Here is a 133,684-nt window from a genome sequence, read left to right as displayed (position 1 = left end):
TTTCACTCCATAGAGAGAACAGAAAAATTGCAAATATCAGTGCTACAGGTAACTTGTTGACTCAGTTTTGCTTTACATTACATTTCCAGATAGTTTTGTCATCATAGATATCTGTTTCAGAGAGGAAAGAGGAAATGAGTTATAGGGAAAAGAGACAGAAGAGCAAACACTGGAGGTGACCTTCACCTGATTCTGAGTTTTGCTTTGGGCCAGTTTGGCTGTAGTTCAGATAGGTGCAACTCTTGAATTCACTCGCCTTAAGCAGGCTCTAAGTTGGCTCCAGAATTCAATCTCCAGTGTTCTCTTAAATCAGACACAAGTCTGAAGGGACGTAGGTAAAGCCTATACAAAAATGGCATTATAAATACTCTACCCCTCTTCTAGAAAACAAAGCCATTTACATTTAGTTATGTATGTGTTGTGTTATGCATTTTATAAAATGATATAGCTATTAAGACCATTTTAAAGTGATGAAACTAAAGTTCAGAGAGGCCATGAGATATGTCCACTATTACTCAAATAACACATACATACAGAGCTGGAATTCAAATATAGGTATGTCCATTCCTCAGGCCGTGTCCCTTTTTGATACCTTACCTTTCTAATCTTAAAATTATTGTCTGCTTATTTATCTAATGGCTTCTCCGAGCCCCATTTTTCTACTCCTAAATATCCTACTCTTACTGTTATGGAATATTGATATAAACATTAGGAAAATTTCATTTAGGACACTTGACCCAAAGAAGAAAGTTCAAAAGGAAGTATTTTACTGTTTGAATTTATTATTTTTAGAGATGGGTTGTTGATATGTTGCCCAGGCTGGAGTGCAGCGGATATTCACAGGCATGGTCACAGTGCACTATAGCCTTGAACTCCTAGCCTCAAGCAATCCTCCAACCTCAGCCTCCTGAGTAGCTGGGACTAGAGGCCACCTCACCAGGCTACTGGTTGAATTTAAATGGCACTTTGAAAAAGAAAAATTTTTACTGGTAATTAGAGTGCATTAGCTTTGTATTTCTGTTCCTAATCTTTCTCTTTCACAGATCTCTTCCATACCCAACCCCTGCTCCCAATTCTGGCACATTCTAACAGCTCTCTTCTCTTCTTCATGGACTCATGCTTCACCCGCCAACATGAAAACTTTGGGGTAAGCCACTCTTGAAGGATTACTTGCCCTCCTCACTTTAGTCTCAGCAGCCATAGTCACCAAAGACACTGGAAACCATTCTGTTTGTTATGTGGTGCTGTAGGTCAGTGCTACTCACAGGAGTCTTTGTATGAGAAGTTGAACAAGAGAAGCAGAACTAAGACAATAGAAATAACAACATATTCAAATTTAGCTTTTTAAAGAAGCATTTGGAGAGCTAAAAAATGTGAGCACCAAGAGCCACTCCCATGCCCTGGTTGAGATACAGAAGGACCTAAGGTGAGGGTCAGGAATCTACACAAGAAGCACCCCAGACAATTCCAATGCAAGTGGCCCTTGAACTCCACTTTAAAATAGTGAACTAGAGGAAGCAGCAGAAAATAAATGCACCTAGCAGTGGATGAATAAGTTTATGGAAATTTTATGGTATTTTATGAAGAGGAATCCCTGGTAGTTACAGGAGGACTCAAAATTGAAGCTGAGTTAGTTTTTATAAAAAGAAAAATCTGTGCTTAACTGTTTTGCAATATAAGCTTTTGACTTATTCTAACTCTAATTGGAAATCAGGACTTCCAGCAATTCCCTATTTTTTGTTTTGTTTTTTTTTTTTTTTTTTTTTTTTTTTGTGAGACAGAGTCTCACTGTGTTGCCTGGGCTAGAGTGCCATGGCGTCAGCCTAGCTCACAGCAACCTCAAATTCCTGGGCTTAAGCGATCCTACTGCCTCAGCCTCCCGAGTAGCTGGGACTACAGGCATGCACCACCATGCCCGGCTAATTGTTTCTATATATATTTTTAGCTGTCCATATAATTTCTTTCTATTTTTAGTAGAGACGGGGTCTCGCTCTTGCTCAGGCTGGTCTCGAACTGCTGAGGTCAAACAATCCACCCGCCTCGGCCTCCCAGAGTGCTAGGATTACAGGCGTGAGCCACCGTGCCCGGCCAATTCTCTGTTTTTAATTCAAACATTAAACATAGAATTTAGTAATAAAGGATGGTAAGATGTAATAAAATTAGGTAAAAGCTATAGTTAAAATGATCTTCAGCATTTCTCAATGTAGAGTTATAGAGGTACTTCATCAACAATGTGTTACAATAAAAATGATTTCAATTAGGCTAAATATTAGGTTAGGATGAAGAAAGCTACAGGTTAGGGTTCAAGTTTAAAGAGAGCTATAAACTGGGAGGTTGGCCTTGAATAAATTAACCAACCTACAGGTATTTATTGAACACCAACCACATAACCATCATTATATAGACACTATGGAAAAGAAGACAAATTTAAAGCATTGTCCTTGGATCCAAGGGTATTATAAATATGGAGAGAAGGCATTTAATAATAAATGAGAATCATTTATTCATTCAGCAAACATTTACTGAGCACCTGCTTGGTTGAAGGCTGGTGTATGTGAAATAATTATTTTGTATTTGTTATATTATCTCTCCTTTATAGCTTTTTGCATGTCTAAAATATTTTACAATAAATTTTTAGTACTAATTATTCAGTTTTAGTATTGGCTGATAATAACTGCCAATAATATTGATTTCAAGTTTTAGAAAATATAGTACTCAAGATAAGTTAAAATTAACACTAATTGGAGATTATGCCTTCAGCTGAACCTAATGTCAAAAATCTGGCAACTGCTTTTGCTTTGAATTACTTGTATTTACTTTTCCTTTTGAAGTGCCTTTAGTTTGAACTTTTCATTTCATTCACTCTGGTACCTAATGAACACGCCACCCGGTATTATTTCATAAGTCTTTACATACATATTTCTTGGTCTCTGAACAGAGCCAAGACAAGACACCCTACATTATGCGTCCTTGTATTCCCTTCATATAGCACCACTTCCTAAAGATTGTTAATAATGATACATTCAAATATAATAGAATCTTGTTATAAGCACAGTATAATTGGACAGGTGTAATACTTAGGCTATGGAATTGCCACATTATTTCAGTCTTTCACAGAATAGTTGTTTCTAAGAATGTGGGTGATGCCCTATTCAAAAGAAAAACTGTGAAATAATGGAATTACACTGTTTTCCTGAGAAGAATGACGGTAATAGGTTTTCCTGACAAAAATGATTAGATTTATGGATCAGTAAAGTCCATGTACTTGTCCAGAAGAAAAGCCCTACATTGCACAGGGAGATTAGCCAAGCTTCCTGTGCAATGTAGGGCTTTGCCCAGTAGAAATTTAAAATCTAGAGCAAATATAACAGGAACAAAGGAGACATTTAATTAAAAGAAAGAAGATAAGAAATTTAATGCACCCAGTTTAACTTTTGTGTGTTTAGAAAGACTATAAACTGATTTTAGGTAGTATTTTTCCTTTAATGTTATGCATACGCAAATATTAGGTAGCTGAATTTCCATTTCAGCCTTTAGAAACTGCATCAGTTGCTTTTGACTTGTCTTGCCAAGCATATCTGATAACTCGTACCTACCTTCCGTTCTGTGAGTTCTTTGCTTTCACGCCATCAGATGTCTACTCCAGTCTTTAAGCCGTTCTCCATCCTCATCAAACCAATATCTTCTTGCTTCAACTATTCTTTCTAACCTCCTCAAGTTCCCATTCTTCCTTTTCCTCCTATTGAACTGACCTGGCAAAACCCCAGTCCTGGCTCCGACACTCCACCAGCTCTGCTCTGACCCAAGCGTGCTGAGTGATGCTGGAGAAAATGGCGAAAACCACCTCCTATTTAATGATCAACAGCATCAGCATCACCTGGGCACTTGTAGTACATGCAGAATCTCAGCCCAGCCCCAGGCCCACTGAATTAAGAGCTGCATTGTAACAAGAGCCCCAAGTGATTCATATGTACATTACCATTGACAAACATTCACAAAACACTGGTATTGCTATAACAATCATGGTCTCCAGCGCCAACTAACCTCAGCACAGCTGGACATCCTAGGCAGGTCTCCCTGGCCTGCATGCTATCCCATTCCCCAGGGCTGTGATATCAAATGTGATCCTCTCTTTGGAAATCCATGCATTCCTTTCACCCTATTATCAGCAAATAACATTACCTCTTCCTTTATTGCAAAAAAATAGAAAGCTTCAGGCAGGCAGTTCTTCTTTGCTCTCCTCACTGCCCAAATGCCATCCCATCACAATTTCACTTACCTCTGTGCCCACTCCTTTCCCCTTCTCCTCAACCGAAGAGGTGGCTTTCCCACAGATTGTGGTCAGTTCTTCGTCTGTACCCTCAAATCCATCTCCTTCTACTTCCCAGCTTCCACTCCATCAACAGACAAATTTAATCTATTCTTTTCATTTAAAGATGCTTCTGCTGTTGTCTCAACTAACTCCATTCTTTCACTTCCAGCTTCTCCCCTCACCATCTCATCTCTGAGTTAATCGTCCACTCAGGGTAGTCTGGCTTCTCCCTTCACCATTCCAGGGACACTGCTCTAGAGAACCAATCTCACTCTGCAGCCTTTGACGCCATTCATCACTTTCTCATTGGGATCCTCTGTGTAGTTCACTTTCAGGCTATCTCTCCCTATGGTTTTGTTTTTCAGTCTCTGACCACTCCTTCTAAGTCTTCTCCATGAATCCATTTCCTCCACCTGTACCTCGGGGTTGGTGTTCACAAAGACGTGTCCTTGGCTTTTCCCTGTCCTCATTTATCACTGCACGATCTCATCTGTTCATGCCATGTGGTGATGACTTCCAATCTGTATCCCAGACCTCTCTTCTGAACCTGTATCATATGCATTACCTGTAAACTGCTTGTGTGCTGTTCCACTTAGATGTAACTGAAACAACTCTAATTCAGCATGTCCCAAAGTGATTCCATTGTTCATTTATTGGGCACCTACCATCAGCCAATTCTAGGTGCTGGGAACCCAGTAATAATTAAAGCACACCCCCACCCAGCTTCTGAAGCTTACGGTGGGAGGGGCGGGATCATATAGGCAATTAACAACAAATAGATATCAGGAGGTGGTGAGGGTATGAGAAAAACAAAGTAGGTAAGGGAGACAGAAAGTGCTGGAGCCAAGAGAGTAGAGGAAGGTGTGGTCTTTTATTTGTGATGGTCAGGAAAGTCCTCTTTGATAAGCTGGCATTTGAGTAGAGACCTGAAAAAAGTGAGACAATAAGCTATGGGGGGAGAGAATTCCAGGATGAGGAAACAGCAAGTACAAAAGCCCTGAGGCAGGATGAGTCAGGAGTGTGTTGGTGTATTCCAGAAACAACAAGGCTGGAGCAATTGAAGTGAAAGAGATAGTGACAAGGAGGTGAGTCTTGGGAGGCAGCAAGGGCTAGGTGGTAGAGGGTCCAGCAGGCTGTGCAAAGGACTTTGCTTTTAGGGTTAATGAAATGGGAGCCATTTGAGTTTTGAGCAAGGGAGTGACATGTTCTGATTTGACTCATATCCACTCAAACTCCACCCTGCCAGCCTGCTTCTCCCTGTGCTCTTCCATCATCTGACCCTTACAATTCCCATTCTCTCTCTCTTTTTTTTTTTTTTTAAGAGACAGGGTCTCTTTCTGTCACCTGGGCTGGAATGCAGTGTGTGATCATAGCTCACTGCAGCCTCGGACTCCTGGACTTAAGCGATCCTCCTGCCTCAGCTTCCTGAGCAGCTCGGACTACAGGCTCAAGCCACTGCACCTGGCTCCCCATTTTCTTTCTTAAGTTTCACAGACTCTCAATGTAATGCTCCAGTTTTAAATACATCATAATTCTGTATAAGGGGTCCTGGTTGTTAATAGCTCACAGTCTATAATGCTGTAAACCAAAACTTTTAAATTAATTTTCTAAATCCAGCAAGTAGTAGGAGTACTACTAGTTGTAGTAGGAGTTACCTTGGTAGATGCAGGGAATTGGTTCCAGGACCCCCTGCATATATTCAAATCTGTACACATTTAAGACTCACAGTCCACCCTATGGAACCCACGTATACAAAATGTTAGCCCTCAATATGTGTTTGGTTGAAAAAAATCCAATTTTCAACCTTAGTTGTTCTGTTAGAGATCTGAGGGGACATTGATGTGAAGTACAGAAATCATCATTTCACAGAACAGGAAACTAAAGCTGCAAAACTGAAGCGACGGGTTCAGAGCATACAACTCACAGGAATCTAAACTGTCTCCTGGTTTCTTGCTTTATCCACTTTAATATATACCTGAAGAAAAGTCAAGCTTCAACAGGTATGTCTTTGACAATCTTTGTGGAAGAAGTAAAAACCAAATCATCATTTTGTTATTTTCTAGAGAGAATGGCAAAACACATTAACTGTAGAGGCAGGGGCAAGGCATGCCCAGAAGCCTTGGAACCAAGCTCAGAGACATGCTAAGAAACCAGGCTAGTCAGAGCCAAGTTACACCATGGGGCCTGCCCCACAACTTGAAGTCTTCTCAAACAGCTCAGCCCTTCAGGCAAGGTTTAATCATACCTAATCCTATAGCTCTTTCCTAACTGAAGCATGTGATTTTTACCTATTTAATATGCCATTTATTTTATATCAGCCCCAAATGAAATCAATGGTTCTTTTGTGGTCCACTTTTCAAAAGGTATACATATCAAAAGGATAATGCTTTAAATACAAATTATTCACATGGTGGAAGGAATGGGGGGGCAGTGTACAGAAGCTTAGAAAGAGTGTGCACATTCCAGGGAGACTGGTTATTCAGGAAATTTAAAATATATCCCAGTGGATAGAAAGACATTATTTATCCAAATAACTCTCCTTATCCCAGGCCCATATCTGGCATCATTAATGATGCCTAATAAATGAATGAACATGTCCCATCCTGAAACCCTGAACTTCTGCACACAATGACTTAGATCATAAGGTTACTGATGAAAGCATGAGACAATGCCAGCCTGCAACTTTCAATGCACTAGGCTCTAACTAGATTTGGATGAGAGGAAAGAGGCAAAGGACCTCATGTTCTCAGCTTTTGATTTCTTAGCTTTTTTGTTCCCTCCAAGGATCCTAGGGTCTTGACTATTGAGGGAGATACAGATTTGAAAGAGAAATAAGTGAATACTGTCTGGGACATCTAAGTGAGTATCTTCACTAAATATGATGAGACTGAAACTCAGGACAGAGGTGGGGGCTGCTGGTAAAAGTTTGCAGCGTGCCAGCAATTGGTTCACCAGGTGAAGCCTCGAAGGCGGATGCACTGGTCCAGGAAGAACATGCAGAGTAGCATGAGCTGTAGGGCAGGCAGGACAATCTACCTGTGTGATTCTTGCCAGCACCATGACAAATAGCAGGTAGTGCAGGGGAGAGTGGACCAGTTGAAGAATAGGGATTGGTTGAGTAAATGAGGCAGATGCTGAAATGATTCCAGCCTAGAGTCTAGGCTGAGTAGCAAAGAAAGCAATGCTATGAGAGATTTGACAGGCTTGGAGAAAAGAAAGAAGTCAAGGGATTGGTTGAAGCTATAATGCTTACTAGTTGTGAAACCTTGAATCTGTCACTTAATGTTCCTCTCAAAATTCATATAACCCATAGGCAACTATGCCAGGGTTCTAGCCTCTGCTCTCTAACATCACAAACTATCTGACAGATAAGTTAAGAGGACTCGTCAAAACACACTTCATTCCAACAAGTAACTCTTTCCAAGGACGGAAGTCAGCCTGTTTGAAAAGAATGGGAGGAAGAAAGAGGGGAGAAGATATTCTAGAATATGAATAGTCTTTCTATCTTTCCCTTGACAAAACAAGTTACACACAACGAAGTCCAGCTTCGATGGACTCACTTATAACCATCAAGGTGTATGGTTCTGTTTATAACCCAAGTCTTGCACAAAACCTAGGAGTTGCAAGATACACGTTTCTGGCAGCAGCAATAAGCAGAGAGGCCCCCTACTCCCATAAACTCCACATTCTTTTTCCAGCTGCATGCCAGACCAACAATAACCAAGCTATACTACTCCCTCAGGACAAGCAGGAATGTGAAAATAGAACAGAACTGAAATCTATTAAGATTCATATCCATAGGAGTTTTTATGAGGCTAACAAAGAACGTTAGAAAAACTAAGGCCAACTGTAGCACAACCCCCAATCTTTAAAGTGTTTAGAGGTTGAACCGAAGTGCTCGAGTTAATTAGAATTTCCTTTTTGGGGAAGAGAACACAGTTCAACAAAACTATTAGCTGTTTGGATATTAGAAGAGAAACCCAGTAATATATTATACTTTGGAGAAAAGTATTATTAATAAAACACATTTATGATCTGAATTTTTAAAACCTCAAAACATTATTTTATTTAATCATGGATTTATGCTTAGTGTTGTGAATACTTCAAAAGGAGAAAAAAGGAAAAGCCACACTTCTTGCTCTTCAAAACTAAAACATCTATCCTAGACATGTCTGTATGTTGTTTCAACCTTGTGCTAGGACTCCCTTAAACTGGAATACAAAGTTGTTGTTTTACTTGTTTTAACTTTTAAAACATTTTAAAAACCTTTTATGAGAGAATGCTAATCAAAGAATGGCGTTGAATTGTAGAAAATAAGATGCATTAACTTCCGGTGCTTTGAGAGGCATGAGGCTGACAGTTTGTCACTGGTTAACTATCATGTAGTTAACAATTAAAATACCCAAATGAGAGTGATGTGGACTTTCTGGAGGAATCGGTGCCATGCTGCCTTGATATAAAAGAAAATCTCTCTGGTTCTGGGACCCTCTGAGATACATGTGCGCTGGTGGGGGAAGGTGGGGGAACCTGTGGCCTCTGCCCAAGAAGCTTCTTGTCGAGTGACAGACAACTACTGGATGCCTTGCAGTTGGCATGCCCAGGAAACAGGTTGTTCCGCAGTACACAGCTTGCCATGCTTTACTTGGCCCAAGCAGAGAGGAGCGTTACAATCCTTGGAGAGGAAGACCTAGATTGTGTTTGGTGTTGGCAGGAGGAAGTGATAGGAGATGTATTTATTTTCATATCCCCAGGATTGGCATACGCTCAGCAAATGTTTCCATAAATTAAATAAACTAACTTTAGTTCCTATTTTGCTGTTAACTTATTGTGTGACTTTGGGCAAGTGATTTTGCTTGAGCCTCAGTTTCTCTATTTGTAAAGTTGGTATGCCCCCTGAGATATTGCCTGTGAACAAATTTATGAACTCTAAAACTCTATGCACATGACGGGTGAAGAATGAGTTGTCTCTGTTTTGCTTCTTCTCAAATACGGGCAGATATTAAAGTGCCAATAACACAGTGCCAGTATTCTCTTTGAATTTCTTCTAATCCAAAAGCTTCTCTAGCTTGTAAAAATATTCTTCCCCAAAGGCTAAAGTTAATTTCATTGCAAAAATTTAAAAAATTTGGTCTTAAATGTCTTTGTCTTTTCAGAATTAAACGTTATAAAAATTTTTGTTCGCCTTAGTTTTAAATAAGATGAGTTTTTTAGGCTGTTCCACAAAAACTCACTTTAATCCACAATGTAGTAACCTATATTACAGTTGTTAATTCTAAGTTCTGACAACTACAGCTATATCTACTACTTCTAGTCTATTAATGTTATTAATCAAATACTTATTATGTCCTAAGCACCGTGCTTTGCATTTTATGTATATTCTATTTAATCTTCATAACATCTCAGTAAGGAAGATACTATTTTTGTTTTCACACATATAAAAAGAGACTCTGAAGGTTTAAGGGACTGAACCCAACAAAAAAATAATAGAAGCAGCATTTGACCAGGTCTGGCTTACTTCAGAGTCCTTGAGCTTTCTATGGTTTCAACTAACTGACTTCAAACAGATTTATGAAATGCAACCCATTGGTAAATTAGAGCCTGTAAATATGAATGTCAGAACTACTACTTCATTTTGAAGAAGGAGGAGGAGGAGGAGGAAGAGGGAAATCACTGTAAGATGTCCTTTTCCAAAAATCTCTACTAAATATGCCTCAGATTACCACACTTAATGCTTTTCATTGTTTGGTACAAACTGAATCAAACGAATGGTATACATATATTCTTTTGACATTTTCTAATTCAAATAACAGCCTTGATAATACTAAAATAAACTAGAAAAAAAGGCTTCTGCAGAGGACAAGGCTCCCTGATTAAAAATAATACTTTAGAAATTTTAAAGATAATTCCCACCATCAGGCATACAAAAGAGGTCCCTGAATCTTCCATCTGTTACCTGATATATTCCTGATGATTCCACCTCAGCAAGGAATAGCCAATAGTTCAGTGACTACTATTGGGTCTTTGCAGATTCTGCTACAGGTGTTGTCTTGTACTTAAGAATGAGTAACTTCTAGTATTATCACACTGGCTGGAGGCAAAACTCTTAAGACACATGCAGTAGAACTTGGCTTAAAGCCCTTTGAACATATAATTACTCTCTCAATTTCCAATCTACACAATAGCATTTTACAGTAGCAACATCATTGCAGCACATTGAGAGAAATGATAAATTTAGCTTATTGGCAAAAATATATACCACAACTTAAAAAAATTATGCACATTTTAAATAACTTTGAAACATAAGCTAACTTCCCACATTTCTTCCCAGTCTTTGAAATATGGGCAATTTGACACTCAGCCTACAGTTAGAAAATACAGAGTGTGCAATCAGAAAAGCTAAAAGAGCTTATCACTATAAATCAAAGAAATAGGCAAATTATAGTCAATTATTCAGGAGTTAATTGTCCAGAATCATCCAATACTAGCTAGAACCATTCAGATCTACCTCATTTCTCTCATTTTCAATCACTGATCAGAGAGCTGTACATCTTCCATAAGTCCTTATAAAAGTTGAGCTGAGGCCGGGCACGGTGGCTCACACCTGTAATCCTAGCACTCTGGGAAGCCGAGGCGGGTGGATTGCTTGAGGTCAGGAGTTTGAGACCAGCCTGAGCAAGAGCGAGACCCCGTCTCTACTAAAAATAGAAAGAAATTATATGGCCAACTAAAAATCTATATAGAAAAAATTAGCCGGGCATGGTGGTGCATGCCTGTAGTCCCAGCTACTCGGGAGGCTGAGGCAGGAGGATCACTTAAGCCCAGGAGTTTGAGGTTGTTGTGAGCTAGGCTGACGCCACGGCACTCATTCTAGCCTGGGCAACAAAGCGAGACTCTGTCTCGAAAAAAAAAAAAAAAAAGTTGAGCTGAGAGAAAGAAGACTGTTATGTAAGCTAATATTTAGGGCTCTAAAACCTAGGTAAAGAGTTATAGCAGTAGTTATCAACTGGGGTAATTGGGAAGACATGATACATCAGAATCAGCCTGGGAACTGTTGCAATTAATTCATTGGTTTTGTTCAATTTATGAACTTTGATTATATGTATCATTTTTATCTGGGCTATATAATTATTCTAAAGCTCTTATTAAGCCTTGGTTAAAATTAAATTACCATAACTCTTGGAAATTCTAAATGGGGGAGTGGGGAAGAGGAGAAAACATTTACGATCCAAATGCAAACATTTAACATTTCATTTAAAATTTCTCTTCAATATAAAATGACGAAACTCTGCATGCTCAATGTATTCAATTGATTTACAAACATTTATGCTGTAACCAAAAACCCTAACATTACAGTCCTGTTTAGTGATGGTCTTGCTCATAAGTAGCTCACAGACAGATGATTGGCAGGTTGGCTGGGTCTAAAAATAAAAGAATGAGAAGAAAGGTTGAGTATACACAGGGAAGTAGAAAATAATGAGACTGATTTTCAAGTGAGGGTTATGGAAATCAGTATCTTCAGCTTAAAGACACACATCCTTAATGATTCGAGTTTTAATGAGGTGCAAGTTAGATTGTGACTGTGAATTATTTCACAAGATGGAAGTGTAGTTAAAAGCTTTAATCTCCCTAGTTTATTTCACTGTCAATAATCATTTCACAATGTCACTGTGCATTTAATAAGTGGTAAATAAAAATAACCTGAATTAAATATAGTACCATAGTTATAAGTTCAAGCTTCGGGACTCAAGTGTCATCTAAAATAAAACCAAAATGTCATATTTTCGAAATCAATCAGTGAGATAGTCCATCAGGCATTCAACATTTCTGGAAAATCTACTATGTGCCAGGAATCGAACTAGGATTTTTCTTGTGGAGAACCAAGGGGAGTTTGGGCTGAGAATTGATCTGATTAAAAAAATGTTTTTGAAAGATCACAGACCACTTTGCAGTGATATGGAGAACATTAGAAGGAGACACCAGAGCACAGAAACCAATTAAGAAGGGATGAGGGATTGGACCAGGTTATGAGATTAGAAGGGAAAGAGAGGAAGGTAGAAATATTTTAAAAGAAGAATTAACAAGACAGACTTGATAAGGTTTCATGATGTAAGGTGACATTATTGATAGAAATAGGAAAGATGGAAAAGGGAATCATTTGGAGATGAGCTAGATTTGGGGTTGGTGTGAAATACCTTCAATTTAAATTGATGGTGGCTCATTTAAATGGTTGCTGGATCAATTTAATTACCAGAAGAACCCAAAGTATGTATGATTTCTCCCAGTGGTGCCTCCTGTAATTTTATGCAGTGATAAGGCTGAGTTTGGAAAAAGGCAATCTATTAATTATATTTTTACACATTTACCTTCCATTAATTAATACTAGTCAGATATAATGCTTATTGCAGAAAGCTGAGATTTAACTGTATCTTTGAATCCTCACTTACACAATGAATGCTGTCTCCATCTTATCAATATACAAACAGTAGACAGATTCAAACTTTGCCTGCATTGGCAATTTGTCAGGAGATTGAAGGCCACACCTATCTTGCACCATGCTGACTTGATTACAGGCTGCCATCATCTTAAAAACAGCTCACAGAGGCCGGTGTACTCAGCTCAGAGTGGATCTCTGAATTCTAGAAATTGGAGCCCCCCTATCTATACTTTCACGTAAACAAGCTGTAGCTCCAGGACCACCAGGCCTGCACTTAGCCATTGGGCTCTATTTTAATCTTACTTCCCCTTCAAAACTACTGTCACCTCGCAATGTCAAACATATCTGCCACAGATTACAGAAGTCCTTTCCAATTCTCATGATACTTCCTTTATCTTTGTTATATGAGATTAAGCAACAGATTGCTTTTTGTTTTTTAAGCAAATGTTAAGTAAGTAGGAAATGAGACCAGGAAGTGGTATGTTTGATGTTCTGTATGTTTAGACTAGTTAATAAATTTGAGATTCAAATATAAAGAATACCTCTGTACTAATGATACATGTACCACAAAATCCAGTTGATTTAATTTATATTACTGCAAACCAAAAATGACTTTTTAAAATCCTCGCTTAAATATTTCCCACCCTAAAAGTATTAGTCCCAAACTGACAAGTAGAGTAGCTCATTGAATGCTGGGATTGTATCCTCAGTTCCCACTCTAGTATTTGGCATATAGGAGGTATCCAGTAATGACAGAAGGAAGGAGGGAGGAATAAAGTGCCTTGGTGACAGTCACAACAAATTGGTGACCTCTCCAAAATGTTCTTAAAATATGGGGAAACTGGACTATAGCTATTAATATATCATCCCAGGACATGTTCTGCGTTCTGGATATTTTGATGTTTTTTTCTTTGAAATATTGCTAAGAGCTTCTTTTCTTCCACCACGCCTGGCTAATTTTTTTCTGTTTTTTGTAGAGATGGGGTCTCCCTCTTGCTCATGCTGGTCTCAAACTCCTGACCTCAAGTGATCCTCCCGCCTTGGCCTCCCAGAGTGCTAGGGTTACAGGTGTAAGCCCCTAGCCTCATTTACTTCTTTCTCTTAAAAAACTTGGTAAAAACAAAGCAAAACAACACAGTAATCAAACCACTAAAAAACTAGCAGGAGATTGGTTTGTTTCAAATTGCAATGTATCCATATGGTTGATTACTATGCAATCATAAAAAATAATAGAAAACATTATGATTCACAACCACATTTAAATTACAAAACATTATGCATAGTGCAATTCTATTTTTGTAAAAAAATAGCTATATTAACTTTAAAATATGCCTTTATATTTTAGATAAATATGTATCATGGTAAAGACACATATCAAAGTCTAATCAGTGGTTACCTCTGAGGAATGGGAGTATAGGTGATTTTTAATTTTTGCTTATCTATATTTTAATTTTTTCTATATTGAATATATACTATGAAAAATAGTTAGAAGAGAAAATCAAAATAAATTCCAGTTGCTTTCAAGTTAAAATACTTAGTGCATGCCATTTAGGATTATCAATTTCTTCAGGATCTGATTTCTTTGCTACATTTTTGAAAACAACAACTGTAAATTTACAAAGAGATTTTACAGTTGAAGCAATTATGAATGAGGAGAAAGACATCTAAATAGGAGCAGCCACAGCCAACATCCTGGAAGGTGAGGTTTGGCCAGGTCGTCCCTCCAGGGAGAGAGAAGATCAATCCCAATGGCCACTACCATTCATTGAGCCCTGTTGTATCCCAGCATCGTGCTAACACTTTACATGAAAGGTCTCTAGTCCTCATTACACTATTGAAAAGTTGGAATTATTATCCCCAATATATCAAACAATAAAACAGAATCAGAGAAGGAAATTGCTTAAAGCTATACAACTATGCAACAAAGTGGCCGCACTAGACTGACAAGACATTAGTGAATGCAAAACAAGAGGGTAAATTGGCTCAGATAGAGATGGAAAGGTGCTGAGAAGCCCTGAGTTTCACTTCAATATTCTTCCTTATCAATGTTTGGTCCAACACCAGCCAATGGTTGGGGCTCAGAAACAGGTGGGGCCACAGTTAGCATCACTGATACAGCACATGGGAGAGCAAAGCGTTTCATATGATAAAAATGAGCATTGGTTTTGTCCTGATGCCACATGATGTGTGAATAACAGTGTGAGACAAAAGGGGATGCTTGCAGCTAGCTCAAGGTATTGTACGAAATCCACAGCCTGTCTAAATTATTCAACCTTATAATAATGAATGGTAATGTGTCCTCTGTGTGACCATCATCTGCCAGAAAGCCACACCAAATTGTCGATTATTAAACTGTCTTTCTCTTTGGAATTTATCACTATCTATTTATCACTATGTAAGTATGTGTATATTTTGCCTAAAACCCATCTCTCTCTACAATATAAATTCCATGAAGACAGGGAGTTTTGTCTGTTTTATTCATTGCTGTACTGTATTCTCAGTACCTAAAACAATTTCTGACACAGATTAGACTGTCAGTAATGATTATTGAGTGACTGGATCGACTATGTTATGAACATCAAGATGGCTCCTACAAAGTTGTTAACAAGAAGGTTGCCATAAAAAAGACAGGGTTGTGTTTGAGAATTGCAGTGGAATATCTGCACAGAAATGGACCTCAGGTGGCTGGAGACAATCAAACTCAGACATCACCGAGATGTCAGAATGGGGTCCAACTGTGGAGTCATCTATGTCTAAGGTGATCAGTAAAACTATGAGATATGTCCAGTTCTATAAAAGAAATAGTGGAATTAGAAAGAAGACTCAGAACTGAGCTTTGGCAAAGGACCTCGGTTAGGAAGGAAAAACTGAAAGATGACTAAGAACTGACCATGACAAAAAAAGTTTTAAGGAATGTGGTATGTGTAAACACTGGACTTAAATGGGACTCTAGAACAAATGGGCCTAACAGACATTTATAGAACATTTTACCCCAAAACTACTGAATATACATTATTCTCATCAGTACATGGAACATTCTCCAAGATTGATCATATTTTAGACCATGAATCATGGCTCATCAAATTCAAAAAATTGAAATCATACCATGTATCTTCTCAGCTCACAGTGGAACAAAACCAGAAATCAACACCAAGAGAAACACCCAATTTTACACAAAGTCATGGAAATTAAACAACCTCTTGCTGAATGATTATTGGATCAATGATGAAATTAAGATGGAAATCAAAAGATTCATCTAATTGAATGACAAAGGGGACACAAACTATCAAAATCTGTGGGATTCAGCAAAAGTGGTCCTAAGGGAAAATTCATAGTCTTAAAATGCTTACAACAAAAAGACAGAAAGATTTCAAATTAACAATCTAATGACACATCTCAAGGAACTAGAAAAGGAAGAACAAACCAAACTCAAAGTCAGCAGAAAACAATTAAGGTCAGAGCAGAACTAAATGAAAGCAAAAACAATACAGAAATACAGTGAAACAAAAAGTTGGTTCTTTGAAAAGATAAGCAAAATTAATAGACCTCTTGCTAGATTAACCAGGAATAGAAAAGAAAGGACCCTAATAAACTCAATCAGAAATGAAAAAGAAATATTACAACTGATACCACAGAGATACAAAATATCATCTGTGAATACTATGGAAATCTCCATATACGTAAACTTGAAAATGTAGAGAAAATGAACAAATTCCCAAAGTCACACAACCTCCCAAGACTCAATCAGGAATCGAATTCCTGAACAGACCAATAATGAGCAATGAGATTGAAGCAGCAATAAAAAATCTTCCAACAACAAGAAAGCCCTGGACTAGATGAATTCACAGCCAAATTTTATCAGACCTACAAAGAAGAGTTGGTACCCATACTGCAGAAATTATTCCATAACATCAAGAAGGAAGGAATCCTCCCCAACTCATTCTGCAAAGCCAGTATCACCTTGATACTAAAGCCAGGAAAGGACACAACAAAAAAAGAAAACTACAGACCAATATCCTTTATGAATATAGATCCTCAGTAAAATACTAGCAAACTGAATTCAACAGAACATCAAAAAATAATCCACCATGACCAAGTGGGCTTCATCCCAGGGATGCAAGGATGGGTCGACATATGTAAATCGATAAATGTGATCCACCACGTAAACAAAGATTCAAGCAAATCGGGAAGAAAAAAATCAAACAACCCTATCAAAAAGTGGGAAAAAGACATGAACAGAGGCTTTTCAAAAGAAGATAGACAAATGGCCAATAAACAAATGAAAAAATGCTCAGCATCACTAATCATCAGGATGATTTTAACCATAGATTTTTAATGTAAATAATAATAAGAGCAACATTAATAGTAATAGATGAATATTTTTCAACTGGTTAGGATACCATAAAGCCGAGTTGAATTATACTGACAGATTCAATCATAAAAGCACCAGAATGCAGGTTGAGAGAGACTGAGTCCCACTGACTGAGGGAGAATGAAAAGATACCATATATCTGAGACTGCTACTTAGAGACTAAGAAGAGCTCAAAAGCAGATCTTCAATGACATTTCACAAGTTTATATAAGAATCTACACACAGTGGGTGCAAAATTTTTAGAATTTGTCCTGGAGCAAAACTATTAAATATGCCCCCAAAGAGTAGCAGCTCGCTGGAGAGCCAGGGAATCCATTTTGGGATCCTTTTATTCTGTAGTTTATCTTACTGTTTTCTGCCTCTTACTGTATTCCTCTTGGATACTGGGCCTGGAATTAAGGCCTGGAATTAAGGGGCTGCCATTTTGTGTTTTAGCAGAATGGTTAGGTAAAAAACAAACTTCAGCGGGCTCAAAATGAAATGGGATGCAAAGAAATGAGCACAGTTAATCTAAAACACCATCCTTACTTCCTCCCCTTCTCCCTTTGGAGGTAACCTTAGTTTGTTCTAAATGAGTTGAGAGAAGAGAACCATAAAAAGCTGAAGCTGCTCCTTTTTTACGTTTAAAAATACAAACAAACAGCTAACACATAATGACACAAGGGAAATTACAACAACAAAATCCATGTTAGTAAAATCTTGGTAAAAATGAGAATGAGACAGGTTAGCAACTGTAGAGTCTTGCAGATACTAGGCACCGGTCATGGAATTGCTAACTTGTGTGATCTTAGCCGATGTCTTAACATCTCTGATCTTCAATTTCCTCATCATAAAAACATGACCATTAGGTTAGAACAGTAATTCTCAAATGTTTGTTCATTTAAGAATCATGGACCTGTTAATAAACCAAATTCCCTAGCCTCAGCCCAAGAATTTTGACCCAAAATCTGCATGAGCCCCAGAGTCTACATTTTAAACAAACCCGTCCTATGGTGTGATGCAGTCGTTCCTCTGGGGAACACTGCCTGAAAGATCATGCTCTGCGCAAGCCTCCGTTACAAAAGGGAAATAGCAGAAATATTGAGTACACATCTCACAAATTCTCTTCTTCCTGTTTCTATTTGTGTCTTCCCATTGTATAATAATACAGTCACAAATAGTTTACACGAGGAATTATTTCATAAACAGATGTATAATTTAATCGGTATGCAATTCCTTCTTCAGTGAAATAAAAATTATACTTGTATCAGAAAATGAGGCTTATACACAACACTGCATTCAAACTAAGAAAAATGATTAACTTGCACTTACAAAGCAAAATGAAAAGCTTCCAAAAGATGTGAGTTATATTTATGATGTGGAGAGTAGAGTTTGAGAAATCAAATGTAAAATGTTTCCATTCTCCTAAAATATGTTTTAGGCGTCATGGTTATTTAATATACACCTATTAGGGATTCATCCAGCTCCTGTGCGTGTCCAGGGAAGTATTCTGCAGAGAAGTGGAAGGAGAGCAGGAAGTAAAGCACCCTGGTCCTCAGCTGGGGCCTTAGGCAGAACAGTGTAGACACACACCTCTCCATCTGGACGTGGACAAATGGTACTTGAGTTTGCACTCTATTTTTTGGGCAATTCTGTTGCCACCTGGCATTTTCAGGCTAATAGTATTTTATTCCTAAAAATACTATATCTTCCGTTAGTATAGTATTTGGTTTTTAGAAATACTATATTTTCCCTTAGTGGCAAAGATGCATGGCTTGATTGCATGACCATTCAGTGCTAACATTCCTCATTCTGTCAGATGATTTGAATCCAAAAGAAATTACAGCCCTCATTTCTTCAACCATGAATTTTTTGAAATTCAGCTACTTCATGATTCATTTTACAAAGCTCTCCTGCCATCATTCTCTCTCAGCATTTAATCTGTTTCAAATTTAAGTTTACAAGAAGTTCAAGAGCTTTGATGGCTCCATATTTATTAAGTAAAGATCAAAGACCCTCTTTGCTTTTTTAAATCTTTTACATCCAAAAGGGATAACAAAGCATTTCAGATGACAGTCTTTCTTTCCACCAAAGAATTCAGCATGAGAATGCCTTCCTTTTCAAGCATTTACTTCTAAGTCTAAACATTCTCCAAATTGTAAGCATGCTTCCATCACACATGAAATTTTATTCAGTATTAAATTTCAAGAACTCCAGGAATTTAGCACACCATTCTTTATTGCCACCAGATACTGGCTTTGTCCCTTTTCTTTCCACAAAGCCCTTTCTCTAGTAAGTCTGGCTTCAGTGCTTATAAAGAGGTGTAAATCAAAAGTTGTTATATTTTTAAATAGATCTTGTAGAGAAGATGGCTTCTGTTGTGTTATTTCTGCTGAACAAAAGATCATCAATGAATTTAAAAGATGGATCACATATGGGGAGAATGTTATAGAAATATATAACAGACAAAAGATTAATGTCCAGAATACATAAAGACCTCTTAAGAATCAGTAAGAAAAGGACAAATGATCCAATAAAAATGGGGGCAAAATATTTGAATGATCATAGAATAGAAAGCCCAAATGATCCAGAAATGTGAAGGGATACTCCAACTTACCAGTAATCAGGAAAATACAAAGTAAAGCAGCAAAATGCTATTTCACACAGATCACACTGGCAAAGATTATAAAATTTAACCATACTGCATGTAGACCAGGATGTCGAGAAGCAGGAATTTGGGTAACTGCCAAGAGCACTGTGAGTTGGCACTAAACATCTCAGAGAATAATTGGCAAGAAATTTGAAAATGTACATACCCTATGACCTATCAGTTTTATTTCTAAGAATAAATCCTAGAGAAACTGCATTTATCCACAAGGAGATACAGATAGCGTTAGCTGTGATACTAATAATAACTGTTTGTAATAAACCCTGAAAATACCTCAACTATCCATCAGGTTGGTAAGGGAGAAACAAGTTGGGGTAGATTTAAATGATAGAATCTATGTAGCAGTTAAGTTATGCTAAGAAGTCCTACATGTATAAACATGGACATAGAAAATGACTGAAAAGGAAAGTTGCACAACATTATTGCTATGTATAATACTATTCATGTAGATTTAAAACCATACAAATCAATATTGTATATTGCTAGTTAATATATGTATATAGCAAAAGATCGTGGGATAAATAAACTCTGAATTCCTGATTACAAGTGCCTCTGGGGAAGGTGGAAGGGGTAATCGGACTGAAAGAGGGTCCACGGTGTTACCGAAAGCTCGGCACTTGCTGCGTCAGAAGAATGAGAACAAGTGGTTTGAAGAAGAGAGAGAAGTTTATTACTTTGCCAGGCCATTCCCTCTGTTACATATTCCCCATTCTAAATTTTACGCTTCCATATCTATGCGAGGCAGGGCGACTACTCTGTGATGATAGGAGACTTCAACTTTGTAACTGCTGTTTTGTTTTTCATGAGAGGATGAAACAACTAAAACAAAATGCTAATATCTATTACTCTTGAGTGGAAAGTACACTGGTTTGTGTCATATCATTCTTTGTACTTTGTATTTTTTTTTTTATTTTTAAAACTTAAAATATTAACAAATAATAGCAGGGGATAATTAGAGTGAAAAAACCAACTAAAGATACTAATGATAATTCTTTTAAACTGTGAGAGTGCTACTGTGGGCTAGCCAGCTCTGCAGTTAGTTTCACAACATGCAGTGGTGATATTTACAAAGCATTCTGAGAATTACTCATTGCAAGAATCTAAAGACAGCTACGAGAGCTGTGTAGATTTGCTTCATAGAAAATTGAAAGAAGTTGAGAAAAGATACAAGTTATAGAGATGAAGACATAAAAATTGTTAAGTCTCCTACAGTTTGTATTTGGTAACAGTAATGACTCCTACAATCTTAAGTAACTTATTGATGGATTCTCAATTTCTGCAAATTCAAAGACAACAACCTTCCCAAAAGCTACACAACATGTCAAATTATCTTGCCTTAAGAACTTGTAACATAAGACAATTACATTAAACTTGACTGAAATACACATAAATAAAATAGTACATTCTTTTAAGGCAGAGTCACAAACTCCAACAGGCAGGCAACTTTTATGAGTAAAGTGACTGTAGGTAAAAATGAATGAATACCTAAATAAAATCATGCAACCATTTTAGTTTACTTTGATTTTACAATCTTAGCAGATATGGGAACAGAGGAATATTTTCCTAAGAACAGTAGTGCAAGTGTTACCGTAAATGGTGACTGACACTAGATTTCAGCATTCGAGCTGGGGACAGGGGTGTGGGGTTTATGGTGAACGGGGAGTACGGGTCCTATAGCAGTCCTGTGTTAAACGGGGTACAGGTACCCATCAGGCTCAGCCAACCCCTGCCACACAGCAATTATGAACAGTGTTGCCACATTTATCCAATTTTTCAATATAAGCTAAAAATCCAGATTTTATGTTAAAGCTATTAATTTTTAAATGTTAGTTGAAAAAGGCTAGAGACAACTCAAAATGTGAACTATTCACTCAAAGAGATTAATACACAGCTGTAGAAAAGATGAGGAAGTTCTTAAAATACTCATGTAGCATGATTTCCATGAAATACTAAGTAAAAAAAAGCAAGGCACAAAACAGTATCTATGGTATAGATAGTGTCTATAGTCATCGAAAGGGGGAGAAATATTTTTTTGCTAATATTTTCAAAAAGGAAAAAATGGAAGAATAAACCCAAACTCATACATGTGGTTACCCATGAGGGTGGGGTGGGTGGATGATGGGAACAGGGAAGAGAGAGAGAGAACAGCAGGATGCATGACTTCTGTGCATTCACCTGGATATACAGTTTTGATATACATAATTTGCAACTATGAAAATGTTTTCTATAAGAAAAAAATTAAATCATAAAGGAAAAAAGAAAATCCCTGAAAGAAATGAACCTAAATATTGAGCAGGGAGTGATGGGCTCTGGAGTCTTCAGCATGTCTGCCTACTTGAAGCTCTTGGATGGCAAGCCACAGCCACCGCCTAGACTGTTCTGCAGTCAGCCCTCTCAACCAAGGGAGGAGTCTGGTAAGAAAATATCCTACACAATGAGTGAGAAAACCCAGGCCAGCTACTGTTATTAAGATTAGCAGCTTAGTCCTTTTTATCCATCAACTCAAACATTTATTATTTCATTGTGTTGTGAACAGTCAAAGTCTGCTCTTCTAGATATTTGAAAATATACAATAAACTGTTGTTAATTATCGCCCAATAGTGCTATAGAACACAGGAACTTACTCCTCTCTGGCTTTACTTTAGTATCCGTTAACCAACCTTCGGCTTCAGAACGGTACATCCCAAATGAGTGTCACTTTTAGATCAATACTCTGATGCTTGTAGCTAAAAGCAATTTGACACAAATATTATTAATATAACAAAAAGGCTATTGAGAAATAAATGGAAAAGTGTGAGTTCCTAACTTTTTTTTTTCAGCTTAGTTGTTAATCATAAATATAGCAGATCAAACATTTAAGAAAAACCAGTAACATGAAAGAGAATCAAGAAGAACAATGTGACATGATCCAGGAGAAAACAGAAACAATTCAGTAAGAAAAGAGACCTCTGGAATACTTCTAATAAGTAATGTCATAAACACCAAACGAGCAAAAGCTGGCATGAAGGAAAGCAATCACAAACAGTTGGATATTAAACATGATTATCAAAACAATCCACCCAATAGAATAGGCAAAGATATGGGTGTATTTATAAATAAATTTTTATATATTATAAAGTATATTAATATATACATTTTAATATATAATTTTATATGTAAAATACATATATACAGAAAATTTAAATAGGAAACAAAGTGGCTAACGAACATATGAAAAATTGTTTAATCTCACAAGCAAGGAAATCTCACAAGGAAATATAAATTAAAGCTAGATATTTTTCACCCTTCAGAATGGCAAAAATAACATTGCTGTTACAGTAATCCAATGCTACATAAACAAATCACTCTGAAACATAATGTCTTAAAAAATAATTAATTAATTCTCATGGTTTCTTTGTATAAACTAGGACTTCAGTAGTGATTTGGCTGGGCAGTTCTGACTTGGAGTGTCTCATTCCCATGAAGCTACAATCTTTGAAGGCTTGACTAGGGCAGGAGGATCCAATTCCTTGGCTCCCATGTTGGTCCTGGTGGTTGCAGGGAGGGCTCAGTTCCTCTCCACAGATCTGCTTGAGTGTCCTAGTGGCATGGCCACTGGCTTCTTCCAGAGTGAGCTGTCCAAGACAGTCAAGGCTTTTTACGACCTAGTCTCAGACACACCACAAAGTCACTTTCACCATATTCTATTGAACACACAGGCCAGCTCTAATTTAATGTAAAAGGGACAAATGCAAAGGCATGAAGGCTAGGAGGTGAGGATCACTGGAGGCTGGCTGCCACAAATGCAGCATTTAGTTTTGGCAAGAATGAGAGAAAATGGGTGCCGTCAAACATTCTTGCTAGGTGTGTAAATTGGTGTGTCTTATTTAGAGGGCAGTTTGACAGTAGCTAGTTAAGATTTGAAATGCATATATCTTTGCATATATTCTATGTGAAAGAAATATGTATAAGAATGTTCTCTGTAGTAGCGCTTATAACAAAAAAGGGGGGGACCTAAATATCTGTAAATAAAGTAATAGACAAATCATGGAATACAGTGAAGCAGTTAAAAAGAATGTAGCAGATCCATGACTAACAACGGAAAGACTTCTAAGACATATTTTTTTTTCGTTGAGACAAAAGTCTCACTCTGTTGCCTGGGCTAGAGTGCCCTGGCATCAGCCTAGCTCACAGCAACCACAGACTCCTGGGCTCAAGCAATCTTCCTGCTTCAGCTCCCCGAGTAGCTGGGACTACAGGCATGTGCCACCATGCCTGGCTAATTTTTTGTATATATTTTTAGTTGTCCAGCTAAAATAGTAGAGATAGGGTCTCACTCTTGCTCAGGCTGGTCTTGAACTCCTGAGCTCAAATGATCCTCCCGTCTCAGCCTCCCAGAGTGCTAGGATTATAGGCGTGAGCCACCACACCCGGCCCCTAAGACATATTTTTAAGAAAACAAGTGGGAAGAGGACATACTTCTATTTACACAGAAAGAAAAGACCAAACACAGCAAAACTAGTTTTTTGTATGTATACATATATGAATATGAAAATCCACAGGAAACCTCTGGAAGGACACATGTAAAATTTTGGTGGTTAATTCGAAAAACAGTATAGAGTGTGAGGAGTGGAGGCAGCACTTTTACTTTACAGTATTTTCTTGTTTAAATTTTTAACAAAAATGGCTTTAATAATTTAAACATTTAAAAATCAATAAACAAGTTTTGAGTGACAACGTAAGAAGTCCTCTCCTAGAAAACCTTTAGTAGTTAGACTTCATGATACCTATTTTAGCTTTTCAGGGGTGCTTTCTGACTGACTTACGGATTTACAGTTGATGCTACAATTTTGTTGATCTCAGAGAGAGTCTTTAGAAAATAAAGAGAATAGAGCAAGGTCTCAGCTTCTGAGTGTTTTCACTTGTGGTGGTTTAACAAATAGGAAAGGATGTTATGCATACAGGCATCAAAATACCGGCTCCCACTTAGTCTCTCAGTTTCATCACCTATTAAGATGGGGATAATATACACTATCTACTACCCAATACCACTGTGATCAAATGAGACATTGAAAGTCACTGGCACTCATTATGAACTCAAAGTGGCCTCTATTAGTTTACATTCATCCTAAATCTCTTATATAAGAAATAAAGCACTGTTTCGGTCAATGTAGAGGATGTAACTGAAAAGATGCTATGTGGAACAATCACGACTTGTATTGGTTTACTTATTCTTCCCCCAAAAGTATTTAAGGAGGGTATGCTACCTGGCATACATTTATGGAAGTGTATTTGTCTGGACTACAAAATCAAAACACAACTTACTGTGTTGTAGAGGAATAAGATGTCTAGAAAAGCTTAAGTATAGTTAGAAAAAACATTGGTTCTAATTTCAATTGTAATATCTTCTCAACTTGAACATTTCTATTAAAGTATCTATATTCATGAAACACCTACTAAACCAGCAACCCACACACAGGTCTATGATTCTATAACCTTGCAACTTGATAGGAGGAAAGATAAACGTATAAATGAATCTTGCCCACACCATTGATTCACTGAATTGTTTGGACAGGTCATTTAACTTCTCTGGGGCTTGAGTTTTCTTCGGTGAAAAGTTAGAAGTCTGGGTTAAATTATCTCTAACAACCCTTCCTACCTCAAAAGTGTTCTACAGCAAAGTGCTCTCTAGCCCTCCCTTAATCAGAGGTGCTTCTTTTCCTTGTAAATTGATCAAAGCATCAGGATATATTTCTTGTTCACTCTGAGAATGTGACCTCCAGCAAACGACTTTCTTTAAAAAAAGAAAACAAAACACTGCAACTAAAAGCAGACTGTCTGTGAATTCATTATGATGGGATCTGACCAGAAACCAGGATATAAACTATATAACCTGAGCTTTTGTACCCCCATGAAGAGCTGAAATAAAAAAAAAATAAATAAAATAAATAAATTCACCTTCAATTCGCAAAAAAAAAAAAAAATGAGCAATGTCAGTGGAAAGCTATTCAATAAGAAAATTCAAAATGATTACTATATAAAATATACCTTAATATTAGTGCTAGGTTATTGAGGGGTCTGTACTATCAGCCCTTCTTTGCCTAAGTCACTTTTGCCTTAACATATCGGGAATTATTTTGTCCCATACCTTCTGTAGTATTTCCAAACTTTCTGTATAATAAAATATCTACTGACATGTATTGAGTACCCTTGGGGTTGAAATTCCCACGAAATGCATTTAAGTATGCAACTATCTTTTCTCTTTTCCAGTTCAACTCTATAATACGTGGGACATTTGAACTCTCATCATTTTTCTGCTTAAAGCCATAGTAGAAATCAGAACGTATCCTAAGATAAAGTATATTCCGTTGAGTGCCTACATTTCTATTACCATTTTTTTAAAACTGCTTGAAGATGTCTAGGCTTCCTCATGAGGGTTAAGAGGATTGGTCCACATGATCATCAAAATACTGTGCAAATACCGGACACCACAAGATGGGTGTCAAGATCTCTCCAACTTTAAGTACTTGACCACTATAGTCTGCTATGATAATTCAATCCGAGAATTCCAGAAAACTTTCTAATATTCAAGACATATTAATAACTTCAGATACATACACTACTTCTTTTGAAATATAACCTTTTAGCAAAAAATCCCCAAGTCTGATTGCAATTAAAAAGCAAATATAAGCTGGACGTGGTGGAATCACCTGTAGTTCTAGCTACTCGGGAGGTTGAGGTAGGATTGCTTGAGCCCAGGAGTTTGAATCCATAATGGGCAAAATAATGAGAACCCCCAACTCTAAAGAAATAAAATAAAATTTAAAAAAAGCAAATATAACATCTTTGTTTCAGGATCTTACCTTTTTTTTTTTTTTGAGACAGTGCTCTGTCATCCAGGCTGCAGGACAGTAGCCCAATCACAGTTCACTGCAGCCTGGCACTCCTGGGCTCAAGCGATCCTTCAGCTGTGGCCTCCCAAAGCGCTGGGATTACAGGCACGAGCCACCATGCCCAGCCCTCATTACATATTTCATAAGGCACGTAATGTCTACTAAGTTGCACAGGGTGAGACTCTCCGAGCATGTTCTTCTCTTGTAGGAAGATTGAGAATTCACTTTGCAAAACATCACAAAAAGAATTTAGAGGCTTGGGGCTCTTTTTCATCATTGCTTCCTCCACAGTGCTTTGCACACAAATGCTTAATTAATGTTCACTAAACTTAATTGGAGAAGTTATATGGAAAACACAAAAAACTCTTGATATACTGTATAACAGTTACACAGTTTTAAAGTCAGGAATATTTTATTCAAATGAGGTAGATAAAAATACAACTCAAAGGCAAAGCATTTTCAGGTGTCCACATATGGGATTTACAACGTATCTTTCAATTTATGCTATTAATGTTAAATGTTTTTCATAACTCATGTCTATTCAAGTGGTTTTCAATAGTTAGCAAACTTAATAAAGATTTTTATTTAGTCAAAGTAACCACTAAAAAGATATAAGGCAAAATAATTCATTTTATTTCTTAAATGCCTACATATTTACAATCATAAAAACTTTCATGCATTATATAACTTATGAGATACTATACTTTCATATATTAAAAGTTAAAAATCTTAGGAAAATCTAATTCAACCACTTATGAAGAAATTAATGGCTGATCAGAAAATGTCAAATTACTGTTATTAACCTAAGATTTTACCATAATCATGAATAGCATTTAATCATATTAAATCATGAATATCATCATTTAACTTTTAAAACTACACTCACAGTTTTTAGGTTAAAAGCTCATACTAGGGCAACAAGACTTTACTCCAAATTATAGTCACATATAGTCAAAACATAGAGAGTTTTTAACTCAAGATTTCATTATGGTTCACAGTATAAAGATATATTTTCCCAAGGGTTACATGACGGATAGCTAGCAAAAGAATATAGCACAGGGTAGTAAACTGCCAACTAAACATGCACTGAACCGACAGACTACTTTAGACCATGGTAAGTCCTTGATTATTGCTAGCTTTTCTATAATGTTCAGGTTCTCAAAGGTCACTGAATTTTATAATTATCTCCAAACAATTTTCTTCATGGTCATTTAAGCTTTGTCTAAACAGCTGGGTATGTTGCCAAGCAACATCACCGTCTCCTCTGCTTAATTCTGCTTCCAAAATAACTTCAGTGGCACCAGAAAAATCATGATAGGAGCGAAGATTTTTATCTGTTGGAGAGGGAAAAAAAATTAACACTTTGCTTTTTATAATTTAAAGAGCATAAAGAGATAGTTTGGAATGCATTTTATATAGATTGACCTGTAGGTTATAATCAACCCTTAAAAAATAAATGCAAATTATACTTTATGGAGGAATGCATCCTTTGGAACAAAGAAATGATTTTTCTCCTTACATTTGCATTTCACAACAGAAAAAATCAGCCTTTCTATTACAATGCAGTTACACAGGTTTTTATTGCAACATATCAATAACTCTTGGGTATGAAAAAGAACTACATCTAAACAAGTACAATTAGTCTTCAGAGTGGTAAATATATACTCCACAATTAATTTTCCAGTCAGATGCTTACCGCCTGTCAGATCTACTCGTGCTGTATCAGATTGCAGTTTCCACTGTACTACTCCAGTATGAAAGGTTTGACTACTTGTTCTAATGGAAATGCTATCTACTTTAAGGCCAACTGACCCACATTCAAACTTCCAGGAAATATAAGCAAAAGATGATCCTTCCTTTCGGGCTAAATATACCTATAAAGTGGGCAAAAGAGGGAGAGAAACTGTTAGAAATAATCGTACAGAAAACAGAGTGAAAAGTCTTATCATCACAGGGTACTATGTACAAACTAATTTTTCCCCACTGAAAAGATTCTTACTGCTAACATTTTTTTCATTTTTTCTTTAGCATTTTTTCCTGTGGCATCTTTTGCTCTGGAAGAAAGGTATTATTTGAATGCAGGTACCTTCAATAAGTGCATCTCTAAAGAATTGCATGCTAACCAAATTCTGGTAAATCATATTCGTATACATTAAGAAGTTTAGCTATTTAAAATGAACTTTAGGATTAAACCTGCTGAAAATGAAGAATCCTGTTAAATGCAACTACTCTTTAATTTATCTTCTTTTGTAAATCTGGATTTCCATATAAGCTTTCCTAGAGTGAGGCGGGCAATAACCTCTAAATCAAGAAAATACCTCGGCCATTGCTAACTCATGGTTTAAAAGGTAATATCCACAGCCACCTCTTTAAATTGTATGCTCCCTGTTCCTTCCTCATCAATGCCCCTTACCACTTTCGATGTATACCATTGAAGGCATCCAGATCTACTGGCTGCTTCCCTCTCATATTTTCATCTAAAATCTTCAAGATGTTAACATGAAAACTGACATCCACAGCCTTGGTATTTCATAGGTAACTCCAAGCAACCATATTCAAACCCCTAAGAATCTGACTCTTCATTTATCCCTTATGCCTAAACTCTCACAGAATCTATTTATTTCTTTGAAATAAACAAGTCTTGGGAAAAAACTCTTTCCTCACTTATACTGCACTTACCACTATTAGTTACGACTTTAAACTCATCTTAATGCAACCGCCTACCATTGCTCAATTGTAATTGATCTGATCAGATCAATGTTTTTAAAATCTCACTTTCTTCATACCATCTGCCTGGTCTAGAACATATAACAAGTACCTGGGGCTCTTGCAATAAGTGTATCCTCTTAGCTCTCAAAATCCTACATAATTTCATCCCACCGTGAACTGCCAATACTCCTTTACCTAAATGTAACTATTTTATTTCACATGTACTTGTCTGATCTAACTTAACCAAATCATAAGCTCTCTGGGGGTACAGATTATGGATTCACAAAAGGATTTAGTAAATATTAAGTATTAAAATTTATATATAAACATACATATATTCAAGTTAGATTTGATTCTTTTAAAAACACCTAACCTATACTCTTTAGCTCAGGAGCAAATAGTTGAAAGTACCATGTAAAACACATTTGCCATGGAAATATCCTACTACATGTACTATTCTCTATTCTAGTCTTTACTCATCAAGTAAAAAATCACTGCAAGTATTCTAGTCACCATCTATTTGGCAACCTATATCTATTTTTTCTTCCAGCTTAAGTATGCCTATAAATTTACTTTGAAAGTTTTTAGAATCAGTGAGTTAGAGGTTATGTAACAACTGAACAATCACTCTCCAAGGAAAATGATTTTAAACTCCTCAGACTAGATATGTATAGCCGACCACTGTTTGTTGCTGACAAATATAGATACGTGGCACTGTCAACTGCTCCACTCAAGTTCAAGCAACCTCCCTATAACATCGTCTGGTGCTCATACGTCCCTCCCGCATGCTCTTAGAGCAGTTTATAAGGAAAACCTGGGGCTCAGAATTGTACCAGTGTTCCCTGGGAGTTGTTAGCTTCACCCACCCTAAACTACTGGGCATCTAAGGACTATCCATAGCTTAATTACTGCTTCAAAGGGGTGGCTGGTAAAAAGAGTTATCTGGGAAAGATGAGCCAAACAGTGGGGTAACTGGAAGAAAGAAGGTCAGAAGCAACTAAAGGGGAAAGCAATCCTGAGACAGAAATATTATAGATATACTCAAATTTGTGTTTCAGTATATATACTTCAATGTCTGGTGTATTTTCAGAGCTTAGTAGTTTCAAACTCTCCCCAAAAATGTAGGTATAAAATGTGATAAGTTGAAGTCAGATCAGCTCCAAATTTCTAGCTTATTCCAAGAATTGCCGTAATTACACTGTCTAGTTCTGGGTCAGAACTGTGGTTTTAACTATAATAGGTTTATAATAGCTGTTGAACACACCTGAGAGAATTGCTTGTTTAAAGACTTAAATTTTTCAGTTCTAAACATATCAACTTTTAGGATATTAGAAAGTAAAAGGATAAGATGGGATTGAATCCTTAAATGCTTAAATAAACAAACATACTGTGAGCAAATAAAAGGTCTCTTATGTTAAAGAAACAGTATATGGAGATAAAACAGACTCTATTTATATTGAAAATTCATATCATCTTTTTCATACCATATATCCTATCAAACAATCATTTTTAGAGGTGTTTAGAAGTCACCATGAATATGTATACTCAGTTTGGTAATTTGAAATGCACCGAAATAACAGAATTTACATAAAAATCTCTGTGTTCCTACCTATGCATACTACCAACAGAACCAGAAACTATAATTTATTTGGGGGTTGGGGGAATACCTTCTAAGCTCCCAAAGATTTATTTGTTTGGTCTAGATAAAAATAAACATTTTATAACTGTTGGTTGTTCCTAACTTCCTGAGTTATCTGAGAGACAAATTTTTGCCTATTGGCTTTTTAAATTCATGAGTTTAATTTACCGTATGCAGTTTTACATGCTCAGCTTTACAATTTGTGGTCTACTGAGAGGCAAATTGCTATCCTATTTTAGTAGGAGTGCTAGTATTATAAAAACAGAAATCAAAGAGTTTTTCTCCTGTAAAATGAATTCTATATGAATTCTCACCCGTCTCTCACCAGTAACCCACCCTTGCTCCTTTTGGCATGTGTAAGCACATGCAAGCACATACAACCTGTGGGTGAGAACAAAGACCAATGTGTCTACGGCTTAAGGTCTAAGCTGTACTATTTACAACGCATACAAATACAATTTGTCATTTGGGTTGTAGCTATAACTACTATTTTCAGGACTGAGAACAATTTGTGTGTCAGCTTCTTTATGCATTTCACATTCTACAGAAGATCTCTGCATAAAGATTTCTTGATTACTCCAAGTCAGGCTGCTATGGTTCCCTGGAGGTTTGGTTTGTACTGCACTGTTTGAAGCAGTTCTTTAGTACACTCTTAAAAATTATCCTTCTACTTAGGCTGCTAAGATTCACTCAAATTAAGTCTACCATGCAGCAGGCACCCTGAAGTCAGTCATCCCTACAGATATCCAGCAGAGTAGTTGTGTTTTAAGGTATTTTAATTCAATGCTGGTAAACCAGTATTACTCATGAATCCTGTTTTTGGTTCTTCCATTTTATCACTGAAACCAAACCGGAATCCACTGTCAGTTCCTACTGTGTTTAAATCTTTCTACGCTATACTTCCAATTTATTCCATTTGTAGCCTCTGAGATGACCTCTCTGGAACACCAGTGTGATCATGTCCTTCCCGTGCCTGAACCCTTTCATGGTTTCCTATTACCTAATTGCAAGGTAATCAAAGTGCCTGGGACCTGACAACTGTTTACCTTTCAAGTCTCATTTCCCATTATTCTTCTCCATATTCCCTACAACTTAACTCTTTCCTGAATATATCAGGTATCTCTTACCTCAGTGCTTTTGCAGATGCTATTTTCATGCCCCAAAACAACCTCCCCTTCCACATCCTGTCCTCATACTGAGAAACTTTCCCTCATGCTCCTCCTCCTAAAGTCCACTCAGACATTACTTCTTCTGCAAGGCCTTCTCTGACTCACTGTGAAATTATAGGGTGTGCATGTGTGTGTGTATACATACACATACACACTGGTTTCCGTCCATGTTTCCTAGCTCATAACTCCCACACCCTTTGCTATTTCTCCCCAAGGCAGACCAGAGAAACTAAAAATACACTCTAATCTTTGCCCACCTTTCTGTCTTGGAGCTGGCCATAAAGAAATTCTCTGACCTACCTTGTTTGTGGGTCATAAAACCCCCATTTCAGAAGGGTTCCTGCCCCATACTCTGGAGGAAGTCATGCTGCACAGAGAAGCCAAAAAGAATCTGAACAGATAGGCCTTGCTACGTTTCCCCACTCAGTTTATTAGTATCAGATCATACCCTTTTTGTCCAACCATATTTCTACATGGTTGTCAATCATGCCTATCAATGAAGTCTCCATGAGAAGCCCAAAAGGACAGGGTTTGGACAGCTCCAAGACTGCTAAACACATGAAGATTCCTGGAAGGTGACATACCCAGGGAGGGCATGGAAGCTCTGCACCGCTTTCTGCACCTCACTCTATGCATCTCTTCACCTGTATCCTCTGTAAGATCCTTTATAATAAAACAGTCAACATGTTCCCCTGAGTTTTGTGAGCAGATCTAGCAAATTAATTCAACCCAAGGAGGGGTAAGTGGGAGCCCTTATTTATAGCTAGTTGGTCAGAAGCACAGGTAAAACAACTTGGAGCTTCTGATTTACATCTGAAGGGGGTGGGCAGTCTTGGGGACTAAGCCCTTATTAACTTTTGGGATCTGATGCTATCTCCAGGTAGCTAGTGTCAGAAATGAATTGAATTAGAGGACATCTGGCTGGTGTCTGCTGCAGAATTGCTTGTTTGCCTGTTGGTGGAGAAAAAAAACCACATAGTGATCACATAGGCCTTCTGTGCTGATTGTTGTTGAGCGAGAGAATAGAAAAAAACACTTTGAGTTTTTTTCACTCAGACTCAGGAAGTTAGTGGCTTTTCTGTTTTCCTCCTGCAGTATCATATACAGATACATATTCTTCTAGCACTTACCCCATGAATTTAAACAGTTAGTCCCTGCGTGTCTTTGTTTTACATTAGTCGATGAGGACCCTGAGGTTTGGTTCTTAATTCAACATCATATCCTGAGTGCCAATTACAAAGTTTGACAAGTGCATATTTGCTGAATACTAAATAAATTCTTGACATAATGCCATGCACCAAAAAGTGCTAAAATGACTCACTCTAGTGACAAAGATGACAAAAGTGATGAAAAAAAAAAGAAAAGTATCTAAGAGCATCCAAGGGACCCTATGAACAAAGCAGAGTATCTATATCTGTTCTACATGGCCCTAGGGTGGTGGCAGAATTTATGCCACATATATTCAATTATTCTTACATTCAACAATCTTTACTAAACCCTTATGTATTAGGCACTATGCCAGGTAAATGAATACTGTGAGTACAAATATGAGCAGAAAAAGACAAGGTCTCTGCCTGAGAAATGATTACAATCTAGCAAGAGAGACACAAATAACCTATTCTCATACATATTTGTTGAATAAATGCCATGAAAGGCAGGTGCAATAAATAAAATAAATATATAAAGAAGGAAATGGATTCAGCCAGCTGGGACCACAAGCAGTGGGGCTTAAGCCAACTACTGAGGATAAGAATAAGTTAATCAAACAAGAAGGAAGCAAAGGAGGTTCCGTGGAGGAGGCAGAAGGGCACACAGTTGCAATGCAGAGCGCAGGCGATGGCATACTGCAAGGCAAAGCCAGAGGCGGCGGGGCACAGGCCAGACTCTGAAGACATTTGGAGCTTTTTCTTACTCTAAGAGCACCAAGTAACAATTGAAGTTTTGAAAATGTTTCTTTAGCTATAGCATGGAGCACATCTTTGAAAGGACCAGGGAAGATGCAGGGAAACTAGTTAGGAAGTTATTAAAATTGCTTTTATCAAAGTGTTATCACTTGCTCCCAAAAAGTGTACTAGTCTTCTTGATTTTTTTTTATATTCTTTTCAATTCAGACAATACTAAATGTATTTGCTAAGCAGTAAAATTTAGTGGTCTTCTGTGTTCCTGAGAGTATACCTCTTTGAGAAGATAAGAATCTGTACTAAAAATCTGAGAGCAGGATGCAAGTGATTTGTCATGATACTAGGTTGAAGATGACTAAGTAAAGGTGTGATTGGAAATGGGTTTACTATTCAACAGAGCAAGAAAATCCCTAATTGGGGGCATATTAGTACAGAACCAGGAATACTGATTTAGATGGAATATGCAAGTTTTAATAGCTATTGTTACTTCTGAGTTATCACTCTCTACAAGTACAGTTCACATTCTAGTACTTTTCTTCATTTGAGACTAAATATTATAGCTAGAAATGGATTTACTCAACTTTTAAAAAATGGTACCCTTCATAAAAGTATATCAAGGCATAGCTTTTCTTGAACAGGGGTCTGTTTTTTATTTAATGACCTTTGCATCTCATTTACATTATTTAAATCTTTCTCATACAATATACTCTCTCTGGCCGCAATGTTCTATTTTGAGATCTCAAAACATGCCATGTATTCCATGCCTTTTTCCTGCTGTTTCCTTGCCTGACGAACACCTACTCATCCTTCAGCGTCCAGCTCAAATGTCGCCTACTCTGTGGAGCCTTGCCCAACTCCCACAGCCAGAGCTAATTACTCCCACCTCGGTGTTTCCATAGCAATGTGTTGATATCCTTATTATAGCACTCTGCATCGTGGTTAAGATGGCTGTTTATGCTTCAGTTTCCCCCGTTAGATTGTGAGGGCAGGAACAGTCTTTTTATCCATGTAGCTGAGAACAATGCCTGCCACAACAGGCACTCAGCAAATGTTTGCTGATGAACAAATGAGTGTATAAGACAAAGAAGAAATATGCCACAGAGCACTCCTGTTTTTGAACACATCACATCTTCTGTGACACATCATTATTTTCTCCATCATTACTTTCTCTATTAACACTGCTGGTTAGGAAGAAATGCATGATTTTTCTCCAGTTCAGAAAGCACTAGTCCTTGGATAAATAACACATCCAATCCCGCTTTTTGTTCAGAGGGATTTTTAGGCTAAGTATGGTATTCTAGAAGATGTTCACCCTCTATATATTATCATTTACAGATATACATATCTTGAGATTTTAAATATTATCTTGTTTTACTTTTTATACACTTCTTTAGCTAAAGAAGAAAATTCCAAAATTTATAATTTTAATAATAAGTTATTCTTGGTTTACTACAAAAGACCCCAACTTTTATTACTATATAATATAATTTAAACTGAATATTTATATATTTAAGCACTAAGATTAAGTTCTAGAATAAAAACTTATAATTGGGGGGGAGCAGAGATCTTATCTCTGTATGTCTTTTGTACTGATTAACGCCTAGTACAGTGATAGCATACAGTAGATGCTCATAAACACTAGGAGCTGTCAATCTGTGACTCACTTTTTAAATCTATCCAGTATGTCTTACAAGTGAACAACTTCCCTTCCCACTCAAATATCTTGGTAAGTCAACTTTAAAAGCTCCTTATAAGTTAATTAACTCCTATGAAAATCCATCAACAATATGGTCTGATCTACTGAGGTCATATAAATAGCTCTGAGTTTATTTTTGGTGTGTTTGTAAAAACTAGGACAGTTTAAAGGAAAGCCTCTTACTTGTTACTGATAATATGACAACAATGTGCAAGTTGGTGTAAGTGAACTACTATGATCCTAGCCTCCATTTACTTATTTAGTTTTTCAGGACACAGAGAAGAAATAACCAATATCACTGCCCAATCATTCACATTCTTATAAAATGAGAGCTTGTTAAATGGATAGCTTCTTGGGATTTTGGACTAAATCTATTATACTCCCTAATGGCCTGCATTTAGTAGTCAATCAATACATATTTGTGAAGAAATTAAATAGTAATATACTTTATACATTCATTCAAAAAACAGTCACATGGATTGGTCATATACTTGATTATTTTTCCCCGAGAGAATTAAATTCAGCTTCTTTGATGAAAACATACTTCCTTGATATAAATGCAAGAATTTCCAGTGGACTTCATTACAAGTTGGGAATAAAATTTTCTTTTCCAGGTTAAAGGGCTACTAAAAATAATTTTGATGTATCAGTTTTCACATTTTGCACAACTGAAAAATAAAGCCAATCTATATAGTAACAACAAAGGTTTACAACAGTTTCATGCATTAAGTTACCATGTTCCAGTCTGTTTCAACTTTTCTGAATATGGATTCCATTTTCCACACACCATTCTCCCATCCAGAAATGGTTTGATTGTTATTTGAAACTCGAACATAATGATCTTTCACAATATTATAACAAAGGTGGAGCTGTTTAGAAATCTTCTCATTTTCAGAGGGGATAAACAGAGTTTCTCTTCTCTTAAAAAGAAAGCAGAATTAGTTTTGCAACTTTATGGAAGATGTTTAGAGAAAAAGGAATGAGGAATTACTATGTATAGTGGTAAGAGACTCCTTCAACTTGAAAAGAAAAAATCGGTATCATCGAAAAATTTGGAAAATATTTTACAAGTTATAATATAATCAGCATGATGCTGATGTAGCACCAAACATTACTAGAGAAAAAACAAGAACTATGAGTTCTGACTTATATTTTTGTGATTTTTATGTTCAATGAATTCATTCATTTTTCTTCTTTTCTACCACCAGCAGCATCTCTCACTTGGACCACTTGCAATTGTCTTGTAAAGTTCACTCCCAGCTTTCACTACCTCTCCTATCCATGCTCCACCTCCAATGAAAGCAATTTTTTAAAAAAAAATGTAAACTGGGACATGTCACTTTCCTGCTTAACTCACTTCACTGACTTCTCATTGTACTTAAATTCCAACTCTTTACCAAGGCTAACAGGGCCCAAACTGACCCCTCCCCTGCCTACTTCTCCAACAATATCTCACGTTACTCTTCCCTTTCATCTACACATTCCCACCATATTACTTTTCCTTTAGTGTCATAAAAAGGTCCAGCTGGTTTCTGCCTCAGAGCCTTGACATATGCTGTTCCCTCTGTCTAGAATGCTGTTCTTGCTACTTTCCATATATTTGATTCTTTCTCATTTTCAGCCCTCAACCTAAAGTCATTTCATAAGTGTGTCCTTTTCTGATACCCTAAGCTAGGAGAGTGACTGAGAGGTATAGCTTGAAACAGTCTGCATGTGTAAAATGACTACAAAAGCTCATGTTTTACCTTAAAATTCCAGGCAATTTCTGCATTCTAGTACAAAATAACATCAATGTTTCAAAAAATATTTTAAATCTAAAATTAAGATAAAATTTTTCTTTCTGGAAATGACATCACCAGTGTTTCCTTCTTTTTCCAATTGATTGCAAGATTTAATTCCAAAATTTTTTAGAATTAACATTTTTCTATTTACTTTTAAAACAAACACCCATTTCTAAAGGGGAAAATTATTTCTTTTCAAATCCATGGCCCTGAAATGGTCCGCAGCAATTGAGAAATTAAAAATATTTCCAAAAAGGAAAACAATTCTGTTATATGACCCAATCTGTATTTTTAAAGTTAATCAATTTATATGCTGTGCAAGAGGTAACACACCCATCTATAAAAAGAAATGAAGACCTAAATAATATCCATGTTTTAAATTGAACACAGCTGTGAATTAAATTGGCTCTTTTTAACTGGCTTCATTTAGATTTATACTTGTAACATGCACTGCATCAGCAGTGATTTGAATTATTTGTTGAATTTAGATCTTGTAATTCTATGGCTGAACCAACACTTCTAACTGCCTGCTACAGATGATGGGATAAATTAAAAAGCAAATATAAGATTTACTAGGGATAATTCATTCCTTTTGGACAAATTCCTTTACCAGAGAAGTGAGTTGCAACAATGGTAAATTTAGAAAAAAGTGGAACTGTTTGATATTGATACTGTGATGGGTCATTTTCTTTCCAAGCATTTTTCATTGCATATCTTCCTAAAACTAGACATTTATATTAAATACTTTACAGTGATTCAACTTTAAGCCCCTAAGGGCAAAGGATAGACTATTTTACTTTTTTAACATATTTGCTGCTACACTAGAAAAAAATTTTTTTCCTTGGGGCCATGGTGTTTCGTTACGGAAATAGAATAAAAACTTCGAAAACAAAATGATCCTTTTAATTTAATGAAAAACTTGTTATTTCCTATTGTTTTCTGTGTGTGAGTTACATGCAACTTAAAAAATAGTTCACATAGCTCCCAAGGTGAAGAGACATGAGTTACATATGCTTCACAAGGCCCTGGGCTCAAAACTAGTGTGAGTTAAATACAACTCACATGACAGTTAATGTGTTAAAGTCCATTATAAAACCTAACACGTTGATTTTTACCTAGTCCCTAATTATGAGACATAACTACAGAAATTATATTTCCATTGTTATTTAATTTTGAGAGATTAATAAAGTGATATCTTAAAATAAATTTGATAATATACTTGCAATCACACTAAAAAAATTTCTAGCCAATATTAAATGTATGCAAGCATATACCAAGAAATATACACTTTCATCAGTTGAATTACTCAAATTCTTCTTTTTTTTAATAAGTGGCAGCTACCAGAGAAGGCGCCTCACCTGCGGAGGGGGAGGTGCTGTGGTATGGGGCTGCTCCCCAAATTCTGTATTTTCCTCACGGTACTTTATAAAGTTTAAATAAGCTGGGAAAGAAAAGTAAAAGGAATTCTTCTAAATGCACTAAAATCTCATTTTAAAAAACCTGAACGAGCACTTCACAAAAGATATCCAAAAATTTAAAGAACAGGTACTCAACTTAGTCATCACCAAAATGCATATCAAAATTGAAATGCTATTATATACCACCAGAATTGCTAAAATGAAAAAGACAGACAGTTCCAAGTGTACACAAAGGTGTGGAAAAATCTCATATACTGCTAGTGAGAGTAAAAACTGGTACAACTGCTTTGGAAAATTATTTGGCTACCAAAGCTGAACATATCCATACTCCTAGGTATATACCCAACAGAATACATAAATATATTCATTGAAAACATGAATATTAATGTTTGCAGCAGCACAATTTGTAACAGCCAATACCTAGAAACAACCCAAATAGCCATCAAATTATAGTACATTCATACAATGGAATATTATAGAGCAATAACAATAAACATTGCAACATGTATGAATCTCACTAATGCAATGTTGTACAAAAGAAGCTATACACAAAAGAGCACATATTATTAAATGTCATTTATATAAAGCACAATAACAGGCTTTATACAAAACTTATATATGATGTTGGAAGCCACGATGATGGTTGCTTTTAGGGAAGGCAGTGAGTGACTGGAAAGGAACTTATGCTTGTTTCTGGGGTTCTGCTGATTTATTTCTTATTCTGATTGGTGGATGCATGAGTGCTAAAATTGTAAAAATTTGTTAAGCTGTACGTGTATCATTTGTGCATTTTTCTGTATACTCTTCAGTAAACACTAAAAATTTACGTAAAGTAAAAAAATAGAAAAATCCCACTTTAAAATGCATTGCTAACTCTTATATGTGATTTACTATGTCAATTATTAGTTCTCTTCAAAGGTTTGCATCCTTAAATAATTACCCTACAAAATTAATTGAAATATCATAGCCAATGAAGTTTTCTGTAAGCAAACAGCACAGTATAGAAAGCAGGAGAGTAAAAAGATTATCATGCTAGAATGAGTTAAATACCTCTAGACCCATTTCGCCTCGGGCTACTCTCCAAGCCACTGACCCAGATATTCTTCCACCAAGTTCTCCAGGTTTAGGGGTTTTGGGAGATATAAATTCAACAAGCTCCACAATTATCCTTTGGAGAAGTTCTTTTCTTCTGTTTTCTGACAAAGATAGTTGCCTCTGTAATTCATATTTTTAAAAAGTTGTTACAATTAGGGGAATGTAGAGGTCCATCTCTAAGCAAGAATATACTTAAAACATTTCCATTTTAAGGGGTCCTGAAAAAACTAATCAGCTTTATTTTCATACATATGTTATTTAGAAAATAAAAAGGATACTATAAAAAACGTAATATAATTTTACAAATTTTATGTTGAGAAATCATTTAGCACCTATTTCTGACTCTCCATGATCTCTACTACTCTAGATTTATTCAAAATGAAGGGAAGCAACTTCTGTTTCTGGATTTGGTGGATTAGCTTGCATTAGACCAACTGTCTTGCTGAGAAAAGCTAGAAAAGCTGGAGGAGACACACACAGAACATATACATACAAACACCTATATGAATGCAAAAGAAAGCTACCAAGGTAGCAAGAACTTGAGAAGTCAAGGTCCCAAGGGAAGAAATAAATTGAGGTGAAGGAAACATACTGCACCTCTTTTCAAAACCTTCCAGGCATTTGACAATTATTAAGTGGCATGAGGAGAAGAGGCTGTGAAGCTAAGCACAAAATGGTGACTAAAGTGCTAAAAACAAAGAAGTTTTAGCAGAATTATAGTGCTAGGTAGAAAATAAAGACTCTGGAGTTCAGAGTCTTCTAACGCAAGGGGCTCTAGAAAATCAGGCTGGAATCTCTGAAAGACTACACACTAGGAGTAAAAGCAAATTCAAAACTGAAACTTCACCTTGAATCTCAATTGCTGATTGAATTAAGGTGATTTGCCCTGTTTTAATTGTCTATTAGAGCAAAATTGTTTATTTTTTTAAATTATGAAAAACCCCACATGTATAGAATTAAAAAAATCAATACTATAATATCAAAGTATAAAATGAAAACTAAATCTTCCATCTTGGACTCCTGGTCCCTCTCCTTAGAAGTAATCACTGTTAATAATTTCCCGTGCCTTGTTTCAGGCATTTCCGTACATGGATGTGTGTGTGTGTGTACACACATACAAAATATGAGTGTGTGTCATTTTATCAAAGGCACAGTTACTTTGATAAATAGGACAACACACTTTTTACGTCAGGTACTACAAATATTGAAATTTTGTTTCATTGAACTTTTTGAAGAGATGTGACAATTTAATCCAAAAAACCCCATAATATTTAAAATGAGTCCTCAAAATTTTCAATAAACAAAAAAGACTTTTAACATATTAAACTATTCTTGCTTGCAAAATAATGCTACTACTTTAAGAATTTCAATGGGTTAAAAATTGGCTATTCTTGATTATAGAAAAACTTTCAAATGTCCTTTCAAAAATGACAAATAGCCATCACATACCTGCTTATTAAGCCCATTAATAGTCTCTCGAAGTAATTCTTCTTTAATCTCAGTTCTTCTGGAGATCACTTCTTCATGTTTACAAGAATATCGCCAAGTGACATCAACTACCTGAAACAAATTAGAGAATACGAATATTTAACAAGATTACAACCATCAACGTTTATTTGCTAAATACCTAGAATATATGCAATTCTTAAATGCCATTTTAAAAATACTATCCTTTGTTTAAAATTTAAAAACCTGTGTAAGAATCTGAAGAGAATCCACTTTTTATTCATTTTCTAACAGGTTTACTTCTAAGAAACACTATGATAAATTGATGAAATTTTCAGATTTTAAGATTTATCTACAAACTTGACTCCATAAAATTCAACAAATAAAACCTTTTTCCTTTTTATTGTATTAAATTTACATTATAGAACTGATTTTTGACAAAAATGCAAAGAAAATTCAATAGAGAGGATAATCTTTTCAACAAATCGTGTTAGAACAATTCATTATCCATATGTTAAAAAAAAAAATCTTCAATCCACACCTTGGACCACATAAAAAATTAACTCAAAATGTAAAACAAAAATTCTAAAACTTATAAAAGGAAATAGGAAAAAAAATCATTGTAACTGTGGGCTAGGCAAAAATTTTTTAAATACAACATCAAAAAGTACAATTCATAAAAAAACAAATTGGTAAACTGAACTTCATCAATTGCTTCTCATCAAAAGTAATTAAGAGCTTGAAAACACAAACTACAGAGAGAAAAATCTTTGCAAAGCATATATCTAATAACAGTCTTATATAAGAATATATAAAGAATTCTCAAAACTCAATAGTAAGAAACAAAACAGCCAATTTAAAGAAATAGGCAAAAGGGAACATGAATGGTACATAAACAAATAAAAAGATGATCACTATTATTTGTCATTAGGGAAGTACAAATGAAAACCACAATGAGATACCATTGCACACCTATTAAAAGGGCAAAAATTAAAAAATCAGACCGTACTAAATGTTAGCAAGGATATGGAGAAATGAGAATTCTCACACACTGGTGGTGAAAATGTAAAATGGTACAATCATTTTGGAAAACAGTTGAGCAGTTTCTTAAAAAGTTATACATACATCTACCATATAATCCTGCCATTCTACTCTTAGACATTAAACAAAGAGAAAAGTGGGCACATGCCCATATAAAGACTGTACACCCAAATGTTCACAGCAGCTTAAGTCAAAATAGCAAAAAATCAGGAACTACCCAAATGTCCATCAACCGATGAAATGATAAACAAGTTAAGGTTCATCCATTAAATAAATATTGATTGCAGTGAGGATTTCATGGGCACATACAAATGACAAAACTTATTAAACTGTACACTTTAAATATATATATGCAGCTTACTGCATGTCAATTATGAAAATATATTTTATTCTTGGAAAAATATTTTTTTCCTTTTATGTCCTACCTCATCTTTAGAAAATGCTATAATATAGGAAAGCTTCTTGCCCCATCCTATTTCATAAAGGAGTGGTTTGTCACAGACATCTTCACAGGCATCACAGTGCAGCCACCGCTGCTGAGAAGGAGAAAAGACTTCTGTCCAGACATGGTCTACTCAAGTAAGACACGGGAGGGCAATGGAAAAGAGGAAATAAAAGTTAAGTTTATAAAACCAGAATGACTTCCAGTAACTATATACAAACCCCTAAGGCTAACATAATAATTTTTAACATTCTAAATATTAGTTAATAAGAGTGAGCATTTTGTGACAAGACTCTAGAATACATGTATTAATTTCTCTGTCTTTTTGAGATTCTAGAAAATGTTTCTGAAATAATCTCCTTTAATGCAGTCAGCTTTAAGAATAATGTGTGCCATAACTCTTAGAAGGCAAACATATTGAACAATGGCATCAAAAATATCTGGCTCAGTTCGCCACTATGAAGGAGTTAATGCCACTTTTGAAACTACAGTCTCTCTGAACTTTAAGACCCCAAACCAGCAGATGGTCTAATAGGATCTCTGGTCACTGATGTTTCACATTTTATTTTAAGAGAACAATAACTATTAACTGAAGGTTTTAATTGTAAAAAAAAAAAAAATGAAAACACAAGTAAAACTCTAAGAATAAGGCAAACAACTTTTTTTCAAAATTTCAAAATATTAAGGGGGTACAAATGTTTTGTTACACGGATACACTGTATAATTAGCTGAAATCCTGGCTTTCAGTGTGCCCGTCACCAGGACAGTGTTCACTATACCTGGTAGATAAGGAAAACATTTTTTGATATGTAAATACAAGTCATTTCTAAGTAAGGACAACACAAATATCACATGGGTTCTATTATATTATTTTTGTATACTGCAATTTAAGTATACTAAACTTTTTATAGTAATCCCTAGAAAAATGAATATTTCTATAGCACACTATTACACATGTTCTTATCTGTATAGAAACAGCATTACTATAAATGCCATGGTAAATTGTTAATAAAAGAAATAAGACCTAGTGTTTGACAGATCAGTTCAGTGACTCTAGTTTACAATAATTCATTGCATATTTCAAAATAGCTGGAAGAGAATAATTCAAATGTTTCTAGCATAAAGAAAAGACAAATGGATACCCCAATTACACTGATTTGACCTGTACAAATTAAATGATGTATTAAATTATCACATGTATCCTCAAATATATGTACATATATATCAATATAAATAAAAGTAATTAAAAAGGAAAACAGAGAATATTTACTTTTTGTTGTTTTTTTTATATTTTTAATTTCTTTTTTTTTTTCTCTTTTTTATTTTCCCAGGTCCTCCCAGCTGTAAGAGAATATTTATAGTGCAAAGTATCAGGCATGGTGCCAGATGTTTTACAAAAATCTTGTGATCCTTCCAAAAACCCTGTGAAGTTAGTATTATTATTTTACAGATGGCAAATGGAAGTTCAGACTGACAAGGCCAGAAAGTAGCAGACAGACTGTAGACCCAAATCTGTAAGTCGGCAAAGCCCTACTACTCTCTGCTCATACTATGTTGTGTACCTGTGTAATCCCAAACATAGCGAGCTTCAAACCCTAAAGCTCGGCAGCACAGTGTAAAACAATTGGCCCACTCGCCACACCGTCCACATCTTGTTTCCAAAAGTTTCTCAGGGTCATTATATCTGGTGAAAAAAAAAAAAAAAGCAGCTTTAAATTAACATTTTTAAAGAATTTATATTACCTTTATGCTAACAAAAATGTTTCTTAATTTCTTATTTTTAAATATTGATTAAAGAGTCTAAAATATATGATTCTAGTGTTAGAACCTTTGTTGAAAAATGGTTAAACAGTGGTACTGCCTTCAAGGTGTTTGCAGTCCTAAGAGAGAAAAGGAATTAACACAAATAATTTTAATATATGGCAGAATGTGATACAAACACTCAATTTAGTGTTACGGAAGAGTCGTTTTATTTGAGCTGGGCTTTAAATGAAAGATAAGATTTGGATAGGCAGATTCTCTAAGAAATCTGCTTAAAGCATTAGCATTAAAGTGGTATAATTAGCTCATTGTATTTAAAAGGTAAACAATTTTACTCAATAAAAGTTTTATCTCAGTTTAATTCAAATTTTACTTAAAATGTTATTTTTCCTTCTAATAATCATTTTGACTAAAATTTTATTTTTCTGAAGTATTTCAAGATGCTTGCAAATCTGGAAATTGTTTTTTTGAAAAATATTTGCAACATTCCTTTCAAAAGTTACTCCAACTATCAAATTATCATACAACTGGAGAACATGAAATTTTGCATATTGTGTCAAGAAGGGTTTTGAGCTGATACAGCTAAGCAGGAAAAGTGCTCCAGCTGAGCAGAGATGTCAACCATGAACCTGTGAGGGAAACCGTGGCATGAATAAACTGGCTCTGCAATGAGAGGTTTGTTAAGCAGATGCTCCTGCTTAGTAAGTTAAATGAATTGAGAACTTGGGTAATTCAATCTTTGAAAAAAGCTGTAACTTTACATTATGGAGTAATAACAACAGAACTAGAGCAATCTACGCTCCATATTCTATATATACTACTAGTGCCAAGTCAAAAGACCAGATTAGCCTTTGATAATGTTCATCATCCCAACCTTAAAACAGAGAGCAGCTAACAGTAAATTAAGTAAATGATTAGAAAGGAAAAGAATAACACTTTGCATCAATATCTATGCTTGCCTGTGCCACTCCACGCTGCATTATTAGTTTACATTCAACTACCTGGAGTTTATGAGGACAGAGATTTAATTATATATTTTGTTTCTTCTAAACGTTGCAAAGTGTCTGTGCAAATGTATGCTGAATGAAGAAATAACTTACACAAATTTTAGATAATTATTGGGTATTAGATCCTGTTTACCCTATATTCTGTATATGGTAGGGCTGGTTCCAAATTAGGGACAAAATTGAGTCTCTAGGCCCCCAAAATTACGTATTTCAAAAACGTGGTATCTTTTCTTGCCTGATAATACAAACCAACTTTTATAAGTATTGCCAATTAAGGAAATTTGACAGGAAGTTTGTAAATTAAAGGAGGGAAAAAGTTAACTGAAAAACTAAAATTTCCTTTGTTTAAAATTTAGAGATATGTGGGTTAAGTTAGGTTGGGCAGGGGAAGCACCTAATTAAAACAAACTTCTGCCTTTAAAAGGAAAATAATATGATACTATAGTATACTTTTACCTTATATTGTTATTATGTGTGATCAATATTAAAGTTATTTGACAGTTAAAAATTATATATTAAAAAAGAATATAAGATTTACACATTAAACATGATATGACATTACTCAATTTATATTCTAGAATAGGAATTTATAAATTTCTTAACGGATAGAAGGTAAATATTTTCGACTTTGCAGGTCATATGGTCTCTATCACCAGTATTCAACTCTGCTGTTGTAGCATGAAAACAGTCACATACCATAAGTAGATGAATCAGCATGGCTACATTCTAATAAAACTTTATTTACAAAAAAAGGATGTGGGCTGGATTTAGGCTGCCAGCCATCGTTTGCTCACCTGTGTTCTACAGGAATATATTTTTAATTACTTAAAGAAAGATTTAAAAAATTTCATTGAATAAAAACACACCTCTAACCATTCCATTAAGAAATTACTCTGACTTTATTGTCCAGGTACCCACCTTGGGAATCGATTGCTGAACTGGCATGCATCACAGTAATGGTCTTCTACATTGTTTGCACCCCACTTCAGCTCATCATCATTGGGCAATAATGATTTGCTTCTAGACCTAGTCTGTCCACCACATTTACTGCACAAAATGTTATTCACCCAGTGAAAAAATTCTTGCTTAAACCAGTGCAAAAGCTCCAGCAAAAGAAAATCTCCATCACTTACATTAGTACCTGAGAAGTTAAAGGAGAACAAGTAAGGTCTACAGCTGACAAAATCTAAAAACAGCCACACATATTTATTCTCAAATATGGAGCTGAAATATATGAAAATATAACTGATATAAAAGGTTTTCACGAATAAGATGCAAGAAAGGATTGTCAGTATATTGTGAACTAGGCTGAAATACAATGACATGTGTAACTGCATATTTAGAACAGTAGGACGTTTACCACTTCATATCCTCTGACATTATGCATGAACAAGTGAGGTGACCACAATGACCTCTCAGGGAACCATGGTCAGTTTGGAATTGATACTGAAACACAAGGGATGTAGAAAAGTAAGTCTGATTTTGAAAAACATTTTAAAATGGCTGCATCAAATTTGTTATCAGGTACATATGCAAGGAAACGTGAAATCATCACAAAATCACAGGCAGAAATCCCAGAATTCCAGACACTTTAAAATAATCCTATTAGCTTTTCTATTGGGGCTTCAACTGTACAGTATCCATCCATGGATACTCATCACAAAACACATAAAAACACAACCATGTCTATAGTGTATATATCAACCCTAGCAAGTAAACACGGTAATATTATACTCACTTTACCAAAAAAAAGATATATCATGATCATACTCAAGACCACGGTATCTCAGGCAAGAAGGGAAGGAGAGGGAAAAAGAATCAGGAGATATATACAGGGGGACTCTCCTCTCTATCTCTAATGTTTTATTATTAAAAAGTGATAAAAATATATATGAAGGAAATACATGGCATAATGTGAAGATCTAATAAAGTTTGATGTTGGTTGTAGGTATTTGATATATTACACTCTGTTCTTGTATTGAACAGAGTTCTAAGCAAATATACAGTATTTAATAAAGTTAGCATTTCAAAGAAATTCTAAGAGGATATATAAACGATATTGACACATGTAGCTAAGTATCAGATCCCTACTGTAACCTTCATTCAGTAAAAAAAAGAAATTCTATCAATCGATCAATTTGGAATACTATATAGTAGTAGTAGAAATTATAGGAGAATATGTTTATGATGACTTGGGTTAGGGGAGGTCTTCTTAAGGAAGATACAAATTATGAAATCAGTAACGAAAAAAATTAAATGTTCTTATGTTAAAATTTAAAATTTTTGAATTTTAAAAGATACACTAAATGAATTAACAAAGGACATGCAGATAAAAAATTGTAACATGTCTACCAAAGACAAATATCTAAAATACATAAAAAATTTCTATAAATCAGTAAGAATATTAACAAACTCATTAGAAAAATTTATAAAGTCCACAAAAGAAATTCAATAATTTCACTAAGTGGAAACCTGAACACTTGTGGTATGAATTGGAAGGTGATTTGTTTGGCAGGATCCATTATAGTATAAAAATGTTACACACCCTTGACACTTGGTATCTATCTCAGAAAAACACTTGTGCATGTGTACCAGGAGACATGCTTTACAAGAATTTCCACTGTAGTAGCATTTAGAACAAAGAAAAATGGTAAACAATCTCAATGTCCATCAATAGGAAATTATATAAATAATAATGTGTACTATAGAACGTTATAGAGAGTTGAAAAGATTCTCAAGACATATTTGTAAATAAAAAAATACCAAAAGCTGAATATATGATAATAAATTTATGTAAACCCCACACAACTTATTTATTTTTATAGATAACTATTTATAGGCATAAATAGATAGGAAAAGACATGAAAACACACACATCACATAATAATAACTGTTACCTATGAAAGAGGAAAAGGACTGAATTGCAGGGAAAGTCTGGCTTATACTGTATGAGTTTTCCAACAAGAAGATATTCATGAGTTAGTTACATTAAAAATGAACATTTAGAAATAGAGTATTACTACGTTCCTCCTCAGTCTAGTCCATCTGTAGCAGCTAGAGTGATCTTTTCAAAAATGTAGACCAGATTACGTCACTCAAAACCTTCCAATGGGTTTTCATCTCATTCAGAATAAAATTCAAAGTCCTTACTCTGGTTTGTTTAGCTGGCCCCCTGTGGTAGACTAAAAAATGGCCCCTCAAAAACATTTCCACGTCCTAATCTCTACAGCCTACGAAATATATTAATAGTTACCTTATATGGCAAAAAAAAAAAGAAAAAGAAAAGAAAAAGGTCTTTGCAGATATGATGAAGTTAAGGATCTTCAGGCAGGGAGATTATCCCGGAATATGTGGATAGTCTTAAATGCAATCACAAGTAACCTCTTAAGGAGGAGGCAAATGCGTTATTGTATACACAGAGGAGAAGCTCATGTGAAGATGGGGCAGAAAGAGATTTGAGGATGCTGGCCTTCAAGACCGAAGAGACGCAGCCACCAAAAGCTGGAAGAGGCAACGGAGCATGGCTCTGCTGACACTTTGCTTTCACCCTATGTTAATGATTTTAGATTTCTGGCTTCCAGAACTGTGAGAGAATAAATTCCTGCTTTTTAAATTCACCACGTATGTGGTCGTTTGTTGCAGCAGCCACAAGAAACTTATATGCCCCATTACTTCTTTGACCTCGAACCCTACCCCCTCCTATCTTGCTCATTCTGCTACAGCCACAACACCCTTCCTGCCATCCCATAAACGTGTCAAACACTCCCACCTCACGGTGCCTTTGCAATTGCTAGTGCTCTCTACCTAAAAGGGAAATCATTGCTTTTTAGAGAAGCCCTTGACAATCTTAAACCAAATGGCATCTTTTCTAGTCACTCACTCTCTAATCTGTTATTCTGTTTGTCTTCCTGGCACTTATCATTACTTGACATATTTGAGTATTTGGTGTGTTGGTGTTTTTTTTTTTTTTTTTTTTGCTTTCGGTCTCTCTGTCCTTAATAGGACGTACTTCATTATGTTCACCTCTATATCCCCAACACCTACAACTATGCTTGTTATAAAATAGGTGCTCAAATTCACAATTACAAAGATGTAGAAACAACCCGAGTGCCCACCAATACATGAATGGATTAACAAAATGTGGTATATGTACACCATGGAGTACTACTCACCCACAAAAAACTGAATAACTACCTATTGTATTATCCTGGATGGAGCTGGAGCCCATTATTCTAAGTGAAGTATCACAAGAAAGGAAAAACAAACACCGCATGTACTCACCATTAAATTGGTACTAATTTATCAATACTAATGTGCACATATGGGAAGTCACACTCATAGGTGTCTGGCTGGAGGCAAGGGGGAGGAGAGGATGGGTAAATCCACACCTAATGGATGTGCTGTGTGCTGTCTGGGGGATGGGCATGGTTGTAGGGCAGTGCAAAGGCAATTTATGTAACCAAAGCATTTGTACACCTGTAATATTCTTAAATAAAAAATTAAAATTAAAAAAAATAGGTGCTCAGTAAATATTTGAAAGAATGATGGAAGGACTGAACAAGCTTCAAAATACTACTTAGAATCACAAATGTTGACCAAACAGTCATTATCAAGACAGGAAAAGAAGAGAAAGGAAAACAGCCTATTTCTATTACACTTCTGTGTTACATACTCTAGGTATATATACATCAGCAGGTTTCCAGCTGGAAATATAACTGTCCAACAGTGAGACCAGTGAGGGTCAGTGTTTCTCAATTAAGTAATATCCTTAATATGGCTCAGAGAAATGAAAATGGATTCCTCTACGTACAGGACAGGAGGAGCTCAGAAATCTGAGATATGGGGGTTAAAGGGAGGTCTGACTTAGATGCTAAATTCTGTGAAGACAACATTTAGAATGCAGAGGGTTTATTTTAAAAGTGCAATTAAGACTTCATATTTATAAATTTAGCATCTTCAAAAATACCATGTAAATATAGATTTCTAGTAACTTCTCAGTGCAAAATAAAATCAACAAGCTTAGGCCCTAACTCTGCCCTCTGAAAACCACTGACATCAACGTATAAGAAAGAGAAATGAGAAGAAAATGGGTAAAAACATCCATAGAGGCAGCCTCATCCCTAGACACATCTTTAAGACTTAATATTCTGCATACCATGTCTTCATACTCAATTTAGTAGGCCAACTTATACTGTTATCACTTTTCTAAAATGACAAGGTTCTTGCTCTTCCAAAAAGGTGTCTTACCTATACCTGGAACATTTAATCATGATAAACCTTCAGACTACTAGACCAGAGCTATCAAACCATGCTTCTCTGAGCCTTAACTATCTCTGGAGGTATCTTAGTGGGCAGGGCTACAAGGGCCCCACTTTTGCTTCAGACCAGAACATTTTTCCTAGTTCATAAACCCAAAATAAGGTTTTTCTGGGGAGGCAAAAAGAGCCCAGTGAATGAAGGAAAGAAAATCACCAATCGGGCCAGTGGTGGCTTTGTCATCATCTCAGTGCCAGTCACTGGGACAGAGACTGCTGGTTGCCACATAATATCCCTTTGCTACTTCTTTATTTATAGGGTTTTAATTTTGGGGGATGACAATGCACCAGCTAAAAGACTGCATGTCCCAGACTCTCTTGCAGCTAAGTGAGGCTAAAACACTAAGCTTTATGTGACTCCAAGGAAAGCTACTTCAAGAGAACAGGTTCAGATTAGATATAACCTTTTTGCTTTTTCTCCCTTTCTTCTTCCTGATAATCTGGTCTGCAAATGTAATAGCTGGAGCTCCAGCAGCCATTCCGGACTATGAGGTGACCTGGAAAATGGAAACCATGTATGCCAGACCCAAAAGACATAAGGTGCCTAGGTCTTTAATGATAGCTCATTATCAGCATCAGATTGCCTACCCTCAACGATTTCTTGAATGAGAAAATAATCCCTAAGACACTAGAGTCATTATTACTCACTCCTAGCCCAACCTAACCCTAGTTTATAAATTCATTATGCCTATCATACCACTTACTTCACCATACGTTTAAATTCTCTTCACTTGTTACTCCTCCTTTTCCTATGTCCTACCGTGTTTCCAAAACATTGCCATCCAATAGAATTTTCAGCAATAATGAGAACAATCCCCATTTCTACTGTCCAATAGAGTTGCCACTAACCACCTGTGGTTATTCAGTATATGAAATGTGGTGTGACTAAAGAACTCAATTTTTAATTTAAATTAATATAAATGTAAATGTCCACTTGTGGCTCATGCTACAATGTTTTCTAGAACCTCTGTAATCCCTCCTTCCCCTGTCTTTTCATTCTCATTTACTTGCATGGCTCTACCTATCACCCTTAGGCATATTTCAAGGCTTAACTTCTTACTGAAGATCCAGGCTTATGTTTTTACTTGGCAGTCCAGATGACATCCAGCAAGTACCACAAACCCAGCTCTTCCTTTCCCTTCAAAGCCTATTCCTACTGACTCCTCTAATTTTCTAGTTGCCTGGATTCAAAACCAAGCAGTCATGTTTGACATTCTCCTTATGTATACATATATATACAACTCTTTGTCATATCAACTGCAAATACCATCTATCACCCCAACAACTTTCACATCCATCTTCCCCCTTGCAGTCCCAATATCTTGTTCACTCTCTTATTCTTCTTATGTAAATTCGATTACTATCATGTTTTAATTCTCCTCTCCTTGTACTCATTTGATTTTTTATTCATCTTATAAGCTATTACTGGATTAACCTTCCTTAAACACAGTTCTGATGTCACTTACTCAAAGCTTCAACGGTTAACCCTGCTGAAGGAAGTATTCACACTTAATTTCCTTGAGAAATCATTTTTATTTCCTGCTTTCTAATGAATAAGATTATACATCATTTTTGCTATATGTTTAATCATAGTAACTATATAACATTAGCCTTTGAGCCAAGGTATGTGCTTCCTCAGAATTTCTTTGGTCCTTATTTTGTATTTCAAATCTTATTATAAATAACAGTTGTTTCATTTATCTCTAATTCTTTTTGAAAAAATTAAACTCAGTATACAGTGTTCTGCCTGAAATTCAATGTCAACCAAAATATGATCTCAGCCTACGTGATCTGCCACTACTGCTTTACACATGCCCTACCCTGTACACAGCCAAACAGTGAGCACACTGTTCCCCAAATAGAGCCTGTACTTTTCTAACTCCATGCATGTTGATCACTACGCTTGAAAGAAAATCCCTGCCTTCGTACGTCCTTTGACACAAAAGGTTATAAATCCCACTCATCCTTCAAGGACTTTAAAAAAAACCCAATCTTTTAATGATTTTCATAATATCCCAAATGTCAGCAGAGAACATCACAGATTTTTATGGGAAATAGACTTGAAATCTTAGCCAATGGACTTGAATGATTCTTGGTACACGGACAAGACCATTCCCATGTGAGGACAGATGGACAAATGCATCAGGATAGCCATACTATTCCTCTAACTAATTCTCCTTTTTGAGGTTTCTTGTTCCTTGAGCAATTTCCTGATTGTTACTTGCCTAGAGGGAGAGAATGTGTTGGACACAAACAAGAGTATTCTGTCTCTGAGATATTTCTCATTGCAATTTACTCATTTGGCAACATAATACTTTAAAATTGTACTTCATACATTATATTGGTTGGATTCTGCTTCACAGTCTGTATATTTTAATTCTCGTCCCCTGTTCAGCTGCTTCTTAAGGCAGGGCTATATTACTGTCTCTCCCCTGCAGGGCTCATTATACTCAAACACAGAACATGTTCAGTAAGTACCTGATAAACAGACATTTATGTAAGGCATCATAAAAAGGACCACAGCAATTTGAAGCTGGACAGTACCTTCATGATCACATATTGATAAGTATTCTTATTTTACATATAAAAAAGCCCCTGTTAATGGTAAAAAGAAGAACTGTCTCAAGGTTAACAGACCTGTAGAATTAAGTCTAAGACATAGGCCAGTCATCAAAAATAAGGAAATGACACAGTATAATACTAAAATAAAGACAAAAATCACCAAAATAGAAGGGGTAGCAAAATATCATGACACACATGACACACATGAAAGTTGATTAAATGTTTAAAAAGGAAAAGGCACACATAGTTAACCGCTCAGAGGAATTCCTGGTTTCAGCTTCTGGGTTCTACAAAGCGGAAGTCGACACATTCTTAAAATAATAAAAAGCTGAACTGAAAAACAATGACTTTTCTTGGATCCATTAAAGAACTGAGGTCACAAAGAAGATCCAGATGAGAGGTAAATACAAAGAATCACAGCCAAGATCTACTTACATGGAGCAGAAGCCACTGGAGCCATGAACTAGTAAGAACACGTAAATGGTAATTTTGCAAACTTCTGGAAGCTAAGTACAAATTAGCTTGAGCACGAGAAATGCAGTCTTGGGAGAGGTCCCCAAGCTATTGTGGATTTTGCCTACAGGAACCCTACCAGGTTGTCATGAGGAAGAACGAACACAGACCCCTTTGTGGCTCAAGGAAGGAAAAGGCAAGAGTAAGAATTGTGAAGTATACCCAGAGCATTCTCCACAAGTAAGCCTACTCTTCAGGGAAAAAGATTTTATCAGAGCCTTTTCTGAACTGGGGGAAGGGCATTTCCCTGACTCCAGTGCCTTCTTCCTATCTCTCGTATGCAGGGAAAAAGGCTAAGAAACACTTGTGAAGGACACAGGGCCAGGGATATAGGGACGCTAAAACACTGAGATTTTAACACTGAGATCAAAAGATTATAGAACCTTCTCCTCCCCCATATCTTCATCACTCCAAAAAGGCTCCAGTACAATGACAGTGGATTACAACTGAAAGATCTACAGGATGCAAACTCTATCTAAGGAGAAGTTCTTAGGGAAGCCCAAAGACAACAGGGGAGACGAGAATACTAGAGGAATTTGAAGCCTCTGACACCTACAAATACAGGAAACATTAAAAAATAGAACATTCTAGAACTGTGGGAAAATTTCAAAATGAACAGAACATCTAAGAACTATGGCAAATTAAGGCACAAAGCTAAATGAAGGTAAAATAAAATATACATTGGGATATCAGAAAGAAAAGAGAGAAAGAAGCAGAAGCAATATTTGAAGTAATAATGTCTGAGAATTTTCAAAAACTAATGGAACACCAAAGCACAGATACAGGAAGCTCAGAGAACTACAAGCAGGATAAATAAAAAATCATCATCTTGGCATATCTTACTCAAACTGCAAAACAAAACAAACAAAACAAAACAAAAAAATAAAAATAAAAATAGAGTGAAAATCTCATTTTTCTTTTTTATTTCCTTCTTCCTTCCCTTCTCACTGAAAATCTTGAATAAGGAATACAGATAGAAAATACAGCATGCAGACTTTTCATCAGAAACAATGTAAACAAGAAGAGAATAGAGTGAAATATTTACAGTGTGCAGAGAAAAAACCCACCAACCTAGATTTCTGTATCTGAGTAATATTATCCTTTAAAAGTGAAGGAAAAACAAATACTTTCCTAGGCAAACAAAAATGAAAGAAATTCACCTCTAGTAGAACTGCCCTGAAAGAAGTATTATGAGTAGTTCTTCAGGGAAAAAGAAAATGGTATAGTCAGAAACTTGGATCTGCATTAAGAAAGGAAGAACATCAAAGAATGAACAGATGAAGGTAAAATAAAATCTCTTATTTGTCTTACTCTTACTTGATCTAAAAAATAACTTTAAATACTAACAATAGCCATATGTTGGGTGATTGCTATATATGGATAAGTGAAATGAATGACAGCAATGTCATAAGGGACAAGAGGGAAGAACTGGAACAATTCTATTAAAAGGTACCTGCAATTTACACAAAACAGTATAGTGTTTTTGAAGGTGGACTCAGATTAGTTAAAAATGTTTATTGTAAACTAGGGCAACTATCGAAAAAAAAATTAAACAATGCCTCAGAAATTGCAGGGTTAGGAAATGACTTGAGATAAAAAGCAATTACATAAAAACTCAAAGTAAAAATGCTATAGTTGGGAAAATTAAAAAACCCAAAGACCGTCAATGAAAACAATAACAAAAAATTACTGGATGATGAATGTGGCAGGCATTGTTCTGAGTTGTTTACATATACTCATTTATTTATTCAAATTACCATTTATATTTTAAACAAAAAAATTCAGACATAGAGACTAAATTACTTGCTCAGTGATGATGCACAGTAAGAAGCAGAGCTGAATTTATACAAAGACACTTGGCTTGAAAATCCATGGTTTTTTTTTTTTTTTTTTTTTTTTTGGTGATCCTCCTGCTTCAGCCTCCTGAATAGCTGGGACTACAGGCATGTGCCAGCATGCCTGGCTAAATTTCTTTTATTTTTTGTAGAGATGGGGTCTCACTATGTTGCCCAGGCTGGTCTCAAACTCCAGGCCTCAAGAGATCCTCCTGCCTCAGCCTCCCAAACTTCTGGGATTACAGGCATAAACCACCACACTTGAACTCATAATCCACCCTTTATCAATAAAAAAAGTCTCTCTATTAACAAAAGTGAGTCAATAGTTTAGTCATGTGGATTAATTCTAAATATGGTTTCTGTTAGATTCACATTAAAATTCATTAATTCAGATTCACAAATGATGCCATCATATATTCCATGGGCTGAAGTTCTAATTTATCTAAAAATAGTCACATATTAATAGTCACATAGTCAATAGTCACATATCAAGTCACATAGTCAATAGTCACATACCAAGGATTAAACTGCAAATACATATTCAGGTAAAAAAAAAACTTTTTAAAAACAACATTCAAAAGACTTAAACAGACATTTCTCCAAAGACAGATGACCAATAAGCACATGAAAAGACGTTAATATCACTAATCATTAGGGAAATGCAAATCAAAACTACAAAAAAGTACCACTTCATCCCCATTAGCATGGCTGCTAACAAAAACCAAAAAATAATAAGTGTTGATAAGGATGTGGGGAAATTAGAACCCCCAAGCACTGTTACTGGGATTGTGAACTTGTACAGTCACTGTGGAAAACACTACTGTGGTCCCTCAAAAAATTTAAAATAGAATTACCATATGATTTAGCAATTCCACTTCTGGGTACATACCCAGAAGAATTGAAGGGTCTCAAAGAGATATCTGTGCACCCATGTTCAAAGCAACATTATTCACAATAGCTAAAACATGGAAGCAACGCAAGGGTCCATGAATAGGTGAATGGATAAGCAAAATTATCTATATACATACAATGGCATGTTAGACTTAAAAAGGAAAGAAATTCTGCAATATGTTACAACATGAATGAAACTTGAGGTTCATTATGTTGAGTAAAATAAATCAATCACAAAAAGATACATACGATATGATTCCACTTATGTCAGACAGAGTGGTCAAAATAATAGAGACAGAAAGTAGAATGGTAGCGGATGAGAAATAGGGAGTGATTGCTTAATGGGTATAGCATTTCAGTACAAGATGAAAAAATTATGGAGATGGATGGTGGTAATGGTTGTACAACATTATGAATGTATTTAATAACACTGAACTGTACACTTAAAAATGGTTAAGATGGTAAATTTCATGTCATGTGTAGTTTATCACAATAATAAAAATTGAAAGAAAATGTTAATGTGTTAATAAATGTTAATATGAGGTATTTACAAAAAAATTATACTATTAAAATATTATTGTCCTTCTTAAAAAATCTAAATAGAAATAGGTTAAATATTCACAATATGTACAGCAAAAGGCACTAAAATTGTCCCTTGGTATACAAGGGGGATTTGTTCCAGGACCCCCATATATACTCAAGTTCCACAAACATCCCTGCAGAACTCAAGTATATGAAAAGTCAGCCCGCTATACATGCAGGTTTCTCATCCCATGAATCCACAATTGGTTGAAAAAAATTCATGTATAAGTGGACTCATGCAGTTCAAACCACTGTTGATCACAAGTCAACTGTATTTCAGTATTTGTTTATTTAGCAATGATACATATTTAGCAATGAATGATTATGCAAAGCCACTACCTTTATCCAATTTTCTAGCTCTAGATAACTTTTCTTGTGATTTCCTTTTTAGTTCTTGGACTGGAATACAAGCCAATGCTTTCTCCTGGAGAGCAAGATTTTCATAGACCAGCACATGCTGAATGTTGGACTGAAGAACTTTTAGAATGGTTGAATTAGCAGTAACCTAATAGAAAAAAAATATTGAAATCAGCTTTTCACAATATGCTACAAAAATAACATACAATAAAAAACACTGTGGTTTTATGATTCCATAAAGGGAAATAATTATACCCAATGTCTTTATAACATTAGTATTATAAGACAGTTATATCTGTGTCAGAGTCTAAGATCTATTTTTTCCGTCTATATTGTAGAGTATATATTTAAACAGGGCTATGCTGAATTTTTGACCATAAGCTTGGATCAATATAGCACTCTGAGGAATATATCTGACAGCCCCTTCCACCTCAAATCCTTGTGAAGGATAGCATTAGCAAAGGAGGCATGCTTTTAATGAATCAGAAATCTTGAGAAATTCCTAAAAGAGAAAAGGCAGATATGAATGGACTAAAGGAAGAAACCATGACAACCATCTGGAGATGGATGGTGGTGATGACTGTACAACATTATGAATATATCTAATAACACCCTAAGAGAGGGTGGTGATAAAAAGTAAAAAAAAGTTTTCAAAATAACTCCAAGGGAAGGGACCTTGGAGCAAGCATTAGGGAGAGTGGTTGGGCTTTGCAGGAAGAACAGCTAGTCATTTTGGCTTCTCCCTCCTTGTTATCCCACCAACAAAGAAGTCAACCTCTGAGTGGCTGGGGTGCATGCTTGGAGTCCCAAAAGGAAAGAGAACTAACGAAGTCCAGAACAGTTGCTTCTGTCACAACCCACCATGCAGCGCGTCCTGCCCCTCCTCACAGTTGCTAGAAGCAAACGCAGTATTCGCAGACAAGCTGGCGGGAACTTTCAAGTGCATACAGGTCTACAACAATAACCCATACTGTTGAGGAGATGCATTAGAATCAATATCAGAAGAGCTAATCCTATAGCAATGGCAGTGACTACAAAGACAGACTAAACAAAGTTTATCTTCAGAGATTCAAGAATACACTGTATTCAGAGAAAGACTAAACTATGGATCTTGGAAATAAAAATGTAAACATTAAAAGAAGAAAGGAACAGTAGAATAAACATATCTAAAGAGTGAACAATCAATTAAAAAACTGAGCAAAGGCATTTTCTGATAATAAGGCATAAAAAGAACGAATAGACATTGAAGATAAACCCAAAGGTTCCCAAATCCAGTTACTAGAAATTCTAGAAAGAGCAGAAACAATGGAAGAAAGAAACTCCTTAAAAAAAAAAAAAGAAACAAATTTCTGATAGCTGAAGAGCTAGTATGAATGAAAAAGTAAACAAACAAATAAAAACTAGGCATATAATGGTGACTTTCCGTAACAGTAAGAATAAAAAAAAAATCCTAAAAGCCTTCAAGCAAAAAGACACATTAAATGCAAAGAAAAAATAAATACCTTGATGTTAGATATCTCATTGAAAACAATGAAGCAAATTTTTAAAAATTCTGAGGGACAATGATTAGGAACATAGAATTCATACCCAGCCAAACCAATGATGTAAGGGGGCAAAATAAATACATTTTCTGATATGTAACACAGAAAGTATACAACTCGCAAATCCTATCTAAAAGAATTATTAGAGAAATTATTGTAATCAAAAAACATAATATAGCCTAAATAAATAAATAAATAAGATACCCAGAAGTAGGATCTGAGATAAAAGCAACAGGGATGTGTTAAAAACACAAAAATCAAACAAACAAAAAACCCAACTGGTAAAACTTAAGTTTTGATTGGTATAAAAAACATCAGAATTAGAAAGCAAAATCTTAAAATTTTTTCATAAGGAAGGTGACAAGGAAGGAAACAGAACAGAGGTTCCTGTAAGATGTTGGCAGAAAAACTTAAAATTAAACATTTGTATGAAAAATTTCAGGTCAGTAATTAAAAGACTAAAAAGATAATATTTAACTTCCTAACTCTTAGAAGGATAAAAATGAGAAAAAACTTGACCAACCTAAACAAAACACAATGGGAAAAAAAGAAAAAAAAAAAAGAAAGGACACAGACAACACAAAATAAGATATCAGAAGTAAATTCAAATATAGTAGCAATTACAGTAAATGTGAATAGGTTTAATGTGCATATCAATAAGGTGAGACAGATAAAAACAACAAAAAATTATTACCAATTACTTTAATGTCAGGCACTGTATTAAGCACTGGGATAAGACAGATATGATCAATTTAAGGTCAAAAGGGAACAGGCAAGAATCAAATAATGACAGAACCATTAGAGTAATTCAACAAATAAATATTTGTCTGTGTGTACCATACCATGGAGTAGGAAGTAGAATCACCAAGTTTTGGTGACTGTACTGTAGCGTCAGGAGTAGTTAAAGAAGGATAAAAATATGTTAGGAATAACCCATTTTTTAAAATGACCAACCAGGTCAGTAGTTGAACCACTTGCAGTAGGAGGAAACTCACAAACTGACCAAATGATTATTGGATGGTCAAGTAAAAACAAACTAAAGTAAGTTGATTAAATTGGAGACTGTGGATGATCGTAAGAATACAGTCTTGTAATAGTATTAATAAGGAAAACAAGATGCAAGAGACTGAGTCCTACAAGTGGTATTCCAAAGTGGGCTAAGCGTACCAAAGAAGCTACACAAAATGTTCCACCGGGATGTAGGCAGAAAATATTATAACTTCTATTTATATTATTTTTTGTCCTCAAGTCAATTAGGTTATAATAATATTAATATTTGGATTAACAGTACTTCTCTCACAAACTGGAGAAGCTAGCTTCAGAGAAGGGAGAAAATGCCACAAAGTAGAAGAGTAACAGTGGTATGCTCACTCCTACTTCTGTAGTCATCATGTTACAAAGTTTTGCAGCTCAAATGTGCCTGGTTAAGTGGATTTATAGATTATTTTATGTAGTTTTAACTAAATTAACCTTCAATATGGCTTTAAAAGATTACAAAGAATTCTAGGCATTAATGCTAATTCTAAATATAAAGACATGTGAACAAAGAGAAAAGGGATAACACATCATATGCTTTTTACTATGAGTCCCTAAACAGCTACATTTTAATGCAAAAAAGAAAATCATTAACAATCTGAGATCTGACAAAGCCCTCCAAATTCAAAACTATCAAGACGATTTAAAATATGGGTTTATCTACATTCAATAAATGATATACTGTTAATAAACTTTTTAGAATTAAACATATTTCCTCTTTAGTGCCTCTTTACATTGTTTCATAATGTGTATAGTATACTGCCATAGTAGTATGTGCGTATAAATTATAAACAAATACACAAAAACATAATTTCAGTATATGCACAAAAATATTTTACTGATAGGGCATATAATTAAGGTATGGAGACATACTAGAAATGTATATGAGAAATAAAGATGCAATGATGAGTACAAGGAAGAGGATGTGAGAAATATACAACACACAGGATTCAAGAATATTTGTATGCTGGCTTGTTTCTAAGATAGGAGAGCTTACAGGAAAGGTTCTCAAACATTAATCTACTTATGAAAAACACAGATTCCCAAATTTGCCCCCTCCTCCATTTTGATTCAATCAGTCTGGGATTATGTTCAGAAATATGCATGTGATACCAGTGGAACAACCTTAAATGAAAACTGGCCTAAATAAAGCAAGGTTTCAATGCCACTGAGAAGACCTCCCCAAGAAAAGAAGAAATCCAAGATTGGGTATCATCCACGTGGGATTCCATGGTAAACAGAGAAGGTAGGGATAAAGCGACAAAGGAGGGACTGGCCTTTATTAAGAGCAGACACTTTGCCTCCATTAACACCAGGGATGAGTGCAACAGCTGGTGGAAGAAATATAGATTTGGTGATGACAAGTTCAGGTAATTTGCAAGGGAGAGGAATATCCTCCTTTATCAGAACTGATATGGAAACAGAAAAAAATGAAATGTCACCATTTTTATTTGAAAAATTCTTATAAAAATGAGGCACACTTACAGTGGTATCTTTTTCTTCAATGCAGATTTTCATTTACCAAGAGGGTAAGAACTCATCCAGGGTATTTTTGTTTTAAATTTAATTCTTTCTCAATCTGGAAATTACCTCATTCATTGTGGTTTTAATGGCTTTCAAATGATCTTGAACAATAAAGTTTATTTTCTTGCCTTATTTCTTTACATATTCATTGGCACAACTCCGAAAAAGACTAAGCCATAAAAATAGAAGGTTGCTCATTGCATGGTGATCACAGCAGCTGGGTAACCATGTGCTAATGCAGCAGTTAATTGTCTGAGAAGGTAAAATTTATTTGGAGTACAAATGGAAGTTTAAAATGTGAAATCTGTCTGTTTTAGATCAAAGAGACTTTTTTCTTCACTAATCATACATCCAATTGATTTCTGATGTAAGATATATTTAAGATTGTTTGTAAGAAAAAAGGTATAATGTATACGATTTCCTCAAATCGTTTGAATTAATCAGTGGAAGCTGGATTAGCAAATTCACTTCTTTAGTAAAAGATCAAGGCTTCCCAAGCCTACTAGCCCTCTTTCTATCCTTTTGTAATCCTTTATTTTTGAGGCTTTTAAATTTAGAACTGGTTTTTAAACACAAAAGTTCTGTTTAATAATAAATTTTAAATGACAGTTGTAATCAACTTGTGACTTCAATAAACTTATTTCTTAATCAAAAAACCTTTTTCTCCTATTTATACATGTTGCCGCAAAAATATTAAGAAAATATTTGGTATAAATAATGAAATCACCCATAATTTAACCACTCAGAGGAAATTATGGTTAAGATGTTTGTGTATGGTTTTCCAAATCTTTAAAAAATGAACACATATGTGTATTTTTAATAAGAAAATCGTTTTTTCATATGTTAGCCATTCTTATTTCTTTTGAAAAATTTCTATTCATGTCCTTTGCCCACTTTTGATAGGGTTGTTCGATTTTTTCTTACTGATTTTCCTGAGTTCTAAATAGATTCTTGTTATCAGTCCTTTATCTGATGTGTAGTATGCGAAAATTTTTTCCCATTCTGTAGGTTGTCTGTTTACTCTCATGACTGTTTCTTTGGCTGTGCAGAAGCTTTTTAATTTAATCAGGTCCCATTTATTTATTTTTATTGTTGCTGTGATTGCCTTTGGGGACTTCACAAATTCTTTGCCTAGGACAATGTCTGTAAGAGTTTTTCCTACATTTTCTTTTGGAATTCTAATAGTTTCACACCTAAGGTTTAAGTCTGTTATCCACCGTGATTTGATTCTTATGAGAGGTGAAATCCGTGGGTCCTGTTTTAGTCTTCTACATGTGGCTATCCAGTTTTCCCAGCACCATTTATTGAATAAGGAATCTTTTCCCCAGAGTATGTTTTTGTCTGCTTTGTCGAAGATTAGATGGCTATATGAGGATGGTTTTATATTTGGATTTTCTGTTCTGTTCCACTGGTCTGTGTCCCTGCACTTGTGCCAATACCAAGCAGTTTTAATCATCACAGCCTTATAGTATAGTTTGAAGTCTGGCAAATTAATACCTCCCATTTTGTTTTTGTTGCTTAAAATTGCTTTTGCTAAGCGGGGTCTTCTCTGGTTCCATACAAAGCATAAAATGTTCAACATCTCTAATCATCAGGGAAATGCAAATCAAAACCACAATGAGATATCACTTAACTCCAGTGAGAATGGCCTTTATCAAAAAGTCCCAAAACAACACATGTTGGCATGGATGTGGAGAGACAGGAACACTCATACACTGCTGGTGGGACTGTAAACTAGTACAGTCCCTGTGGAAAGCAATACGGAGATACCTTAAGCAGATTCAAGTAGACCTACCATTCAATCCAGCAATCCCATTATTGGGCATCTACCGAGAAGAACAAAAGTCATTCTATAAAAAAGACACCTGCACCCGAATGTTTATAGCAGCACAATTCACAATTGCAAAGACGTGGAAACAACCCAAATGCCCATCAATTCATGAATGGATTAGCAAAATGTGGTATATGTATACCATGGAGTATTACTCAGCTTTAAGAAATAACGGTGACATGGCATCTCTTTGGTTCTCCTGGAGAGAGTTGGAATCCATTCTATTAAATGAAGTATCCCAAGAATGGAAAAATAAGCACCACATGTACTCACCAGCAAATTGGTTTCCCTGATCATCACCTAAGTGCACATTTGGGAATAACACCAATTGGGTATCGGACAGAGGTGGGGGGGGTGGGGATGGGTGTATACCTACATGATGAGTGCGATGTGCACTGTCTAGGGAATGGACACGCTTGAAGCTCAGACTTGGGGGGATGGGGGGGCATGGGCAATATATATAACCTGAACTTTTGTATCCCCATAATAAGCTGAAATAAAAAAAAAAAAAAGAAGAAAGAAAATCAAAATATTACACACACACACAACATACATTTTCAATTTTGGAATTCTCAGTAGACAACATCTTTATTTTTGACAGATTGCTAAGTATGTTGACAGAACAATGTATAATAATTTTAGTAATCCCCCATCGAAGGACATGTAGGTATTAGTTTACCTTTAAGAGTGGTAGGTTCATAAATAAGAAGTTGGACATTTAAATCTTATGTCCAAGTAGAAGATTTCTTCTCTTATAAACATAACACATAGATCCAAACTAAGAGGTTGTCTTACTGTTGGTTTATGAGACGAAATTAGTTTTAAAATTAACCAGCTCATTTTACTTATCCTTATTATCTAACAATATATTTTTATAATTTCAATGAAATAATCACAAATTATGATAATTGTTTTAAATAAACACATACCCATATACAGAATGGGCAGTAACTTCCAGAGTGATAAAAGAGTTGATGAAAAGTTCTTAACAATTTCACATATATCTTAAAAGAAGTCATGTGCCAAGTAAAAGCATACATTTATACTAGCTGAGTAAAAAGTGCTAAATGTATATTTTAAGAAAATCATACTTCAGAATCACACTTTCAACCTAGATAAAGTTTCAAAACTGGAAACATAATGCTTCTAACATTGTGAGGTTCTAGGCCAGTGAAAAATTGTCCTTGCTATTTCACATCTGTTTTTGGAAGGCAAAGGGTATAAAAACACATACAGGGTTATCAGGGAGTTACTTCTATTAGGAACATGAAACACTTAGCATATATGACCAGTAAATTTAAAAATCAGTTGTTTGAAAAATGCAAATGAAAACCAAAATGAGACCTACTTAACAGCCACTAAAATGGCTACATTAAAAAGACAATAAGTGTTGGAGAACATATTGAGAAACTACAATCCTCATTTACTGCTGGTGAGAATGTAAAACGGTAGAGCAACTTTGGAAAACAGCTTGGCAATTTCTTAAAATAGTAAATATAAACTTACCATACAACCCAGTGGTTCCACTCCTAAGAATCTACCCAAGAGAAATAAAAACATATGTCTAAAGACTTGTATGGGAATGTTCACAGCAGCATTATTCACAATAGGCAAATATGGGAAACAATCCAAATGTTCATCAACTGATGATGAATGGATAAGCAAAATGTGGTATATCCTTAAAATGGAATACTATTCAGCAATAAAAAGGAACAAAATACTGATAAATCCTATAAAATGAAGAACTTCAAAAATGTTACACAAAGTAAAAGAAGCCAGAAGCAAAACACTATACATTTTTTATTTCATTTACATAAATTGCCCAGAAAAGACAGCAAAATAACTTTCTAACAACCACCACCACCATTTATTTATTGAGTACCAATGTATTCCAGTACTTTATATCTTAAAAGAAAAATTTACTGGCAAACTTTGACTTCAATGACTATCATCTTGACTTGTATTTCAAAATTTTACTTGATATAGCTTTAACCAAAAAAAAATTAATAAATAAAATAGCTATAAAATTCACTAGATTTATCTAGTTTATATACAGGTGAAATGCTTTTTAAAATCTCTCTCTTGCTCCCTAACTTTAGTCCATTTTAATTCTTACTTAGTATCCCCACTCGAATGGGCAAGGCAGGAGAAAATAATTGTTAAGTTCTGTAGTATAGCAACTCACGGCAATAAAAGCTTAAGTAACAAAACAGTTTTTAAAAATATGTGTATTCGAGTGATCCATAAATAAGGGTTGTCTGTAAAATGCAAGATTAATTCTAATTTCTTCTAACTTCTTTAGGGAACACAGAAAAAGATATTTTGGCTCAAGGACTAGCAAGAGTTGATATGAACTAGCCTGTTATTGGCATCTATCTTTGAGAAAATTAATTTTCTTCTAATTGCTAGGATTTGTTCTGGCAATAGAATAATGTTTTGTTTTATTGTGTAGTCTCCAGAGGCTTTCTGGTAATTAACAGGGCTTTAAAGACCCCAAACTATCTGAACTTACTTCAAGGTTAAGAACCAAGAAAAGGAAAGTGTTTAAAGAAGATTCAGAAAATGTGAATGAATTTCCTGAGCCAGAACAATAACAAAATACTACCTGGTCCTGGAAGAGATATCTTATAAAATAAAATGTTTTCAAGCTTTTTTGTAAGATTGATTAGCAGTGAGCAATTTAGACTGTAATACTATTATACAATTAAAAAAATAAAGTAGGAAATCTTAAAAGATATATTCTAACATGGTACTTAGAAAACTCCAAAGGTGCTAAAAGCCAAGAAAGATGTTAAGGGAGCTTCTGTATCAGTACCAACCTTAACTGCAAAACTGATGAAGACCTAAGGTATTCCAAGATGGTATGCACATGTTCCTAGGTAGGGGGCATAGGTAGGTAGAAAATCCATGCGATGCTTTTAAGATTTACTTTTCATTTCACCCTTTAGTTTTTCACATGATTGTTGTATAAGGTACATAATAAATTAGTATGGAAGCATATAATTTATAAATAAATAGACACTGGGTTATATACTCAATATTTTATTACTGGTAAGATATTCAATCAAAAAGTATGGGAACCACTGTTCTAAGGCATGGAATAACTAGAGTTGCTATTTTGTCACATTGGGGTTAAGCAGTCCCGCTTTTCTGTGATAAGTTCATAACCAGGAAAAATTACTAAGAGCCAACCTTTAAAGTTATTTACAGTTTACAAAGTTTTAACATAAGCCATCTCATCTGATGCCCACAGCTATTTAGTGTCATTATTAGTTGATCCAATACTATCCAGGAACAATTTCTCAGAAACATTCATGAATACTAGCTGTGTTTATTATTACAAACAAATACTATCTGTGAAGCTAATGATAGGAGAAAATATTTTAAAGACTTAAAGGTTGATTTGAGTCAACTGCGGCACAAAAGAGTATGTTAGAGGGGTTAATCCTCCACAAAAAAATTTAGAAACCACTCAACAAGAATTACATAAAAGGATAGTAACTTTCTCTGTCTCTTCTGCCAGCTCCAAACACTTCTATCCTTTATTTTTTAAGAAGTTTGGGGCCTTCCCAGACTAGACAAAGGAATGACTGCCAATCATTTGATAATCAAACAGAAGAGATTAAAAGCTCTGGAATTATTCAGCTAGAAAAGATTAAGGGTATATTTAATAATTGACTCTATATAAAGTTCTACTGTGTGGAAGAGAGTGACAAGTTGTTTCACCAAAATTAAAATAGGAAGATATAAGTTTAAATAGCTACTGACAAAATTACTTCTGATAGTAAAAATTTAGAAGAACACTACTTAAGGACCTCTATCAAAAGGGATTTTGGTAAACAAGATAATCTTCCATTAAAGGGAATCATTTAAATTTACCAAGAATGCCTGTAAGACATCAGAGGTTTGATTTCAGTTCTTCAGAAATATCATATCTGTGTATACTAATAACTAAACTTTAGTAATTTGCTAGCATCCATTATCAGTAAATTAACTTATTCTTATTTACCTTAACCTAAAGAAGTTGACATTTTATTGAATTAAAGTGTTGATAATGATTGGGCTGTTGGAAATAATAATCCCCATGGTAAGTGGCAGCAGCTAAAATTTAGATTAGAAATGTCAATGCAGTAGAGGAAATCTAATCTAATGACCATACCTCTGTTCAGCAAGTCTATTATTTTGTTTTGGGTTAAAGATATATGCTAATTTGTATAACTAATTTAAGTATCAAGGCAACAGGTTCATCTATAAATGATAAACTAAACAAACTTTAAGTTGCCTCAGAAGCAAAAAGCCACAAGCCAAGATTTAAAATATAAATAAAACACAGCCAGTTTTCCTGATTTTATCACAAATTTGACAACGTTTTAAAGAGCTGAAGAAATCTGGATATGTTAAGATTGTAAGAACCAATAATACAGGGGGCATAAATTCAGGAATAAATTATAACATATTCCAAAGCTGTTGCTGCTCAACACTCTAAAAGGAACAGTTAAGGAAAGTGTAATTCTAACATTACCATTGGAGCAGACGGTGGATTTGACGACTGCCCGTGGCGGTTTTCGGCATGCTGGGTTAACCCATTAGGATTTGAAGACTGTGTTGTAGGAAGCTGGGTGTTGGCTTCAGGTGGCTGAGATGATTCTACTTTGTGGCTCTTATTTGAAACATCCAATCTGCTACTTCTCTCCATTGCAATCAGGTCACGAATTTTTTGCAGCTGCTCCACTGAAGCTTTCTTAGGAAAAATAAGGTGTGTTTCTCCCTGGAATTTATAAAATTAGGAAAAATTTTAACCTTTGCTTTATAATGATAGTCATATATATACATATAGTTATACATAAAATGAAGTCAATATTATAGAATGCATCATATTTAAAAAAAATCATACTGTTTTCTTACTATTTAGGTACTTTTTACAATACAGTCAAAGGTAAATAATCCCTAAACATAAACCAGAAAGTTAAGAAAATCTGTCTCCCTGTTAGCATATAACGCTTAGCTTATTTAATGTGGTTCAAAGGACCTTTAGGAAAATATTTGATCTTCGAGGAGCAAGAAATCAAAAAGACTCATAAGAGTTGCAAAAATGCACATTCCCATCTTCTCTGTAATACTATCTTACTAATTCTCTAAGAAATTCCCTATGAAATAATAAAGATAGTAGAGATATAGCTGTACAAAAAGATCACGGGTCACAAAAAACCAACAAAAAGTTATATAACAACCTTTGAATCTTCTAAGTCTTCAAAGAATAGCTACATGATTAGAAGTCTGTGTATAGCAGCAGTCCCCAGCCTTTTTGGCACCAGGGATCAGCCATGGAAGACAATTTTCCACAGGCAGGGGGAAGGGAGAAGGAGAAAGGGGGAGCTCAGGCAGTGATGTGTGGCCCTGTTTTCCTAACAGGCCACGGACCAGGACTAGGCCAAGGTCCGAGTGTTGGGGACCACAGGTGTCTAGGGTCTAATAATATTTTCAAGATAACAAACAGTACACCCTGATAGTTAATTCTAAACTGTACATTATAAACTAAAACAAAACAAAGAATCATGTCTTTCAGCTGTGATTCATTTAATGAATACCCATACTATAATCACAGAACTTTAAGATAAACATTACAACAAAGCCCAAAATGAAAAGTCAGCCAATTACAAGATAAGAAAAAATGTGAAATGAAACCATGTTCAATCAACTTTTAAGGTGTTGAGAAGCAAGTGTTAAAACTGCAATTCTACCAACTGCAAATCATATAAAAAAGGTTGTTACATACAGAACACAGAATTATAGACCTTGAGTATTTAAATTAAACTCCACAATTGAGAGTGATCTTATTTCCGTGGTGATGGTAGACCTACAGGAATCAAATGACTAAGAAATTCCATATGAATCCTTTTTAAAAAGCTGGAAGAGGTCAGCAAACTCCATTCATTATCCATAAGAGTTGTAAAAAAGACTACTACTATTTATTGTGTTTATATGTTCTAGGTACTGTGCTAGGCATTTTAAATACATTATCTCAAGTAATTCTAACAAATATCCTGAAAGATAGGTGGTTAGGTTTATCCCTACTTTTTTTTTTTTTTTAAGCCTTTTAATTTTTATTACTCAAAAAAGCTTCATTTTCTTATTTAGCTTTTTGGCTCTGTGCTTGTGCCTTCAATACCTTCACAATGATTTTCTGGTCCTCGATAAGGAGAGCACACTTGATCTTGTCACGAACACATTTATCACACATGGAACCACCATAGGCCCTGCTGACATGTTTTTTTGTTTTAGACAACCTCATAAGAACTTTAGGTCTCACAGCACAAACCCCTCGAAGTCTGCCTAGGCACATGCCACATGCAGATTTTGGTGCTTTCCCAGACTTCTTGGTATAAAGGTAAACAATTCTATTACCAGGGGTTCGGGACAATTCTATTACCAGTTTTGGTAGAGGCTGTATTGTAGGAAAGCCTACGATGATATGTCAAATGCTGGACCATTCTGAGTGCCTGCAGACAGCGACTCCCGAAGAGAGCTATCCCTACTTTTATATGAAAATACAAAGGCTCGGAGAAGTTAAATAACCTGCCTGAAGCTACAAAATAATTGGCAGAGCAGGGATTCAAACAGCATGACCACAATCATTATGCTATAATTGATTTCACCTCAGACTGAACACAGACCGAAACCCACAAGCTTGTACCAATAGTTGGAAAGGATGAGCAAACAGAGAACATCTTTACAACTGTAATGATTAAATGACTGGCTCAATTTGGAACACAATGACTTTTCCAACATTAGAAAGGAACCACCTTACATCTTTGATGAGGCCTAGGAAGAGAAACCAGATATCTGGTTGAAAAACAAATATGGAAGCATCTGATCTCACACTATTAGTGCAGCAGCGCTGAAAAAGGCAAAGGACACCATAAACAAAGAAGGAAAAATTGCATGACAGGTATCTGGATCGAGGTCTCAAGTCCACACCTCAGAGAGGGCTCCAGTAAGACTGAGATGCTGCTCATGCCTTGCTCCCTTCCCTTCCATCTCTTCCCAACCAGTCCCAAAAGAATATATAATTATGGCCAAAGTGTCTATACCAAAAAATTTAATCAACAGCACTGTATTTTCACCAAAAGGACAAATTACAAGCTTAATACACTAGATCCAGTAATATTTTAAGGAATCAGTAAGAATTCTAGTATTAACAAACCTATTTCCCAAGGTATTTTTGCTAAGACAATTCTCAATGCAGGATGTTTAGCAAACCTGGCCTCTACCATTAAATATCTTCTAGTCACTGAAACAACCCAAACTGCCCTCACAAATCCCATGACCCATCCTCACCACAGTAAGGGTAGGTATGGCTCCTGATTGAGAACCATTCCACTAAGCTAAACTGTAGGGTCACATATCTATTTAGAGCCTAGTCTTTCTCAAACCTCACTCTCAGAGTTTTCATAAAAAAAGAATACAGCTTCAGAAACAAATGGGTCTGTAAGTGTCCATGATTTTAATATACAGTTGAAAATTCTGGGATAAGTCTTAGATTCATACTTCATTTCAAAAGCCCATCATGCTGGGAAAACTAGCTATCTTTATGCAGAACAGTGAAACTAGACCCCTATCTCTTACTATATACAAAAATAAAATAAAAAAGGATTAAAGACTTGAATGTAAGTCCTGAAACTATGAAACTACTAGAAGAAAACATTAGGAAAACTCTTCAGGACAGATCTGGGCAAAGATTTCTTGAGTAAGACCTCAAAAAACACAGGCAACCACAGCAAAAATTGATAAATGGGATCATATCATTAAAAAGCTTTTGCATAGCAAAGGAAATAATCAACAAAGTGTAGAGACAACCTACAGAATGAGAGAAAATATCTGCAAACTATTCAAATGGCAAGGGACTGAGAACCAGAATATATAGAAAGTCAAATAACTTCATAGTAAAAACAAAACAAAACAAAAAACCTATTAAAAATGGGCAAAAGATCTGAATAGACATTCCACAAAAGACATTAGGTCATTAAATATGAAGGGCCCGATTTTGAATCAAAAGTTTAGTTTATTATATCTCAAACAAGAAGCAGTGCAATTAATCAAAGTATGCACCTAAATTATCAGCACAGTTTTGTCATCTTAAAGGTAGCTTGTTTATGCCAGCACCAAAGAAGCCTAGAGAGCAAGTGGTGATGAAATCACAAAAGGCATTATCCACAGCTTGTTGAGAATGGAGTATTTTTCCTTGCAAGAAGTGGTCCAAAGCCTGGAAGAAGTGGTAGTCAGTGCAAGGTCTGACGAATACGGTGGATGACAGAGAGTTTCCAAGTCCAGCCTCTGTAGTTTGAGCAGTGTTGTTTGTACAACGTGTGGTCCAGCGTTGTCTTGCAAGAGGACTGGCCTATCTCTATTGACCAATCTCAGCTACTTAATCACAAACATCCCCATCATTTTGTGCAGTGGTTGCAGTAGACATCTGCTATAATCAATTGACCAGGTTTCATGAAGCTGTAATGGATAATACCAGTGCTGGACCACCAAACAGAGATTAGCTTTTTTTGATGAATATTTGGTTTTGGACTGTGTTTTGGCACTTTTTCTTTATCCAACCATTGTGCTGAATGGTTGTGACTGTGAAAAAGAATCCATTTTTCATCACAGATAACAATATGGTATAGAATGGTTCACCTTTATGTCGTGACAGCAAAGAAAGGCAAGCTTTGAGACGATTGCTCTTCTGGTGCTCGTTTAATTCATGCAGTACCCATCCATCCAGCTTCTTTACCGTGCTGATTTGTTTCAAATGGTCCAATATCGTTAGAATACTAATGTCAAACCTTGCTGCTAATTCATGCATAGGTTGAGATGGATTTGCTTCCACTACAGCTTTCAGCTCATCATTATGTGCCTTAGTCTCAGTCACCCATGTGGCTCATTTTCAAGATTAAAATCACCAGAATCAAACTTCTCAAACCATTGACAATATTTCGAGCTGTCCATGGCGGAACTCATATTCAAAAAACACAAACTTTTTGACTTATCTATAGTTTCACAAAAATTGCTCTAAAAAAAATTTGAAAGATCATCACAGGCCGGGCGCGGTGGCTCACGCCTGTAATCCTAGCTCTCTGGGAGGCCGAGGTGGGCGGATCGTTTGAGCTCAGGAGTTCAAGACCAGCCTGAGCAAGAGTGAGACCCCATCTCTACTAAAAAAATAGAAATAAATTATCTGGCCAACTAAAAATATATATAGAAAAAAAAAATTAGCCGGGCATGGTGGTGCATGCCTGTAGTCCCAGCTACTGGGGAGGCTGAGGCAGTAGGATCACTTAAGCCCAGGAGTTTGAGGTTGCTGTGAGCTAGGCTAACGCCACGGCACTCACTCTAGCCTGGGCAACAAAGTGAGACTCTGTCTCAAAAGAAAAAAAAAAAAAAAGATCATCACAGACAAAAACCTTGCATTTGAAAGAATGACAATGTACCTTACCTTCACAATAAAAATAAAACAAGAAGTGTCAAAGTAAAAATGTCAAAGATGTCAAATTCAGTACTTATGGAAATCGGACACTTAATGACCTAATATAAATGGCCAGCAATGTATAAGAAAAAATGCTCAACATCACTAATCATCACAGAAATGAAAATCAAAACCACAATGAGACATCATCTCAACCCAGTTGAAAAGGCTGTTATCAAAAAGACAGAAAATAACAAATGCTGGCAAGGACATGGCAAAAAGAGAATGTTTGTACACTGTTGGTGGGAATGTAAATTAGTATAGCCACTAGATTCCCCCCAAAATTAAAAACAGAAATACCAGACGATCCAGCAATCTCACTGCTGGATATACAACCAAAAGAAAAGAAATATGCATATTGAAGAGCTATCTGCACTCCTATGTTTACAGCAGCATTATCTGTAATAGACAAGATATGAAATCAACCTAAGTGTCCATGAACAGATGAATAAAGAAAATGTGGTATACATACACAATGGAATTATTATTTCACCATAAAAAAGAATGAAATCCTGTCATTTGCAACAACATGGACAGAACTGGAGGACATTATGTTAAGTGAAGTAAGCCATGAACAGAAAGACAAATATCACATGTTCTCATTTGTATGTGAAAGCTAAAAAAGTTGATCTCATGGAGGTAGTGAATAAAAGGTGGTTACCAGAAGCTGGGAAGGGTAACGGGTATGAGAAGAGGTTGGTTAATGGGTACAAAAATACAGTTAGACAGAAGGAATAAGATCAGTAACACAGTAGGGCAATTATAATTAATAATAATTTATTGTATATTTCAAAATAACTAGAAGACTATATTTGTAATGTTCCCAACACAAAGAAACGATGCATGTTTAAGGTGACAGATATCCCAATTAACCAGATTTGATTATTAAATCTTGTTTCAATCTTTGATGCATGCTCGTATCAAAGTATCATATATACCCCATAAATATGTACAACTATTACATATCCATAAAAAGTCTTTTTTAAAAAGCCCACAAAATTCCTTTTTTGAGGTAGAGTTCAATTTTAGCTCCATCAGTTCCTCCTTAGTCACACTGATAAAGCACTTACTTCAGACAGGTCCTGAGGTGTGAAGTCCAAAGCTATCCAGAAACTTTAAATATAATTTAGTCTTATTAAAACATGTTAATCTTTTCAGAAATTGTGACTTCATTTGCATCAAATACTACTACAAGTCTCAGTGTGGCTTGTTATTTGGCAGTGGGGTGAACAACCATTAGTTTGCCTGAGACTGAGAGGTTATCTGGGATGTGGACTTTCAGTGCGAAGACCGGGACAGTAATGAGCAAACCGGGATGGTTGGTTACCCTACTTAGCACTTGAATATTTGCTGAATGAAAGACAAACCCAATTCCACTGAATCTGTGACACTTCAACAATGAAAATGGGTAGTCTCCAGTTGTCATTTACTCAATTTTCCTGTCTAATTTGAACCTTAAGAAAGCTGCATTTCCTTGAACAAAATCAGCAATGCTCTCATTTGTTCTCCCTCTATAATTTTAAATTCTTTATGTTCAGATGTCTGTGTATAATCTACAATCAGATGACACCATAATTTATATCCCTAGCCTGATCTCTCCTTTTGAGTTGTAGGCTCATATATCCATGTGCCTACTTGACATCTCTACTTGAATATTTAACAGCAAATGAGTCATAACTGTCCAAAAGATAGGTAATGATCTCTCCCCTGAAACCCACTACTCTGCAAGATTTCTCCATCTCAATTAATTGTACTCCTATGCATTTAGTTGTTCAAACCAAAACTTAAAAGTCCCTGATTCTTTCCTTTCCCTTATACCCCACATTCAATTCATCATCAACTCCTGTTGATTCCATTACAAAAAGAAATCCTGGATCCTTCTATTTCTCCCCACCTCCACTGCTATCAATACTTAATTCACCAAATGTTCATTGAGTACCTAACATTTGTAATGCACCAACACTATTCTAGGAGCTAACAATGTAGGGACAAAACAGAAAAAAGTCCTGCCCTCACAGAACTTATAAAAACCACTACCATGTACTCAGACTAATAAACTTTCTAACTAGTCTATCTGCTTCATCCCTTGTCCCTATTCCAGAACATCCAGAATATTCTCTTTATAGCAGCTAGAATAATCTTTGAAAATATTCTTTCCTGCTTAAAACTTCCCAATGGCTTCCCATCTCACTTAGAATAAAGTCCAAGTCTTTGCCACAGTCCTCAAAATCCCAAGTCCTGGTCTCTGCCTGCCTCTGAAACTTCTATGTCAAAGCTACTCCTGCTAGATAGAAGTCCCTTGCACATGTTAATCCTTCTGCCTGAAATACTCTCACCTGAGAGTTTCAGGTACCTGGACTGTTTCGTCATTCATGTCCCAGCTCAAATGTTATCTCCTCAGAGGCCTTCCCTGACCACTGCCTAGCACTCTAGCTGTTTTTTATTCTATTACCTTGTCTTTTCTTCTTTGCACTCATATTCTTTGTTTTCATGTCTGTTTACTGCCTGTTTAACCTGTTAGAATGCAACCTCTATGTGAGATGGGATTTTATCTGCTACTTAGTTCACTACTGTTACCTTGGTGTGAAATGGAACCTGGGGAGGGAGGCAGAGAGGCAGGAAGGAAAGTGTATCTTACAGCAGCTCAGCAAATCTCTTTAACAATTTCTACAACTGCCAATTCTGACTGCCACTGACTACTAAGTCTCCATAACCTGTTTAACTTCTCTCAATACTCCACAAACTAGAAATAGTTAAGGATACAAACACAAAGAAAATTCACAATCTTAAAAACTATTTTCAATGTGTCATAAAATTAAACTATGCCACAAGATTCCAGAAGGTGGAAATACCAAACTTTTCTGTTGAAGTAAAAACAAAAAAATACACTGAAACTCCTCTCCTGTGACAGAAGTTGTTTCCATGTGGCAACTGAACTCAGCTTTTCTGCGTTCACTTCAGACTCTTTTCATTTCTTACTGGAGACAGGTAGTTAGACCCTATTAGTATCCATATATGCTCACAAGTCAGGTTTTTGCTAAGAGTCTAAACTGGAGTGAGACCCCGTCTCTACTAAAAATAGAAAGAAATTATATGGACAACTAAAAATATATATACAAAAAATTAGCCAGGCATGGTGGCACATGCCTGTAGTCCCAGCTACTCAAGAGGCTGAGGCAGGAGGATCACTTGAGCCCAGGAGTTTGAGGTTGCTGTGAGCTAGGCTGACGCCACGGCACTCTAGCCTGGGCAACAGAGTGAGACTCTGTATCAAAAAAAAAAAAAAAGAGTCTAAAGTGAACCACATTTGGTCCTTGGGTTACATGTTTGACCCTACCTTATTCTAAAGAACTGAGACTTGTAAGAATTTCTCTGTGGAGAGTTGTTATATTTTACTACAATTTAAAAGTATATTTACTGATTTTTAAATGTCTAATAGGTGAAGAAATAACGACTTCTACAGATTCCCAAAATGATCAATTAATGAAATTAATAGAAATCAATTTAACAAATTAATAAAAAACACTATCTTAAACAATTATTCACCAACACAATGATTGCATTGTACATGAACATACTTACCTCTTCAAAGCCCATTTCAAATAAACATTCAACAGCTCCTCTGACAGGCAAGAGTCTAGTGGAAAAAGTTGTGTTTCCAATCCGGATAGATCTATATTTTTCATCATTAGGGTTTCTGATGAAAAACCAAAAGTTTGATTATATAAAGTAATTTATATTTTTCATAGTGACTTTACATTCCTTTTCATATTTCATACTGGCTAAACTCCTAGATGGTAGTATAGACTCCAACTTTAAAGAAAGAGGAAGCAGTTTGGAAAGGCAGTCCAATTTTGATTCTTACCTCAGTATACATCTAGTACAACCTCACTGTTTAATTTCACAGCTGATAATATTAATACTGCCATTAGGAAAATTCATGTGACATTTGCATTTTGTGCCGTTAAAGCGAGATACCTTTACGAGTCTTTTAGGTTGTTAAAAGGAAAAAAAAAAAAAATCCATATAAGCTCCGGACAAGGGACAGAAGATTTTGTGTTTTGTTCTAATGAATCTTCATCATCTAGCATGGTACCTGGCACATAGATGATGATTAATAAATATTTGTGAAATGAATGAATAAAAGAAACTAAATAGCTATATAAAATGGATCATAGTTCCTCAAAGACTTTACTTCTAACAAACATGAACCTACCTATACCTTTACAGTCACTTGATTTTCTTTCTTCCTTACATCAGTGACTGTTTTTACTACAAGTTCTGCTTTAGTTCAAGATATATTTTTGACACAGAAAGTATGATAATAAAAAGATATAAATTTCTTTTTACCATAATTAAGATTCTGAATAGTATACATAAGATAAGTAACTAGTACATGAAAAGCTTTGAGATTTTTAATAACCCTGATAAATCAGAAAGATTTTTTTTTTAAATCAGAAAGAAGATAGAAGGTTATGTAAGATAATCACGGTATTACATTTAAAAGACCCTCAAAACATACTTTAGGATGAAAAGTCTCATATCTGATACCAACTGCCTTAAAGTGGTTGTGGCTTCCATAAGCACTATGTTAAGAAGGATTCTGAGGCTGTGTCTGGAGTCCATATGATAGGTGTGCTGTGGCTATCTGCCTAAGGTATGAAATGGGGTGTGGGCACATGCTAGCAACTGATTTATCATTCTTGTCTTAACCATACATGTTTTCTAGATACTTGGATATAAAAAAACCCCCAAAACAAATATTTTAATCGTCCAAGTTTTAACAAGCTTTCCATGTTTTCTATCAATTTCTGATTGCCAAATGGTCATAAATACTAAATAAATGTTTTTAAGCTTCTTTTTTCTTAACTTCAAAAATTATACAAGTTTATTACAGAATATTCAGAGACAAAAGTTCTTAAGTGCTATTCAAAACGTCCACAGATTGGTGCTGATCTATAAATTCTTCACTATCCATCCATGAGAAGAGCAGACATTGAGAGTGTTCAGTAATTTTTATAGCAATTTGATATTGCCATGAAATTTTCACTGTATTTTACAAAAGTTAAAGGTCCACAAAGGGTTGGAAATTAAAAACAAAAACCATGTTCTTCACCACAGGTAATCTGAGAATCACAGATAGTTGAAAAACACAGAAAAATTTATCCCCTACTCTTCTATTAGACAAGGGTTTCTCAGTCTCGGCATTACTAACATTTGGGGCCTTCTTTGTGGGGGCTTCCCTGTGCGCTGCAGAATGTTTGGCAGCCCCGGCCCTTCTAGGCCACACGATGTTACAAGTGGCCTCTCTTTCTTACTACTTAAACAAACAAACAAAAAAGAACTGTAAAATAATCCTACATTTATCAGAGCTAGTTACAAGCAAATGAGGCATCTTTTCATGACACTCAACACATTCCACAGGATCATAAGCATGTTAGCACTACCAGGATAATATACCCTACTGGTTCAAAACTGTTTAAGCTATTTTCTTTGTCAATAGATTTCAGATCTCTACGTGCTTAGAGTGTTTCTCTCTGCTTGATTTTCTAGTGTTTCTTCTTTCTCCACCGTTCAGAAATTCTTATAAAACTTACACTAGATGTTCAGATATAGCTTATTATTTTGATATACATTGTTTCAATGTAAACTTTGATATGTAGTTTAGATTTTCCTCTTTAGTTTTTAATGAGAAATTTTTTTTTACCATCTCTGAATCTCACATATCATTTATATGTTTTTCTCACTAAAAGAATATTGCAAATACGGTCCAATAATGAGTCAAGTCCAGTTCTCCAAATCCTTTCTTTTACTAAATATGTTGAGCAAACCAGCCAACACCTGGAACATAGACTAATGCCAAAAGCCTGTCCCTGAAGCCCTGAAAGACTTAGAGAACTTGCCTGTAGGGCCATCAGACCTCAAACGATTCAGATTCAGATCCTGTTTCCTGACCCTGGATGGAAAAGGGCCATACAAATGCTTTTTTTTTTTTTTTTTTTTGAGAAGGAGTCTCGCTCTGTTGCCCAGGCTAGAGTGTCATGACATCAGCCTAGCTCACAGCAACCTCAAACTCCTGGGCTTAAGCAATCCTCCTGCCTCAGCCTCCTGAGTAGCTGGGACTACAGGCATGCGCCACCATGCCTGGCTAATTTTTTTCTATATGTATTTTCGGCTGTCCAGATCATTTCTTGCTATTTTTAGTAGAGACGGGGGTCTCACTCTTGCTCAGCCTGGTCTCGAACTCCTGATCCTCCCACCTCGGCCTCCCAGAGTGCTAGGATTACAGGCGTGAGCCACCTCCCCCAGCCCAAATACTTTCTTAAACTCTTAACTTCAGCATCATCCCAGTGTGTACACTGTCCTTGAGCTTATCACCACACTCCTTATCCTTCAGTATGTTAAAGTAATCCTAAGGAACAACTTCATTTTTGCTCAATCTTCTTCCATTAACTTAATTTTCTCTGAAGACTTTTCTCAACTTTTGATGTAATGCTTTGCTGTATTTTTTTTCTATCTCTGCTGCCCATTAACTATCTCTGTAACTTGAATTATTTATGCTGCTTGTTAGCAATTATTTTGTACCTTTGCTTGGGATTTTTTTGAGTTGTTGATAATGCTGAATGAATGGGCTCTTGTATGGGCAGCAAAATTTCCTGTATGTCACTCGAGCATCACTTTGAACATATTTTGGTGTCTTCCTAGTTGTCATACCCCCACAGTTATCAAATTATTTAACTTATGGAAAATTAGCCTTTGTTCTTATGGTATGAATGGTAGGAAAAAGTCACACTTTTCACTTTAAATGTCACAGTCTACCATATTTCTAAGATTGTAAGGCATGTTAATAGTAGGCAACATTAATAGCATCTCAGAAAAAAGAAAAAATTAGCTATTCCAGAATTTCAGAAACTTTAAGAATTAAATATATCTGATCATTTATGAGCCCTCATCTTCTTTAGAATGCATAGTCCCAGAAGGGGTTCACATAAGTGGAAACTTAGTACATAAGTGCATCCTATAATCTTGTATTTGTATTACTCATCACAAAAACTGGTTTGTAGGTAAATTTAAATTTTATATCTAGTCCTAAAAATCTGTTATTCTGAGATACACCTAAATTTTTCAAAAACTTCTCTTTGCCTTAAGAACCATTATGTGAACCATCTCTGGCTCTAACTCTACTATTCTGTTGCTGACATGCAAAACTTACACACCTAGTTTGTTTAACATGAAACATGTCTGGTTATAAAACTTCCATACTCTTCACCCCAGAAGCTGCCAACAAATTCGCCAATCCTCAATCAACTACCCACCCTCAGTTTCTCCAGGTGTCAACGGTAATAGAGTAGAAATCTAAAGTTACTTTTGATTATTTTATCTTCTGCCATTACCAGTTCCACTCCATACATTCAGTCATTGAGAACTGCCAATCCTTGAATACAACACGTCTTTATTCCATCCCCATATACATTTATGACTATGCAGTAGCTTCACAATTAGAATCAATGCCTTGTGTCTCACGTTATTCTACATGGAACTCTTTCATTATGCTTCTCTTCGACTCTAGAAACTACAATGGCTTTCTCTTGCCTGTTATGTCAGATATAGGTTTTCTGTTACTCCAATCAGTTTCACCTTATCAAACCTACATTCTCAAAACTGTCCCAGGTCAGGTCCCCCTGCAAGCTCCTCACAAAAATATTTAAGTGCTTAAACATCATCTTAAAATTGTTCTCTAGATTTTATGCTGTAACTGTTTTCCATACTTGTGCCTTTCTCCCAAATATATTTATGTTCTTTGAGGAAAGAAACCATTTTCCAATCACACCCAGTGCAGCTGGTAATAACTGTGTGCAGTTTGCAAAGAAAATTAGTGGAAAATCAAATATACATTTTATGGAATCAGTGAAGCAAAGTATGTAAGGAATCCCTATGGAACGTCAGTAAAACTATTACAAATTTTTGAGAAAGCAGATATTATTGAAAATACCTCATTTTTATCTAGAAGTCAGTAAACTGAAAAAAAGTTAAAAGGTGCAAACTCATGGCACCTTGCGCATGCAATTTCTTCTACTGATTTATGACTGCTAGTTGGAGGACGGGATAAACATCATCCAAAGCAGAAATTTAAAACTTAATAAAAGTATTATTTTCACTTGAGATGCAGTGTATATAGCAAAAAGTATCATTGTTTCAAAAAACCAAATCTGCTAATGAAATTCTCATTTCGGCACTCGTTCTATAAAATACCATAGTTGTCCTTCAGTTTACATGGGCGATCAGTTTTAGGACACCCCCACTCTCATCCCTAAATTTGTGCTACGCAAGTCCCACAGTCAGCCCTGTAGAACTCTTATGTGAAAAACTGGCCTCTGGGGAATACTGCATTTTTCATCGGCGCACAGTTGAAAAAACTCCATATATAAGTGGACCTGCCCAGTTCAAACCCATGTTGTTTAAGGCTCAACTGAAGTAGGAGCAAAGGTATCAAGACTATATCCCTTATATAGTCCCTTACCTCTAATGCTAGTGGATTTCCCCAAACAGAAAAAGGAACATAAAACTTTGTTTTTCTCCACTCTCAAATAAGTTAGATTAGCAGATCTGTAACGTTGTGTGGCTGAGGACCAAGAAGGGATCTGGAACTTTTCTGTTAAGAGGTCAGCAAGTCACTGAACTTGGGGGTTATCAGTCCCCTCCTTCCTTCCCACTACAGACTGATGGAGTTTGAATTCTAAGAGTATGAGGACAGGGACACTATTGTAATACCTAAGACAAACTAAAAGGGGAAATTTTTCATACCATCTCCAATTACATGAGTTCTAAACTCTCCTAATTTCTTTTTTAGATAAAAACTCTTCAAGATCAGAAACAGAAACCGTTAGTAAAAACTGTAACTGACAGCATGCCAAGTTTCTTTTTTCTTTTTTTTTTTTTGAGAAAGAGTCTTGCTCTGTTGCCTGGGCTAGAGTGCCATGGCATCAGCCTAGCTCACAGCAACCTCAAACTCCTGGGCTTAAGCAAACCTTCTGCCTCAACCTCCCGAGTAGCTGGGACTACAGGCATGTGCCACCATGCCCAGCTAATTTTTTTCTCTCTATATATATTTTTAGCTGTCCAAATGATTTCTTTCTATTTTTAGTAGAGACGGGGTCTCGCTCTTACTCAGGCTGGTCTCGAATTCCTGACCTTGACGATCCTCCCGCCTCGGCCTCCTAGAGTGCTAGGATTACAGGTGTGAGCTACCGCACCAGGCCCCCAAGTTTCTTTTAGGAGTTTAGTAAACATTCATAATGGTGATTATGATGTTAAATGTCATTATTTGCATGCAAAGGTTTTCTTCCTCCAAATAACTGGATCTCAGCATTTTCGGTTTCACTGATTGAAAGCAGAAGTTAGTACTCATTAGAAGGCCACCTCTCTTTTCTAAACAGTGAGGCTTAAATAACTCGATGGCTTTTCAGGTGGGAAGTCCCAGCTGATGGGCTCTGGGAGAACTCAGTCTCTTAGTAGTTCATTCATAGAGTCCACTGCCTTTCCATAAACTCTAAGGAGATGTAAGGCCTCTCAAGGAAGAAAAGGCGAGTTGAGAAGCTGTCACAGAGAAGGAAGGTGGTCCCCACACAGGTCACAATTGTAGCTATGAACAGGCCACGTGCTGCATCGATCATAGCATCTGGCATATAATAAGGCCTCAATAGGTCTTCCCTTCAATTTACTTTAAAAATAATGTTACCTAAATGAACAATATTATTGCCATGGATTAAAAAACCTGCTCTTGTAACTAACATCTTTAAAAATGGGTCACATGAAATCTATAACCTTGAAACTGAGAAGAATTTCCTGTTAGACTTCATGCCAATATACCAACCACTTAGAAGAGCAAGTGTACCAGGGGCTGAGGTCAGAGAACCTAGATGATCACGGGGACCTGGTAAACGAAGTAACACCACTAAAGCACCTGGAGCTCCTTTAATCTGAGTTCTATTTCCCTCATCCACATACTAGGTCCCTCTTTAAGACACGATATCATTTGATCTGAAGAGTTGAGGGTGGGTAATGATTCAAAATGAATAATCAAATTTGCCTCCCAATTCCCCAAATCTGTAAGGTCCCTTAAAGCTCTGGAAGTATACTTTTTGCTCACAGGAGAATGAAGCAAATTACTCTTATCAAAAGTGATAACCTTCACTAATTCTTACTATTTAAACGGTAATGTTGAATAGTATAATCCAGGCACTAACATGAAAAACTGTAAAATACTACGGTTAATGCTTCAATCAACAAAAACGTGCACAGACACACACAGAAAAACCATTAAAAATTCAAAATTCCACCACTTCGGTAGTATTATGCTTTAGTTTTAGGATATTCACAAAATGGGAGGAAAACATCACTTTGCCAGGAGCGAACTTCTGATAAGCATGTGGAAATGGAAGCCACCCTGCTCAGAAAAATACTCGCGGTGGGAATGAGACGCTGGTACCGTTCACGCCCTGACATTTAAGACAGTTAAACAAGGACGTGAGAGGCCGTGTCTGGGGCACGTCTCCCCCCCGCCCCGCCCCATCCCGGGGACCTCCAGTTCACACGGAGCACCCCGACCTGCGGTGCCAAGTCACAACTGCAAAGAAACTTCCTCTTCTCGGGCGGCGGCGGAACGCGGCCGGGTCCTGGGCCCCTGGCCAGCGGGCTGAGAGGCCGAGCCGAAGCCGGGTCCGGGCCTGGGTCCCGCTGGGCCTCGCCGACCTCCGGGGCCCGGGCCGGGCGCCCCCAGACCCGGGCTGAGCGCGCGCCACGGCCTGCCTGCCCCAGCACCCCCGTCCAACCCCGTGGCATCGCACCTGAGGATGTTGTCAGCGTATGTGAGCAGCAGCTTGGAGGCCTCCAGAAAGGTCTCAGGGGTGTTCTGGCAGAGCTCGGCCACCGCCGGGGACGCCGAGCCGGACGAGCTGCCCAGCGCCGCGGCCGCCATGCTTGAGCGCCAGCGGCCGTCCCCGCCCCCCGCGCGCCGCGGCCCGCACTGAGCAGGCGCCTCAGCGCGCGGCGGGGAACGTGGCCCGGAGCTGCGGGGACGCTTCGGGTGGCGCGAGGGGCTGTTCGGAAGGTGGGGGGAGCTTGTCCGGCAAGGCTGTTCGGGGAGAGGGAGGAAGGCCGGGAAGGCAGGTGGGTTCGGCTAGGAAGGGTAGGTGCCTGGTCGGAAGGGTTGGGGGCTTCGGCCGGGAGGGCGGTGGCCTGGCTGCGGAGCGGAGGAGGGGGCTGGCGGCAGGGGCGGAGTGCCGGTCTGCAGGGCCGGAGAGCTCGTCTCCGAGGGGCGGGAGGCTTCGGCCACAGGGACGGAGCCGGTAGTCCCGCGCCTCCCAGAAACGCGGATTCCTCCGCGACCCACGGGCGCTTTCAATGGATCGAGCTACTAAGGTGGAGCAAGCGCCTCTTCCGCGGCTCTCCCTTCCCCACAAATAAAACCACCCTCTCTCCGCAGGTTGTCAGGGCCTTCTAGACAGATGTAGATGAAAGACCCCAGAAGGAAGGAACAACAAACGTTCAAAAACAAAAGCGTAGCCGTAAACTCCGCTGGGTTTATGACGTATGATTTCCTTTCAGAATTATGTAAAAGATTGAAAAGCTCTTATTTAAGGCCCAGCTCAAATAGTATGATTCCTCTGTAAAGAAGTGTTTTTTAAACCACAAGTTGAAATATATTAATGAGTGGGCTCAGTTTACCGCCTGGTGACCAGCATAAAACACATACACAATAACAAAATAGAACAGAATAGAATAGGGAGCAGGGAGAATAAAAACCTGCATCCCTCCTAGTAAGGGTATTATTTTGTGAGTTTTGTTCTGCAGGTAGATCGTGCGATCAGTGTCTTTTATTCCTATTAGAAGATGCATGCCTAACTACTTTAATGCAGCGTCTGCCTCACCATGCCTTTGATGGTATACTTCACCAATGGCTTCCTTCTTTTTAGAAATTCCTTTCCAAACCTCAACAAATATTTTTCTTGACCTTACGTTTTTAAGATAAGTTATTTGTGTAAGTAACCTCTTAAAAAGTTATTGATGTTTCATCCGTTTGCTTTTCCGATTTGAAGTTTTTTTCCAGTTATCTCTGAGCAAGCGCATGAGATATGCTGTCCACTTTAATTACCATTATTCTGCCAGATATGTGTAAGTTTTTAATAAACAAGTAGGTTTTTGGACCAAGTTGGAAGAATAGTCTGTTCAACAGATAGTATGTTGCTAGCAGCTGTAACTAAAATTTTCAATGGCTTAATGCAAGAGAAATTTCTTTCTGGCTCATATAACAGTTTAATAATGTCATTAGTCAGTGAGCCCATGGTCCTTCCATCCCTTGTAATAGTAGTAAACAAACATTTTCTGTAAGGAGCCAGAGAGTAAATGTTTTAGGCTTTATGGACCACAGGGTATGTCTCAACTATTAATATTGAAACTCTGCCTCTGCAGTTGCACCTCCCGTAGGCAATACTTTAAAATGAATGGGCATGGCTATGTTCTAGTGAAATTTTATTTACAAAAATAGGCAGCCTGCTGGGTTTGGCCTGCAGCTTGTAGTTTGCTAACTCCTGCCATAGAGCCTCAGAGACTTATGCATTTAGTTAGTGGTTGGGCAAAAAAAAAAAAAAGGGCACACCTACTTTTTAACCACATGAGCCCAAAAATGGCATACATCATTTTCTCTACCATATGTTTAGCAAGAATGAGGCTCCATCTAGATAAAAAGGGGGGAGGCTGAGAAATGTAGTCCCTAGATGGACAGATACCTCTCACAACTACATAATGGGATGAGAGGGTGGCAGGGCTGGGGTTATAACTAGCTGTCTCTGCCACAAACTATAATCCCCTTAATTTGAGTTTCTTTTTTCCACTGGTACATTTATTTATCCTTACAATATATAAAGATATTATATATTATACAGTATTTATGATTTTTTAAAGCAACAGAACACGTCTTTTTCAAATACAATCTTAGACTCTCTATATACAAAACACCAAAGTGGAAATGCTCTGGAATTGAAGCAAGGAGGATAGGGGAGGGGCAGAATGCTGTCAGCTCAGCCTTCCCCTTGACAGATATAATGGCCATGAAGTACTTGGTGGGGGAATATGCCACCACAGTGTGAAAACCAATGCCATAGCATTAATACTGTGATGATAATGTATAGTTCATAAAATCATAGAAATCACCATTTAGTTTTTTTAAATCACCTGAAATTTGAGTCCTTCCAGATAACTCTTTACCAACATCTCTAAGTTCTTGAGTAACTAGTCTCTTTTGGATACCACCATTTATGAAACTATTAAGGGAATTCATTATAATAAGGGGTTTTGTCTTACTCTTCTCCTCTTCTTCCATGTAAATCAAGTTGAAGACATTTTGATTCTTCAGTTTTCTTTAGAAAAGTTGAAGATATTAAGCTACCCTTAATTTTTTTATATCCATCATTGCTTCAAACGACCAAAAGATGGTCTAGTATTAAATTAGCTTTGAAATTGCTATTCTTATGATTTTTTTTGTTCTAAAATAATGAATTTTTTTTTTCAGGATTCCACCTTTATTAAGAACATCATCTCTGGAGCTGACACATTGTGGCACTATTCTTAAATGAAATAGAAAAAAGAAATAACCCACTAAATTTTCCCCAAGATTGATTTTATATTTATCTATATATATATATCAAGTTAACCTCAACAAAGATCATCAGCAAGGAGAGGGGTCGAAGCTTTTCAGGAATTGGTGTGGTGATTCACTATTGTGTGACTGCACTAAGTGATTAACCAACAACTATTTATTCAGGGCCTGCTGTGCACAAAGCATTCTGAGATAGCATACTTTTAATCTAGTAGGGAAGACAAATGTAATGATAATAACTTACACACAAATAGACCTTTAGTTGAGGAAACAAATTACTGTGAAGAGAAAAACAAAAGTCATTTGGTAAAAAAGTAAAAAGTGCACAAAAAGGGCCCATATATAGCAAATGTGAGGGTTTTTTTCATTCTTTCCATAATTCACTTATTCACCAGATATTTATGAAGTGACTGCTAAATGCCAACCACTGTGCTAAGCACTGTTAAACAGTGAAGGAGATAAGCATGGTCCCTACTTTCATGGAAATATGAGTTTAGAGCAGTGGTTAGACCAGCATCATCAGCATCACCAGGAAACTTGTCAGAAAGACAAATTCTCAAGCCCCATCTTTAAAGGCTGGGCCCAGCAACCTGTGTAGCAACAAGCCCTTCAGGTGATTTTGATGCACAGTAGTTTGAGAACTACTAGTTTAGAGGAAGGAAAATTTAATTGTGAGCTGTAGTTTCATTGAGGAGGGAGAATTTGAACATAATCCTCAGATTAAGAAGGTGAGAAAGGGGACAGAGGATTTCCTAGCTGTGAGGGAAAAACCCACCTCCACCTCATCAGGGACAATATCCTAGCAATATTTCCTTCTCAACATCTGCATCTCTCTTCCTTGCCATTGCCTTAGTTCAGGGCCTCATCATGTTTCATCTAGTTTTAACTCTCTTCCCTGTGTTGATTTCCCACATCCTTCCAAGCCACCATGTACGTTGCTGCAATAGTAATTTTTCTAAAGCGCACATCTGATCATGTTATTCTACTGGTAAAAAGTTTTCTATGGCTCCTTCTGCCCACATTCTGAAGTCAAATGGTGCCAGGAGCCAGGTAACTTAAATGTATGAAGTGGCTTTCTAGAAGACAAAAAGGAGTAGGGAAGACTGGTGAAGGGAAAGAGAGTTTACCATGATATTCCCAGAGGAATTCAGATTTAGTAAAAGAATTTTGCACTCCAAAATAGACCGTGGCTACCAGCATATGATCTCTGACACATGGGATCAAATCCAAAGTCTTCAGTATGACACCCAAAGCTTCTGTGATCCAGCCTCTGCTTTACTCTCAGGCTTTTACTATTGCTTTGTCCCACACCTCATTTGACATTGATTGTATTACAATACTCAGCAGTTTGTGGAAGATACCATGACACTTCTGCCTTTAGGTCTGTGAACCACAGATGGTCAATAAACAGCACCTAACTGACTTCTTGCTTTTTTATATTTATATGTTATATTCTCCCTTTGCAGATTCACAGCCAGCTCTGTGCAAATAAAGCAAATGAATTTTTCAGACACAAATTAAATGCCTCCATTGTTGTCAGACATTAGGTGTGGTATTTTGAACACTGCCCTAGATGTGGAGACAATTTTTAAAAAGTAAAAACTGTTATAATTACAAAAGCATTAGCTATTGTAGAGAAGGCAGTAAATAAAGCTAAGCAAAAATAAGGAGGGAAACATCATAATCATTGCATATTCCTGCAGACCTCCAAAAATTATTTTTGAAAAAATGGATATATACTGTTTTGTAGGTGGATATACCTCCTAACAAATAGTCCCAACATCTTTGCACATTAATATTCACCTATAAAATCCTTTTAATTGGCTGCATGACATGTGGATGTGTCACAAAATACATAATTTCCTGATGTTGGGCATTTTTGTTCTACTTTACTCATTATTATAAATAACTGTGGGAAGTACAGTAATAACTTTGAGGCTACAGTAATTCCTTAATTCTTTCCTAGGATTCCAGTAGAACATGGTGTCTTTTCTCCGACAACACGCAAATATTTGGGCATTCCCAAAGAAAAATTATCTTTTGATGGGCAAAAACACTATCTCATCGCGCTATTAGTAGGTCCTTGACTATCTGCCAGTCACTGTGGTTCCGACAGTGGTGAGTCTACCCCGGCGAACAGCTACCCGGGCACCGCCCACCATCTGACCTCCGCCAAGGTGACGCGGCGCAAGGTGAACCGGCTGGAGCCGGCTTGGACGGGACGCGTGCGTGCGACCGCGCATGTGCATACGTGCGTGTGCGTGCGCGCGTGCGCCCGAGAGCGCCATCGCCGAGCAGCCGTGGCCGCGCGTTCTGCGCTAGCCCTGCTACAGGTAGCCCTCGTTCGCCGCTTGCCTCCTTCGCCCCTCCACAGCCCAGATCGGGTCGGGGATGAATTTCGAGAGGGGAATCCGCGGATCTGGGTCCTGATTTCTTTTCCTCTCAACACACTTTCTTTGGGTGTGTGGTGGTGTTTGAGAGGGCGGTGCAGGGAATGGCCGCACCCTTTTACTGCAGCGCGTGGCCTTCGTAGTGCCCTGGGGTGATGAGCTAGTCCTAACCGCTCCTTCCCCAGATGACTCGTCTGGAGAAGTTTAGAGGAGTGGAAAGACCTGTTCCCTTCTGCCAGTCGCAAGCCTAGTCCCAGAGTCCATTGTCAACCCAAGTGTCCAAACTATCAGGCCACGGCTCTTGGTCCTGGGTGCCCTTTCGAAAAGGCTGGTTATCTCTAGGGTTTGAGGGCTGATAAAGCCTGCTCACTGCACCTCAAAGAAAAGGCCCTGTGCCTTTTCTGTGCCACTGCCACCAGAAATGCTAGTTGGAATAAGACCTTAGTAATCCTGAAAAAAGATGCTTTCTGCAGCCCTGATCAGGTTAGGACTGCCTTTATACTTCTTGTTAATTCCGATTTGGTGACTTGAATGAATAATTCACTTTTTTGTCTTCCAATGTCTGAGGATACTTACAGTCTAAAAAGGGCGTTAGGTCTAAACAGGTGGTTTGAGGATAAAGTATAAATTAAAATGGTGTAACAATTATTTTCCCTGTGTACATTAGCCCCTCACATCAAGCACCCAAAAGAACACCTTAGATGTTATTTGTCCCTTAGGATTTTAAACAGTGAATACCTTCTGAGTGTGTTGTGGTCTGTTACAGGAATGTGTTTCTGATCGTCAGAGTCTCAACCATGTTGTCAAACTGCTTGCAGAATTTCCTGAAAATTACAAGCACTCATCTTGTATATTCAAGATTATGCCAGCGGTTAACAAGAAGTAAAAGGAGGTTTTTTGGAACTGTGCCAACATCTAAATTGCGTAGGCGGGTTGTCATCACAGGCATTGGCTTAGTGACTCCTCTTGGTGTTGGAACACACCTGGTATGGGATCGTCTTATCCAAGGAGAGAGTGGAATTGTTTCAGTGGTTGGTGAAGAGTATAAGAGTATCCCTTGCAGGGTTGCTGGTTTTGTGCCAAGAGGTTGTGATGAAGGTCAATTCAATGAACAAAACTTTGTGTCCAAATCAGATATCAAGTCCATGTCTTCTCCCACCATCATGGCCATTGGGGCTACAGAATTAGCCATGAAAGATTCTGGCTGGCATCCTCATTCCGAAGCTGATCAAGCAGCCGCTGGTGTTGCAATTGGCATGGGAATGATTCCTCTTGAAGTTGTTTCTGAAACTGCTTTGATGTTTCAGACAAAAGGTTACAATAAAGTTAGCCCATTCTTTGTTCCTAAGATTCTGGTCAATATGGCAGCAGGCCACGTCAGTATTCGATATAAACTCAAAGGCCCCAATCATGCAGTATCCACAGCCTGTACCACAGGAGCTCATGCTGTGGGAGATTCTTATAGATTTATAGCCCATGGTGATGCTGATGTGATGGTGGCTGGAGGTACAGATTCTTGCATTAGCCCTTTATCTCTTGCTGGGTTTTCCAGAGCCCGGGCTCTGAGCACAAACTCAGATCCTAAGTTGGCATGTCGACCGTTTCATCCAAAGAGAGATGGTTTTGTAATGGGAGAAGGCGCAGCTGTGCTGGTGCTGGAAGAACATGAACATGCTGTTCAAAGAGGGGCACGAATTTATGCAGAAATTTTGGGCTATGGACTCTCAGGTGATGCTGGTCACATAACTGCCCCCGATCCTGAAGGAGAAGGTGCCTTAAGGTAAAGACTGGTTGTTTCTTTCAAAATATGTCTTCAAATAAGATACTTTATCGTAGTCCCAAATTAGGAAGACTTGTAGTATCAGGCCATGATGTACAGTATCTTTATTGTTTTTCCATTTTAGACTAAACGTGGTTTTGAATTCTTGGCTTTAAACATTTGAAATATTTGAAAACATTTGAACATCCTTACAAAAATTGCATTTAAAGCCAATAAAGTTGTGAAGAAGACCATGTGTCTCTGCCAACTTTTCCTGCTTCCATGTCTCCTTAGCAAGCATCAGTGTGCTCCCTCCCACAGTCCTCCTCCTCCTCCTCCTCGACCCTTCATCAGACTTGGAGAGTAAAATCAACCCTTCTAGATGTGTCTGGTCTCCGCTCCATTTCAACAGACTTATGTTCTTTTCAAGTGAGCACGTCTCAATCTTTAATTACCAAGAGATCTTACTAAAATGCTGATTCTGACTCCGTGTATCTGGGGTGGCACTTGAGGTTCTGTAGTTCTAATAAGCTCCCAGGTGATGGTGATGCTGCTGGTCAAAGGGCCGTACTTTGAAAAGCAATTTACCAGTTGTAGAAGAGATAAGTAGTGTGTTTAAAAAAAAAAAAAACCTGATAATATGTCAATGTGTTAGCTAATAGCTTAGTGTTCTTAAATCATATTACATTTTACTGAGTTAAATTAGCCAGGAGTTAGCAAACCTTTTCTGTAATGGAACAAGTAGTAAATATTTTTGGCTTTGTGGGCCAGAGTCTGTTGCAACTACTCACCTCTGCCATTGTAGTGTGAAGGCAGCCATAGACAACACATAAATGAATGGGCATGGTTGTGTTCCTATGAAAGTATTTACAAAAGCAGGCATCTAGCCAGGGCCACGGTTTATCAACACCTAAGTTACACTTTTGAGTTTTCGTGGGTAGTTGCTGGTGCTAACAATGTCAAGCATAGTAACAAGCTAGATGAAGAAATAGTAATATTTAGGAGAGTCCTTTTGGCACACTTCAAATTATACTCTAAGCTGCTTATTAAGAAATATCTATATAGATATAGATATAATGATATATCTCAGGAACTAAAAGGATATTGACATCTAAAAGGTATTCAAAAGTTCTTCCAGAGAAATTTTTGTATTTTTAGATTTGTTTCTTTGTTTTTTGGTTTGGCTTCATAATTCTTTATTTATTTAGAATTATTAATAACCTAAATAAAGAAGACTTTGAAAGGTTATTTGAAGCACTGAAGTAGTAGATTATTGGGAAATATGCCAAGTTTTACATTTAAATGTGAAAGAAAACATTAAAATGTAGTTATAATGCTCATTAAAAATTGCCACATTCATAAAAAATCCCTAGAAGAAAAATTATTCTGGTCTTGACTCAACATGGTTTTTCCTTAAGGAAAAGTGCCAATTCAAATAAATGGAATTATATTTTATTAGAGATTATACAGTCCATGGACTTGTGTGTTTAACTCATGGTGATGAATCAGTCCAAGGTGTGTGATTCATAATTTCCATGCAGATGGCATTCTAACTGACATGGTACTCCAAGATGGAATTCTGTTACTAGAGCAAAGGATTCTTTGCATTTAGTGTACTAGGATACCTATATTTCTTTCACATAAGCCGTACATAAAAGAATCTCTTGTTAAACTTAGTCCTGATAAATTAAATTTCTTTTCTTATTTTATCAGATGTATGGCTGCTGCTGTAAAAGATGCAGGTGTACAACCTGAAGAGATATCTTACATCAACGCACATGCTACTTCCACACCATTGGGGGATGCTGCTGAAAACAAAGCTATCAAACATCTCTTCAAAGACCATGCATATGCCCTTGCAGTTTCCTCAACTAAGGGAGCCACAGGACATCTGCTGGGAGCTGCAGGGGCAGTCGAGGCAGCTTTTACCACACTAGCTTGTTATTATCGAAAACTACCACCTACTTTAAACCTGGATTGTACAGAACTAGAATTTGATCTCAATTATGTTCCACTAAAGGCACAGGAATGGAAAACTGAGAAAAGATGTATTGGACTCACCAATTCCTTTGGTTTTGGTGGTACTAATGCAACACTTTGTATTGCTAGTGTGTAGGACAAATCATTTGTAATTAAATATATTGATTTTTTAAATGTTGTAAGTGAAGAAATAATATATACGTGTATATCTATCTGTCAATACCCAGATGCCTTTTATGTGTGTCAGGGTTTCTCAACCTTGGCACTATTGATATTTTGGGTAGGATAATTCTTTGTTGGGGAAAGGGAGGTTGTCCTGTGTATTATGGAATGTTTAACAGCATCCTGTTCTCTTCCTACTAGATTCTAATAGCACCTCCTTCCCCAGTTCAACAAGCAAAAATGTTTCTAGACATTACCAAATGTTTTCTGGGGGACAAAATAACCCCCACATGAGAACCACTTATCTGTGTTTTTCTAATACTCCAAGTCAAACAACTTTCTATGACCTTTCACCTACTCCTGTCCCTTTCACGGACATTTAGTGAGTAACTACTGTGCTATATAGCATTGCTGTAATGTGCAACTCCAAGTGTACCATTCACATACAACATACAGGAAGAAATACAATATAACTGGGAGTTTGCATCATTGATCAATATTCTTTGACTACATCTGTCAGCTGGTAATGGTCCATATACCCTTCACTTATCTAGCTCTCTTTTCTTTCTTTCTTTTTTTTTTTTTTTTGAGACAGAGTCTCACTCTGTTGCCTGGCTAGAGTGAGTGCCGTGGCGTCAGCCTATCTCACAGCAACCTCAAACTCCTGGGCTTAAGCGATCCTACTGCCTCAGCCTCCCGAGTAGCTGGGACCATGCGCCACCATGCCCAGCTAATTTTTTCTATATATATTTTTACTTGGCCAGATAATTTCTTTCTATTTTTTTAGTAGAGACAGGGTCTCGCTCTTGCTCAGGCTGGGATCTAGCTCTTTTTTCTATATATTTTCCTTACTATAATTCAGTAAATCAATGAAATTTCCCTAAACTCCCAAGCCATTAGTTCTCTGAAAGAAGAAAGTGAAATTGGTTTGGCATTATTTCTTTTTATGCTTTTTGTATTTGCGCTGGCACATAGTGATTAATGGAGATAAAAAGCCTTTGGGAAGTAGAGCAGAAATTATTGATGACTCAGGCCACATCCCCTCAGCCCTCCTCTAACTTCATCGCAGCTTTGGTAGTTTCTTATGTTCTTCCAACATACCACCGCAAATACTGGTTGTCCTTCTATTTTTCTGCCTTTGGGCTCTATCTAAAGCCAATGGATCTAGTTCATCTGCAGCAGGCTGGAAGTGTTGGGAGGGGGAGGAGGACAACTTCTCCAGAGGCAACACTCAACCAATAAGGGATGGCAGTTGGTGCAGAAGTGCCTCAGCCTCCTTTCAGAGGGATATCTAAGGTTCTACAGGGTTCCTGGGGATCCCCAGTGAGATGGAGCTTCAGTTGCCCACAGCATTAACTTACACTCCCTTTACTGGCTCTTTTTTCCCTTTCCTGTCTCCTCCCCACACTTCCTGATTTTTAATCATGTTCTCAGGAATCATCTCCCAAACAAACCACCTTTTCTCAGGCTTTGCTTTCTGGGTGACTGTCAAACTAAGGAAGTTTATGTTGTAATGGAAGTTTATATATCAACAGGATAGGGTGAATAAGGGGATAAACAGGATCTGCAGAAATGGATAGAGTTTCCCATATTTTAGTAGATGTTAAGGCAGTAAGGACAATGCCATTTAAGGTTTGGAATGGCTTTGTAATGTGTCAGTTTGGTTGGGCTAAACTACATTTCCCAGCATTCCCTTTACTGAATAGTCTTAGTTAGGGTGGTCCATAAGAGATTCTTTTGGGAGATTTAGAGGATGGAAGTGAATCAGCTGCTATTTCGTAGCTCATACATGTCTCTTGCCTGCTGGCTTCCCTTGGTGTGAGGCAGTGGCTGAGCCTGCAACTGCTTCACCTTCCTCTGGGTCCTCCTCGAGCTCCTCTGGCTCCTGGACCAGGTAGCTCCATGATAATGAAAGGCTCCAGCTTCTGTCCTATACCGTCAAAGTCAGAAGCAGTAAGAACTGACAGGTTTCAGTTCATTCTTGTGTTTGTGGGTTCCAGCTTGTTATTGTAACTTTACATCTTCTCTTCCCAACTTCCTCCTCTGTGGACTTCAAACTCCAGCATCAGAAGATAACAGGTGAACATAACAGCATTACAATTACCATTTAACCAGTTCTCACAATTGTGGAAGGCCAAATACCTATAACAAGTATCTATATCTGTTTTAGTGGTTCTGTTTCTCTGACTTCACCTGACTGATACAGGTGAAGAATGGGGGTTATTTGGAGTGACATAATCATATTTACTTTTAAAAACATCACTGACTTCAGAGTGAAAAACGTATGGGAGGGGAAGTTTGATTCCCTTAAGGGGAAACAGTGAGAAGGGTGTTATAAAATCCAGGTAAGAAAAGATTGTGGCCTGGATGAAGTAGAATATTTTGACTCAAGTTTCTTCCAAGTTGAAAAGCTTGTTGTTGTTTTTTTAATCAACTTTGCTAGGGCGTAACTTAAATACAATAAAATGCACCATTCTTTTTTTTATTTCAGCTCATCATGGGGGTACAAAAGCTCAGGTTATATACATTGTCCATATCCCGCCCATCCCCCTGAGTCAGAGCCTCAAGCGTGTCCATTCTCCAGACAGTGCGCCTGGCACTCACCATGTAGTCATACCTCCATCCCCTCCCCCCTCCCCCACCTCCCCGAGTCAGCACCTTCAAGCATGACCATTCCCCAGACGGTGCGCAACACACTCATCATGTAGGCATACATCCATCCCCTCCCCCCACCGCCCGTCTCAGTCTGATATCCAATTGGTATCCTTCCCCGATGTGCATTTAGGTGATCAGGGAAACCAATTTTCTGGTGAGTACATGTGATGCTTGTTTTTCCATTCTTGGGATACTTCACTTAATAGAATGGGTTCCAACTCTCTCCAGGAGAACCAAAGAGATGTCGTATCACCGTTATTTCTTATAGCTGAGTAATACTCCATAGTATACATATACCACAGTTTACTAATCCATTCATGAATTGATGGGCATTTGGGTTGTTTCCACATCTTTGCAATTGTGAATTGTGCTGCTATAAACATTCGGGTACAGGTATCTTTGTCATAGAATGACTTTTGTTCCTTTGGGTAGATGCCCAATAATGGGATTGCTGGATTGAATGGTAGGTCTACTTGAATCTGTTTAAAGTAATCTCCATAATGCTTTCCACATGGGTTGCACTAGTTTGCAGTCCCACCAGCAGTGTATGAGTGTTCCTATCTCTCCGCATCCACGCCAACGTGTGTTGTTTTGGGACTTTTTGATAAAGGCCATTCTCACCGAAGTTAAGTGATAGCTCATTGTGGTTTTGATTTGCATTTCCCTGATGATTAGGGATGTTGAGCATTTTTTCATATGTTTGTTAGCCATTCTTATATCTTCTTTTGAAAACTTGCTATTCGTGTCGTTTGCCCGCTTTTTGATAGGGTTGTTTGATTTTTTCTTGCTGATTTTCCTGAGTTCTAAATAGATTCTTGTTATCAGTCCTTTATCTGATGTGTAGTATGCGAAAATTTTTTCCCATTCTGTAGGCTGTCTGTTTATTTTCCTGACTGTTTCTTTGGCTGTGGAGAAGCTTTTTAATTTAATCAGGTCCCATTCGTTTATTTTTGTTGTTGCTGTGATTGCCTTCGGGGTCTTCTTCATAAATTCTTTGCCTAGACCAATGTCTGTAAGAGTCTTTCCTACATTTTCTTCTAGAATTCTAATCGTTTCCCATTTAAGGTTTAAATCTGTTATCCACCATGATTTGATTTTTGTGAGAGGTGAAATCTGTGGGTCCTGTTTCAGTCTTCTACATGTGGCTATCCAGTTTTCCCAGCACCATTTATTGAATAGGGATTCTTGTCCCCAGAGTATGTTTTTGTCTATTTTGTCAAAGATTAGATGGCTATATGAGGATGGTTTTATATTTGGATTTTCTGTTCTGTTCCACTGGTCTGTGTCCCTTCCTTTGTGCCAATACCAGGCAGTTTTAAGAACCACAGCCTTGTAGTATAGTTTGAAGTCTGGCAAATTAATACCTCTCATTTTGTTTTTATTGCTTAAAATTGCTTTTGCTATACGGGGTCTTCTCTGATTCCATACAAAGTGTATAATTATTTTTTCTAAATCTGTGAAAAATGATGTTGATAATTTAATAGGGATTGCATTGAATCTGTAGATTACTTTGGGTAGTATAGACATTTTAACAATGTTGATTCTTCCGATCCACGAGCATGGTATGGTTTTCCACCTATTTACATGTTCTGCAATTTCCTTCCTCAGAGTTTCATAGTTCTCTCTATAGAGTTCCTTTACCTCTTTAGTTAAATATATTCCTAGATATTTTATTTTCTTTGTTGCTATTTTGAAGGGTATTGAGTCCTTAATTTGGTTCTCCGATTGAATGTTATTGGCATATATGAATGCCTCTGATTTGTGTGTATTGACTTTGTAACCTGAGACTTTACTGAATTCATTAATTAAAAAATGCACCATTTTTAAGTATATAGTTCAATGAATTCTGATAAAGGTATGCACACAAAGTAACCACCACCTCAATCAATTTCTGTCACCCCCAGAATTCCTTTGTGCCTCTTTGCGGTCAGTCCCTCCAGCTCCAGATAATCACTGAAGAGCTTTCTGTCACTATAGATAAGATTTACATTTTCTACAATTTTATATAAATGGAGTCCTATAGAATATACTTTTTTACTACTGGCTTCTTTTGTAATGTTTTTGAGGTTTTATCAGTAATTCATTCCTCTTTTATTGCTGATTTTTTTTTTTTTTGAGGTGGTCTTGCTCTGTTGCTGGGCTAGAATTCAGTGGCATCACCATAGCTCACAGCAACCTCAATCTCCTGGGTTCAAGCAATCCTCCTGCCTCAGCCTCCAAAGTAGTTGGGACTACAGGCGTGTGCCACCACACCCAGCTAATTTTTCTATGTTTTGTAGAGGATAGGGTCTTGCTTTTGGCTGGTCTCGAACTCCTAACCTCAAGTGATCCTCCTGCCTCAGCCACCCATAGTGCTAGGATTACATATAGGCATGAACCACTGCGCCCCACCTGAATTTTTAAAATTCTTTAATCAATATAGATGCCCTTGACTTTTACTCTGTTCCTTATCCCTACTTAGCTTATTTTTTAATTTTATGCTTTGTCTCACTGTTATTTCTTAAATGAATATGTATTGCATTTTGAACAGAAGAAAGTCAAGGATTTTTTTAAAAATCCATAGAACAAAAAAACATCCAAAGCAAAGAATGCTTTCACTAAAAATCACAGACATAGAAGGGGTTTAACAGAGGATACACACACATACACACAATTATATATGTTACTGAGATTATTAAAAGTACTGCTAGATATTTGAGAATTCCCTATAGCCTAGCGCCATGAGTATATGACTAGTTTTGGACCCAAATATTCCCACCTCATCCCCAGGGTATTTACATTTAAGGAAGAAAGAGAACTTAATAAAAATAATAATAACTAGCTCTTATGTTAGTTCAGGTCCTCTGAGAAGCAGCTACCCAAACAGGATTTTCTGTGTAAGATATTTATTGGAGAAACACCTGTAAAAGATAAAGGAGACAGCAGAAGAAGGCAGAACCCTCAGACTGTGATAAAAGTCTGACACCCGTGAAGGTGAAGGGACACAGCAATGGAGGAGGACTGGGTAGGAAAGGTCTCAGCTCAAGTGACATTCTAAGAAAGTTTTGGTCAGTCTAATGGGGAGCAGGATCCAAAATCTCTTGAGGAGTTTCACATCTCTCAGGAATGGGCCTACCATTAATATCCTCACCACGTCTGGTCATTGGCTGGGAGCTGCCTGGGCACAGCAGATCCAGACTGCATTTTCCACGGCCATTGTAATCTATCTCTTGCACAGCAGAGATCTGTTTCCCTAAGCACGTTCATGGGACAGCCCTTCCATGATTCCCATGGGCCTCTCTTTCTGAGGGAACATTTATATTCTTTTTATTTTTTTAAATTAATATAGATTTAGGGGGTACATGTGCAGATTTGTTACATGGATATTTGTGTATGGGGAAATCGGCTTTTTATGTAATCCTCTGAGGGAAAATTTGGAAGAGGGAAGTTGGTAGGACAAACTATAGCTTCTGATGCTGCAGTTGGTCTCAGGTCCAGAACTGGTACTCATCCTCTCCCTAATCCACTATTCATTCTAAATTCCCCTCACCCTCAGCTATCATTTTGGCAGGCTGGTGGCTTCCCTGGTGATGTGACCCAAACCTTCATTCCCGAGGAATGTAAGTTTTTGATGATCATACCCTTTTCAGGCAGTGGTTGCTGCATGTATCCTAGAGCACTGGAATCAGGAGGCAAGGGGATACTAGGAGGTCCCCAAGCAGACCACCTAGATGCCACGTGCATTCTCCCTGTCCTAATTGTGTGAACACAGCCCTACCTTCTCCAGCTGACTAGGGTCAAATAGCACAGCTAGGTCCTAGTGGCATCTAAAGCCTTATTGACTGTGATACCTGCTGTGTCCCCTGGGAAGAGTATGTGCCCTTTGGAGACCACGACTTGCAACACTGCAGAGCCCAGAGTTGCAAAGATGGGAAGCACAAAATTCCTTATTGCGATTGGATCACTGGAAATGATGCTAAGTGGGGCCACTCCTGTTTTCCAGCTCCCTTAGTTCCTGAACTTATGTGCTTTTATTAGAAACTTAGTCCCATATAAAGGCTTTTGATTTAAGTATATGCTGCATCCTGAGGATGGCACCACATCCAGTCAGAATGTTGCCTCTGAGCTGTGATTCAGGTGTGCCTGTGGAAGACTGTTCCAGCTTTGTTGAACCTGGCAGCTTCTGGATGATGTGATATGTGATACAACCCATCGATCCATGGCTATAGGCCTACTCCCATGGGCCTGTAGACCTTTGCTACACAGTAGGTCCCCCTGCTCAGATGCTGTGTTGTAAGAGATCCCATGCCTGTGGACCGTGTATTGCACAGAGTTGCAGATACTGGTGCTAGCTGAGCCTGTGGGCAGGAAAGGCAAACCCACACCTGACATAGCTGTCAATGCTGGTGAGGATGAACCACAGGTACTTCTTTCTGAGGTAGATTGGACATTCAGAAGGGCCAACTTCTTGGCCTTTCTGTTTCCAATCCCCACTGCTTCCCAAACACCATTCATTCTTGTCATACAAATTGATCTTTGTACAGTATAAATCAAATCATGTCATTTCCCTGCTGAAAACCTGCTAATGGCTTCCCATTTGACTTAGGATGAAATTCAAACACTTCACCAAGGCCTGTGAGATCCCATGTGATCTAGACATGACCTCCCTCTCTAATCTCACCTCATCCTGGTTGCATTCGAGCCATGCTGGTGTTGTGGGTTTTTTTTTCCCTATTCCTCAATAACCAAGTTCATTTCTGCTCTTGACCTGGAACACTATTATTTATTTATGTCAAATTTGCTGCTGCTTGTTATTTGGGTTTCAGCACAAATGTCTCTTTTTGAAAGAGACCTTCCCTAGCCACCCATTCTAAAGTAGCACCATTTATTCCTTTCTAATCTCTTTCCATCCTGGAGTCCTGTTTTGTTTCTGCATATCTGTTATACCAACAGAAATGATCTTTTTAAAAATATGTATCTTTTAGGCTTTTTTATTCCTCTGTTAGAATATAAGCTTCATGGGAGAGATCTTATGAACAAAAATAGCATTGTGAACAAAAATAGTATTCCCTGAACTAAGCAAAGTGTGTGGCATATACACATGTACACATATACATGTACGCACACAAACACACATACCAACTCAAACAAAAAAATTTTAGTCCCAACAGTGACTGAAAGTATCTCTGTTACAGGAAGGACAGCACAGAGAAGTTCATTCATGGTCTCAGGAGAATGAGAGAGCTATTGTTTCTTTCAAGAGTAAGTGCGGAGGACAGACTTTCTAGCCATAATTCGCGGAGGGAGTAATGCTTATTCTCTGTTACTTGAGTAATGCTTATTCTCTGTTATTGGTTACTTGAGACTCAGCTTTGATCTTTGATACCAAAGAGGAAAGGGTGATGGGTATCTTGGTAATTTCTTTAGAATTGCTGAGCACAAGCAACATATCTTGAATTATAAGAGACTAAATATGTTATCTTGAACAAAAATGCCTCTAACTCAGGATTCAGCCAGTTTTTTTCTGTAAAGGTCCAGATAGTAAATATTTTTGGTTTTGTGGGCCATATGGTCTCAGTTGCAACTTCTTGACTCTGCCCTTGTAGTGCAAAAGCAGCCATAGAAAATACATAAACAAATTGGCATGGCAGGATTTGACTGGCAGAGGGCCAGGGGACTGGCAGGGCTATAGTTTTATGACTCTTGCTCTAACTCTGCAAGGAAACACATTCTCTGAAATGTTTAGCCAGCTAATTTTTCTATGTCAGTGGAGTACAGAAATTTTGCAGTGTAAGATGAAAATGCTAAATTTTGGTACTGTGATAATAATACCACCACCAACAACAGATAGCTAGTGCTTATGCAGTACTTGTGTGCCAGGTATTGTTTCAAGTACCTTTCTTAATATCATCTCATTTAATCCTCACAACAGCTATGTAACTTTGGTAATCCTGTTCTCCCCATTTTATGGATAAGAAATCTGAAGTTTAGTGAGGTTAAAAAACCGGTCCAAAGTCACACAGCCACAAAGTGACAGAACAGGGACTGAAAAGTGTTTTCTGACTCCAAAGAACAGGCTCTTAACCTCATGAATATACCACCTTCCCAAAGAGAATGCATGGACTCTCCCCACCAAGGGAAATCTTATAGGGAGGGGGTGAGCTAACTCTTTTGGACCCTGTTCTGAGTTGGGAGAAGGAATGATGAAAAGTTGATTGAACAAACCCTTTTGTTTGTTTGGAAAAGAAGAAAGATGTTGCCTGTTTTGTTATTGAGGGTACTGACAAATTAAATAAGAATGTATAAAGTCCGATAATCAAACCCCAACCTAAAAATTAGAATGATCCGTCTCTAGCTATAAATATTCTACTGTTTTCAGGTTTAATATATGTGCATCTTTATTTACTTTTTATTTTTAAATCACAATACTTTAAGGGAAGGACTCATTAATTTATAGATAAAAGCACTGATAGTAAATTTATACATATAAAATATCATAGGCATTTAATATATATTATTTGTACCATAGATAAAAATACAGATGACATATGACATATGCTTATTTTAAAAACTTAAAGAAGTGCAGCAGATACTAGTCAGCCCTTTCTCCACACCCCTCACCACTTACTAATGACATTTTACAACCTCACAGTGAACTGAAATGTATGTTGCCATTTTGGTCTGGTCTAACTCCAGCAAACAGCACATGAGAACTAACTTTATCATTTTACTGCTTAATTCCACCATGGCCAAGTTCTGTTAAAGATGGTCTCGTGGTAAATAACCTACCAGAACATCTCCTTGCTTTTCCAGAGTGGCACTGTGGGAGAAATGGAAGATTTGAACTAAATAGGCCTGGATCTAAATCATTATCACCGAACCTCGCTTTTCTCATCTTTAAAATGGAGTCAATAATGTTACTTGTCCAACAATGCTTTTGAGACTCAAATACAGTTGCTTGATGTACTAAGTATAATCCTCTGTAAAAAGAGTGGTTATTATATTAAAAGAGGAATGTGTTCTTTTTCATATTAATGAATTTTCCAGGAGCTTGATTGCTAAGTTTAGACAACTGCATTGGTTTTTGATTTTATTATAATTTTTATATAACTATATCAATTTATCATTATTACTATTATTATTATGTTGTCCCTGTAACCTATTATTAAATGGAGAAAATCTTTGTCAAGGTAAGAACCATATCCAGACTTTAGGGATTTCCCCTAAAATAAGCAATCTAAGGCATTGGAATATTAGCAAAGAAGCTTATGAAATTTCTTCTGAAGAGATGAAAGGTTAAAAAGCTGCCTCTCTTGTGTAGCTTAAGCCCACTGCTTCCTAGCAGTAGGGGTGGATTAGATGACCTCTCAAGGTTCCTTCTAGCTGTGGTTTTGTTTCTTGATGTCTATTTAAAGATTATGCTAATATTGCTGATGTGAAATCCTTTGTACACAAAGATGGTTGAAAACACTGGCTCATGATCTGACTCTATGCCTGCCTGGTTAAAATTGTATACTTGAAATTAACAGGACTCAAATGCTCATGTTTTATACAAACCATTGGGGTTTATTTTTTCTTCTCAAGAAGATATTTTTTTAGCTGTATTTTGGTCTAAAGCAAGAGGGAAAAGGTTGATAAAAATGCGTTCAGATACAAAAGGAATTAGATTATTTTAATAACTAAGCTCAGTTATATTGCGGTTCAGAAAGATGAATGCATAATAATGTAGAGTGCAAAGATCCAGGAGGTAATCCCCTAGACAAGACATTGCTGGAGCAGCATATTAACTAGAAAAGAGCCATTGTTAGAAGAGAACAGAGAAAGAATTCTCCAAATCCGTAAGCATCTTGTATCTAATAGTAACTTGTACAGTACTTAAGGAGAGTAGGCTCTGGAGCCAGCATCCCTAAGTTCAGATTCTGGCTCTGCCCCTTTTGAGTTCTGTGACCTTGGCGATTTATTTCACTTCCTTATCATTTTTCATCTGTAAAATGTTTCTCATCTGTAAAATGGGGATAATAATAGTACCTGTTTCTTAGGGTTGCTGTGAAGATTAGATGAGTTAATACATGTAAAGTGGTTAGCACAGTACCTGGAATATAATGTGTTCAATAACAGTAATTAATTCAAAATATTAGGTACTATTGAGTTTTATTTTGTTTGCTTTTTGTTTTTGTTTCTTCACTTTTTATTATGGAAAATTGCAAATATATCCAAAAATAGAGAAGTCCTGTGCATAGAGAAGTCCTATGTATTCATCAGTTACCTATTCATGGACAATCTTTTTTTTTTTTTGAGACAGAGTCTCGCTCTGTTGCCCGGGCTAGAGTGAGTGCCGTGGCATCAGCCTAGCTCACAGCAACCTCAAACTCCTGGGCTGAAGCGATCCTACTGCCTCAGCCTCCCCAGTAGCTGGGACTACAGGCATGCACCACCTGCCTGGCTAATTTTTTTCTATATATATTTTTAGTTGTCCAGATAATTTATTTCTATTTTTAGTAGAAACGAGGTCTCGCTCAGGCTGGTCTCGAATTCCTGACCTTGAGCGATCCACCCGCCTCGGCCTCCCAGAGGGCTAGTATTACAGGCGTGAGCCACCGCGCCCGGCCTCATGGACAATCTTGTTTTACCTAAATGCCCACCCATGACTCCTATTGATTATTTTGAAACAGATTTCATACATTATATTATTTCATTTATAAATATTTCAGCATGTACCTCTAAAATAGAGGTAGTAAACTGTAGCCCAATGTCTGTTTCATAAATCAAGTTTTATTATAGTACAGTGAAGTGTTCATAAAAATTATTTTGAGCTAAAAGCATTTGAGAATAGGCCTTGTTTTTCCCTGAACTTCCTTACCTGCCTAAAAGTAGAGCCTCTCAAAAGAGCTTAATTGTCCTAAATGCCTTCCCTATGAGTTTCTCCACGTGGGAAGATGACTCTTAACATTAGAGAGAAGTTGGTACCACACCTAAACGAACATTGTCACAAAATTATTCTATCTCCCATCTAACGACCCATAATTACTTTCCTAAAAGTAATTTCTTTTCCCATTAAGTACCCTTGACCCCCCTTTCTCTCATTAAGATAGTATATAAGCCCCAAATTCTAATGGCCACCTCGAGTCCCATTTTTCTGTGAACTTCCATGTATATACGTGAATAAAATTCTGTCTTTGCTCTTGCTAATCTATATTTTGTCAGTTTAATTCTTGGCCCCAAATCACTGAAACTAAGAAGGCAGAGGGAAAGTTTTTTCACCCTGACAACAGCTATGCCCATTTGTTCACTTATTGTATAAGGCTGCTTTTGCACAATAATGGTGGAGCTGAGTATTTGTGACAGAGACTGTACGGTCACAAAGCCTAAAATATTTATTGTATGGCCCTTTGTAGAAAACGTTTGACAATCTCACTCTAAAAGATAAGGAAGTCTAATCACCTTTAAAATATATCTGCAATCTGTCCACTTTTTTCACCTCCCATGCTCCTACCACCCTGGTCCTTGTTCTTGTCATCTCTTGTGTACATCACTGCAGTAGCCTCTTAACAGGTCTCCATGCTTTTGTACTGGCTTCCCTACAACCTATCATCAACCCAGAATAGCCCTTTTAAAATCCAAGTCATATCACATGACTACTCTGCTTAAAAACTTCCTATTGTCCCTGTATCATTCAAATAAGTACAAAGTCCATACAGTGGCTCACAAAGCCCTAAATAATCCATGCCCACTCCTGCTTACTGCACTCCGGCCCTGGTCATTTCTTTGCAGGCCCTTAAACACACCCATTACATCTCTCCATAGGGCCTTTGCACCGGCTGTTCACCCAGACTCCCACATGACTAATTCCCTTACCTCCTTCAAGTCTTTGCTCAAATGCCTTCTAAAAAATCACCAGCCTGATCACTCCATTAAATAATTGCATTTGGCCCCCTACCTCACTCTACTTTTCAATTTCCCAAGGCATTAGTCACCTTCTACCATACCTTATAATTTACCTATTTATTATGTCTGTTGTTTATTTAGTATCTAGTTCTGCCAGAAGGTCAGTTTCCTGATGGAAAGATTCTTTGTTTTGTTCACTAAATAATCCCATGTGACTAACCAATGTTTGGCACGTAGGAGGTGCCTAAAACATAGTTGTTAAAAGAATGACTGAATTGCTATCACTTATACCTGCAGAGAGAATGTAACTGCATTCTGTGAGTGAAAGGGCCTCTGACCATCCCCTCTGTATACTTTGTGTCTTTCTTCCTCCTAGGCAACTGGTCTGTGCCAGGTGCTGTGTTAAGTGGTTTCCAATTATTATTTAATCCTTCAAACAACCCTAAGAAAATAGGAACTATTATTATTCGCATTTCCAGATAATGTAACTCAGGCCTAGGAAAGTTTAGCTGCTGATAAAATGCAGAGCCAGGACTAGAACTCAAATCCGTCTGACTCCTAAACCCCTGCTTTAAACCGCAGTGAGTGGAATAGCTCTAAGTTTAGTCACTTATGGCACTTTCTCTATTCCCTTATTCATTCAACAAATATTTATTGAGTCCTGACTACATGCTAGATCCTTAGAATAGATCAGTGAACCAAACAAAGATCCTTGCTCTCATTGAGCTTTCATTACATCTAACTCTTAAGAAATATGATTCAGAGCTAATATAGAAGGGGGACTAGTCAGTCTTCTAGGAGGTATGATTTTATAGAAGCCTCCCCTTATACAAAATTGCTCTCCTGTTCCCCAACTTGTCATGACATTCTATCTGAAGTACCTGGATTACTGATACCTTTGGTGAGACTTCAAATTTGCATGAAAGTGCATTTTTTTTTCTGTTTAGGTTCATCTCCAATTTAGATATGAGAAAACTATGGCTTGGGATAATTTTGAGACATTCTCAAAGTTAGCAAACGGTAGAGCTGGGATTTCTGGCTCAAATTTTGTGCTCATGATACTATAGCAAACATTAGGAAAGAACACGGTGAACTAAGTGATATAGGAGGAGTGTTTCTGGATAGCCAGGTCTATGAGAGGAAAATTAGACTGGAAGATAAAGGGAACCTGGAAACCCCAATTTCCCTATGTGTTTCCCTGGAGCTGGGTAACAGAGGCATCTTGGTAGAACAGAAGGAGCAAGGGCAGGTTAGTATTTTTGCAGCTGGTAGACCAATAGAAAAAATAGGAAAAAGGTGAAGCTGGGAGCCCAACTGAGTGGACTCTCTGCTTGGAAGCACCAGAATACCTTACTTCGAACTGATTTTTAGAGGACATAACCTCAAAGGAGTCAGAGAGAGGTATAGAGAAAGTCAACCCGATCTGGTCCAGGGCCCTCCACTTTACCTTGCATGCGGCAGCTGGACCCAGCTGAACTCAAGTTACTATAGATAACCTCTCCACACTGATTTAGACTGGAAATATCTAAAGAGCAAGGGCTCTGTTAGTTTACATTCTGGTCTTTGGGTCTACACTGGAGAGGGAGTGAGACAGAAAGAAACAAAGCTTTAGATTAAAAAAAAAAGTTTCTTTAAATTCCAACTGTGTCATTTACTACCCAAATTATTTAAGTTCTCTGAATGCCATTTTCTTATCTGTAAGAAGGAGTTAACAATTCCTACCTTATAAGTATTCATTCATCCATTAAGCACTTATTGGCATCTATTATGTACAAAGAACTGTACATAATAACATATATGAGGCCTGACACATAATAGTTGTTCAATAAATAGCAGCTATTATTATTTTTTTATTATTATTGGCATTGTACACAAGTAAATCATCAATAAGTCTGTTGGAATAGCGGTAGTACAAATATCACATCAGTTAGCATTCCGACCATGATTTAAGGGTATTCCTGTAGAGCTTTATCTGCCAGGGAAAAGATCATTTTCCTCTCTAACTGCAAGTACCACATCTTTCTGCAATGCTTATGTGACTTCTAACAACCCTGGTCAACCATATCCCAAAGAAAATTAAGCTGGATTCCATTTCACGATGGATGATATGGATTTGCTAATCATTTTGATCTGATAAAGAGTCAGTCAGTAGAAAATTAGAAATTGTAATGAAGATTCTTATTAGCTGTTCCTCACAAATAATGAAACTATAATCTAACTCAAGATTCTTGGCAAAGCAATTCTCTTTTCAGTTCTCACAAATAATTATTATTTACTGTTTATATCGCTTTGTGTTTCTTAAATGTTTTCAATTATTTTTTCTATTACTCTTTGAAAAAAGCACAAAACCGAAAAACAAAGCCTTTGAGGTTTCTTAGCATGTTAATCTCCATTTCACAGTTAGGATAATATGAGACAATACTTGAGCAAACACCAATGTATCCTGTTATGCTAACAAAAATAATGCGAAGTTCTCTGTTGAGCCTCTGTTAATGAGTGGCTACAACCAGCACTTAATATTAAACAAGGAACATATTTACACACACACAACTGGTAGAAAAGATGCTCTTGGATCAATGCTTGTAATGCTCAGTGAAGGAAAAAGACTCTCTGCATGACTTCTCTCCAGAAAATTCATGTGTGGAATGAACTAGGAATAAAGACAGCGATTTTATTCCTTCTGCTAGATTCCTGCCTTCAGAAATCTCATTCTCTTCCTTGCCTTCTTTTACTTTTTAAATTCATTTATCAGTCAACTTTTGCTGTGTAACAACCACAAAATTTCAGTTGCATACAACTATAAGCATTTGTTTCTGGTTCATGCACCTGTGGGTTGACTGGACCGATTTTCCTCTATGCTGAAGAGCCAGTGTCTGCCTGGGGTCAGTTTTTCTCATGAAAGTGGCCTAAGTGCAATAGTAGAAGCTTAATGCATAAATGCATTTTAAGCCCTTTCTGGTGGCACATACCATTGGCCAAAGCAAGGAACGTGGCCTCTTTCAAAGTTGAGGGGCAGGAAGGTTTACTCCACCTACTGTGAAGCCATAGCAAGGGTTTTGGATGTATTATTGGTGGGGTTAAGGACAATAAAGTGCTACAGACATAGACAACATCTTCCTCTTTTTTTATTGCCCCATCCTTTTTCTGACTTGTCCTTTATAGTGTAATAGCATCTGCAAAATAGGGCCACAGTAAGATGAAGTCTCAGCAGGGATGTGATCCCAAAGGATGTGCCATGTTGAAATGGGATACCCAGGAAGGCTAACCAGGGATTTCTTATGGGTGGTAGATTTATGGCTAAAATACTCTAATTTTCTACCCCTATACACCCCCAAGCCTAGTCATCAAGGGGCCTTGCATGCTTCTGCTCTCTTTTTGCTACTGCCATGAGAACAAACTTAATCTAGTTTGCTAAAAGGTGAGACGACTATATGGAGCAGAGCTAAGGCCTCATACTTGTCCTTGATGAATCCATTACTGATCAGCCAATCCATAGCTAACCTACTAGCTAACTCAGCACAAGAGTGCGCTTAGCTCAACAAACTGGCTGACCTATATAGATATATGAGACATCCTGGTTGTTATTTTAAGCCACTAAGTTTTGGAAGGTTCGTTAGGCAGAAATGCTAACACCCTGGAACTTCCTTGGGCTGCCTTGAGCCATAGTGTCAGTTTTTTAGATCCTGCATATTCTTGGGGCAGGCTAAAGGTGATGAACAATCCCCAGATGCCTTCCTTCAATCCTCAAACCTGCATCCCTTCTTTCTATATCTCCTGACTTTTCTATAGTGTGTATAGTGGATAGCCATTTCTTTAGGAAGATTATGTGATTCTAAGTGATTTTGGAGCATGTGATTACTGACACAATAAAAAGGAAAGCAAAGCACACAGTGTTTTCTGTTCAAGCTGTCAGATGCATTCCAATTTCTGTAACAATGGTAATTAATCTTAGCTGAGTAGAAAATCCATTTTCTTTGAGGAATCAGTGAACTATAGAGAAATTTGCCACTAACCATCATTTGGAATCTTAGTTGCCATGTAGGAGGCACAATAATTTTACACTGACAGCTAATATACAGGGAAACCAACCCAAGATAGAGAAAGCGATTTGGCACTATTGTGCATTTCTAGAAATATGTGATAACAGGATTGAAATCAACTAAAAAGGTGAGAGGTTTGATATCAAAGCTCTACTTTTTTATCCTCTATTTTATTTTGTTAGTACTAAGATGCAATATAAAAATAGAAATGTAAAGAGGTAAGTGTGGTGATTCACAGTTCAAATTTTTACAATTGTCAAACATATTTAAGGGCAAGACATTTGGGGGTTTGAGGAAGATATTACCTTATGAAAGTGTCAGGAGAATAGCCCATTTTTCAGTTACTCTATAATTCCTCTATAAATTTTCTGTGGTTTAGTGTTCTGTTATCAGTATTTTTCTACTCATAACTGAACTCTAATAAATTATTTTCACATTTGTGGGCATGTGTCACTAATTTTATGTTTACTAGTTTTAGGGTACACTATTGTAGTTGAACTCTGTCACTGGTTTTAATTAATCTATCAAAGTAATGGGGAATGTATCACAAGTGAAATCTGTATAATATAAGGATACAACGATGTTTCCTATTGTTTTTATGTACACTGATGAACCTCTTAATCTACTTTGAAAAAGTTTCTCAGTTGTGGTGGTAGCTTTGCACAGTTCCACGCATACTTTGCCTCATGCCCCTGTTGGAGGGCAGAGACATTATTCTTTGTGATATCAGGGTCCAGCATGTGTAAGCACTAAATAAATGAACCAGTCGCTTTGGGATGGCAAGGGGGTCAGTTTCCAGCAAGCCTCTTTGTCTTTTTTTTTTTTTTTTTTTGAGACAGAGTCTCACTTTGTTGCCCGGGCTAGAGTGAGTGCCGTGGCGTCAGCCTAGCTCACAGCAACCTCAAACTCCTGGGCTTAAGTGATCCTCCTGCCTCAGCCTCCCAAGTAGCTGGGACTACAGGCATGCGCCACCATGCCCGGCTAATTTTTTCTATATATATTTTTAGTTGTCCAGATAATTTATTTCTATTTTTTAGTAGAGACAGGGTCTCACTCAGGCTGGTCTCGAACTCCTGACCTCGAGCGATCCACCCGCCTCGGCCCTCCAGAGGGCTAGGATTACAGGCGTGAGCCACCGTGCCCGGCCCAGCAAGCCTCTTTGTAAGGACAATGGGAACATGAGGAATCCAACCTTCTTTGCCTACTGACCCTTGCTTGTCCATTTACCCAATTTAAAGCCTTTGCCTTGAAGAATTACACATGAAATTCTGTAATTCTTTTTGAGCCCTGAAGCTTAACAGGGAGGTGATTACAAAAGGACTTACCTTGCATTATAATTCCTTTTTAAATGACTCATTAATGGAAGAAAATAAATATTCCTACCAAGAATATAGTGCTATAATCTTTGTCTGTTTTGTTCATTGCTGTATCTTCAGCACCTGACACATAGTAGGAACCCAAAAAATATTTGATCAAGAAGAGAAAAGAAATTTGAAGGTGATAGAGACCAAGAGATCTAGGGGAACTCTCATGTAAGCTGAAGAAATCCTTAACAGTTACCTCTTCCTTAGATTTCCTGGCAGGAGACTACTGCTTTGGGTGAAAGGGTTACTTATCACTTCTGAAGATAAGTTCAGAATTCAAGTTCAACCCCAACCCCAACATGAGGTCTTTTATGATTACCCTCTCTTGTGATCTTCCCCTTATCTGAACATGTGGGGTCAGATATACCTGTGGAGTCACACAAAGTGTGATATGCCTGTCATGCAAACAAGTGGAGATGTCCAGTGGGCAATTTTATATATGTGGGTGGAGCTCAGGAGAGAGAACTGGGTTGCAGGTGCACATTTGAGAGTCATTAATATATTAATGTGGGTGGTAATGAGAGTCATAGTGTATGAGATCACCCAGGAAAAATCCGTAGAATGAGAAAAGACAAGAATAAAGAAGCACTCTCAAACTTGAAAGTGCACACAAATCAGCTGGGGATCTTGTTAAAATGCAGATTCTTATTCAGAAGGTCTGGGGTGAGGCCCAAGATTCTGAATTTCCATCAAGCTCTCAGATGATGGTGGAGCTGCTGGTCCATGGACCACACATGGAAAACCAAGGAGGTAGATGATTAAAATTTGAGGAACAATGACATTTAAATAATAGGCAAAGGGAAAAAGAAGCTGCAAAGAGATTGTTAAGAAGTGGCAGAGATGTTAGAAATCAGGAGAGATATTGGAGTCATGGTGTCAAGGGTGGAAAGATTTTCAAGATAGAGCGTATGCTCAAATCTGTGTGAGATGTTCCTGAGAAACTATAAGATAAGGTTAGAACAGCCTCTATTGAATTTTCCAGGAGGAAGTATCTGATGATTTTAGGGAAGTATCTGATGATTTTACCAGAGTAGGGATGGTTCAAAAAGATGCAAAGAAAGCAAGCAGTAGCAATAATTGGATGCATAGGATTTTCAAGACAAGAGAAATTTGAGCATATTTGTATGCTGAAGAGAAAGAGGAAGCAGAGAGAACAGAAAAGAAAATGCTGAATGTTCAAGGGATGGAGTAGTTGATGGGGCAATTCCTAAGAAGGTGAGAGGTGACTGGAATGAGACTCAGACAATAGGCAAAAAAGGATGGGTCAAGTGGTATCTAATTCTGAAGGTTGGAAGTAGGAAACAGAAATTAGGAAATCCTTGAGGCTTCATTTCTCTATGAAGAAAGAATAAAGTTGCCCGTGGAAAAATGATAGAAGAAGGTGGTATGTATACAACGGTAGTAGGCTTAAGGACAATGGTGAAGATGTAAATAGCTGTTGAGGAAAGTGGGAAAGGAAATTGATCAGGGATAGGATTTCTGATTAATACTGAGTTTCCACTTGAGATTTGAAGCCTTGAATTTGTAGTGGTACCAATGCTCATGGTTATGTTATTTTCCCCAAGAGAGAGCTCAACAACCTGAGTGTAGGTGCAGAATAGGTGATTCATAGTTATGTTTTCACTGGGTAGGTTTAATAGTCCACTAAAGGTGTTTCAGATTCTTGGCACATAACAACCTGAGTGTAGGTGCAGAATAGGTTATTCATAGTTATATTTTCACTGGGTAGGTTTAATAGTCCACTAAAGGTATTTCAGATTCTTGGCACACATGCTTGGGTGCATCACAGCTACATGTAATATTGGAATTTTTTATTTAAAATCCCCAGGATAGCTGGGTGCCATGGCTCACATGTGTAATTACAGCACTTTGGGAGGCTGAGGTGGGAAGGTCACTTGAGGCCAGGAGTTTGAAACCAGCTGGGCAACATAGTGAGATCCCATTAAGACAGTATAGGAGATGGGCTTTGGCTACCTGTCTGAGCCTTGAGCCAAAGCTTAAATTTTCTTAAAGTACTGAACAAAAGCTTTGAAAATGATTAACACCCAGCTTCAATAGAAGGTTGTTCTGCTTTCTTTAACAGGCAACAATTGGGGCAGGTGTCTGCTGGCCCTGTCAAAGCCAGCACAAACTGGTTACTGTCAAGATGAAGCCCAAAGTTGACTGGTCATAGACCTTTAATGCTAAAACTCACACCCAAGGGTGGATATTTAACATGCTAATGAAACATGTGATGTATGAAGAAGCATGATCCCTGTGTGGGCAGCTCCCAACAAAACTCTGCCTCTACATGCCATGATTTCAATGTTAGTGTCAAACTTTCCCCCTCTACCCTTTAAAAGTTCCCTAGTGCTTTGTTCGGAAAGCCAGTCTGGTTCCTCCTCAACCAGTACTGTCTCACTTTTGTGCTAGCAAAAGCATCCCCCATGAAGCCTTGCCTGTATAAATTCCTTTTTCAGTCTCGTGCCAATTTCTATTGACTCAGGGACCAAGAACCATGGGTTAGTAATACTGTCGCTCCAAAAAAAAAAAAAAAAGATAGCCAGGCATGGTGGCATGTGTCTGTAGTCCTAATTACTCAGGAAGCTGAGGCAGGAGGATTGCTTTGCTTGAACCGAGGAGTTCAAGGCTGCAGTCAGTTAAGATGCACCACTGCACTCCAGGTTAGGTGACAGAATGAGACCCCATCTCTTAAAGAAAACCCCTAGGATCCCACTATTTACTAGTAAGTGGGGTTTTGGATCTAGGGAAATCACTCCGGTTCCTAGCTCAAAGAGATATTAGGGAGCTGCCAGCAAAAAATAAAACCAAGATGTTTTATTCTCTAGACTATCACTGTTCAATATGGTAGCCACTAGCCAGCCACATGGGCTGTTGAGCATTTGAGCACTTGAAATGTGGCTAGTCTGAATGGAGATGAGCTGTAAGAATAAAATACACATGGAATTTCAAGACTTAATGCTAATGGAAGTAAGTTAAATATCTCACTAATAATTTAAAAATAGTGATTACATATTGAAATGATAAGATGTAGGGTATATTAGGTTACATAAAATATATTATTAAAACTAATGTCACTTTTTATTTTACTTTCTGAAATGTGGTGACTAGAGAATTTAAAATTGCATATGAGGCTCACATGATATTTGGATAGTGCTGTTCTAGATTTTTCTCTTCTTTTAGTCAACTAACCAAAAGTTAGTAACTCTTGGTTAGTCTTTGTTTCTGTTTGTATGTTAACCATTGTTTCAATGGTATAGCTAGTCCAAGTCTTTCCCTTCTACCTGAATTCAGACTACAGCGGATTTCACTATCCATTTTTTGCTTGCTACTATTTGAATGAGCAATTGAGTCATATCCTTGGATTAATCAATGAATATTTGTCAGAAGCCATCTGAATTGGCAACTTGCCAGTTATACAGATGATAAAAGCCTGACCCAAACGATGAAATTAGAGGTTTTTTTTCTATGTGCTGAGCTAATTCTCTCTGATTGGAGATGGACTTCTCTTAACACTCATATAGTAAACCAAGAAAAGGATTCTGATTGGCCCTACTTGGGTCACATGCACATTTCTGAGCCAATCACTGGAGGAGGCTGTGGTACTTGACTGACTCAGTTTGAGTCACATGCTCACACTGTGGTTAGAGAAGAGTTTGTTACCAGAAAGAACAGAGGAAAGTTTGTATACTGAGCAGACAAAAAGAGTGGTCATTGTAGGCTCCTCTAACCAGCATGGAGTCTTCAAGTCTCAGCCTCTTACTCGAAGGGCAGATTGAGCAGTGCCTCTGCTTGTTAGTTTGCATGTCTGAGTTTAAGTGGGCTGGAGTTCACCTACACGAATGTGTGCAGCTAACAGCACTAAATCATCCTGAATTGTAGTCTAGACAATTGGAAAATAAGGCACTTATGCTCTTGAATCATTTGCTCTGCTTAAAGAATATCATGGTATTCACATGGTTTCATTTGGCAAAGGCATAGAAAGTACTTAGTGGTAAATGCTGAGTAACTGTATTGCTATTGTAAGTGACTGAGCCATTACCACAGTAAGTTGTTGGTGAGCATCCTGTCATAGAAAAAGAGCCTTTGGATTTATGCCATAATTAGTCTATGTTTGCTAGAACTATGCTGCAGGAAAATGTCTCCTGGCCCACTTTCAGTATCTTTTAAGGAGAATAAAATGCCTGTTATTTCAAATAATGCTATAATATTGTATGGAAAAAACTAATTATAGGATTGGTCAAATGAGGTTCTGGGAGTTCTCTTTTAAAGGAAGATAATCTAGAGATTTGTGAAATGTAATGCTCTGTTCATCAGCAGATTTTACTTTTGCTTTCATAATATGTTTTTCTCTTTACTTGTTGATTTGGGGATTTGAGGACATAATCTGTCAACAATTGAAAAAATGTCAGAATATCTTTAGCTTCAACTTGTAATTAAATTATTTTTATAGCTATTACTGTCCTTGATGTTTTTCCATTCATTACACCAATCCCATGTGGAAAGTCTTGGGAGATAGAGAATGGAGAATCAGTGATATTAAGAAGTTTTTCTAAGGTCACGTAGATATTAAGTTGCAGAGCTGGGACTTAAGCCCATGCCCTCTATATCAGATAGGGTGCTTTTGGCTATACTTGACAGGATACCTGGTGAATGGTAGCTTAAACAATAAAGAATGTCACATAAAGAGAAGACTGGAGGCAAGTGGTTCCAGGTTAGTTCAAGAAGCTAGACTAGCGTCTCTGATTCTCTTGACCTCAAGGACACAAGATGGTTGCAGCAGCTCTAAACATCACATCTGCACATTAGCAAGAAGGGAGGTAGGAGACCTCTCTCTCCCCCACAGCCTTCTCCCTTTGTCCCTCTCTACCATTTTCTCCCCCCCCTTGCTTCTTTCTTCCTATCTTCCCTGCTTCTCTCTCTCTCTCTCTCATTCCTTTTTTCTCCCCTCTCTTTAATCAGGAGGTACCTCTTCCCAAGAAATCATTCTCCAGAGATTTCTCCATATATCTCATTGGCCAGAATTGGTTATATCTTTATCCCTAGTTGTGAGAAAGGCTGGGAAAGTCAATATCTGACATTTTTAGTCTCCATCATTGGAGGCAGATTTTGCTGTAAAAGACAATACTATTGGGAAGTGAATGTGGAGTTAGTAGTCCAAAAGTGTCTATTACATCTCTCCATTCGATGTCCAGTGCTCTTCTAAGTTCATCTCATCAGATTTATTGTTATTGCTCAGAAATAGAAATAGAGTTTATTCATTTATTTAGAAATTATTTATTGAGAGCCTGCTCTTTACCAGACAGTGTGGTAAGTGTTCTGGGGCTACAAATACTAATAAATGCTGTTCTTATTTTTAAAGAACATACAATCCGTGAAGGAAGGCAGGACTTGAATAAAAATACTTTAAATGTAAATTGACATGTAAATGTGATTGCACTGGAAAATGAACTATAGGGGTTTAGAGTAAAGAAACAAATATTACCTCCAGCTGGTATTTGGTATTTAAGAACTAAAACGAATGTGTCGTCAATTCAGTATTCTACTAGGAAGTCCGGGTGCAATACATTGTTTGATAATAGTGCAAAGTCCGGCAGCTTACTTAAACATACAGATAGCTGGAATCTCCATATTTGGTAGACAGTAGAAGACAATGAATTGAAAATGTGCCAGCTAAATTTGTTTGCATGGTCATACTAAGCCAAGACCAAGATATTAGACTATTTTGACAATAAACCATTCTCAGGAACTTTAAGTAGCCTTGGTGGATATTCACCTTGAAACACTAGCCAACTCTGGATCATTGTGCTAGGCTTCCAGGATAACATATGATTTTTATTCTTTTTCTTTAATCGTATTCCTTTTGATACCCTGTGGCCAGGCTGTTAGCAACTGGGACAGAATCAGAGTTGGCTATTGGACTCTCCATAGTTTTGGAGTAAGGTTTTAAGCCAGTAGAAGGATGGACCCAGAACACTTATGTGGTCATTTCAAGTCATTGATATCTAACATATGAGTCCTGTAGATGAGATGGATCTTCCCCATGAAATCTAGCTTTGACAGATATTTTTAGAGGAAAAATTCTTCATACCATTTCCTACTTAGAGCATATTCCTCGGAATATGAAGCTTTTGGGCCAGGCATGATGGTGGTGCATGCCTGTAGTCCCAGCTATTTGGGAGGCTGAGGCAGGAGGATCACTTGAGCTCAGGAATTTGAGGCTGTGGTACACTATGATTGCACCTGAGAATAGCCACTGTACTCCAGTGTGGGCAACATAGCCAGGCTCCATCTCTTAAAAGAGAGGAAAAAAAAAGAGAGAGAGAACCTCTTGGCTTTTTGAGAGTAGACTGTCATATATATTAAAAAAAATTCCTGTAATCCTTGACACAGTGCATTGGTTATAGTAGGAGTTCAATAAATGCTTTATTAAATGAGTGCTTGTTTCTTAAACCTCCTAGCAAATTATTAAAAATAGTCTTAAATTTAAACATTTTCCTTATGGATATTAAAGGCCTCAAAACTAATAAAAGTGGTATTTGTAATACAAATGTGTTAAGTATTAAAACAGATTTGGTTTAAAAATTTTTTTTAAATATTTATTATGAAATGATTAAGATGTATAAAAAAGTATAAAGCATAACATGACAAAAACCTTGTGCTTTCCACTCACTTCAATAAAAATTTAAATTTGTTTTTAAATGAATATTTACTTTCTCTTTTGTGGATAAACAGTAGGACTTCAAGTATTAATCTTGACAATCAATTAAAAATTAAATTGAGAAGAAAGGCCTATTTTTCCCTATATTTAATCTTAAAGATGAATTATTTACTTTTTTTTTGCCATAAGACAATTCAGAAGAGACTTCTTTTTTTGAGTACTTTATTGCTTCTGTAAAAATAATACTTGTACATTATAGAAAATAAAGTACCACAGTGAAAGAAACAAGCATCTAAAACTATAATTCAGAGAAAATTACAGATGACATTGTTTCAGATATTTCTTATGCACCAACATACATGGAAATACCTGTATAAATGCATTTTACATGAATGGGCTCATACCATGTATTCCATTCTCTAAGTTGCTTTGTTTTCACTCTGTAACATGTGGTGGACATCTTTTCATCTAAAAATGAAAAGGATCGGGTGTGGTGGAACATCCCTGTAGCCCCAGCCATTCAGGAGGATTGTTTGAGCCCAGGAGTTGGAGCCCAGCCTGGGCAACATAGTGAGACTCCTGTCTCTAAAAATAAATAAAGAAACAAATAAATAAATGAACAAATAAACACATAAAAAGAAAAGAACATACAACAATTTTAATAGCTGCCAAAATTTTCATTTTCTTATATCATCATGTGCTTAAAGAGGGTCCTAGTCATAGATAATTAAGTTTTTAAATTTTCCAGATTGTAGTCAATATATATATACTGATGAACATTTTTGTGCACAGTTTGGTTTTTTATCTTGTTAAAATATTTTTTTGGGTAAATTCTCAAAGGAAATTGTTAGATTGCACTGATGGTTACAATCAGCACTCTCCCACTGTGAGCTGGCAATAATGCCCGACCCCTGGGCTTTGATGACTTGCTTTGGCCAATACCATGTTAGAAATGTGATTCAAGCAGAGTTTTGAAAAGTGTTTTTGCAATTAGGCCTCTGCTATTGCCATGAGGAGAATATCCCTAGTTAGCCTGCTAGTTTCAGAAGAACAATAAAAGCAGAACTACCCCAGCTAAGCTGATTTAATAAAATTCTGACTAAATCAGAGCCACCCACCCAACCCACAGACATTTGAGTGAGCCCAGCAAGATCAACAGAACCACACAGTTAACCCACAGGTATGTAAACACTAAATGCTTATTTTTGTATGTAAATGAGGATTTGTGGTTGTTTGTTACACAGGATTGATGTGGCAATAGATAACTGATACAGTGGGATTTAACTACTGTTTTATTGGTACTTGTATTGATTCGTTGTGTTTTAAGCCTTGATATATTTTTCTGGATATTTTTTAAAGGTAATAAAGGCAGTTGTGCTAAAGTGAAAATATATATCCATTATAATTAGATAATAGTACCAAACAAATGGGCAAAAACCTCCTTGGTATTAAGAATTTCTAGTCCAGATTCCTAACTTGGCTTTTTGCATTTATCTTGGCTTTGATTATATATGAGACAATCTTTTCAATAGTGAAAAAGAAGATGAGTAATTGTTTATTTAAAGAAAGAAAATGGAAAAGTTAAATTACTAAGAACAAGGGAAAATTAGCAAATTGATGAATCAAATTTATTTTTAAAGTTGGCTTAAAAGATGTTAATTTTCTTACTTTTTTGTCGGCCTCTTCAACCCTTTCAAATGCTGTATGATTTAATTTCTGACCATTATGAGAATTATTCTCAATAAAGTTAGGGTCATGTCTCTGGATCTTATTTTCAAAAATCATTAAAACCCTTATTTGCCAACACCAAGTTTCTTTATTGGTTCTGGCCTCATTTTTCTAGCTCTACATCTGTGGGCCTATATTAATATTTATGCTGAACTACTCAAAGTTTTTGTCCATTCTCACTTTAGACTTTAAAACGAGATAATTAGTTCTCATAAGTTAAGCAGGATTGAATTTCATTGCATACTCAATCCAATTATCCTTGAAATCCAGAGATAATCCCCAAACCTCATGTGAGTGATTAATATCCCTGTTTTCTCTACCAAGCCTTCCACCCAGAATTGTAATAAAGGAGTAAGATAGACATTTTTGATTTTACCTCCTCGCCGTTTCTTAAACACATCACTTCTTTACTGTCTTTTTTAAAATTTATTTCAGGATATTATGGGGGTACAAATCTTTTTGTTACATGTTATGACTTTGCCACACCCAAACCATGATTTGGGGTGTGCCTTTCCCCCCCTACAACACTCACCGTGTCCATTAGTTGTCTTTCAAACCATCAGTCCTGCCTCCTGGCTTCTTTACCTTCCCTGTTGAATCCAAGTCCCATGATTCATCCTTTCAACCACATTCCCCACATCACCAAGTCCCTTCATCTAAACAGATGCCCTGCACCTGCCATGGCAGCCCTCAGCCCAGGGCAACCCAATCCTCCACAGGAGGATCTCATTGCGGGGCACATCTACCATTCCCCTCGGGCCCTGGCTTCACTCCAAGCTCAATATTATTGGCAGATGACCAGTTTTGAAGGGAAAATAGTGATCATCAGAACGGATATCCCTCAACTTTCTTTGTTCCTAACCACAGCTCTAGACTTTCTTCCTCCCATCTACCCTCCATGCTGCCATTGCTTATTGTTCTAAAACATGATCACAATGCTTCACTGATTAAAAACACCAAATGAATCTCTTCTTCCTATAAACATTGAGCATGGTATGCCAGGCCTTTTGAAATGTGGTGGCCACCTATTTTTAAGCTTCTTTTCTGCCCTTCAGCCAGGAGGGAGTGGAAGACATCTGGAAACTAGAAGGAACTTAAGGGGCAACCAGGGTAGAACTGGCTGTCAATCAAGGCCAGGTGAGTGACAATTTGCGAGATGCCAGGCAGGTACCACGTTCCAGGGGGCTCCACTCTGCAGAAATAAGGGCGTAGTTTGAAAGTATAGGGCAGTATCTTAGGCTCGGCTTCCCTTAAAGCACAACTCGAGATATAAGCTTGTGTGAAGTCGATTTATTTAGAAATATAATCCCAGGGAGCAGAGGTGCAGGATGGTAGAATGAAACAGGGAAGGAGGGAAAGCCAGTTCAAGGAGCCATTATTGAGTTGGCCCAGTGCCACAGGTGTCTAGCGTTGGATCCAGTGGGATGTTAAGAGGAGGCTTACGCAATACATCTAAGAACTGTTTCCATGGGGGATGCAAGAAGGGAGACTTTACTCATCGGCATCTGTCCCCATGGTCAGTTATGGCTTCACTAATGTTAACTTCCCTGTACATCTGGATTGAGTGTATGAATTTGAGGTGACTTGGAAGACACCTTGAGCCAGCTTCAAAGGAATCCCTGGGCAGAAAGTAAGAGGTATGCAGTCTAGCTGAAGGCAAGGTGCAATCCAGTTGCCCTGGCACAAAGGAAGTCAAAACCTGAGTAGAATTAGTACCTGCAGCAGTGGCTGAAGGAAGTAGAGCCAAGAAAACTTTGAAATGTGCATGAGAAGCATCTGATTCAGGAGGTGATGTGCTGAGCCAGAGTCACTGAGGGAAATCCACTTGAGACAGTGAGAAATCAAGCAGGACTCAGTCAAGGCCTCTGCACAAAACCTTGCTATGGCTCCCTGTTTCTCTTACTGAAATAACCAAAGTCTTTCCCTCTGTACCTCCCTGATTTCATCTCATTTCCTGCTGTCTCCCATCATACACATTCCCACAATGCTACTCTCCTGCCTCAGGACATTTGCACAGGCTCTACCTGGAGTAAGTGCCATGATGACTGTTAGATCCCCAGAGGTCTAACTCTTACTTCCTTTTTGTTCCCTTGCCACTCTCCCAGAGGCCTACCCTGATTGCCTTATTAAAAAATGGCACCCTCTTACACTCTTAATGCTCCTTACCTTTCCTTTTTCCTATAGCACTTCATCACCTTCTAACAGACCACAAAATCGACTTCCTTATTATGTTTATTATTTATTTTTCTCTCTCCCTCCACAGAAGGTGAGCCCCACAAGGGCTGGCACCTTTGACAGCTTTGTTGGTGTCTTTATCCCAAGTGCTTGCAACAGTGACTGGCACATTGTAGGTGCTCAAAAAATACTTAATTTTTAAATAAGAAAATGAAACAGGAACACTATATAGTGGGAACATTGACATGAACTCTGCCTTTAGGGAAGGGCTCACAGTTATTCCCTTTTTTGCTTTTTAGAGCCTACATAGTTTGCAATCCAGTCAGTAGGGACACCAGCTGCCTGCCCCTAATTGTAGCAGGGACAGAGATGAGATGTTTTACTTACTGTGTGTTATCTAAGCTGTATAACAATTATTTGTGGTAGGTAGGGATTAAGATTCCCACCTTACAAAGAGATGTTTATTGATACATTTGTACTTTAAATAAATCTGAGGCAAAATTCATGGGACACAAACTTATCCATTTAAAGTGCACGATTCAGTGGTATTTAGTATATTCACAAATGTTTGCAACCATAGCCTCTATCTAGTTCCAAACGATTTTTGTCACTCCAAAGGGAAACCTCATACTCATTAAGCAGTCACTCTCCATTACCCTCCTCCTAAAGCCCCTGAAAACCACTATTCTGCTTTCTGTCTCTCTGGATTTACCTATTCCTAGTATCATAAATGGAGGTATACAATAGGTATGCTTCCGTGTCTGGTCTCTCATTTAGCATTATGTTTTCAATGTTCACCAGCTTGTGGCATATGTCAGTACTTCATTTTTATTTATGACTAAATAATATTCCATTGTGTGAGATACCACATTTTGTTTATCCATTCATTATTTGATGGACATTTGGGTTGTTTACACTTTTCAGCTATTATGAATAGTGCTATTATGGACACTTGTATACAAATTTTTGTTTAAACACCTGCTTTCAATTCTGTTGGGTATATAGCTAGGACTGGAATGTATATTTATTTTTACTCACTTTATTCTGGGAATGTATTTTCTGTAAGACACAAATATTTATTGAGGTGGCATTAGATATATTAGATAAATTGGCTGTTAGATAACATTAAGAAAAATAGAAATATAAATTAGAAATGAATATTGAGTGAGACAGTAAAAATTTCACATGAAAATATGTGAGCCATAGGTTCCACATGCTTGCTACAATTAGATTGAGAATTTGATTTGTAGGTACCTGGCAGATATTAAAGGCTTTCTAAGTTAAAAATGAAACCCGGAAGTAAAATGATCAGGCAAGCCATCAAACCTAAAAGACAGGTTTGACTGCATAAAAATGAAGAGCTTCTGTATAACACAAGGGAAAAAAAAGTTAAAAGATAACTAAGAAACTATTTGCAACATGGGCAACAAAAGGTCAACACCTGTAATATGCATTCAGTGCTGATAAATGATTTAAAAAACCATGAAATATATTATATTAAAACGCAAGCAGACATTTTTAAAAAAGAAAGACTTTTTCAGGGAGGGGTCTAATAGACTGGAAAAACATTTAAAAAACCAGATAACATTCAGTGTTGGTGGGGAAGTGGACAAAAGGTCAATGTAAGACAGTGTTAGTAAGAGTGTATATTGATAAAACTTTCTTGGGGGTGCTATAGTTTGAATGTGCCCTCCAAAACTCATGTTGAAACATAATACCCAATGTAACAATATTAAGAGGTAGGGCCTTTAAGAGGTGATTGGGTCGTGAAGCCTCTGCCCTAATGAATGGATTAATCTATTCATAGATGAATGGATTAATGGTTTATCACAGGAGTGGTTAGTTATCTTGAGAGTGGATCTGCTATAAAAGCCGGTTTGGCTTAGTGTGCCCCTCTCACCCTGTGATGCCTTGTGCTGTGTTATGGCACAGACAGAACGAGGCCTTCACTGGAAGCCAACCAGGTGTGCCTGCCAGGCCCTTGGACTTCCCAGCCTCTAGAACTGTGAGAAATAAACCTCTTTTATTTATAAATTACCAAGTCTCAAGTACTCTGTTATAGCAATCGAAAATGGACTAAGGCAAAAGATAAACTGATAGCATGGTATTGGTGAAAGAATAGATTGACATAGATCAATGAAACAGAACAGGGAGCCCAGAACTAGACCCACACAGATCTTTGACAAAGGAGCAAAGGAAATTCAATAGAGAAAAGACAATCTTTTCAACAAATGGTGCTGCAACAATTGTAAGTTCATATGCAAAAAAAACCCCCAAAAAACAAAAAAATGAGCCTAGACACACACCTTATACCTTTCACAAAAATTAACACATTATATTGAAACTTCAAAATGCTAGGGATAAAAAAATTCTAAAAGCTACCAGTGATAAGAAATAGACTATCTACAAAAGAAAGAAAATCAGAGTGATATCAGACTTTTCATCAGCAATGCTCAATGTGTAAAACAAATGTGCAGTATGTTAAGTATCAGTGAGAAAGTTCTCTGGACCGAAAGAAAAAAGACACCAACAGATCATATATAGCTACGCCACCTGGCTATGAGAAGAAATATTGCTTTGTCCAGCTTATACGTCTAGACTTAAATTAAACCCAGACAGAAAACCAGACTTCAGCCTAAGCCTGGGGATGGGCATACAACAACTTAAGAAAGAGAAGTGAAATCAGGCGATGCTAAGGGCAAAATGATTAGTGCATTCAGTCTTGGCTAAGTTTAATTAAGTAACGTGAGTCTGATTACCTATAATTTTGTCAACTGGGTGTTTATTCTCTTTACACCAATTGTGGCAGAGCAGTTATCAAAGATATTCATTTAATCTCAGTGCCATACTTTACTTTCTATAGAGCCTCTGGCAGCTGACAGGGTTTACTTTACAGAAAGCTTTCTGGTCAGTGTGATTGCTCAGAGCATGACAGCTCCTTCTGCTGTAAGACATGATTTGAATAGAAAGCTTTTACTCAAAAACAATGTAGTTTAGCCTAGTCAGTTAATCAAACAGGGTAGTGCTAGGAGATGCAATTTCATCATGTGGAAAACTTTTGATACATTATCTCATCTACTTGCCAAATGCGGTCTTCCAGTGAAAATCACCTCATATACTACCAGATGGAATTTTATGCAAGCACACGTAGAAGTGTGCCAGGATAGTAAAAGGAGAAATTTCAAAGCACAGCTGCCAGCTCTGCCTAACATAGGACTGGAAGAACCAAATTTATAAGCGGGTGCTTGCCAGACAACAGACCTCTCAGTTAAGCCAATTATGTAAATGGACCTTGAAGAACGATTTGTACCAGGCACGGTTTTGGATGAAAGCGCTGTTCTTGTAAAGCCTTACCCTGGGTCTAGACTGTTTTAATATTTTTTGCTTCCTCGCCAGTTTTGATTTGATTTGATTTTCCTGACTTGTGGAGAAGCTTTTTCTCCTCAAGCAACTGTGGGCATACAGAGTAAGACCTTTGTTAAATCGATAATCTTCACAAAGACATAAAATCAGCAGAAACAATGAAATTTTAATTACTCACTATGGTATGATTTCTCAAGAAATGGTAAGAATTCTCAAGAATTGATTAAATGAGTTTTAAAGCAAAGACTCACCATGCACATTATTTTTAGTTTTCTGGTGTCTTGAAGACAAATCAAATCCCAGGATATTATGATCATGGAATATTCCTTTGGGACTGTGACCAAATGTCCTATTTTTGTGTCCAAAAGTTATCTTTGGGGCACCTATGCATTGAATGAGAGTAATCTTTATGGCAGAAGTTCTAGAGAAGGGTAGCAACTAAGGATGAAAACAATTTTGAGTTCAATCCTCAGGAATGAAAGGGGAAAGAGAGCAGGAAGTTGTAGAAGTTTTCAGACTGTGCTTGGTGCATTGTTCTGAGAAAGTCACTCAAGGATTCAGAGGAGGCTTCTTCCTTCCCCCAGGATGCTGCAGTCACCCTGGTGCAGCCACAGCATCAGTAAGATCAGCTCAGTTTTAGATACTGTGCTTATGCCCAAGGTTTTGAAGGGGTGGGGAACCTGCAGCCTCGGGGCCACATGTGGCCTTCTGGATCCTTGAGTGTAGTCTTTTGACTGAATCCAAATTTTACAGAAGAAATCCTTTCAATAAAAGGGGTCTGGAAGCCCATATGTGGCCTTGAGGCCGCAGGTTTCCCACCCTTACCGGATAGCAATAAAATTCCACTGAACTGCAATCATATTTAACAGCTCTTATTTAGGTATACAGAAGGAAACGTAAAAAATAGAGTGGGTAGGTACAGCTAACAAACTACTAGAAGCAATAACATAATTTATTAAGGTATCCAATTGTAAGTTAATATATAAAATCAGAAGACTTCTTACATAAACATTAGCAAGTTTTATGTAAGCTATATAGAAATTTATATAGGAAATTTAATGAAACAAAATCTTCCATTCATATTGACATCACAAAATAAAATATCCAGAAATAAACTAAACCAAAAATGTAAAGGATCTTTTGAAAGAACACCGTAAAACTTCATTGTGGGGCCATAGAATTCTTGACTACATAAATTATTATTATTTCTTATTTTTATTTCAGCATATTATGGGGGTATAAATGTTTAGGTTACATATATTACCTTTGCCCCACCCGAATCAGAGCTTCAAGCATGTCCATCCCCCAGACAGTGCACACTGCACCCATTAGGTGTGAATATATCCATCCCCTCTTCCCCTGCATCTGCCCAACACCCAATGAATGTTACTTCTATATGTGTACATAACTGTTGATCACTTCATACCAATTTGATGGTGAGTACATGTGGTGCTTGTTTTTCCATTCTTGTGATACTTCGCTTAATAGAATGGGGTCCAGCTCTATCCAGGGTAATACAAGAGGTGCTAGATTACCATTGCTTCTTGTGGCTGAGTAGAAATCCGTGGTATACATATACCACATTTTACTAATCCACTCATGGATTGATGGGCACTTGGGTTTTTTCCACATCTTTGCGATTGTGAATTGTGCTGCTGTAAACATTCTAGTGCAGATGTCTTTTTTATAGAATGTCTTGTTTTCCTTTGGGTAGATGCCCAGTAATGGGATTGCTGGATCAAATGGTAGTTCTACTTGTAGCTCTTTGAGGTATCTCCATATTGCTTTCCACAGAGGTTGCACTAGTTTGCAGTCCCACCAGCAGTGTATGAGTGTTCCTATCTCTCTGCATCCACACCAACATTTATGGTTTTGGGACTTTTTGATAAAAGCCATTCCCACTGGAGTTAAGTGATATCTCATTGTGGTTTTGATTTGCATTTCCCTGATGATTAGAGATGTTGAGCATTTTGTCATATGTTTGTTGGCCATTAGTCTGTCTTCTTTTGAAAAGTTTCTATTCATGTCCTTTGCCCACTTTTCAATGGGGTTGTTTGATTTTTTTTTCTTGCTGATTTTCCTGAGTTCTTTATAAATTCTAGCTATCAGCCCTTTATCGGATGTGTAGCATGTGAATATTTTCTCCCATTCTGTAGGTTGTGTGTTTGCTCTTGTGATAGTTTCCTTGACTGTGCAGAAGCTTTTTAATTTGATTAGGTCCCATTTATTTATTTTTGTTGTTACTATGATTGCCTTTGGATCTTCCTCATAAATTCTTTGCCTAGGCCAATGTCTATGAGAGTTTTTCCAACATTTTCTTCTAGAATTCTTATAGTTTCGTGCCTTAGGTTTAAGTCTGTTATCTGTTGTGATTTGATTTTTGTGAGAGGTGATAGGTGTGGATCCTGTTTAAGTCTTCTACATGTGGCTATCCAATTTTCCCAGCACCATTTATTGAATAAGGATTCTTTTCCCCAGTGTATGTTTTTGTCTGCTTTGTCAAAGATGAGATGGCTATAAGAGGACGGTTTTGTATTTCGGTTCTCAGCTCTGTTCCATTGGCCTATGTCTCTGTTCTTGTGCCACTACCATGCTGCTTTAGTTACTTACTATAGCCTTGTTGACTACATAAATTAAATACCTGGGTTTGAGATAATGAAACCCTCAATATTGATCATGCTTTTGTCATTTAAATACAAGTCACAGACATTTTTTCCTAAGGCAGTAGATGAGTTACAATAGTCCTTTTATCAGTTGCATGGAATCTTATTGAATGTGTATATCCTACCCACACTAGTTCCAAATGATGAATTTTAGGTTGTTTTCCATTTTTCCATATTGGAAACAATATTACCAGAACTTGCTCAGACACGTATTTATATATATCCATGCTAGTATTTAATACATTTCTAGAAGTGGGATTCCTGGCTCAAACAGTCAAACTGCCTTCCAAGAAAGGTTTCCTAATGAAACACACTCCTACTGACACTGTTTTACAGAGCCTTTTTTCCACATCCTTATTAACACTGAATATTATCTCTCTTACAATTTTTTCTCAATCTTTAAGACATCCCCCCAAATATATATTTTTAAAAATACTTGATTACCCTTCAATATATTGAGTTGTCTTTTTTCAAAAAATGATTTGTAGGTACTGTTTATATATTATGTATATTGTCCTTTTCTTACTAATGTTGCAAATAGTACTTTCCAGTTTCCTCACTATCTTTTAACATTTTATTCCCTTTTGTTGTACAAATGTTCTTCATTTTTTATGTAGTCACACCTGGTTTTTAGGTTTCATGGCTTGTATAAATGTTTTACTTCTGAGTTTCATTTCTTGCTTAGAAAAGCCTCCACATCTGCCAGGTGCCTACAAGTCAAATTCTTCAATCTATTAATAATTGTAGCCAACATGTGTAATCTGTAGCTACCAGTTTATGACTTCATGGCTTTTGCTCTGGGTAAGCAGATCTTGGCTATGGCTCTCTGAATGTGCTTGTCTCTTCAGATTTTGGGGCAGTTATTTGCCCTGCTACCTCAGCCTCTGATGGGTCCAAGAAAAGTCATTGATTTTCAGTTTGTTCAGCTTTTTCTTATTGTAAGAAGGGAGCAATGACTTCCAATCTTTCTAGATATTGGAGCTGCAACTGGAAGACTTTTTCCCTAAGTTATTTGTATTTAAGTGCTAAATGGTTTAGATAGATGTAATTTAGTAAGATGAGGAGTTCTGGGTAAGGAACAGGTCTTAGGGAATCAGTTTTGGAAATGTAAAGTTTGAAAGAGCTTTTAGATAACTAAGGAAAGATATCAAGTAAGTGGTCGGATATATATACACACACACAAGTCAGAAAAAGAGTTGAGGCTGGAGACAAAAATTCTGAAGTCAGCATAAACATGGTATTTAAAGTCTCTAGTAGTTTCCTAACTTGCTCAGCTGAAGATCGTAGTACAGCCTGTAAGAGTCATAATGATCTGGCTCAGGTTATTGCCCTGACCTCCACTCCTACCCTTATCCTCTTTTTCACTGAACTTAAGCCACACTGACCTCTGTACTTTTTATTCAGTAAACAAGGTTTGCTTCTGTACAACCTTTGCCCTTGCGGTTTATTCGGGTTCTTCGGTTTCTTCTGCCTATAATGATTTTCCTCCAAGTATCTTTTCTCACTTTCTTTAGGACTCAAAACTCACCTACTCAGTGATGCCTTGCCTAAAATCACTCACCTAAAATGCAATCACCTGTCTTAACACCTCATATTCCCCTTCCCCTTAGCACGTGTCATTATCTTACATTCTCTATCTGATACTTGTTGTTTATCTCCTGTTTCTTCCATGAGATTGTAAACTCCAAAGGGAAATAAGCTTTTCCTGCTTGATTCACTATATACTCTCAGGATTTAGGTCGACATTATAAAGGCAAAAAGAAATAGGCAAAAGTATTTTAACAGTATGCTATATTTAACCAATTATAATATCATTGCAACATGTAATCAGTATGAGATTATTACTGTCATCATTTACATTATTTTTATGTTTTAAGTCTTCAAAGTCTATGGTATATTTTATATTAACAGGACATCTTCATTTACTCAAGCCACATTTTTTTTTTTTTTTGAGAGAGGGTCTTGCTCTGTCGCCCAGGCTAGAGTGCCATGGCATCAGCCTAGCTCACAGCAACCTCCAACTCCTGGGCTCAAGTGATCTTCCTGCCTTAGCCTCCCAAGTAGCTGGACTACAGGTACACACCACTACGCCTGGCTAATTTTTCTATTTTTAGTAGAGACTGAGTCTCATTCTTGCTTGGGCTGGTCTTGAACTCCTAAGCTCAAGTGATCCTCCTGCCTCAGCTTCTCAGAGTGCTAGGATAACAGGGGTGAGCCACCGTGCCTGGCCTCAAGTCACATTTCAAGTGCTAATAACCACATGTGGATGGAGTCTACTGTATTGGACAGTGCTATGTGGCTTACAGGCTATATTAGAACTGGGTAATTTTTCTTAGGAGAAGTGGAAGGTTTCTGAAGGGTTTTAGTTAGGGTTGAGGAGTGAGATGATCGGTTTTGTGTTAAGACAAATCACTGCAGCAGCAGAGTAGAGAATGAATTGGAGGGAATCAAGAGTTTATGTAGGGAACCAAGTTTAGGAGGCCATGAGACAGATCAGACAAGAGATAGACATGGGCACCTGAACTAGGGTGGTGGCCGTGGGGAAAGATAGACGAGGGAAGTGTTTGGGGACATTCAGAAAATTCCAGAGGGCTTAACAATAATTGGATTCATAGGCAAACTAACTTTATTAGTCAGATAATAGTTTGATTATAATAATCTTTTGTCCCTTAAAAGACAGACAACAGATTTCATTGGAACATTAGTTTGGAGAATTTTCCCTTTATTTCTAGATATTGGCTGTGACTGGAGTTGTGGAAACATGTTGGCTATGTAGAACTTACTTTAGCTTTTAATGGCTAAATCTAAATGGTTGCTGTTGTCAGCAAGATGGCAAAATGGAGGTTTTCAGTTCATGTTCCCCCACAAAACAACAGTTTGGCATCCATTCATGAAAATGCCTTTGTGGGAGCTTTGGGATTCAGACAGAGGTTGTGAAACCCTGGCAAGGCTCATGACTGAAGAGAGCTGGTTTGAGAAGGCATGCACATGGCCCAGTGGCAGGCTTGCTGAACATCGTCCCAGACACAGACCACAAGCAGCCCCATCCTCCTGTGGGCTTGGCTCCAGCCTTGCTTGGTTGCAATCCTGCAACTAGTTGTATCCATCAAGGGACCTGGGAGAAGTCACAGCAGTTCTTGCCCCTGGCAACAAGCCCACTGGCTGTGGACCTGGGTACTGAAATGGCCCCGTGACCTGGCTCCAGCCCTTCTCTACCACCAGTCTGGAGTCAGTCCTATCTGCAGAAGGATCTTGCAAGAGACATGCTGTCTATGCCCCTGGTTATAGGGTTCTTACTATGGTCTCTCAAGTGCCCTTATCTCCATTTTTCTCACCTAGGAACCCAGTAATATCTGTCCATGCCCCTAATATCAGGTCTGTTGCCCTCAGTCCCTGCTGTGGACCCTGAAGTCATTCCTGGCTGTGGACCCAAAAGCAGCTCTGAAACTCAGTTCCAGTCGCATTCTGTTGTGGCCCCAGAAAAATCTTGCCTGCTCAGAGTAGCAGACATGCCCTTCCAAGACCCCAGTGATAGGCCCACTGGCCTTGGACCTGACTGCATACCCTGTAGCAGCACTGTTAACTGGCTCCAGCTCTGCTCTACCACAGTACCTGAGGAAGTCCTACCTGCTCAGGGATCCAACCAGGGACCTGGTGGGAATCATACCCATAGCAAGTGTTCTCTAGTAGCAGGCCAACTGTCAGCAGACTCAACTGCAGACATAAGAAGCAGCCCCATGACCAGACTCCAGCCTTGTTTGACCATGGTACTGGAGGTGGTTTTAACCCTCTGGTGATCTGGCAGGACCCATACTTGCCCACACTTCTGGTAATACATCTGTCAACTATGGAGCCAATTGCAGACCAGGCAACAACCATGTGAGCCAGCTTGAGCCCCTCTTGGCAGTGACCCAAAGGGCAGTTCCATCAGTCTGAGAATGAGGCAGAAGGTATTTACCTGCTAAAAGCAGTCAATAAAGACAGGAAGAAGTGTTTGCTCCTTCAAATGAGCAGACATCAGTACAAAGCTACATGAATTGTGAAGAGCTAGGCAAACAATGACAGCAGCAAGGGAAATTAATAAAGCTCCAGTAACCAACTAATAGGAAATGGAGATCTATAAATTTCCTGACAAAGAATTTAAAATAATTATCTCAAAGAAGCACAGTGAGCTACAAGAGAACAGACAGACAACTTAATGTCTCAGGACAACAATACATGAACAAAATGAGAGGTTGAACAAAGAGATAGAAAGCACAAAAAAGAAACAAACAGAAATCTGGAGGTGAAGAATACAATAAATGAAATAAAACATGCAATAGAGAGCTTCAACAGTAGACTGGATCAAGTAGGATTTATTCCTGGGATGCAAGGATAGTTCAATATACACAAATCAATCAATGTGATACACCCCGTTAACAGAATGAAGAACAAAAACCAAATGATCATCTCAACAGAAAAAGCTGTTGACAAAATTCACCATCTATTCACAATAAACACTCTCAACAAAATAGGTTTAGAAGGAACCTACCTCAACACAATAAAGACCATATATGAAAAGCCCACAGCTAACATCATGCTTAATGGTTAAAAACTGAAAACTTTTTCTCTAAGATCAGGAACAAGACAAGGATGCCCACTCTCTCCACTTCTATTCAACATAGCACTGGAAGTTCTAGCCAAAGCAATTAGACAAGGAAAAGAATAAAAGTCAAAGAATGACTGGGCATATGCCCAATAATGGGATTGCTGGATCAAATGGTAGGTCTACTTGAATCTGTTTAAGGTATCTCCATATTGCTTTCCATAGGGGTTGCACTAGTTTGCATTGATGTGGAAACAACCCAAGTGCCCACCAATCCACGAATGGATTAGTAAACTGTGGTATATGTATACCATGGAGTACTACTCAGCTATAAGAAATAATGATGATATGACATCTCTTTGGTTCTCCTGGAGAGAGCTGGAACCCATTATATTAAGTGAAGTATCCAAAGAATGGAAAACCAAGCATCACATGTACTCACCAGAAAACTGGTTTCCCTGATCATCACCTAAATGCACATCGGGGAAGGATACCAATTGGATATCAGACTGAGATGGGGGTGGGGGGAGGGGATGAGTGTATGCCTACATGATGAGTGGGTTGCACACCCTCTGGGGAATGGTCATGCTTGAAGGTGCTGACTCGGGGAGGTGGAGGGGGGGAGGGGATGGAGGTATGACTACATGGTGAGTGCCAGGCGCACTGTCTGGAGAATGGACACGCTTGAGGCTCTGACTCAGGGGGATGGGCGGGACATAGACAATGTATATAACCTGAACTTACGTACCCCCATGATGAGCTGAAATAAAAAAAAAAAAAAAGAAAAGAATAAAAGTCATCCAACTGGAAAGGAAGAAGTTAAATTGTCTCTGTTCATAGATGACATGATCCTATATATAGAAAACCCTAAAGACTCCACCAAAAAACTGTTAGAACTGGTAAACAAATTTAGTTAAGTTGCAGGATACAAAATCAATGTATAGGTCTCATTGAATGTGGCAGCAGCTCCTGGGTTTTGTGTGTGGTCTTTGCAAGCCGAGCTGGTCTACAAGTAAGTGATCATGTCTAAGGGACCACCTAAGACTAGGTGGTCTTGGCACCATCTTCTCTTGTGTGGGTGTCTTCCGGCATGGAAAAGTAGAGATAATTCCCAATGATCAAGGAAACCGAACCTCTCCAAGCTCTGTTGCCTTTACTAATACTGAATGATTGATAGGTGATGCTGCGAAGAGTCAAGTTCCAATGAACCCCACCAACACAGTTTTTGGTGCCAAACATCTGATTGGATGAAGATTTGATGATGCTGTTGTCCAGTCTGATATGAAGCACTGACCCTTCATGGTGGTGAATGATGCAGGCAATCCCAGGGTCTAAGTAGAATACAAGGGAGAGATGAAAAGTTCCTATCCAGAGGAGGTGTCGTTTATGGTCTGAC

General features: G+C 37.3%; 2 protein-coding genes and 2 pseudogenes across 4 annotated transcripts; 2 read left to right on the top strand and 2 right to left on the bottom strand.

Moving 5' to 3' along the window:
- Positions 1–27,603: 27,603 nt before the first annotated feature.
- Positions 27,604–84,300, bottom strand: NGLY1 (N-glycanase 1). 2 transcript variants are annotated; one of them, XM_045537830.1, is made up of 12 exons: positions 84,090–84,300; positions 76,825–76,939; positions 68,251–68,496; positions 57,780–57,945; positions 46,661–46,883; positions 44,537–44,658; positions 42,958–43,103; positions 41,495–41,605; positions 40,001–40,165; positions 36,486–36,671; positions 28,334–28,511; positions 27,604–27,971 (listed from the first exon to the last, which is right to left on the bottom strand). In XM_045537830.1, exons 1-12 carry the CDS (start codon positions 84,218–84,220, stop codon positions 27,796–27,798), a joined length of 1,965 nt encoding a protein of 654 aa, XP_045393786.1. In that variant the 5' UTR covers positions 84,221–84,300; the 3' UTR covers positions 27,604–27,795. The 2 variants fall into 2 exon arrangements, with proteins under 2 accessions (XP_045393786.1, XP_045393793.1); XM_045537837.1 differs by lacking the exon at positions 28,334–28,511 and having other exon boundaries at positions 27,906–27,971; positions 84,090–84,289.
- Positions 69,823–70,219, bottom strand: LOC123628213 (annotated as a pseudogene). The gene has a single exon (XR_006731597.1). The product of XR_006731597.1 is annotated as a 60S ribosomal protein L34-like (transcript).
- A 4,144-nt stretch (positions 84,301–88,444) lies between the features above and the next one.
- OXSM (3-oxoacyl-ACP synthase, mitochondrial) lies at positions 88,445–93,206 on the top strand. Its single transcript, XM_045537845.1, has 3 exons — positions 88,445–89,232; positions 90,056–91,069; positions 92,762–93,206. Exons 2-3 carry the CDS (start codon positions 90,087–90,089, stop codon positions 93,162–93,164), a joined length of 1,386 nt encoding a protein of 461 aa, XP_045393801.1. The 5' UTR covers positions 88,445–89,232; positions 90,056–90,086; the 3' UTR covers positions 93,165–93,206.
- A 37,856-nt stretch (positions 93,207–131,062) lies between these two features.
- LOC123643295 overlaps positions 131,063–133,684 on the top strand; it is a 4,190-nt pseudogene continuing 1,568 nt past the window's right edge.

This window comes from Lemur catta, chromosome 1 (genome assembly GCF_020740605.2).
Source record: "Lemur catta isolate mLemCat1 chromosome 1, mLemCat1.pri, whole genome shotgun sequence".
Classification (NCBI taxonomy): domain Eukaryota; kingdom Metazoa; phylum Chordata; class Mammalia; order Primates; family Lemuridae; genus Lemur; species Lemur catta.
Note: the sequence above shows the minus strand (reverse complement) of the source record. Positions and strands in the feature narration are given on the sequence as shown.

Bases quoted from the DNA above. Each gene is read 5' to 3' on its own strand.
- NGLY1 (XM_045537830.1), bottom strand. From the start codon at position 84,220: ATGGCGGCCGCGGCGCTGGGCAGCTCGTCCGGCTCGGCGTCCCCGGCG. The intron at 57,946-68,250 runs GTAATGTTAGAA...TTTTTCTATTAG, and splicing joins ATCCACCGTCTGCTCCAATG to GTTACTGCTAATTCAACCAT. The intron at 43,104-44,536 runs GTACACAACATA...TTACTTGAGTAG, and splicing joins CTATGTTTGGGATTACACAG to ACCATGTCTGGACAGAAGTC.
- OXSM (XM_045537845.1), top strand. From the start codon at position 90,087: ATGTTGTCAAACTGCTTGCAGAATTTCCTGAAAATTACAAGCACTCAT. The intron at 91,070-92,761 runs GTAAAGACTGGT...TTATTTTATCAG, and splicing joins GAAGGAGAAGGTGCCTTAAG to ATGTATGGCTGCTGCTGTAA.